This window comes from Anopheles stephensi, chromosome 2, assembly GCF_013141755.1.
Source record: "Anopheles stephensi strain Indian chromosome 2, UCI_ANSTEP_V1.0, whole genome shotgun sequence".
NCBI lineage: Eukaryota > Metazoa > Arthropoda > Insecta > Diptera > Culicidae > Anopheles > Anopheles stephensi.
The window spans coordinates 85,684,581-85,828,092 of record NC_050202.1 but is presented as its reverse complement, the minus strand read 5'-3'; the positions used below and the strand labels follow the sequence as shown (position 1 = coordinate 85,828,092).

The 143,512-nt window shown below is 47.3% G+C and overlaps 8 protein-coding genes across 17 annotated transcripts; 3 read left to right on the top strand and 5 right to left on the bottom strand.

Annotated features, from left to right (window-relative positions):
• The first annotated feature begins 94,045 nt into the window (after window positions 1-94,045).
• On the top strand, window positions 94,046-95,280 carry LOC118504932 (S-formylglutathione hydrolase). The gene is made up of 2 exons (XM_036040025.1): window positions 94,046-94,237; window positions 94,319-95,280. Exon 2 carries the CDS (start codon window positions 94,321-94,323, stop codon window positions 95,170-95,172), a length of 852 nt encoding a protein of 283 aa, XP_035895918.1. The 5' UTR covers window positions 94,046-94,237; window positions 94,319-94,320; the 3' UTR covers window positions 95,173-95,280.
• On the bottom strand, window positions 95,219-96,833 carry LOC118504931 (presenilins-associated rhomboid-like protein, mitochondrial). The gene is made up of 5 exons (XM_036040024.1): window positions 96,634-96,833; window positions 96,339-96,558; window positions 95,972-96,269; window positions 95,582-95,904; window positions 95,219-95,506 (listed from the first exon to the last, which is right to left on the bottom strand). Exons 1-5 carry the CDS (start codon window positions 96,681-96,683, stop codon window positions 95,315-95,317), a joined length of 1,083 nt encoding a protein of 360 aa, XP_035895917.1. The 5' UTR covers window positions 96,684-96,833; the 3' UTR covers window positions 95,219-95,314.
• A 571-nt stretch (window positions 96,834-97,404) lies between these two features.
• Window positions 97,405-110,741, top strand: LOC118504923. Its single transcript, XM_036040008.1, has 7 exons — window positions 97,405-99,313; window positions 100,389-100,498; window positions 100,580-100,712; window positions 100,804-101,005; window positions 101,088-101,306; window positions 101,778-105,664; window positions 105,775-110,741. The coding sequence occupies exons 1-6, from the start codon at window positions 98,673-98,675 to the stop codon at window positions 104,940-104,942; spliced, it is 4,470 nt and encodes a 1,489-aa protein (XP_035895901.1). The 5' UTR covers window positions 97,405-98,672; the 3' UTR covers window positions 104,943-105,664; window positions 105,775-110,741.
• Window positions 110,742-111,095: 354 nt separating this feature from the next.
• LOC118504928 lies at window positions 111,096-114,597 on the bottom strand. Its single transcript, XM_036040021.1, has 3 exons — window positions 113,259-114,597; window positions 112,049-112,521; window positions 111,096-111,978 (listed from the first exon to the last, which is right to left on the bottom strand). Exons 1-3 carry the CDS (start codon window positions 113,450-113,452, stop codon window positions 111,371-111,373), a joined length of 1,275 nt encoding a protein of 424 aa, XP_035895914.1. The 5' UTR covers window positions 113,453-114,597; the 3' UTR covers window positions 111,096-111,370.
• Window positions 114,598-116,272: 1,675 nt separating this feature from the next.
• On the bottom strand, window positions 116,273-119,211 carry LOC118504929 (zinc transporter ZIP3). 2 transcript variants are annotated; one of them, XM_036040022.1, is made up of 3 exons: window positions 118,905-119,211; window positions 117,266-117,900; window positions 116,273-117,192 (listed from the first exon to the last, which is right to left on the bottom strand). In XM_036040022.1, exons 2-3 carry the CDS (start codon window positions 117,754-117,756, stop codon window positions 116,595-116,597), a joined length of 1,089 nt encoding a protein of 362 aa, XP_035895915.1. In that variant the 5' UTR covers window positions 117,757-117,900; window positions 118,905-119,211; the 3' UTR covers window positions 116,273-116,594. The 2 variants fall into 2 exon arrangements, with proteins under 2 accessions (XP_035895915.1, XP_035895916.1); XM_036040023.1 differs by lacking the exon at window positions 118,905-119,211 and adding an exon at window positions 118,473-118,588.
• Window positions 119,212-121,154: 1,943 nt separating this feature from the next.
• On the top strand, window positions 121,155-127,423 carry LOC118504924 (tubulin polyglutamylase TTLL13-like). Of its 3 annotated transcripts, XM_036040010.1 has the most exons (7): window positions 121,155-121,896; window positions 121,963-122,418; window positions 124,232-124,297; window positions 124,633-124,926; window positions 125,012-125,269; window positions 125,335-126,457; window positions 126,528-127,423. In XM_036040010.1, exons 2-7 carry the CDS (start codon window positions 122,039-122,041, stop codon window positions 127,071-127,073), a joined length of 2,667 nt encoding a protein of 888 aa, XP_035895903.1. In that variant the 5' UTR covers window positions 121,155-121,896; window positions 121,963-122,038; the 3' UTR covers window positions 127,074-127,423. The 3 variants fall into 3 exon arrangements, with proteins under 3 accessions (XP_035895903.1, XP_035895902.1, XP_035895904.1); XM_036040009.1 differs by having other exon boundaries at window positions 121,155-122,418; XM_036040011.1 differs by lacking the exon at window positions 124,232-124,297 and having other exon boundaries at window positions 121,156-122,418; window positions 126,528-127,422.
• Window positions 127,424-128,872: 1,449 nt separating this feature from the next.
• On the bottom strand, window positions 128,873-137,668 carry LOC118504926 (protein pygopus). 7 transcript variants are annotated; one of them, XM_036040012.1, is made up of 3 exons: window positions 135,488-137,340; window positions 130,699-133,990; window positions 128,873-130,621 (listed from the first exon to the last, which is right to left on the bottom strand). In XM_036040012.1, exons 2-3 carry the CDS (start codon window positions 133,206-133,208, stop codon window positions 130,501-130,503), a joined length of 2,631 nt encoding a protein of 876 aa, XP_035895905.1. In that variant the 5' UTR covers window positions 133,209-133,990; window positions 135,488-137,340; the 3' UTR covers window positions 128,873-130,500. The 7 variants fall into 7 exon arrangements, with proteins under 7 accessions (XP_035895905.1, XP_035895911.1, XP_035895906.1 ...); XM_036040018.1 differs by lacking the exon at window positions 135,488-137,340 and adding an exon at window positions 137,388-137,668 and having other exon boundaries at window positions 129,486-130,621; XM_036040013.1 differs by having other exon boundaries at window positions 129,486-130,621; window positions 135,477-137,340.
• A 303-nt stretch (window positions 137,669-137,971) lies between these two features.
• Window positions 137,972-142,263, bottom strand: LOC118504927 (sodium-coupled monocarboxylate transporter 2-like). Its single transcript, XM_036040020.1, has 5 exons — window positions 140,895-142,263; window positions 139,619-140,119; window positions 139,177-139,536; window positions 138,447-139,109; window positions 137,972-138,384 (listed from the first exon to the last, which is right to left on the bottom strand). Exons 1-5 carry the CDS (start codon window positions 141,095-141,097, stop codon window positions 138,288-138,290), a joined length of 1,824 nt encoding a protein of 607 aa, XP_035895913.1. The 5' UTR covers window positions 141,098-142,263; the 3' UTR covers window positions 137,972-138,287.
• Between the last annotated feature and the right edge of the window lie 1,249 nt (window positions 142,264-143,512).

Here is a 143,512-nt window from a genome sequence, read left to right as displayed (position 1 = left end):
CCGCTGCGTACCTGGGAAACAATAACGCCTAAATGTATGCAATTCATTTTTTAATGGTCAATCCTAGCTAGCTTGTAATGTTGACAAGCATATGAAATAAGCCAGCAGATAGCAGTTAAAAAAGTAAAGAAAAACAAAACTAACCTGTAACATTATTGCATACTTTAAGGCGCTAATTCTTCTATTGTCTGCTCCACACAAGCTTTTATTAAGCCTTTTTATCATGCTATCAAACATTTTGCACCTAATTGGGAACTTTCCGCATTAAATGAAGTCTATCCAGCAGAAAGTCTTCATTAACAACACGCCCATCGTTACATTCTCTATCACCAATCCTATCCAGTAACACAAATCAATACTATCGCTTGTCCAGGAACGCATCCACACACTAATCCACCATCTAATAAATGATGATCCACCAAATGATGATGGCGTGCGAATCGTTGCCCTGTCAAATCATCACACGAACAAGGCGCGAAATTGGCCCCACACGAACGTCAAACCGCACGGCCACTCACACGCACACGTCATTTGTTTCATTTACCGTTGCTTGCAGCCAACAATCCGGACCGTCTCACGTGGAATCGACCATCAGGAAGCCACCGAAGGAAAAAAAATACGGGCCATAATCTTTGACTACTGTAACCCTCACCGGTAGGCCCTGGCACAGCACAATACATCAACCGAAGCTGTGTGAAGAGTTGAACGCGTATGTGAGTGATCCGTGGCTCGTGTATCCGTAGGCTCTTCATCGATAACGATTATAGCGAACGATGGTGGCTCAATTCCGAGTGTCAAACCAATATCAGTCCAGCCCGGCCCGGCCCATCGATTGCAATCGAAAATAATCTATTTTTCATTCGTCCGTCCGTGTCCGTTGTTCCTCGCGACATTTTCCAACCCGATTTCAACCACTTGGATGCGGTCATTCCGGTTCTAGCCGTCCTTGTACGAGCTCACCACGGCCCGGGTATGATGATAAATATATAGTTTCCGATTCTGTCCGATTTCTGGCCCGAACATTTCCATCGAAAATGCTGCCCACTTTTGTATGCATTAGCTCGGTGGTCGACTCCCTGACTCGAAACACAAAATCGAAAGCAAAAAGGGGAACAAAAATAGAACCGGCTTGACAAAGGAGGAATATCGACAACTGCAAGCCATTCACCAACGCAGAGCACACACAGACGCTCACACCCAATTGGTACACTACAAAAAGGACATGGCGTAGGAGCAACAGCTTCGAATGATTTTTTGACATGCGAAAAGCGAATAAATCGAAACGCAATCAACGTAAAAGCGAATCCCCAAATGACCGGCCCGGGACTAGATCGTTATAGGTCCTCGGGTTTCGGGTCCGGGGCGAACCGAAAAAAAAAACACAAGAAGCCGTTTCGTGCAACCGGTAATGTGTGCCGTTAACGGAAAAGCGAAGGAAAACTCACCGTTGACCATGACGGATTGTACTGCTTGGCAGGGATGGGATGGACCGGTGCGGTGTCATGATGATCGTTGCTACTCAACGCCACCGAATTTTATCGTTTTCGGTTGCGTCCGATTCGGCTGTCGGAACACACGCACACACACAAAAGTGCCCTGCAACTGCAGTAGCCAAGTGAGGCAATAATAAAGCAGAACAAAAGCAAAAACCAAGCCCCCCATCTCGCCACTACCATTCAAGCACATCGGGCGGAAAACGCGGCATCGAAAATATCGGTAATGATCGGCGGAAGTATGCGGAGTAGCGGCACGAGATTGTTTGACCGAAGCGAACCGGAGCACCGGAATACAACAACCCAAACACCAGCGAAAGAACCAAAAAAGTAAAATAAACCGAAAACTAATAAAAATAAATGAACATCCATTGCCCCTTGATCGAATCAGGCTCGGGGATCGAAACATTTTCCTGCAGGACTGCCGGAGCTGCGAGACCACGGGGTGGAAAACTTTCCCAGCATACGCAAGTGAATGGAAAACTCGTTGGGCGTTCGGATACGCGTCGGACATTATTTGGGCTGGTAGCCCCCGTTTTGTAACGCTCAACGACCCTAAACTAGATGGAAAATTGAGCACGCGGCAACAATGCTAGGGGAATAAAGAGAAAGCACACACACACACACGTGCATGCAGAAGTTGGGTCAACTCCCTTCTCATCAGTCGCCCCACTACGGCCGCCCCTCCAATCAGTATCGATCAACATGAATAAAAGATAATTATTAAATGTTTATGATCAACAAAATATTTTTATTTATGACTTTTCCTCGTCGGCCCCATAACTCATCGGGCACGGATACGGAAATAAAACGCTCACACATCATGGCACAAGCGAAAGCGAAACAAAAACTCCTCCCCAAACACACACACAAACACACACTAGCATAACGAGAGCGAAAGTCGATCAGTAGTGGTGGCGAAAAAATTTGGCGTAGTAGGCCGGGTGGTTTCATTCCGCAGAGTGGGTTTGATTGGGACATTTCAGAAATTATAGCATTCAAGGGCATGGTTGAGTGGGCCGGGATAAAGCATAAACAGGGAAGTGCTACCGGCATCTTTTTTTTTTTTCGCTTGTCCGTTTTTATTATTATTCTGTACATTCGCTTTTCTTTGTGTGAATTTTCCCTTTTTTCTGGTATCATCATTAGCGAATGTCGTTTTGTCCTGTTTTTCCTAGAACATACGTCCATAGTGATGAGTTTCACTTCAATACGATTAATACTAAGGATTTTGCATTTACAAAATTTCATATTTGATAACACCAGCAAAAAAACCTTCAAAGTAAATTGCAAAAAGGCAGATTAGTTCATCGTAGTTAGATCCATCGTGATTTTCATTCGCTCTTCATTTGGCTTTCTCTCTTCGTTTGCCTTCAACCCCTGCAGTCGTTTTCATATTTATCGCTTTTAAAAGTTTTTGAAATCATCGTTCACTCGCTTCCTTCCTGCTGCTGGCTAGTGGCGTAAGTATGGGTTGTTGTGCTGGCATGCAGATAGCAAGTATGGGGGCAGCCAAACGTTGATGATGGATTTCCGGTCCATTTCGGTTGTATCGAGCACGATCGATCAGAGTGCATTCACAGCTCTGCCATCCTGTTGCTCGCACACTGTGCACGAATAGGACGGGCGTTGGCCAAACTTTACGTTTGAAGTTTGAAGGAGAATCACTTTCAATTACTTATGAACTTTTGAATAGTTAGGAAGTTATTGCTTTATATATCAACTTACTTTGAAACACATAATGCTTCATTTGATAAATTAAAGTTACGCCTAAAAGTATGCAAATTGGATGAACAATTCGTTTTTTGATTCAGACTTAAATTAAAGACTTCAAGAAATTGTGTTTAAGCTTTAAAAAGACTATTTTCCTACAATTATACACAATAGTGCATATCTAGTAAATTTAAGTGGCAATTACAAGCGCATCTCAGCTGTATCACATACACAGCCCTTAAGGCTCACCCTATGTCAATGAACTAAGTCTCTCACACCCTTCGGCACCGTTTTTCTCGCCCAAGTTCATCACAATCCCTACGCGCCATCCTTCCCACCCAGGGAGCTCTTTGAAAAGGCTTATGAGGTTTTAGAAAACGACAAACGACAAACCACGCACCATCCGGCGCACCAAAGACTGACTCGGTAGATAAATCATTGTCTCGCAGACGTCAAACGCGATCCCGAACCGCGCACATCAGAAAGCCAACCAACTTCACCCCGTTCCCAAAGCGGGCGAACGAACGAAGACTTTTGTAATTTGTTCTTCGCCTTATCAGCGGCCACCGATCTCGCGATGAGGTTGCAGCGGAGAAGACAGAGGCCCCCAAACTCCTACTGACAGCGAAATGATGGCAAAGATTCTTGCCATTGTGCCTGCCTTCGCGACGCCTTCCTTCACACTCAATCGCCGCACCGAAACCAAACGCAAAACAAACTGCTGTCAATTAATCACGACTTTTTCTGACATTTTGCCACAATAAACTTTCTTATTAGACCGAAATTTCTAATTTTCCTAACATTAAAGTCAACTCCCATGGTTTAGCGTTTGGCGTGGGCCAAAGGAAGAAGAAGAAGAAGACCTTTCTTCCCTTCGCTTTGTGTCGAGGGCAGGGCGCTCTGTTTAATGACCCTTTTTGCCGTCACACGCTAAGCCTCGCTAATGAACATTAAGCAGCAGCCCGACCCCGAAATACACTAAAAGCTTATCCTGTTTGGGTGGCCCTTCGCCTTCTACCGTCGCCAAGCAGTTCGACCCCACCATTCTCATCCACTTCCGGTGGCCGCGCCACACCGTGAAGATGATCTTTGCTTTTTTAATGCGCCGGCCTACTACTACTACTACTACGGTGGACGGCTGGCTTCGATCCATATTTTCGGTACTCAATTATCACCGGAAGGCGTTCGGTGGCGAGATTATAATTGTCTGAATTAAATATTTGCAACTTTCGACCGAAATCATAAATCTTCATTGTGGCGACCCCGGCTAGGGCGGTCATAATCCTTTCGCACCGGAGCCACCGGACCAAGTTCGTTCAAGTTTTGCAGCCATTCCTGCACACACCGTGCTTCGGCCAAGATGGCCGACGATAACAAAAGCGAAGAAGCTTTTACCGGTGAACTTTTGGACGAGAGAGATTTGCTCCGATGCAGGTCGGTGAGTGGTTGGAGCGCTGTTCGAGCGTCGCTGCGGTTATTGTTAATAATGCGGTGCTCGGTTTTATGTTTTCTGACATTTAAATGAGTGGTGGAACAGAAGCCCGTGTTGGCTTTTCCTGGTACGGGTGCCAGACGCCACGGCGAGCTGCTTTCAATGATGATGCGATTGCCGTTCGCAAGTATCAAGCTTCTTCCAAAGGCCATATTTTTGCATTCTTTACAGCAGTGAGAAAAGTCCTAAGCAAAGTACGAAGAGCAAGTTAACTATGCACGAGCAGCTTTTAAGGATGGCTTCGGACTGTCAGATAACGCACGTAGCTTCAAATTATATTTAATTTTATTTATGTAGCTTTTAATGGAAGAATTTTGTCTTCCTATTTCAGTAAATGCCGCAGCTAATGTTTTAATCACTTATGGTAAAATATTTTCCACAAACGCATATTTTAAATAACAATCTTTTGGTAGCTAACTGTATTTTGATGTATCGAGTAAAGCGGGTTACATACATTTGGGCGTTGAATTTCAACCGAAACCTTACTTTGACAGTTTCTAACACGAAAAACCCCTTGCCAATAATTATTTTTAAAATATTTTCAATATCATAACTGTTTCAGGCAGGCTTCCCATTCACATGCAAAAGCCATCAATTCGATACCACATTCAATCAATTCTGACCACATTCCTCGGTTCCCGGTTGTTGCTCGGTTCCAGCGGCAGCATTAGCCAGCATTTGAATTCGGCACGGCCAACGATAACGATCACGACATTCGCTTTTATTGATTTTTCTGCCCATTTCTCAACATTTATGTTGCCAATTTCACCCATTTTATTTTTCACCCCCCCCACCAACCCTCCTTTCCCGGCCATCCCCCTACCAGCCCAATTTCATTATCAAAGGCAAACAAACCCGGCCCCGGTCCGGTCGCTTCCTTTATGCGTGCCGGATCGAATGAAATGTTCGAATGAAAATAAATAGCAAACCAGGCATCAAACGGAAAAGGCACAGGCAACAAAAAAACGAGACGATGGTAACCAAAAAAGCTCCAACCCACCCCGGGGTTTTTTTTCTTTCTCCCAGGTCCGTTCGGACGCAATTTTCTTCCCACATGGCGGCCGATGAAAAGTGTAATGCTCGGATCGCCTGCTGACTGCTTCTGACTAACTGGTTTCCTCTGTTTTGATGAAGCAATTTAGAGCATTTCCATCATGCTTTATTTCGGTGGCCACGTTGTCCCTTCGGTCGCCTAGACGTGCCTGTACGTCCCCTGCCGCATTGGCGGCGTTGCGTTCAAAGAGCACAACTTCTCGACTCCCGGTGGCCTGGCCCGGGTGGCCTGTGTGCATGTTCAGACGATATTTGGTTTGTGATATGAAGCATGAGCGCGTACCGTACACCGCACATGGGTGAGAAGGAAACGATAATTCGTTCGCTCCATTTGGTTTACCATTTTACGAGCAACCCATTTACCGACCCGTGCCCCAACTCCAGTCTCCGTATCTCTTTCACATTGTTCGCTTATCGTTGGTCTAAATCATTTCCCTGTTGACACACAGTGGGCAACCACTCAGCACTGCTTTCACTTTCGTACACATCAACGTAGCTTTGAGCCCAGCACCAGGGCAAAGAGCGTAGGCAAATGTCGGCTTTGGAGATGGCGCCTTGGTAAGACACATTAACACTTATGCTGCCATTTGGAACATACCCAAACACCGAAACGAATCAACCCGGCCTCGATAACGCTAAAGTGTACTTCGGATAGGTTTTATCGAGAGTGAAAATAAATTATCTTTAATCTAGCAGGTGCATCAACAGGCTGGAAAAAGTACGCCCAACGTCTTGGTGAGACACGCTTTCGCTTGAGATTTTCTTGGAATTTCTTCTCTCGTTAAAAATAACCTCTCTGTACAATTTTCCATCGAAACAGGCAGATGAAAATATCGGTTCTATTTCCGAATCCACAGCGCAGACACCAAGCGATGTCTCGATTGCGTCTGCTGCTCGATACTGAACACACGATTCGCTGCTTTATTAAGACACTCGAACCGTTGGATTACAATTAGCCACTGCCGAAGCTTGATTGGCACATCGCCGGCGATTCTAGCGATGGATTTCAATGACCCAAAACCCAGACGCCAGACGAACCATTCCGTTCGACCGTCTCACAAACAGTAACATGTTCTTCCAGCTCATTGCTCACGATAGTTCCGATAGCCGTTCGTCGAGCTTAGCTTTTGTTCGTCTTCTTCTAAATGGGACATCATGGATCAATTTCAGCTTGCACGAAAAAAGGACACATATCCAGTTTTGGAACAACAGATGAAACCGATCGCTATGCCGGGAATGTAACACAATTTTCCCTACGCCTATGAAGTCTACCGATGCTATTCTTCGGTCCCATGCTTTTCTTTTTGCAACTTTCAGATTTATTTTAGGCCATCGATAGGTATCCCTTTTCAAGTACAACCATAACAATACTTCATTTTGTCTCGTAAAAATAACGAATGAGACGCTTGCTATTTTTTTAAGAAGCTTTAGGTGAAGTTTATTACGAATATCTCCTTTCAAAAATATTCCTTTCGACGTCACATTTCATATTCATCTTCGATTTTTTCATTGCCTTTTTGACATTTATTTAAATATTCCTTTCCCTAAGAAATACATGGGAATCACTACGTGTACAGCAGTAAGAAGGCTTCCTTTCGATTCTACCTCCAAGAATCTCCTTCCAATAGGATTCGATTCTTTATCTCTGACATCAACAATCAACCAACTCATTCTCATGTTCTTCCGGTAAAATTGTATTCCCTTTTTGCACTAAATCTTAGCGTGATGAATTTCAGCTGATTAGCATATTTTGTCGACTATCACAAACTCCCAACTGGGAAGGGCATCCAACTCCAACTCTTTCCCATCGAAACCTTTTCGCCAACCATTCGCCAACAACCAAAATAAACACTGCACCTGAGAATGTTGCTTTAGGTATCGAACCATTCGTCCTTTTGCTTTCCTCGTTTTTTTTTTGCTGTTGAAAATAAAACGCAAACCATTACAATTTATTGCGGTGCAAAAAGGCGAAGGAAATGCCATTCAATTTTCCCTCCCGAAAAGAGGGAAAAAAACACAACCTCCACTGTAAGGGCCCGCAAACGCAAGATTCCGACTCCAAACGTAAACAGCTCTTACACAGCACTGCTCAGGATTTGCGTTCCCGCTGACGATGCTGCACCGTCGAATGCTACCGATGCTGCTACTGCTTCGTCCGAGCCTTGGCAGCGAAAGCAATAACAGTACATCTTCGGGACTTCAATTTTAATGCTCACCAGTAAACGATAATCCTGTAGTAAAAGTGAAAGATAAAACGGGTGAGGAAGAATCAGCCGCCCAACGACGACGACGCCATTACGCGAAACTGCCCCGTATGCGATCCTCGCAGCGCAGGTTGATAAATTGTTAACGAATCCGAAATTTAAATTATTCTTTGACCCCTCCCATCAAGCCAACGCATCGCGGCAACGGCCCGGGTTTTCCAATAACTACTTCGATCGGAACCACTCGTCATTTTGCGTTCTCTGGTAAAAGAATGAAGTGCTCACTGGCGAGCTGGAGCCGGTGGAGTCTTTCCTTTTTTCCACCAACTTTTGGACAACTCATTCATTCGTGTTAGACAGTTCGGTTTTTGGAGGAAAAGGCCAAAAAGGCCAACCAAAAAATAAACGAAGGGACACTCCTATCGATTATTGATCGAGCTAACGAATGATTTAATTCCACTCCATAAAGACTACCTGCTGACTACCCGGTGTCGTAAATTTGTTCCCATTATGCTGATCGCTTCGTAAAAATAAACTCGGGACAGGCAAGCATCTCACTTTTTGCTCCACTGCAGCAGGCACGCTCGCCATAACGAGTTGACTTCGGCGAAGAAGAACGGACACCAAATTAGGACTTAATGGTGGGCTATCGTAAAAACTTTTATTTCCCTGTCACAAAGCGAACTTTTGCCGACCGTAATCCGGCGACACTAAGCCCGCAGGTCACAGGTCCTCTCGCGCGCTAGTGGGGCCCTTTGCTTGATGCACGAAGATGCAGCTCTTTCGGACGAAAGCGAAAATGTCAGATACCGAGAATCTGGCACGGAGGGAGAATTCACTGCAAAGATTGCAGCACCGGGATTGCACTTTCGAAATAGTCACGGAGATTCGATTTGTATAAAATATTCAAAACCAGCTGTCAAAACTCCTGTGTCCCTCACCACGTGGCGAATGCATCTAGCTGCAAGCGAACTGAGCTCCGTTCTTCGCAGAAGTCAGAAGGTTTCTCGCCCCTTCTTACCATTCAGACTTGCCGTTCCGCCAACCATTGCGGAAATTGGCGACCCTAGCGACGACATTCACCTTTGCCGTGTTTTCCCCATAGCGAACTTCCCTTGCGGTAATGTAACGTGCGCTACGGGTTTTCACCTAAATGGAACCGACTCACAAATAGGGATTTTCTTCACTGTTACATCTGCAAAGATCGCAGCCAACGGCAGGTGAACCTATCCCACAGATGCCGGCCAAGGACACACACACAAATCCGTACCCGGTGCAGTACCGTCAGCCGGCTACAAGTCAAATGAACATGACTTCTGACACGAGCACATTCATCGAACGATTCCCACCGAGGGCGACCCGCACTTGGGTTTGGGCATTGATAGATTTATGAAATATGTAAAACTAAACATGAGAAAAATCTATCACAATCGGGGCTCGCTCCGACCGAGGAACGAATCGGTCCCCAGCCAAAGCATCTACTCTGCCGTACAGCATGCATGCAGGTTCGATTTGTCGAAACTGCCCCCGGGAAGGATGTGGAGTATATTATGGAAATAGATTTCCAACCCCAAATCCGGTGTCAATCCGGGGACAAATTCAACGTCATCGCAAGCGTCCTCTCGATTCTCGGAACGGTACAGAGAACTGACTGCTGACTTTATCGGTTTTGCTTAATCAGCTCGTCCTGTGCCTCCTGTGACATCAATCAATCGTGGCAAAATATTTTCACATTTTCCTTCCACTCAGAACACTTGTCCTCATGCTGACGTAAAGATCTCTCTCATCTAATCGATTCGTATTCCAATACGTCATTTGACCCCCTTTTTCCGTTTTACTTGACACCAACATCCCTCAGCTTCAATCCAGCCGCATCAAAACAAGCCTGGATGGAATACTGGCCCACTGAGTGACGCATAAAAATACGCAAATGCATGCACAGCAAGTGGCCACTCACTCTGTAAAGGGCAATTGATCATAAACCGTGCGTTGGGAGAATTGTGACTTATAGAGTCAAAATTAACAGAGGGGCTTCAGAAGATACGTTGGAACGCAATAATTTTTTTTTTATTATTCTGAGGGATGAAACGAAATGGCGGGATATTTTTGGGAAATGAAAAGCTTCTTGAAAGCTACACTGAGACATGAAATCCGTTAACATTGCTTTTTTATTGTACGAATAGCATAACTTTAGGCGCTTCATATAGAGAGTCGAGTTAGAAGTCTCATTCACTCTGATGCAATTTTGTGAGTAAGTGAACATATTCTATTTAAATCTTGTCATAGATCTATTGAGCTTGTACTTCCAAAACTGATGATGATTTAACACAACTTTCTATGAATATATTGCATACTCATCAACAGTATCTGCAGCACCTTCTCTTCTCCAAGCAACAGCCGTGAAGTGGCTGTTGATACTCTAAACGTCGTATTAAATGCACATTACGTTCCATTAGTCCATTACTTCATTGGCACAGCTACAAATGCCCCGTGAAATTGTTATTTTATAAGAAATTTGAATAATGCCCCATCACCACCAACACCAACAAGCCACATAATCCGAAATGACGCACGTCACGTACTCCATCGCCATAAAGAGGCGCCTGTCATTCAAGGCGGCACACGATCACAGCGCTAGCATTAACTCAATACGCACCTTTGACCACGGAAGAAACTTGAACGAATTCGCACCGCACCACTGCAACAGCCCGCAAGCTCCGAAAGTCATCAAACATTAACGCCACCGTTAATACCACCAATCAGACCCGGGCGAGCGTTCGTGTGGGAAAATTTAGCACCAAACCACCCGCTAGCACTCGCTTCCTAACGCTAGCGTAAATGGGGTAAAAATGGGCCTGCCTCTAATTGTGCCGTTCACACGCCAAAATGATCGAACGCCATCCATTTGTCTTGCTGTGCGCCATTCCTGACCTGGTGAGCGCGAGAAAAGGCGAGCAAAACAAACCCGACGCCGAACAAAAAACAGCAGAGCGACACGGAAAACTTCATCCACACAACTACGGCCGTGTTGCTTTGCTGGTCGCATGTACAGTGGCCTTGTGTCCGAACGGTCTCCAAAACCCTATCACACGCCTATCCGGCATCAAAAGCGTGCGAATTGCCCGGCCAAAGTACACTCGAGCCTACGGGTGCGCCACTTCCGGTACGATGTTCCAATATTTTCTGGATAAATTACATCGATTATGCTTCGGTCGATGGGTCCTAACCTAACTTTCTATCGCGTGCTGTCGCGTTCTGTCTCGAGCTAGCGCCTGGCCGGAACGGAACATTGGAAGCCAAAATGCTGCGAATGACAATGGAAAACAATTTTCAACCATTAGTAACATATTTCAAACTGTAAAAATCCAATTTGCTGCCGTCGGCCATTCCGAGGCTGTGCGCCAGGAACAAAACGCTGTTTGACACCGAGCCGGTTCAGCCGGTTTTGCCGTTCATTCTGCCCTTTGTGTCGGTGCCTTTTGCACGTTTTATGCCTCATTTAAGCATGTCGCCTTTTCGTAGCCCGAGACCGCGGGGCCTAGTGCTATTGACGCGCACGTTTCACACCGAGACCGTACCCGATCGGCACGAGTGTATCCATAATGGTTCAATATCAACATTTAGCATCATCACCGAGCGCAGCCCATTCTCGTCGCACGTTCGCTTTCGCCAGCCGTTCTGGGTGACCTTATCTTGCTACTGCCTACAACCATTCACCGCGTAGCTCCGTTCGTCATTCACAATTCATTCGAGTTGGTTGTTCCTTCCTCAGCGTCCCGGAGCCAGACTTCACAGACACATCGTGGCGTAGAGACGTAGGAAGAACCAAAAAACCTACCACATTCAGTCGAAGCCAACCTACCATATCGTAGAAGCTGCTGGATAGCAAATGCATTCAAATTGCGTTCTTTTCAAGAGGGCACCGTGGTTGAAGTCTGCAAAAAATACCGAAAAAAAAACCCGATGCTTTAAAGAAACGCCTTCAACCTCGATTGCATTGGGCTGCATTAGAATTCTTCCCATGTGTTCACCGAGCCCAATGAAATGAAGCAAAATTTAATAAATTGAGCGCCTTTTAGGAAATATGCTCACCATACTAACGAGAACAAGAAAGGAAGGTAGAGATGGCTTTATGACATTTGTGCATAAAGCTTTGACACTGGAAAATTTTACAGTATTCCTTACAGGAAATTGTATTGACTTTTACGCTACAAAAGGCATTCGATTTTCTCTTCAATGCCTAAAATGATATTGCACTTAATATCAATAAGATCAAATTAAATTATATCATGAGATTATTTTATTTTACAATTTTATTGAGTTATTTTTCCTAACGACGATACTGCTCAATGCACTGTTTACTAGATGAAAGCGCCTAGAAGTATGCAATACTTTCGCATTTGCGAAAAAGACACCACGAGAGCAAGAGGATATACGCGACATGACAATTTTTCACAACAAATCCAATCAAAATGGCCTTCGGACCTTTCTTCAACCAGCCTTCATAGTTTTTCACTGACTGGTGGATTCCAACTAGCTCAGCATCACTTACACGGTCGAGACAAAACACTTATCATTCCTTGGTATACAAGGTTATATAACTCGTTACAACAATCTTGTCCACTGCTGACCTACCCGCAGCACAATCGTTACAAACCATACATCTGGATTATCAATTTGCCCTTTACACCTTCCAGCGCGTAGCCACAAATTATCTTCCCATAACCGAACCCATCGAGAGCAAACACTTTATTTTCTTCTGTGTAAACCGAAAATGGGTATGGAAACCCTCGTGCCAACCAAACCGTACACTCTCACACCGACAGTACGAGCCCGTCGGCTAACTGGACCTTTCGGACCTATTTCGTAAAGTTACGAGTCTGCCCATGCTTCGGTTCCATCTACAGCACCGTCCGAGTGGCCACTTAGACCCTCGCCCCACTCAACGCTAGTCCGGTAATCGATATCTTAATTTAGTTCCTTACCTTTTTCGGACGTCTCAGTCTACCATTGCCTCCATGGTTGCCGCCCCGTACACCTCGGCTTCGGTCCACAGATAATGGTGAATTGAAAAGTCTAGTAGAGTTGCTGGGCGGATGGGGCGTTGGGCGTGACACGAAAAAACAAAAATACGGCAGTTTCTCTTTATCAGTGACATTATCATAAACCCCTCGACATTCGGTCCTAACCATTAGCCCCATTCAATGCCAACGCCCCCCCAACACTTAGCCCCTCTGCGCAACTCATTTCGTGAATGGAATAAACACATATGAATGCTATCATATTTCCGGTCACCTTTCTCGGCTACGGCTGAAAAACTTAACACCAGTGACATTTAACTAAAATATAACACCTCGCACAACCATTCCCCAGCAGCCCCAGCAACGATCGGTGGGTGGATAACAACGCTTTTCCCATCCCGAAACATACAGCGAAACTCGAACCAACACAGGCCAGAATGTTTATTCACTGCACTGTACTGCAAAGCAGTAACCCAACCCAACCAATCTCGCGTGTCCGATGTCCGAACGAGCGATGGTAAGGCCTTCTTCCCACTATAGAACAGTATCAGGGCAACTTCAGAACCAGGAAGCAACATGTCTGCGACATTGAGCAAAACAATTTTCTGCTGCATAAAACCTGAGAGATACGGTACGGTTTCTCACTTTCGCTACCTCCCCAGTAACGGAAACCAAGGACCCCAAGGACAACAATTTACCAACCTTACGGCCCTGTCCACGTCGGCCGAAACGCCACCCGCGGGTACTTTTGCGATTTCGAAGCCAACCAAAAAGGACAGTTGAAACGGTTCTATCGAATAAACACCAAATTGTGCCATCATGCCTATCCCAATATCCTCCCACATACACCCACACACACACACACACACTCACACACACACATTGCGGAAGAGCAAAATATTGTTCACAGGAGTTTACCGTTCACCGAGGACGCGGTACAACAACAACAACGAAAAAACGCAACAACATCGGGTCCCCGGTGTGCGGTGCAATGGTGACCATTGTCGACCATGTAGCAACGCCCATCCACCCACAAAATCGTAGTGTTATTCATTTGCACCGGATATAACAAGCATTTATTTTCACCGGGCTTCCCATCCTGCGACGCCCGTTCGCCACCTTTTGCTCCGGCTGGAAATAGGGATGCTGCCCCACGGCAACGCAGGAAATGTGTTCACTTCCCAAAGCATTTTGCAAGGGTTTCGGAAGGATGTTTTACTACCGAAAGGCCTCCCGCTTTACCATCATCCGGTTCCACCACCGTACTGTCCGGACGCGCCCTCTCCGCTTATTCAATATCGACATAACCCGGCACGAGATACACGTGCGCCCTCATTCCGGGATATGTGAAGTGAAAAAGTCATTTTCATGAACACCAAAAGTGGTTGGTTAAAAGTTTACCATACGCTTCGGTACCACATGCTACCTTCGTCACAATGGCAGAACAGGGTTGGTCCCCCGTTTTGCTCCCCCTCCCCCCCCCCCTGCGGAAATGGTACTTTATTTTCCTCCCAAAAAGCCCTCCCGATCCCGTCAACGAACTTAAGCACACACACGCATCACGAGCTTTTCTCACCGGCTGTGCTTTTAACCGAGCGAATCTCATTACAACCGCTGGCCGGGAGCCCGAGACCAAGTCCAAAGACCAAACCCAAACCAAGAACCTCAAATGAATCAGCGACAAGATATGACATTTAAAATATTATCACCCATAAAAATGACCATTAACACAAGGGGAACGGAAATTTAAGCATCGGCCACCACCAAACCATCGTTTGACCCACTTTTGTTCAAACAGACTACGTCGCATCTTCTGCGCCGTAATAAAACTTTCACACGATGGGGCGATAAAGAATTTTGTAGAGCAGGATCTGCTGGCGAGTGGAGAGCACAAACTGAAGGATTTATCTTGAGGGAGAACAGAGGAGAAAAAATAGAATGTCTACAAATGGAGTGCCAGAATGCGTAGTGTAGCAATGGGAGGGATATGAGTTTCAAACAATTATTAGCACGGTGCTTTCGTGCACCGCAGCTAGGTAAGGCGAGAACTAATGGCTAGTTCGCTTAATTAATTACAAGGATCTAAAGGCGCCATAAAAGGAATTTCTTATTCCTACACAACGCTTGTATTTCTCCTTGATCATCGCCTGATGGTATGCAACCCTCATAGCAAAGATGAGCTATAAATGGTCCACCATGTAATATGAATCAAATCAATTTTTACCAACTGGTATAGATTGCATACTTTCAGGCGGCAATCTGCAAATGTATCCCATACAACTCTCAATACATCCAACGTCATTTCTATCTATTTTTCGTAATCGCCAGCCCATTCCAAACAGCTTTAAACGTTTCCGCAAGCCTACCAGACCTATCTCACCTGCTCGGACGCCGACATTGTTGCACAAATCTGAAGCCTTTTTGCCCTAGAAGCTTACTGCATAAAGGATGTACTACACTAAGCAACACATACCACTCACTGTAACCACTGCCTGCACTAGCAGCATCCGGTTCTAGGCCCGACAGGACCGCAAAAGACAAGCGCACCTTCAATAGTGCCCACCATCGCGTGGTGACAAAACAAAAGGCAACCACTTAAGCCGCCCGCTGCAGCAACGGGCAACGGGGTTAACCAGCTCGCCGGGCGTCTTGAGTCCACAGACTGGGCGGACGACGACGGTGACAACCCTAAAGCGTTTATTGTTCGTAAAACAGCACTTTCCGGTTTTGCTTCTTTGATCTGGCGAAGCATAAAACCAAGGCCCCGTGCTACAGTCCCGGCCAACTACAAGAAGGCGACCGTCACTTCTGTTCTATGCCTCCATTTTTCAATTTTCTCTCTCTCTCTCTCTCTCTCTCTCTCTCTCTCTATCTGTCTTGTCTGCCAAACTAGAACCCTCTAGTGCGGTACATCCTGTGGTAATCATTCGATCGTCCACCTTCGGCAACGTCCCTCCAGCGGTCAGTTCGGTACATTTCGGAGGGCTCTGCTTGCTTGCAATTGGGTGAAATTAATCATACCCAAACCGTGCCATACACCGAAACCAAAAACGGTAGCGTGTCATCGTCCCTTTGGTTCAAGTCCTGCCGTGAATCGAGAGTCATTTAAAGCGAACTATCAACGGTCCCATCCAGCAGCAGCCGAATCGACTGAATAAGTACCCGAGCTTTGCGGGACCCGAAAGTGTCCCAATTCGAAAGTTTGTCATTAATTTATTTCAACACACACTCTGATACAGGCACACCAACACACACACACAGAAGCTCAACCGGTACAGTGATGCCAGACATCGGCTACGCTCGGCAGACGCCGGATCAAAAGGTGGGCGGACGGGATGATGGGGCAAAAGGGATGATCCGTAACTGAGCATCCATCTTCTTGCCAGCGCCAGAGGATAAACATAAATTATCGCTCGAAAGCACTTTAAAATTCTATTATTTCTCCATTCGCCCGTGAGAGAGATCTATTTCACTTTCACCACCATCATGCCATGCAGCCGCCGACTACATCATGGGGTAAACGTCGGGAGTTGGGGGGGGGGCACGGGCTCGCAAGCAAGAACTTGCCTAGGAACTTATTTAATCTAGCTCAAGTTCTGGAGCATCATCACTCAACCTAGCACCAACCAGCAGAACTAACCCGTACACACGCTCAGCTGATATACCGGCGGTTCACCTTCGGTAGAGCATCGGTCTTCTTTCGATCGAAACCCCCACCCTTCGCCAAACCTCCCCAGTGCCTCACCACAACTCCAAAATCACTTTCAAACATCGGGCGCGTCATTGTCTTTCGCTCGCCGTGCAGGGGACGCATGGATAAGGACCACGCGGTCTGGTTGGCATATGCAAAGCAAACTCCATCACATTCTCCCGGAGTCTTTCTCTCTCTCTCTCTTTCGCTGTATGGGTGATGATAACGGAGAAGACTTTCTACTCTCACACACACTCACCCGTAACAGTACACAACAGAGACAACCAACAAAACAGGACACGCGGGAACTACTCTCCCGGAAGCAGCACGGCTTATCTTTGATCTGTGTCAGCAATAAAACCGCCCCAGGCCCGGGACTATTTTTCTCTACCGGGCTTTTCAAGTAGTTGTTGGTGGTTGCTTTTGACTCGCCAGCCATCACACACACACACACACACCAGCCCACCCATTTGCGGGGTCGTACTCGGCCCAGCGTTCAACAACTGCTGAGCGTGACATATTGTTGTTGGCCACCGTCATCGTCGCCGTCACCAGAAGCGGACGCTGTTGCTGTTGTTTTATGTTGACTGGTTTGGCCTCACACCGGTGGTGAAGACACTGGTTCCGCTCGTCTTTGCCGTAGAAGGATAAAGCCACTTCAGTTCACCCACTGCTGGCACTCACACACACACATGGCGTCATTGTACGTCAGGCCCGCATCAAACGTGCAAAAGCCAATGTGTTGATAAAGGAAAATAAATGATCCACGACTGGTGCACGTCAACGGTGTCACCGGGTTTGAGACGCGTGCTTGGCAAGGGAACTCGGGACCTCGGTTGGTGTCGGTGTAATTGGTAAGCCATCGCGATTGAAAGTGTGGCTAGATTTCACATAGGCATGTGGATCATCAATTTAACGATGTGCGAATTAGGTGCAAGTGCCGTTCTGTGGCCAGGATTCTACCTCGCTTTCATTGAGACAAGTTGCTATGAGCTGTTAATCTTCCACACAGGAAAAAAAAGCATTTACATCTCACACCATTCCGTTAATTGCCTTTAATAACAAACCTCTCTTACGCAACTCAAAATTCAATTGATGATAGACGTCACATTATTTCCCTGAGCTTGGTCGGCTCCAATGAAGCACTTAAAAATACATTATTACCAGAAAAGGTTTTACCATCGGATTTTGGCACCTTTTTCTAACTCGCTCTCTCTCTCTCTCTCTCTCTCGCTCTATTAGTCATTAATAAACCTTTCATCAACGGTTGGAAATTGCAAACAATTTACCTTCATCTTCATCACACGACCGGTACACAAATCAATCAAGTGATATCGATCGATTAGGCAGCACCGGCGCCTAAACTTTTCCCCGTGCTTTTTCTTTTCTAATTTCTCATCATTCATTGCGTGGAATTTTTATCAGCCGGCCGGGCTCAGCAGTAAAATTGATTGAGATTAGCTTTCTTCCTTCCTCTAACGGTTTTGCACGATCGCTCGCTCTCTGTCTCACTCTCTCGTTCCCTGTCTGCATCAATCACCCACGGATCAACAATTTCCCACGTACAGCAAACCTGTGTCATACAAACCCCATTCCAGCCGGTAATCAAAATCTTTCGATGATGAGAAATATTGTACCACCACCTTCAAATACGCCACGCCGTAATGGTTCACTGTTTCGAGCGCAGCTTTGGAGTTTTACATTTATCCATTAATGATCCTCGCCTCCCATGCCACCCGGGCTCCTGCACCCAGTAATCGTAATCTCTTTGATGTCCCGCTGGCCGGCCCTTACCTCGGTCGATGAATATTTCAGCACACAAACGATCGATTCCTTCGATAGCCTTTTTGGTGAGCTGCTGCAAACAACAACAAAAAAAATCCATTCAAACTCCCGGCAGAAGCACAGACATATTAATTTATGATCAAATACGAACTCCCCATGCTCGAGAACTCTTACTGCTAGCGTAGAACTCGCTCGCTCGTGCATCGTGTTTGGAAGGAGCAGCGCTGGAGAAGAAAAATCAGGAACCATCCTGGTGGGCTAGCTGGCTAATGAAACGGCTTGTTTTACCTTTTGTCGTTTTTTTTTTCTTCTTTTTTGTTCTTCGCCCTCGCGCTTTCGCCCACTTCGTAGAACCCATCATTGAAGCTCGATTGCTTGAGGATCCATCAATTCCAATTTGTAGAACATTTCAATCTTACCTCGCTCACCGAACCACCCAACTCCGAGGACCATCATTACCCCCTAGCAACGGAACAAGAGTTTACCTCGCGCCGTGCGGATTGCCCGCTGCAAATCTTGATGTAAAATCTGCCCCGATTCCCGATATCGGTCGCATCAAATTCCGTTCGCGTACCCCTGAATTCATCTGAAACAGTCGGATGATTATTGAGATGCCATAAGGTTAATGGGAAGGGACATCCTTTTCATCTTCGCAAAATTGACCTCGCGCACCGCTCGAACCGGTACCGAGTGTTTGACATTTAAGGTCGAACGAAGGCTCCGGGAGCGAAACGCACCGTGTTCTGAAAATCGCAGAACTTTAGCGATTTTTCTGGCTCCCAGACATCTGGGTTGTGATGCTAAAATTGTTTTTCTCTCTTCATTTATCTTTCCAAAAATCGTACCAGACAACTTTGAGCATCAAAAAAAAGTAGTTATTACACTTCATCTTCTGGAGTTCTGTGGATTGAAGGGGAAAAATGTAGATAAATTTCGCCCATTTTCCATCAACCTCGTATACCTCGAACGCGATTCCTGCTACCAAAGAAATTAAATGAGCCAAAGCCAACGGTTCGGGCAGTGCAGTTGATTGAGCGCGGTGGCGCCATTTTCCACGACCTCTGCGCCCCATTCAGCGCAAATTGAAAGGAAAACCTTCACCGAAGCACGCTGTCGCCGTTTGAACCGCACCACGAACGCGCCACACAATCGTAGACAAATGAACCCAATTGAGCGAAAGGGTTCGATTGAGGCCCTTTGATGTGCGCTTTACCGCAGCACGGCATCCCGGCCACTAGTGCTGTCTTGGGGGGGGCGTGGGTTGTGGTTTGTTCGTTTTTTCTCTTCTTCCGACAGTGTGGGAAAGTTTTTCCCCAAAAAAAGGCAAACAAGGTGAATCGCAATCGATTCAAAAACAACTCGTAATAATTATACTGTTTGAATTTCAATCGAATGCATTTTACTGCGAGGTAAAATGAACACCCTACCACGGGGCCAGAACGATTTCGTACGTAAAATCGCAATTTGATTTGAACATTCTACCTGCCTTCCTTTCCCGGCCTTTTATTACGCCCCGGAAACGTGCTCGCCGTCTACGCGCACCGAAAGACGTCGAAAAATGACACCGGTGTCGGTGTGTTCCATCAAACACTTTATGCAAATGCAGGCGCAACGGAATGCAACGGTATGAACGGCTGATGCAACGCAACCGAACGGGAACGTTGACGCAGCGCTGCTTTTATGAAACGAACAAAGATTTATGGCGACGTTTTAGCGGAACGCCACGGTTCTCTCGCCCTCTCTCTCTCTCTTTCTCTCCACAACGCAGTAGGAAAACAGTGAAAAACCCCGGGCACGAGTTATTGTGGCACGGATGAATGGGAAATCTGTCACCATGAATCTTTTCCAGCAGGAATTTTCTACCTTGTTGGGTTCTTTCAGCTCCCGGTGCTGCCGTTCATTTTGACGCAAAAGGTATACGCGCCAAAGATTTGCAACGCCAGTATACGCTGCGAAAAGCTGCTGCAGTTCCGCAGCTGGTCAATAAATAACACACAACAAATGGTCACGATTATTGGTTCCGTTGAGTTATGCTTTTTCTTCTTCTCGAGCTTCAGGAGCATCCGAGACGGACCTTCGGCAAGCGCCATCCGAGATTTGTGATGTGCGTTTCTATTTTTCTCAACGTGCTTAAATTAAACCCCGCAAATAAACTGCCTTGCTGGAACTTGCCGAGGAGATAGCAGCCCAATGGTAATGATTTTTGAAAAATTCGTGGAACAGCTACCAAATGCTCTTGTCGATTCGTGTGCTTCTCTCATGTCCGGTGCACCGTAGACCTGGTCCTCTTAGGTGAATTGGTGGGGGGAAAGTTTGTAAAACACCCCAGCAAAGTGTAGCCAAAAGTAGTTACATTGCAAAACCGGCCACAGATCAGTCCCGTAACGCCGCTGTTAACAGACACACGAGACTTCACTCTAAACCGGAAGCACTTCGGTTTGGCGCTTCTATGAGCCTTATCGACCGAACGCATCGCGTGTGCCCGGAAATGGACCACAATTCGATCGTGTCCGGGCAAAAAACAGCCACCGTCCCGAACCGTGATGAGCGCTGATGCACTGATGGACATGGAACCGTGCACGGTGTTCAACGCTCACCAGTGGGACGATACGCAGAAATCGAAACCTCATCGCATCGCTGGCAACAAGAGCCCAAACCGATCCCTAACACTTGTGCTGATTAACAAAGGCGTTACAAGCTCCGAGACGGTAAACATGGTTGCAAGATTTTAAAACAATTTGGCCAATTTTTGTACCAAATTTAAATCAATCCAACTAAGGGAACTCTTGTAGGGAATTTGAGCTTTACACAGTTTATGGGCACTTTTTGGGCAGTTTGATAGAAAACACTCTCCAGTAGAAGATTCACTAGTAAAGCCAAGCAACTGCACCACTGGTCTTCATCTACAGAGTGAGAAGCTCTCCAGAAGGAAACAAACATGCGATTAAAAACTTCTACCAAAACCATTACATTTCAGGTCTGCCAAGTTTTACAACTTTTTGCTCTATTCCCGGTAAATAGAGCTCCGAAAATGGGCCAACACTCGATGCCGTACAAAATCATACAAAACCAGAAATTCGATACAACCCAGCGCTTGTGTTTCACTGCATTCGCTGAATCGAACTTACCGTAAGCAAATCCGATTTCAGGGCCGTATTATAATGCCCCACCGGACCTAGAACCCCCGGCACAAACACACTACTGTTGCAGGTACCGTGATGCAGCACGGGCCAAAAAAAAAACGCCCCCATGGTAGGTCATCTCAAGCAGGCCTGGGTCAGAAACAAAAGCGCTCGGAACCATCTCGTTTGGCAGACGGGTTTTCGAACGAAACGGATTCGATTGTTTACCGAAAGCAAACGGCAACAGGTGAAAGCTATTTCCGTAAATCCCTACATTGACTCCGTACATAGATGCCGGTTCCGTTTGTGGGCTTCGGCCATGCCAGATTCTTTCTCCCGTTGATCGGCTCGATGCAAAACTGCTAATGACAAAATCGATAAATGTACATCTAGCTTAATCGGATCGGATGCGATTTATGATACTACTGTTGTGAGTGTTGATGTTTTAAGCTTCAACAAAATGGGGCACATCAAACTGACGATTTAAGGCTAGTTCCTGGAAAAGAATACCACCCCGGTACAGTGAAAGGTTTTAGAAAAGTAATAAATAAATCTTTGTTCGTATGTGGGTGATCAAATTTTTTGTTCAATCAACGTTTACAGCTGCAATCAACACAATGAAAATGATCATCATTGAAATTCGAATGTAATTGTGAGGCAAGGATCAACTGGTCTGAACAAAACGGCAGCTATCATTTATTCATACTGCAAATCCTCTTTCGTGTTTAATTTTATCATGAAACAGATTTGCTTTTTACGGGAATTGTTACTTCCCGATTTATTTTCCATTAGTAACACAAAAAATACATTTGAATCATTTAAATGCTTAAAGCTTTTCATGAATGTATGAAAGTCACTTCACACGAAGCCCGCTTTAACTAAGCGAAAAACATTTCGCCACAATTCTATTTCACGCCCTTTCTATTTCACAAGTAAGCGCGAAGCAAAAATCGACCAACGACAAGAAATGAAAGCATGCACTGGAATTGCAAAATCCCATCTCGCAGGTAACGAAAAGGCATGTCCGTTTTACGCTCGCCCCAACCACGCACCCGACGACGATGGAGACGCCCAGTCGTTCACGGACCCACTTGGCCCATGGATTCCTGCTGCACCGGCCATGTATATATATTTCACTCGAAACGCAAACATTAATTATCATTAGAATTTGCATAAAAGAAAAATCACGCGCTGCCCGGGTGCGCTGCGGGCGTCATGCTCATGTTTGCCGCGCGTGTGACTCCACCGTTCACCGGATGGCTTTTTTGGTGTTTCATGTTTTTAACCTCACCGGGCACCAGGCGCCTCCACCAAGATGCAACCGGTTCGAAAGCTCACACGATCCCGACCCTAGGCAACAGCAATGATGCGATCACGCTAGCGTGCACTTGAACCCAAAAAAAACGCACAACGGCGACACCGCCGACAACAACGAACGCTTTCACACCGGATGCGAAGGACAAAGTTGAGCGGTTGAAGGTGGGACGGATCTCGGCCCGTTGTAAACAACACAGCCCACTTCTAACATCACTGCCCGTTAAACCGAGACGCAGGGCCATGTTGATGGTTGCCGCACCGTAACAACAACAACAGGGAAACCAGAAATCTACAACTACACTACACAAGCTTCACGCGCTCGTGAACCCCACCGCACCAGCGGTTCGCATACGCTCGTTCGCTTCGTACCAAATCCGGTGAAGATAATGGAAATTTATAACATTCTTGTTCTGGTCAGCCCTCCGGGTGGTCCGGGTGGTTCTGGGAAGCGATGATCGAGGGGGCAACGCGTGACACGCTTGTACGCTGTCACACGCGCTCGCTCGCTCGCCCTCAATGAACCGTGCTGCTCACGGACCGCCAGCATCACCCAGTACCCTGCCCAGCTAATCGCTTGTTCGTCAACCTGTTTTTTTATTTTTTGCGTGGTCCCCGTGTCACCGCTGCTGTTTTCTTGTTTTTTTTCTCACCACTCGCCTTTTTGCGTGGTTAGATGCACTTTACTAGCATTCCACCGTTCCACGGCCATTGCACTGTGCTCCGACCGTGAAGACAACCGCAAATCCTGCCAGTTCTGGAGCGGCATAAAAAAAACAGCCAAGCTTGAGGTTAGCCGCCCGCCAAACGGTACGGTCGGAACGACTGGGAGAAGACATGGCGTTCCTATCCGATAGCCCTGTAAGAAGCTTTCCCACAGGATGTCCGCGCGTCCTATCCGGCATACGGCTCACGAACAAAAGTAAATGAAAATTACGGCTGTGGGATGGGAATTCCCATCTCATCGGACGGTACCAACACGATGCAACAACTGTAAATAAAAGTGGGCAATCTCCCGCTCGGTGGGCTCCCGCTGGTAAAAGGACGCAACGATAGAGAACGACCGAGCAAAGCGAAGCAACAGCGCAAAAAAGCGCACACACAAACTCCCATAAAGAAACACCTTCAGCGTCATGAATTCTGGAGGTAAATGGAGAAATCTCTCTTGCCTGCTAAAGACAACAGCGGTTCAAGACGACGACGATACTATTGCTTAAATCAACACTACCAGCTTTACCACTCGACCATCTGCCGAGGCACACGGGACGGCACCAGGGGTACGAGATGAAACAACAACGATTGTTTCTTACTTTCAATTGACTCCCACCCTCCCTTCCGACCGCAAGGCAAACCTCCCCCCCGGCCCACTCAGACAAACAACCACCGACCGAGGTTGGAAGGTAATTGTTTATTCGGTTACTTGCCGTCTCCGCCTTCGCCATCACACGCTCGGCAAACACGAGGTTTGATGAACTAACCGGCGCTAGTTCCACTGCCAGTTCCCGGGTTATGGACCCCGACCACCTGCAGCGTCGTGAAGTGGTGTGCTGTGTTTTAAATACGTTATCTCCACGCTTTTTATTGTGAAATTCATCTTCGATAGTGTCGTGGTGTTTCCCTATCCCGCTTAACTGCTAAATCTGTCTCTGCTCCCACAGCAAACTGTGGTGGTGGGTTGTGTGGTCAGAGCATGCAAAACATTGATCTTGCATCACACTTTCCATCCCTGTACGCGTTGCTGGACACGAATTCGCGATATCGACACACCAATCGCAGAGATGCGACGACCCCATGCCGTGAGCGAAAGAGTGAAATATGCAAATTGGATTCCCGTGCCAGACCATTTACATCGGGAATGCAAATGCGTACCTCGCTCCTGCTCTCCTCTTGCCTGTTGGTGGGTAGCTTCAGCGCACTCGTCTGTCTTATGCAAAACCCAAAACCGTCGTCCAGTCGAATCGGTTCCAAACCACACAGACAAACACACAGACCACCCATAGCCCAAAGTCAAACCATTGACAGTTTTCGATAGTTCCGACGTACTTTTCTCCATCGCCTTTTTTGTGTGTGTGTGTGTTGCTTTTAGTACACTAATGAAATTACACGCCATCTTCCACTCCCACCGAAAACGTCGAAATGATTCGTTGCCGTTTTCGCCGGTATCCATTGCATCTGCTCGGTTGTGCATGCAACGGAGGAGGTTTTTTTTACATCAAGGTGAGTTTTCTGGTTCTACCATTTCTACCTTCACTTACTTCCTAGTAATTCAAGCTAAGTCGATTTGACTACCCCTTCCCTCTCATTCTACCGCAAAGCCAAACCCCTCCAATTGGCTTGAAAGGCGACGGTGATGGAGCTCTCGGCTGTCAAAGACATTTACTTTGTGTAAGTGATATACGGTGTTCGGAATCATTTGCTCGCTTGCCCGTTTCCCCACCCCCAAGCACGGAGGCTGCGATTGAGCATGTCAAGAGGTCATTAGCAGTTGCTTTGGCCAAATGCACAGCCGACCAGAGTGGTTTAATTTTGGGGACAATCATTTATCACGATTCCTGGGAAGAGTCCGTTACACGGATGGAAGGTTTATCGTTTAAAAGCGGCTTTAAATTATTTATCTATCTTCCCTTAGGAAAATATTGCAGGGACTAAGTTCTAATCTTATATTGCAAGAGATTTCTTAAGAGGCTTAGTTAAAACACTTGCAAGACTTTTTCATCTTCTACAATTATTTTTAATTAGCAGATCTTTCCAATCTGACATTTTTTGGGCTAACCGGTTCATACAGACATTCACTATCACAGTAACGATCGTGATCGTGATGAGATCAGCTAACCAGAAAGGATTGTATCGAACATCCAACATGCAGTGATCAATATATCTTCTATAGCTTATTGGATCTAGGATGAGTTACTGAGGAGTTACTGACGAGTTAGAGGAAGAAATTTTAGTTGCTTTGCCTGATCCTGAATCCTGACAATCGATTATTTGCTACACAGACAAGCTCCACGTAGTCTGGATCGTTTTGATCATAACATTGGCATGAAAATGGACTTACTAACCAATCAAACCCTTTTAAGTTGTCCTCATACTTCGAAGAGCTAAATACTTTTGTTTGTCCTCAACAAAGGCCAGGCGAACCGATTGACAACCTCCCAGTGTCCCAATTCCAATCCAACTATCCTTTTCACAACAATGCTTTTACGATCAAGTTTATCTCACATTCATTTGCTACTGAAACTTATCCTAAGCTGGAAGCAAATAAATCATCTTTGACGTATCCTTACCCATGTCCACAGTAGTTATCACCCATTCCAGTCAAGTAGATCAAATCTCTCGCCCATTTAATAGCGCACCGAGGAATTATCTTGCGTAACAACTCCAGCAAGATTTCTCTTTCGATTCAATGCCGTGTGTTATGTAGTATCTATGACATAACTTTCTTCCAAAGTGCAAAACACAAACGGATTCTATCCGTCGCAACCAAAACCTTCACCAACCGTGGTGGCCGGCCAATCCCGGTTCACCGAGAGCACGAAAACAAACAACAATTTCCCTAATGGAACGCCGTTCACGTTCACTTTGACGGCAATAAAACTAACTTCCATGACAAGTGAATTATCAGCGATGGATAACGATTTCATCTACCGAACAGGGGCTACATTGGATGGAACTGTCCCAGCCCGTAAGCATCCACATCCGTGAAGCTTCGCTGTTATGTAAAAATGTCCATGTTTTTGTGGTGAGTTTGTTGTTGTCGTTGTTAGGTTTCGCTTCCCACTGTAGCTTCTAGCTAAAGTTTGTATTTGTCACTCAACGCAAGGTCACCGGCGACGTGGTCCCGATAGGCAACATTGATAATCAGGGCGGAACGTATCGTGATTGGTTCACAGTAATCCTTCCGATCCGCCATCACCATCCTTGTAGGCGGTGTGTCATATTTTACTTACTACGTAATCAAAACCGCCAGGACGACATGACAACGCAAATACACACTCTATCACCAGGCGCTGGATAAGTTCATATTTCTTTTCTATAACACTACAAAAGAATTTTTCCAAACCTTTTTTTGCCTTTTCTTCAGCCCAAGGTGGTTAGTAGAGTTCCAGGAAAAGAAAAACATGTACTAGCCTCAAGAACTGGAGAGTTTTCACTCAATGATTTACGCGTTCCACGACGTATTCTAAACGATGATTTATGAAAGAGATCCTCATAAACAGCTTCCTTTGCATGGTCATCTGGATCCCGTCAAGGGTCACCAAATCGGAAAGCCATCTCGAGCAAAGATTTTCCTTGCGAATGTGAATATTAATCATATCCATGTGCCGAAGAAGCCGCCGCACTCAACTCCAACAAAACATAAATAAAACACAGGACACCCCGTTCTGTGACACTAACGGTAATCGGACATATTTCGAGTTGGATTTAATGGCCGATTGTTTCTTTTTACCCAACAACAGTCAGGCTAGTGTTATGACAGTGCCCTGCAGCGGTTCCAAAATCAGTGACGGAACGATAGACATAATATCTTTATGAATTTTTATCTCCACTGAGCGCTAAGAATTTCCTTCGCAGCGTCCTTCTAAAGTGGTTTTATTGTTGCACATCGGAAGCATAAGACGTTTCCTTGCTGTCTCGGTTGTTGTGTTTTTGTCCATGTTTGGTTTTTTCGTGTGTCGTTCTATCCGCCTTTATGATGCTTTCTTGACAGTAGCAGAATTCCCTCCCAGACAGCAACCCAGACCAGCGTTAAGATAAATGATAGTACAAACGATCAGAGATGACGGGCTCTAGTTAGTTTCACTTTCCAACTTTGTTATTCCCATCGCTTGTGCTATGCTTGTGCCCCCCACAACAGCATCAACAACTGTGACAAAGAGAGAGTGAGAGAGAAAAAAAACACACCCAAGCACAACTTAACGAGCATAACATACACACTAGCATAGAAATGAGGCCACAAACATTCAGTCACATGTAGCAAATAAAACCATTCAACTCTGAATAAATTAAGCTGTGTGCCTTCTTTTCTCGTACGAGCCCAGGCGTCGCCACCATGACGACGGAAGTCAAACCCATCCCGAGAAGTAGGCGACATCAACAGGCTTCACTAGAAACGACCGAAGTGAACTACACAGCAGAGAGTAAAAAACTCACACACACACACACACACACACTTTTCAGTAGCCTTTCCAAGAACTACCAAGACTCCGAACTTTCCTCCCGTTGGCAGCAAAAAGGTTCTTCACATGGGAAGGGAAAAAAACGGCTACACGGACGATACATACGATTGTGATGACGGTGTTGCGCCAGCATTACCATTTCTATTGGCCGAATCCGAGTCCGGAGCTCATTTTAACACTATCAACAGACGCGCGAAGCAAACGGGCTCGTATCGTTCCGGTTACCATAGCAACATGCACAGTGCAGCACGGCAACAGTTGTGAACGGCAAAACTAGCGATTTTGCTTCCCTAGCGACCCAGGAAAAACAAGTGGGAGTTTGGCCAAATTTGGCGTGTGCTGTTTTTCATTCTCCTAAAATTAGTATACCAGTGATGGTGGCGATAAAAACGGATCCAGGCTTGTGGTGTGAATATATAGACTTATGGACACACAGTGTGAACCTAAATTATGAGCCACTGCTAAGAAAACAATCCCACAGCACTCATCGCTTTCCCAACGCGCAACCAAAGCTCATGCACACTGTGGCTGTTTGACTGTTCGGTTTAATGCGCAGGCATGGTCTCCGGACGTCCGCCCTTGGTGATGTGAGGTGAGTACAGCTTCCAACCGGTGCTGCCAACGCACGCAACCAAGCCCGTTAATTATGTCAACAGCCGCAATTAGCTGCAATTATCCAATAACTAATTTATAGATTTCCGAAGTCAACTCCCGACACGCTCCCGACCAGAACCTGATGACATGGACCGCAGCACCACGGCCTCAACCAAACTGCACCCTTTCGAACAATGAAATGCAAAATAAAAATTCATCAACGATGGGCGAGTGTAGCAGCAACAAAAAACAACAACCGTAGAACCTACCCCACACGCTGACGGAGGATCACCTTCGAAGCGTCATTAAAATCAACCACCGACCAATTTCCGTCCCCGGATTCCTTCTCCCAACCCACGTGCTGCGTAACGCGAAAATTTCTGAAACATGATTTCCCATAAACCATCGTACTATTAAATTTCAACCCCCATACCAGCTAGCACGGGGTCACGAAGCTTGGCAAAAGAAGGTTGCAACCCGCTGCACCACGGGGTCTGTGCCGAAATGTTCGTGCGCCACATACGTGGATATGCTAACGAGCGGAAATTAACACACCGAGCAAGGAACGGAAGGCAGTGACGAGAGAACCCCTTCTCCCTCCCCCTCCCCCCCCTCGCACACACATCCTGCAGCCAACGGCAGCGATACCGAAAGGCCGGAAAATGTTTAATTGCTTTATTTACATTTTATGCTTTAACCACCCTCGGGCACGCTTCCAAGAAGCGTGTGATTACAGGTTCGTACACGTTGCTGTGTATGTCGTGCACCGGGCCGCAATTTTGTTTTGCCATGTTTGTGCGTCCCAAAAAATTCAAAAAACCCTTACCACTCACAGCTTAATGATCAATCAAGCCTTCCCTTTTTTTCTGCCCCGGCGCATGACTGACATTTGCTTCATTACACTGAGGCCATCAAATTTTGCTCTGGTTTGACAGATCTGGGAAGTCGCATTATTCACCTTGAGATGGATTACATTTCACCTTGCCAGCGCCTTGTCGTTCGAGATAAGATGATGTATCTGCCTTGTTTTGCCCCAGCTCGAAGCATGGTTGGGGCCACATCTGTTGACGCACGGCTAAACCATTCCCGTTCAACCGTATGCTCCGACCACCATACATCAATCAATCAATCGGTTCCTCACACGCTCGCCGCACGCTTTTCATAAAATTCGTACCCCGGCTCTTGTCGGAAAACATCGATTGATGTCAAAACACGCGGAAATGTTTTCCCAATTAAATTCCCTCCTGCTCCGAAGGCTCCTGCAACGAGCCAGGTGACGATTCGGAGCCATCATTCGGAGCAACGACCATCCGGGTCCGGTCCGGAACATAACATGACACCTTCGGAACCAGTAATGGGAGAGGCCCATTTGGCTAAGAAGTCCTCACCGCTCTTACGCCGCTCCCCGGTGCCGCGGCCTTTGTTCCAGCAGCTACCGAACCGAACCGTCCTCCTCTATTGTCGCAGCTAATGAGAAGATTATAGAGAGAAAATCCCCCTAACCTAAGATAATAACACCGTGCCACACAGCCACACAGACATGTACATGGTGCGTGTCGGGAGTTGCTTGTCGTGTGACAGCCGATAGACTCAGCGTCCAGCTAGCGTCTTGAAGCGGCCCCACTCGACCTAGCGGGTGTGATGGCCTTTCAGCGACCGTATGTGTCTTGTGCAATGTCAGTACTTTGTCCCTCAGCTCAGTATCTAGCACCTACGTCCTAGCCGGCTCCCGCAAGCTACTGAAAATGGATCTTTCGCCTACAAATGACACCACACCATTGTGTGTGGACAGGTTGTCTGTCAGGCAGCATACACTGCGGATCGGGATATTCTGAGGACACTGTGTAGTTAAGGGAGTAGCAGAGCATCGTCCGTTGAGTAAACTTCCGCCTCCCGCTCCGTCCGGTTCCACCACATTCCGAAGGGTAAGATAATGAAATGGGATTAATGGAAAACTGTCTGCCCGATGTACCCGTTGTCCCGTTGGATGGTGATTAGGTCGACGTGTACCAGGGAAACGCTCCGCAACGCTCGACCCAGTGCCGCATTAAGTGTGGCCAACTTTTTCCCTGCTCAGAAATGAAAACACACACGCAATCAAGCGAAATTGGTAAGGCAAACGGGAAAGCTTTCTTTGGACACGAGTTCCCCGAATTGGGCGAATAGACGTTAGGCCTTTTGCCGGCCCCGCTTATGGATCCGGTCCGTTTTCAAACGTGGGGGTTTTCGATGGTTCTAATTCGCCCAGCTCGAAACACGTGTCATTGCATGATTCTGCCAGATCAAACCCAGACTTATTCCACCCACTGTGGCTTACAACATGTCTGCTCGCACACAGTCTTCAATCACATCGCAAAGCCCCACCACAGTAGCGCCAGCGCCACAGTGAATTGAAATCCGATTAATACGACCCCAACCGAACGGGCAAACGATGGCCGAACGATTGGAATCAACAGATGCCATTCCTTTAATTTAATTGCTAACCAAACAAAGTGCAAACCAGGCGAGAGCTGCCGTGACGTGCGATGGAACGGTAGCAGAACAGATCATGAATAGATTTACCATTTACTCTCGCTGGCTGTACTCTCGCTGGGGTGTCTGGACCACGGACACACCGGTACAACCGGTGTGGACAGCGAGAATAAGTGGGTTTCCTTCCCGTGCCCGGGATCAATATCCGCTTACTCGGTTCCTAGCTGGCGTCCGATTTCTATCACTGGCAGGCAGGACACACAGCTGACCACCAATCGATCCTTGGGGATTAGTATCACATTACAAAAGATACGCCATTAAATGCTTCTACCGGACGGTGCCCGTGCCGCGTTCCACTATCAGATTGTTTTTCGCGTGATTGTGGTTGTCGAACAATAAAGTCAGATAAGATAACTTTTTTTCCTTCCTTTTGTTCTGGAACTAATATACGAAACATGTTGGTGAAGGTTGGATAAGTGATATTACATTATCCGATAGGTGAACTTTCTCCGTCCCGACAGTCGCCCTAGGTGGATAGAAGACGTTCAACCTTCATTCGACAGAGAGCGCGTTTGTCCAAACCATTCAAGTGCACCGGAGCATCAACCGAACTGCCAGCAGCATCACCACAGCAGCAGCAGCAGCGACGATGCGCGCTCGCTGGTGTTTGGGAACAAAACTCTCCAAAAAGTAATTATACTTTTTTAACCCAGGTAGCACACTGGTAGCTTGTCACCAGCGTTACGCCACGCCGGAGCAAACCGAGCAAAACCGGCATCCATTATGTCGATATCGTCGCACAAAGGAATCACACGAACCTATGATCACGGATTTGTTTTTCCCTTTGCTTTTGCCCAGCGTTTGCCTCCGAACGGTCGCAACGGTCGGTATGCCCTTTGCGGCAAGAAATATTCTCCGAACGTCTGTTACCTTGTCTCCGACCAGTGGGCTCCCTACCTTGCTGACCTATGGATCGCACCTTGGATCCACTGGAGAAGAGTCCACGTCCGGACTCGTCTCGAAATAAGTTTCATGCACATGTCCAGCATGTGCCAGCACCGGATGAAACCAGATTGCTGTGGATCCTGTCCCCTTCGACCGGTGGCGGTGGATGGTGGAAAACTTTGTTGTCTTCTCTTTTCTTTCCCAGACCACCACCCCCACCACCAGCCCGATGGACATTCCAAACCGTTGGCTTTCTTCCATTTGCCAGCCCGCCATTGCAATGCTGCCGGTGTGGAAGAAATATCGTCCTGACCGTACCGGACCCGACCCCAAAAACCAACCAGTCCGACCAGCGCTGGGATATGGGCTTGCGTTCAAGCCCTTCGGACAACATTCGTCCAGCCAGCAGTGCGCAGTGCAGGGCAGGGAATATTGAAAGTGCGAGAGCGTAATCCACGGGAAAAAGGTAAATGGACTTTGGCGGGATTTTCTTGTTATTCCTATCCTCGGCTCGCTACTGTGCCGCATTGTGAAGGCGAGATTCGACTGCAATGACTTAGAAAACGACCAGCGACCAGGTTGACCCTGCGACCGAAAAAGGATTCCGGTAGAACAAATTGACAAAAACTGACTGAACAACAGCAACCACCAACGACAAAAAAAAAAAACCACGACTTCTCGAAATACCCGGATCATGTGACACCGATGTAAAACTTTAGCTTCTTGTCTTGCGGGTTGCTATCCGATGGTACCTTTCCGGAATGGCAATCCACTAAACCAGCAGTTCGCTCTGAATTCTGACCGAATACGGGTGAGATTCGTGGTGTGGCACATTACCCACCAGGCGGGGGGGCGGGTGGGAAAAGTTACGGCATTCTGTCCAACACGCTGACAGGTTTGGATACATTCTGTACTTTCGCAGTAAACAACACTCGTGCCAGCCACCGTCCACCGTGGTTTGCTAGCGAATTTAAACTTCAATTGATGTACATAATTTTTTCATCGATCCATCCTCGAAACACGCCCAAGAAAGCTTACCAGATTCGCCTCCGAAAAGTCGTGAAGAGGTTGATTGGTTTGGGCGGCCGGTGACCGGTGCAGTGCGAGTCACCAAACTGCATCACCCCCGGACGAACAGCAAACTGCAACGATAGCACTCGCACTTCGGACTGTCCGCAGCGATAAATGTTCATTAAAACTTTACCAACGCGTCGCGCCGATTTACCCCGGATCCCGGCTGCCCGTAATCCGATAGCAGCCTCGCTCCGCTCTAAACCCGGGCTGACATATTCATTGAGCAGTAAAGTAAACGACGTTAAGGGAAGTTTTTCACCTTTCGACCGCGGTCGGTGCTGCGGTCGGTACCGCCGATACTGCCACTGTTCGACCGGACCAGGCTAAAGGACAAACTCCACTCCACTCCCGGTGCCCGCTTTCGATCGGACCGGGAAAGTTTGCCTGCGTTCGAAAGTGGTGCACACGGATCGAAGAATGTGCAAAGTTCAATTAGAGCCATGTTTTGCTTGCCCGAGTGCGAGTTTGATGAGTACCCTGCTTTTACGAGCGAGCGGGTCATATGTTTTACGAACCCGGGGGACGATTCCCGGGACGTATTGGTCATAACTTCGCTTTATCATGTCATAACACATAACACTTTAGATGTGTAGGGGACCATATTTTGGAAATGGTTCTCGAGTACGTGGATCGGGTTGGGGAAGAGGCGTTTCGACATCCGACACCGACGGTAACATAGTTTGAAATGGATTTTTGAACGCAAAGTTGATAGTGCGCTGGTGATCGTAAGCTTGTTATGAAGATATTAACTAATTAGCTATTTGGAAGGGTGCGATAAAGTATGAGAGTGGTTCAAAATTACAGCCAGCGCAATGTGATAAACCCGTTTTAGAGCAACTTTAAATCAGAAATTCGTAAGTGTCTTTGTTTTGGAGGAAGACTTGAATCCTGAATATTATGAGTGTAGTTTATTTATCCAGAGTGCTTACTTGACGCATTTACTTGGCACGGCTGCATTCTATCGCCGACATTTTCGACTTCACCTGACCCAGCGAATGAGCTCAATGTACTTCTCTAAGCCTCGAGCCGAATTGGTGGCTAGCAATACAAAATATGTAGAACAAGATATTTGATTGCACTAACTCAAAGTTCACCGACAACTACTCCTAATTTTATGCAATTTGCATGACATAACTCACGTTAAAGGCGCCAAGGTCACAATTTTTATTGCGTGTTTTGAGTGTTTTTGAATACTTCTCAAGATTTCTCATGTAATACAACCGTTACAAAACCAAAATCACCACATCAAGCACACAATACACGCCTCAGGAATACATTGTAAATAAAATTACCTTGCACAAAAGCTATCCTTCAATCCGTGACCTTCTCCAATGAACAAAAAAAAGCGCACACCTCCCCCACTGGGCTCATATTCAAACCAATTACGGTTATTTGGTTTCAAATCAAACACCAATATGTCTTTACATGCCTAAAAAGCCAATCACGCATCACCTGCAGCACGGTTTTAAGCTGTACGGTAAATATTTGATCAAACCCTCTTAACGAAGCCCACGCAGCAGGATGTCTGAATTAAAACAAAACAAAACCGGCATGTTCCACCTGGGCACGCTGCCACTCCCACCCATCCCCAACCATCCCATATTTGTATTCAATTTATTTCCACTCACCTTGTCTTCCCCCCAATGCGCGTCCGTTTTTCCACCGCCGCCAGCAACCGTATTGGCGTTATTCAAATGATTAGCCAAAATGAAGGCAATACGATGCGCCCTTGTGCCCTTGATCGTTTGCCCTGGTCCACCTTGGCTCCGGTTTCGGAGGGAGTGTGTCGTCAAGTATCCGGTGGAACCGTCTAGAAGTACGGAAGCGATAATACAGCTATCAACGGTGCGACCCCACTGCAAGACATCTGGACGGCCAAGACCTTACTCTAAAAGCCACAATTTCGGCGGGTTCGAAGCATTTTTTTTTTCTTTCAAAGTTCTCTCCTTCTCTCTCCCCACAGGAGGTGTTTCGTTTTCTTTACTCGTAAACGAATTTTGCCACCATGCGTCCCCATCCTTCCGGCCCGGTTGCATCACGCAGTCACGAGTTCTCTCGACCCACTCCCACTGGGGCTTTTTCGCTGCTGCTGGTGGGTTTCGGGTCCGGCTGTTTCTATTTCCTCGGGTTTATTTGTACAGTCAAGTGACCACTTCAAACAGTAAAATATTCCTCCGACCATGGTGCCGACCCACCATCGGCCAATCCGGGGCCGTGATGGTCGTTTGCGGTTCGTGTTTGCGGTGTGTTTTGAATAACCGACCCTTTAGTGGGCTAATGTAGGAAGCCAACCACCATGCAGCATTCGTGAAAATGCTCGTTAAAATGCTGGATGGTTTGCCTCCGCCCCTACGATGGTTTGGTCACCGCCATTTTCCGCGCCGTGCTGGCCCCGAAAAACAAAAACAGGAGCAAAAAAAACGTGGAAATGCCCTTTTTCCACTACTTCACGCATTAAATAACCCGTAAGAAACCAACCACTAGCACCACCGACTACTGCTTGGCACACAAACGCAACGCTTTTTGGGCAACAACAATCGGCCATTGCGAGCAAGTGGGAAAGAAATTATTGCACACTCTTCTTACCTTGCCCTATGCAGGCAGCACATTAAAGTAAAGGTACAGCAGCACACAGCTTTCGGTGAAAACTTTTTTTTTACCTCATTTCTTGAGCTTGAAACTTTACTCTGCTCTGTTTCCGGTTTGCGAACAAATTTGTTTATTCCTCTTATTTCTTTCCGCTCGTGTTGGGGCGTTTTTTGTATTGGCTTTTCACTTGTCCTTCTGTTTTTCCTTGCTTCATTCTACTTCCGCTAATGATAACGCTAAAAGATGACCTTCCACTGACCACACTACCTTGCGCAAAATGGAAACCAAAACAACAGTATCGTCTATTTGTATTTGTGTACACTGGCAAACCACACCGCCTGTGTTGTGTTGTTGCAGCGACTAAATGGTGGAGAAACCCGTCAGGAAAAGTGGCCCTCTCGGTGTAAATGGCTGTGGTAGAGGCAACCAACCGCGACCGGACGAGGACAGCCAAAGCGCTTCGTCCTTGCCACCGATCGCACGAACGCAGAAGCAACTGTTCACGGGCACACTAAGCACACTGTAACCGGTGAAAACTACCACCGTGGGAGGGGAACAAAGATAAGAAGCAGGTTCACAAAATGAACCTTCCGAAAAAAAATCCCCTCTCACACACACACACATAGGCTCCCTCCAACAGGCTTGGAACAAAAAACTTTCACTGCTTGTATTATTTATATTTATGTGCTCAAGAAGCATAAATAAAAGCTCGAGCTCTTTAGCTTCGGCTAAAGCTTCACCAGCTGTAGCAAGTTCGTGAACGGAGAGGGGTGAGGGGGGGAGGTGTGTTTCAACTCGACGCCTCAACCAGCCATTCTTACCCAGCGTTCTTTTGTTTTTTGTTTTTGCGTCCACTTTTGCCGCCTCTTTGAAGCACCATTACTTCAGCACTTTGGAGACCACAGTACTACGCGGGCGCGCTGGCCGAAAATAATGTTGTTGAGGCGCAAGCCGACACTCCGGACGCAAGCGGCTCTTTATGGCGAGGTGTGAGTGCAAGAAAATGTTTGAGCGGTTGGTTTTAGTCGGATGAGCGGTGCACAAGACCCTTTTGGGCCGGCGGAAGAATAAGACCCAACTTTGCAAAACAGAACCAGCCACAGCATCACCTAGTTTACTTTATTCGTTTTAGTATGCTTTTTTGCGTGCAGTAGTGTAAACATGTTTCAAGGAGGAGAACGAAGATATACAAGTAATAATCGACACGTAATGAGACAGGTGAGCTATTATACGGTGAACGGGTGGGATGGGAAAGTTCAACAGTTGTTACCTATTGGATGAGGATCATTCAGAGTTTTAGCAATAGTATTTAAAATAGATGACGATGAGAAGTGTTTGACATTAAAAGAAAAAGTTGGATCCTCTCACTATCGATGGCCTTCCTAGGAAGTAATTTACAAAGATTTGTATTGCGAATTGCATACTTTGAGGCGATCTGGTGGAATTGGCGATCTAGCGAATTGTAGTTTTGGGACTAAAACGCTAACGATAAACAAACAAAGTGATTTAATGACTGTGTAGATCTTCAAAACATATGGCACAGACGTCAGCAAATGCTTCAATAACTATAAACATTGTCCTATGTAACTTCAAAAGAGTTCCTTCAGTCTCTGTCAATTGACACTGAGCGCATCGAGCTCTCTCTTATTTAGACCTTGAGTAAAACCGTGGCTAACAGAAATTTTATCAAATACTCTGCATATAGGTTACATCCGGCACACCGAAACATATATTGCATACTTTTAGGTTTCAAAAAGCTGTGCCATCTAAAGGAGATATAATTTCATCATTATTTACCCTACAAATAGGAAGAGGCATTCGGGCACCCTTCTCCACTTCTAATAATCATTTTGAATTATTCAAACACATAATAATTAAGCTCCATATGTACGGCAGCTAATCCAACCGGCTCAACGCTAAGAAATTCACCGAAACTCTTCCACAGGTAATACAAAACAAATATATTAACTTGCTGCTACCGCAACCGATCCATCACAATACCCAGAAATGGTTCCGATAATCCATGCGAAACTATGATCGATGTCTCGATTACACAACAACCAAACCGAGCGCGAGCCAAATCCAGCCCCAACCCCGTGTAATGAAACGGTGAAACGGTAATATTATTATGATAATAAATATAGCAACACAACGGCGCGCGCATTGTTTGCTCAATGTATTTGAGGTTACTGCACCGCTGCACGGAGTTTGGAATTCCATTGTCGTCCCGTGGGTGCCAAAGGTGAAACTGCACCGCTTCGAAGTAAAACTCATTAGCAGAAATAAATTCACTGAAAACAAAATGCAAATCCACCCGCCGGGCATTCACGCAGGCCGGCAATTACCGGGTGAAAATGAGGAAAAATCCACTACAAAACGCTACGCTACAAACGCGAATGGTCGAAGGCGCTTTTTTTTTGCTGTTTCTGTTGGCCATCCCTACACCGTTTCCATCCCGTTGGGCAGGCCTGTTGGTTTTGGTGGTGGTTGTGATGCAGCAGCAACCGTTGTTTGATGTACGCTCGGCACAGGCACAAACTGTGCAAATGCAAATAAACACGCGGGCGGAAAATAAATATTATGTTACATCGGGGAGTGTCCTATAATTTAGACCTTTTGCTTACCTCAGCGAGATGCACCAGCTGGGCCCGGGCACGGACCTACCGATTGCAATTTCCCACCTTCCGTCTCTCTCGCCACCTATCCACCCCGCCCAGTAAAGCCAGTAATGGGCCACTTGTTCATTTTCCTCACCAGTCTATTAACCTTTTTAGTTCTGCACGAGCTGATCACGGGCTATTTTGCTCTGCATTGCCCTCTGGCTAACAGCTTTGTTTTATCTTTGTTTTTTTCTCGCTCTCTATCTCTCTCTCGCTTTTGTGCTGTAACCGGGGTCTACGTGCTCACAGGTGGACACCGCAAATAGCCCACCCAATGATGCCCAATGAGCTTCGGGCTCATGAGAGTGACGTGACATAATTGTGATTGTAATAAATTACTGTCACACGGTTCGGACCTACCTCGGATACCTGACCGGCCGAGGGCGCCAAAGGGCGAGATGGAGTTGTTTGGTAATTAATTTGGCCACCCACCACACCAGTATTGTACTCCGATGCACTAAATGATCTGCAAAAAGTATCATTTGTTCACACGCACCAACACTCATGAAACTAATCTAGATGGCGTTCCCGGGGGCGTTTGGAGGGCTCCAGAGAGTGGGGATTGATCTAAGCTTCAGCTTGGTCTGGTCAGTACACAACGCCCTCCTGTACAGTGTTCCATTAATGCTTGACCTCTAGCCTCCTCCTCCCCCCCCCCCCCCATTTCCTCTCTCAGCCCCCCATAAACAATATTGGTACATGCAAACATGTGAACAACCCTGCGTACGAGGGCCTGAGAGTGCCGTCAGCTGGATGATTTTAATTAAATGTAAAATCACTGAACTGCTAGCTGACAGGAGCGGCCACCCTTCACGCGGGTAAATGAGCGAGTGTTTATTAACTGTCATTTGTACCGCAGCATTTCACCGCTCATCGGTGCAAAATGATGATCGAGCACCGTACGGATACGGTGACGCGTGATGCAAGAGTTTGTACACAGCACGGGTACGCCGGCTGCAGATGCATTAGCTAAGTTGCCATTGCCCCTGGCTTTATTGCTCGAAGGCAGAAGGCAATAGTTTTTCTTTTTTTTGTGTAAACAGCCCGCCAGTGTTACGATTATTTGTGGTCGAGACTATTATCAGCCCATAAAAGGCGTGAGTGTGTTAGTTTTGCTAAAAATGTTTACTAACGTGGTTTGCATTTCGTGGAAAAGTCAGCTTGTTTACAGGTGCTCTTTCGTCGTTAAACAAGCTTTGAAACCAGTTTAAACCGGGTAGATGAATGATATGTGAGGCGTACTCCCAAGTAATGTAAAACATTTTAATGACCATGCATATTTTATAAACTTATCGCAATTATAAAAATGTTAAGTATAACAATTTCTTGAAATATCTTAAAAGAATAAACAAAAAATTTTCCGAACCGTAATATAGAAAGATTAAAATTAAAAAAAGGATAAAATTGCATACATTTAGGCGTAATAGTGAAAAATTTCTTCAGATATTTCACACGCCTACTAGGTTTCAACGGACGGGTGGTCACGGCGAGATATTTCGCCATTCGAGACAGTAATGGTGACCGGATATCGAATCTCATTCAGACTGTCTCCTCAAACACAGCTGTGAGCTAAAACAAATGAAGGAAACCGATAATCTCAGACCAAGACCCTGTCTAGATCAATGGGTCAAAGAAGATAAAGTAAGAGACTAGACTCTTCTTCTTTGCCTGCTCAGAGTTGAGCACATTTATAAGTCATGGCCAGATCTAAAATCTTTTTTCCAGGAAATTTGGTTCAGAACTGCATTCCTCCAACACAGATGAAACTACAGATGGATGATGCACAAAAGCTCGTCATTATCCACCCAAACAAAACAAATGAAAGACATATTGGATTTTCAGCTTCCAAACTGGACCTTGCTCACTCGTTAAATTAATGTCAAGGTCACTCACACGCCACTCAACATATTTTTCGAAAGTACATCAAATATTTTGAAACACACTCTTCCGTTCCTTAAACGCTTTATCGGTACGCTCTTATCGTTTCAGGTTCGTCCGCTGTACCTGTTCCATAATCGTTTAACTCCCGTTTCGGTTGATGTACGAGCTGCACCTGGTCCGGTCTGGTACGGTCCGGTCCAGTCATCGGCAGGTGTGGGATTAGAGTTTACCCTGACAGCACATTTGATATAGCTTTCTTTCACCATCGTTCCCGACCGACCCGGCATCCCTTACCAAAACAACCGAACCCCAACACAGTACACGGAAGAAGATAAGTGTATCAATAAATGGCATCTCGTCCAACTTTCGGTCACTGATTTTCGCCCTCCCCATTTGCCAGGACGCCAAGCAACGGACCGGGAAGGCGATGAAGGTACCGCTTGTATGTTGTGGTTCAAATTTGCTGCAGCAAATTTCAGCACAAACTTTGGCACATAATGGAGAAATATGTAGCCAGCGTTGCCCGAACGATGGCTAAACCTTGCCATCCGAGGTTGCATGTGTTACGAGCGTTTTGAACTCGTTCAATCTTTTACACCGCGCCACCGCTCGGCACTGCAACAATCATCTTTTACTACCACGACACTACCGGCACCAGCAGCACATCATCGTCAACATTTACGGTGCAGTTCCAGAGGGGGAGCAAGGTGACATTGGGCAGGGGGGCTGAGGCCAGACTCGGCCAGACCATGCCCACTATCCCCACTATCCCAATCTGTAAGCAGTAACACATTCTGGCGAACTTTTCTACCGAGTTTTACTAGCTTCAACCAAGCTGCATGGCCAGCTGCCACTGTATGTGTGTGTGTGTTCGTGCGTGCATAGTCGGATGTATGTGTGCATGTCTCGAAATTCCGTTCCGTAGACGACATGGCCCCTTGTTTCCTTTGTATTCCCAGCGCATAGTACGATCGTCTCGGTTTCGTCCGGTTTGGTCTGGCCATGTCGTGCCCTTTATCAAAACCAGTTGTATCACGCTGCTCGCCCGGTTCCTGCTGCCCCTTCTGCACCGCACGAGAAACGAGATGATTTGTAGCAACAGTTTCAGCATATAAATATGATCTTTATTCACTTTCTTAACCCCTTTGTCGTTTTGTGCTAGCTACCGGGCACCACACCAGCCGACCTGCACTCATCGTCACCGACGTCAGACGACCCACTTCGAGGTCCTTTACCGTCCGGTATCGAATGCGAGAAGCATGATTGCGTAACGGAATCTTTCTTTCTAAACTACCTCACTCCGCACTTCCCTTCACGAACGAACTTCTCTCAGACGGAATTGTGGGAGAACCCATGCAATGGCACAAGCGTTCACATTACATTGCCAAGTAGACGTGCGATTGAATAGCAATTACGTGCGTGTAATCTTCTTTGGAAGTAGACAAGAGTATGTAAACTCTTCCTAATTCAACTGTGATGAATTTACTTTCCGATACAGAAGGGAAACCCTTTCGGATGCCCCGAGCGCCAAGAAGAACTGGATGAGTGTGTGTGAGGGATTAAAATAACTTTTTTATAAATCTCAAGCTCAAGCTTATTTAACCCTTCGGATCATCTTCGCTGGAAGCGTAACAATGTAAAGTAAGTGAATCGCCCACCAAAGTGCTGGGGTAATTTGATTAACCTCTGGTGGAAAAACTTAGCTTTTCCTTTTACCTGCCTGCAAAAAACTGCCCTCAAGAATTATGCATGCTGTGTTCGATCCTTTAACTCTCCAGTCTCCAGCTAAGCATAAAAGATGATCGTTGCGCATAAAAATCACGATCCCATCACAACTTTAAATAATACTCTCCTCACTCACACACACACGCACACACGCACACGTATTATGCATGCAAACTTCATATTAACCTGCTTCTTTTTCTTCTTTCGTCTTCCCCCGTATCCTGTTACTCAAAAATCAAACTTTCTCTACAGATCACGAACATGCTTTCGCTTGAAATCTCGCACTACAAAGTTAATATTCCTTTTCCCCCTGGAGCATCGTGCAGCAACACTAAAGGATAACTTTTGCCACGATATTCCACATCCACACTGCACACACACATACACACTCACACACCGGTAACGGCTGCGTTGTGTTTCGATCGTCGATATGCGTCGATAGCAGACGATATCCGCTTAACAGGCGAATATTCAAAAAAAACTAAGAACCAACACACGAAACCTTCCTCCATCTTGTGTATCTTGTGCACGGCACTAGCTCCATGGCCACCCGTGCAACTGTACCGCACTGTGCGGGGAAAAAGTTTCTTACCGAGCATTTAATTATTAATAGATTCCACATCGCAAACGATTCTTTCAACGCCTTGTACCGGGCGGTAACCCCCCGAAGGAAAAACCCCAGGCCAAACTTCCGCCATTCAGTAGCACTTTCGTAACCATATCTGGAGGTTTTCCCCCCACACGAGACGCATTCGGTGACGCGCGCGAGACAGAGAGAGAAAGAGAGAGGGCAAGAGGGAGAAAAGGAAGAAAGATTTTAAAATTCATTAGCAAAATCTGAACTCGTGGGTGATCCGTTGGTTCGCTGGGTTTCCGTTTCGATAGGCTAGGGGACAGATTGTCAGGCGGTAGAGTGTGGCTAGCAGTGGTGCTGGTGGTGTTGCCGGAAGTTACAGAATGATTTTCCCGAAGTTCCCGAATTTCCAGATAACGAAAGAGGACGTCGGTTTCTGTCGTGAGATGAAGAGTGTTGAAATTCCAGATGCACCACATGGTGAACTAGCCAGCCTTCGCTTCACTGTACCGACAGCCGATCATCACTGCCGCTACCACCGCCACCATCAGCATCATCATCATCGTGATGATGATCGCAAAACTTCGCACGGCTCCCAGCCGTAACCACTCGGAAGCGATTCATGCTCCAAACTCTACCAATTGAAACTGAGAGGCTCATTTGCATTTATATTGAGCGAAAGCGATGCAACCGAATGTTAAATCGCACGAAACGGAATGGGATGCGAACGCACCAATGCTTAAATGTTGGCGCATGTACATGCGTTTCGATGGAATGGAAAAAAATGGGGTGAAGAAGCACTGCGAAAAGAACTATTTTTGAACAAGAGCTCAATGGATTTAAAGGTGTAGTTGAAAATAATGTTTAAAAAACAAGAAACAAAATTATGTTGAAAATTTATTGCTTTAAACGAGCAAACGATTTTGTAACAAATAAACAATAAACCTTTTCGTGGAAAATCTTACCACACGAAGACGGCATAATGGAGACGCCTGGTACTTCATGAATAATTAAATTGTTGAGTTGGAAATAAAATCAGAAATATCTTTATGGTAGGCTCAAATTATTTAAATTCGGCTAGTATCTGTGTGAAAACAAAAACCTCACTCATTGGTCTCGGACCCTCCCATATTCTCTACATTAAAACAGCCCATGTGCTGTAACCACCAGGATTAACGAGACATTTCTCCGAATGCATTGGCATTGCACAAACATAAGAATTGAATTGCCTCCAGGAAATCATTCCCACCGACTGGGTTCTCCTGAACGGCTTATTGAAATGGCCGTACGAATGAGAAACCAGTAATCGGATTTAATCGCCAGTTTACCGAGATCGAATGCGATTTTACAGCCATAAAAGTAAAAATAGCCTACCGGTTGCGTTTCCCTGTAAAGTTATCGACACACCCGATACCCATTACCCATTCGGTTTGAAAATAATTCATGGCGAAAGTGTTCATTTGCGACACAGTTTTTGTGTAGATTTTACCGTCATGAGACTTTTGCACAGATCCATCACACGGTTTGTCTCACAATCGAAAGGATTTCTTTAAATCTACACAAAGCTCCTTGCAGACGGTAAACAACAGACAACCCTTCTCCACCAAATAACAACACTTCTGCTCGCCCTTCTGCTAATGAAATTCCGTTGCCTGTTGAAACTCGATGCGTTTGTTTACTGCAGCCGTGCCAAAGCATCCATCCCCCCATCCATCGAGCGCTGACGCATTCGGCACACAAGTACTATGACCGAATTACGACAGCTGAAAGTTGAATGAATTCTCTCCCGGCGACGGCGCAAACTCATCGCAACACAGCAGCAGGCAAGGGTTTGTGGAAGCTCTCAGCCCATTACCTCAACGGTGTCTTCAAGGGTTACCGGAATGAACTGAACCCGGTGGGGAAAATGAAGCGCCGTACAAAAGTTCATCGCTTGTGGAATGAACCAGTTCGAAAACGAATCCTGCAGGGTTGGATTGATAGGTGCACGTGCTTTGATGATGTATCTTTCTTCCATCCATTTTATTTTCTGGTATTTTCTATTCACTTGAAGCATTACAAATAATTCCGACAGATTCATCTGCTTATTCATCTGCTTATTCCAGTCCTTAGATTATTCTTCAACTTGAATAATCCCTCATGTACGCCGAAACCACACTCAAACCATATTGCTTCTAGAACGGAATGCTGAGGGCTCTTTTCACCAACCACAGCCATTCCAACACCGAAACAGTCATAACTGAGCTAAACACCAATTTTGCGAGCTCATTTACAGAAATGCTAACCCAGGAAACTAATAAAATCGGACATCATTTCACATCCACACGCGACCATGTAAAACCGAGTGCCTCAATTACGGTGCCCGTAACCGTGTACTTCACATCATCTTGCCGCATGGGGCATTCCGCTATGCAAAAGCGGACCCGATTAAACCCTCGAAACCCGATAAACATACTCATTACCGGGGAGGGCTTAACCAAGGGAACCGGAAACAGAAGGAAACTGCATTCGGCACAATCCGCACCGCACAAATCCCGATGCCTGGTACACGAATGTCTTCTCTTTCTTCTCTGACCCCCATTGTCCCCCTCCCCGTTGCCTCTCGTTGCTATAGTCTCAATCCACAATCATACCATTAGCTCCTTGTTGCATGCTATCTGAAATTGCTCATAATGACAGCCATTAATGTAGGGTCTCATCGGGCCGCCCTTTCAGGAGCGGTACCTTCTCATGTAGCGATTTATGACCTTCTTCTGCCCTACGTCAACTCTATTCGAGCAGCCCGAGACCCTCAACCCGTGGCACCAGCTTTGCCCACCGAGAGTGAATAAAATTTCAATAATCTACGACCATGATCCCGAAAGCTCGTTCATTGAGAAAGTCCTGCCATTCCAGTGACGCTCACTCGAACCATCGACCATATCAAGACTTATAGTGTGGAGATTTAAGTGTTGGTGTGTTTGTGTGCGTTCCTTCTTCTTCTATTACTTCCATACCGATTTTCCACACACTTCGCCGAGTGCGGTGGACGTTGATGACCTCCCGAAATCGGAATCCTGTCCCGATTGGGAGTTTTAACGGTGTCGGTCCATTTTGTAGATTAAGGAAGTTTTGTTTATCTGCTCACTCACCACCAACGTCAGCGTCGGGTCCTATAGGGAGAGGTTAAGGGTTTCCCGCTTAATGGTGCATGAAGCGAAATCCGTGCCCTGCCATCATCGTCGTTATGCAGGGTGATGTGATCCGCACACGCATCCGTAACCTTCGCCGGATGAGTCTCGTTTACAAATTACTTTTACAGTTCAACGGTAGTAACGGTCCGGCGAACGATCGGCGAATGGGGGATGGGATGGGTATTTTTCTTGTTTTACCACCTTCCGTTTGCTGGTCAGGATTTTTATGACCACCCCTAAAGCACCACCGACTGACCTCATCACCATCCGCAGGGAATCCCTTCGATACGGAGTAGATGAAGCTGATTAAACTAGTTGTGGGTTCCGTTTGGTTTGACGATGAGAACGGCATCCCATCGAGCACACAGCACTTACATGCGTTCCTGGTCCCAGCAACCCGGGTAAATCGTATGTGATTGAGTGTAAACGAAGCTCTCGAATTACACTCATAAAATCGTTAATGATGGTCGCTCCTACCGTAAGAGATCGGATGCTTGATGGATTAAACTTTGGCTTTTGGTGGGTACGTAATCCAGTTTCTGGAATTTTCTTCAAGAGCAAGAAACGACGCTTTAAATCGGTCCTGCTCGGTGCTCATCAATCATGAACGCACATGATAAATAAAACTAATAAATCATGAAACGATCACACTCCACCAGCAAACAACCGTCTAATTAACTCCACACGCTTGCCATCCCGTGAACTCGGTTTTCCCCATAGTCCAATTGAAGATTTTTCTTCGCTCGAAGGAAAAACGAAACCCTGCCAATCACTCGGATCAAGCTTTCTTACCGTTTCCCTAGTTCCACACAAGGATTGCGAACGTACCGTACACTTCAAGGCTAACCAACGCCACTCACTCACTACCCACTAACTACAACCATCAACACACCAGCCACTTGGTAGCTTGCCTCGTAACGAGCCTAATTACATATGCAAACAGAAACCATAACAATAATTGATAAGGGATTTGTGTTTGAGGTTCGCTTTGTCTGCTTTATTTGTTTCCTCTTCTGCTGCGGTTGCCACCTTGCACACCTTGTCTCCCCATCACGTCCTTCGATCGACGAACGCGCGCGTGTCGGTACCTGGGTCCATGTGTATGCGGACCTGGATAGAGAAAGGACTGACATTCGATATTTAAATTAGTTATAAATACCTTAATGCGAGAACACTTCACCTTTGGCGGAACTGATTCCCGCTCAACGTTTCAAACGTTGATCCCGGTTGCGATCCGGGGGTCGTGTTGGTCCTGTTTTGCCGCGACTGGGAATTCTCCTTCCCGATGTGTGTGTGTGTGTGTGAATGTGTGTCATGTGTCTGGTCGAAAAGGGCTAATAGAGCCACAACGGGCGGGAGTTTCTTGATAACAAGCTGCCATCCTCCGTAAATCCCTCCCGATGCTCTTCTTCCACGTACGATGTGGCCCAAGCCAACTTCCTCATGCATGCCAAAATGGAAAATGAATAGACGGTGTTGGGGAAGCAGAGGGACAAGTGTGCCTTAGGGGGAAGGTCCGGGGCGAGCTATGGCACGGAGACGACGCATTTGCATTTCATTCCTTTCTCTTCGTCGAGTACGCTTGGTGGCAAACATTTGCTTAGCGTTGCCATACCGGCGCACATAGTGCACACCGTCCTTTTCACTTCGCCGAAACCGGCACGGCCCGACTAGTTGGACCTGACTTACGAGCAGGTAAGTCCCGCAATGAAGCCGTAATGAAGATACGGCTCCTCCAGGCGTAACCAAGAGAAAGAAGCCTTCATATGCTCCGGTCCCCGTTTGCTGCTGCCATTGCTGCTGCTGCCATTGCTGCTGCTGCTGTCGGTTATTTTCTATTTTCAGGGATTATTGCTTAATCCTATGCATATTTTATCTATCATTACTGTCATTATTGTTCCTGCAACCGATTTTCCTCTTCTGGGCGTATGTGTGTGTGTGTGTGTGTGTGGGTCGAGTAAATCTCACTCTCTCTCTCTCTCTCTCTCTCTCTTCGTCGGTCTTCCATCTTCACAAGAGGTCGAAGAATAATTGCACAAGCATAAACATGCCAACATGTTTCACCGGGGCCACGACAGGTCCGATGACAATGGCAACGACCAGTCGGCAGTATCGCGCCAACGGCAGCAACGATACCGCCAACGATGCTGATGATGTTGATATCGTGCCACTGACTGGTGCCGCCGTTACCCTTGACGACTGTGGCTCAATTTTAGCACAACTCAGCGACCATAAGCTTCCCAAAAGCGTTCCTCCACCATTCCTTTCCTTTTTTCCTTTCTCCGACTCGGTATGTGTGTGTGTGGGTTTGTCACTCCAAATAAATTATCTTCGCTATCATCTTGGCGATGACTGGTGACACCACGACACGGCGAACCCCCCGGCATGCCTCCCGTTGGCGGTTGACGAGACGACGCAAGAGACACCAAACGGAACGAAGCAAAGATTCATTGTCATTGACTTCATGCCGTGGCCGTGCCGGTTTTCGAACAACGAACTTTTCACCCGCTAAAAAGAAGTGAAAGAGCCGACCGAGGACGAAAGGGAAAGAGAGAAAAAAAAAAGTATATACATTGTGGCTATAATTTACATTTATTAGAGTACATTATTGATATGGGTTGCAAATTAAGATACAATTCCATTAGCCATTGCGACACTTCCTGTTGCTGCGTGCGGAACGATGGGCCCGTGGGATGGAAACCCAAGTCGAAGAAAAACCTTTTACGCCATTGGGAGTATCATTTGTTGAGATTTGAAATACGAGTTTGTGTGGCACATTGGAGAACATTTTTCTTTCGTTGAAAAATTTGATTTGCTTTTTGGCTAGAAATAAAAAGCATTCTTAAGATTTTTTTAAATTTTAGGATTTCATTTATTCAATCAATTAAAAATCAATGCATTTTGAACGGAATGTACTTCATTAAATAATTTATTCTAATTTATATATTCACAACAAGTAATCAAATGAATCGAGTTGCATAATGAAAGATACTTTGAGATTCAAATTATTCAACATCATATCACCGACCTCCTGAAGCTGTATCCCCTTATGGCAAATAACTTTTTGAACTCTTAAAGTCTCAACGCTTTGCGCCTCAAATTATGCAAAAACGTGTATAATAATCTGTATTGATTATTTACACCCGGTATGTAAAGCTTTTAGATCCCAGTGACCCCACTAGTGGAATACTTAAATCGTCACGAACGAAGATAAGACTGCATAATCGTCAAACTAATCTAACGAAATCTCACTTTCGACACACGTGAGTACTCATTAGTAGCCGATTCACTCGTACTAACGCAGAACTCTTAATGCCTCCAAACGATGGCAGTTCGACATCGAGCAAACACATGATGACATTCGTTATTGCATACTTTTAGGCGCACCTTTCGATGATGGCGATACAAATGACAGGAGCAATTTAACATAAAAAGAGCTGTTGAACCTTGAAGGGTTTCCGAAAAACTAATGTTCACTGTTACTATGTAAAATTGAAACAAAAAAAAAACTTTGTTTTACTTCATAGTTGCATAAAAACATAAAATAAAACCCTACAACATATGGAACGTACAAGAAAACCAATAAAAAACCCTAACTTTTACTTAGCGCAGAAAAAAACACAACTGCTTGACACAAGCAAGAGTTTTGCACCGGTCACGTAATTACACTGCAGTGATTTGAACGTGCCCATGCCGTGTGCCATCATCGCGCAAAAGCTGTTAGAACTCATTAGAATGCATGTATTCGCTGGCCAAGCAGTTGCGCATTCGAAATGAGATTTGCCTAATGCAAACTCGCAACGCGCCCCCCGTACGAATCATTTCATTTATCGCTTAGCCTTTTAAAAACAATTAATTTGCAAGATTCTGATTCTGGTGCGGCGTTTTCTATTAAATTAAGCGCCACTTTAATTGAGACAAAGTGTGCTGTGTGTCGTTGCATGCAGCCCGAACACAAACATCTTTCTTTCTTTCTGCTGCTGCTGCTGCTGTTAAAACGCTGCTTAAAGAAAGTTTCCGCTAAGCGAAAAAGCAGCGAAATAAAATGGCAACATCAACGAAACAAAATCTAGCACAAGGGGGAGAAAAAAGGGGGGGCGTACTCGACCCATGGGTTAGGGATATTTGCCAACGCACAGTGTAATGCTGCTTAAAAATGATAAATGAAACGAAGTAAAATTTGCAACCTTCGAAACTTCCACCCGGAGGAGTTGGAAATCATGAATAACCTCCAACCGGGACGGTGGAAAATTGTGCACTCAACACTAGTTTCTTACTAGTTCCGGGAGTGCGTTGGGACGGGCGTGCGCTTCAACTGCCAACCGGTACGCTGCGAGTGCTGCGAGCAAGAAAAATGAACCACTATTAGCTGCCGGAATAAACTTTCCGTACGCTTTCCCGATGGTGCCGCGTGGAGAGGAGTGGCAAAACACTGGCGCTACTCATTCTCGTTCATGGGAAGACGATTCGTTGCCTCCCGCACTGCTGTCGATCATCAAGCAACAGTCAACAACCGAGCGGAGGCTAAATTTTCCGAAGTTAAACGACCGTGTAACGGAAGACCGGCTGAAGTGAAGTGAACTAATTGTGCCCAGCGTTTTCGGCGTGCCAGGATCCGTCTTCGCAACGGATGCTTCTTTCGATGGCTGACGAAACGTTCTCATCACCCTCGTTCATCCCAGCAATGGCCGTCGTTCGCTCGGTGTCCTTTGAATTTGAAACTTCTGAAGGACGTTGATTAAAAAGGGACAACCGTACAACGGGGGCCCGAACTTATGATTTATGCTTCCCACGGGTTCGTTCGACTTTTATCTTCCAACCCGTACCGGGAGCCCGGGAGTACAAGCACTGCGGACGAGGTCAAGCACCGTACCACACCGGGAAGCGTAAGAAAATCATCCCGACAAGCTCTACACGCGCTAGAGCCAAAGAAAGGAGATGTGTACTTGACCGGCTACCAAAAATCAAGCCCCAGTTATTCCCGTACTCCCATCCCACGCCTTGGCACTCGTGATTTCCACTTCACGGGAAAATCTGAACCCTCCCGAACGAAGATTCCTCCCTGTCGTAAATTTCGATAAAACCCCGCACGAAATTATCATACGAATAGCGTGCCTCTTGGCATCTCCAAGGTACGAAGTCGGCCACAAGAACCAACCTGAAGCGTCGTCTGTAAGCGCCCACAAAACCGCAAAGACCCAGGTATCAGCTTCTTGATGCGGCAAATGCTGCTTTCGACTACCTCTCGGTCCACTTGCCCAGAACGTCCCGTACCGTGCGGCGGGTGCGAATGGCTCCGAAGACTTCAAGGCTGCCAGCCCGCCACCAGGCCAGGGAAAAGGTACGTGTGTTGATGAATGTAATAAATTTCCTGAATTTCAAATACCGGGGATTAGTGGCAATGGGAAAAACCCTCTTCAAAAGTTGAACTATTTTCTACCGATGCCGTTGCCAGAAAATGACACTCTTCTTTCGCAAAACGCTTGAGCTACCTTTACACCACCACCACTCGGGTCCTTACCTTTCCGCACACTCACTGACCGCAGCAATCGATAAAATTCCTTCCTTCTTTCGGTCGATTCAGCGGCCGCGGACACTCCAGACACTGCTCGTTATCGGAAACCATTCGCCAAAGATGACCAGCGGTAGTCGGGAAGGCGGCCGAACCATATTCTTTTCGACAATAATGTGCACTGTCGCGTCAAATAGCCATCGCAGTATCGTTCGTTCTTCATCGTCATCATAACCAGCGTGCTCATCAGCATCACCATCATCACCATCGTGCTGCCTTGCTCGTTATAAGCGGCTGCACTCAGTCATCAGTCGGTCAGTCGGTGCCAGCTTCCGGTCCGGCCTGGGATGAAAATTGACGATACCGAGCACCGCACTAAACCGCAACCGATGCCAGGATCAGGGACGGGACACCATCATAAAAAAACACGAAACGAACGAAGTATGTGCAAGCACGCAGCCAAAGGATGATTATATTGCGAGACGCATCACACGGAGCCGAATGACAAAGGCATTTTGCAATAACCATGGCCGGTGGTTGGAATCTGCCTTTTTTACTTTTTGTTCTCCTTTAGTTAAGCTATCCTTTTTTCCTTGAGCTCGTTCCCACAAAAAAGGGATAGTTATTAGAAAACGTGCGTCTTCATCACGCACGGAATGGACGATGAGTTACGGTGGATCCGTTCAATGTTGCATCCAGCTGGCCACCTAGCTAGCTTTTTGCAATTGCAATCAACAAAAAACATAATTCAACGCTTACGAAACAATTTTAATGCATCCTTTGTACGTAAAAGGTTAGGACGTGATTCAGATTTTCTGATCGAAAAACATCGCCAAGTGAACAACAAAAAAAAGCAACAGGCTTGCTTTTGTAGTTCGAAATAGAACATAAAATTTGATAACACATTGGCTTAATTTTATAGTCAAACAAAATGTAAAAAAACGGGTTTAAAAACTTATATTCATTCATGCAATTCAATTTAAGTTTAAATACCCTATTTCGAGAAAAAAATTTCAAGCAATTTGGATTTGATAGTGAGTTTACATACATTTAGGCGCTCATTTTGCTCTGCCAACTAGACAATGGATTTTATTCACGCACCGTCTACATTTGTTTCAGAACTTTATTGGATTAAATTCAGCTCTTTTACACATTCAAAGTTGTCTTACCATACTAAGTATATTAGTTAGCTCAAGCTCTGTTCATTATCAGCCTTACAACCGGAAGGCGCATTGGTGTCATTGACGGCTCGCTGCTCGAGTAACGTTTGAAGCAAGGCATCTTATTGATGAGATTGACGATAAATATTCACTAGAGAGATAATCAATACCAAGGAATCCTAACGCAGGCAGAACATATTTAAGTAACGCTCCATCATCCAAACATGTGATGAATGCAGCACTTTTCTTCAGTAGCAATGCTTCTAGATAAAAGTATTATATATTACTGGCATGAATACACAGAATCGCTTCAAATCAGCATAATATTTAGAGTAGAAATAAAGAAAACGTTGAAAAAGTCATTTAAAATTTGATTTTGAAACATAAAACTCCGAAACTTCTTACGACTGAAATACGGTTTGCCTACCTTTAGGCGCTTCTTTTCAAATCGGCTCTAGTCGATTTACTTTAACGATTTAAACCATGTAAGCTTTACTTTAGCATATATGTTGCATAAGATGCTATACATTCCAAAAAACAGTATCAGTAAAGCCAGAATCGCCCCAAAGCGAAGAAAATAAAACTCACATTAGATATGACCTTCGGTACTGCGTTATGCTGCGTCCGAATAGACCGTGCCGTAAAACCATCTACTCAACTCTCTCTCCCTCTCCCTCTCTCTCTCTCTCTTTATGGGTCTCTCTCAACTACATCGTTACAAAGCTGCCATTCATATCCACTTCAATTGGCAATTCGCATCGTTAGCTATCATCACGGCTGCAAAATAACATCACTCGCAAAGTTTAACGGCCTTTACAACTATCTCGCTGGCTGGCTGGCTGGCTGGCTGGCAATGACTGGTCGATTTTGCTTTCTGCGCCACCTTCTTTGCCTGCTCGAAACGATCGTACATACATTCAGCGTTCCCCAAAACACATAAAACGCTCCACTGTCCAAATCGTATGTAAGCGAACATTTAGAGCTCGAAGAGCAAATAAATAAAAACGACCAAACGGCATCATGAACTATCGCTATCCTTAGAGCGCTCTTCTCTCTCTTTGCATCATCCTGCACTTTCCCACTTTGCAACTCCGGGTACGAGCTGAGTGAAAGCATCCGTAATGGTTCGTGAGCGCATGTGATTGCGATGCCCGGCGAGTTCCCGAACGATGCCGGTACCGAAACAGAACGGATTCAATGGCTCTTTTCTTTCAGCATCCTTTCAAAATCAACGAACCAAATCTTAGAACTTATCCTGTTCCGTTTTTCCCAACCCCCACCCCTTTCGAGCGAACCGAATAGCGGAGTGTCCCGCACGCTTTTTCGCAACCACCTCAACCACTTCATCCAGCATTTTTTCCTTTTATTACGTTGTCCTGGGGAACGAATGCCCCATCGTCTCGCAGCAGCATGGAATATATTTATATTGAAAGGAAAGTTTATCGATTCCGATCCACCCACCGATCGCGCCCCATATCCACCGGCTAAACTATGCTGTTCAAGGGCATCTCTAGGCGGGAAGGGGGGAGCGACGAAACGACGACCCTATCAAAATATGTCACAAAAACGGCAACAACCGAACTGGGAACAACACAAACACACTCGCAAAAAAGTGCCTAGCCAACCTATAAGGATGACGTTTGTGAGCTTCTCCCAGCTCGGAACAGTGTCCCGTACAAAACGAACGTGTAAAAAGTGAGCTAACCCATCGTGATGGGGAAAGCTGTAGCAAAACAAGCAAAAATAAGTTCCAACAACGGTAACCAGCACACAAAAAAACACACACACACGACAACTCACTACCGAAATGAAAGAATATCGCCTGGCTACACACCTACACACCTGACGGTCCTATCGTTCCCGGGGCCGACAGCTATGACATCAACGCCTCCTAGCTGTCATTCTCGTGCCACACGCGGTCGCAGACACTAAAGAAGATGTTATTTTCTCTGCTAAACATCTCATATATGTCACACATGTTTTCCTAAACGATTGCCATACATTTTTCGCCCTCCTGCTCAACACGCTCTCGCACGCACAAAAAGTTTCATTCGTCGCGGAAATTCGGTATGTTGCGCCAACTTTTTTTTTTCCTCCCTCACTCTCTCACTCTATTTCTGCTGCTGTCCTTTCTTTCACTTTCACACACCGCCACACATGGGGGCATGGGTACGGGAAACCAACGGTGCACCGTTCACACACCAGCTAGCCCCAATAGTTGCTTTTCCTGTTTTCAATTTCGACAGCTTTTCCCGACCATCCTTAAGCCGGTAGGATTTGCCGCGCGATGCCACAAATGTAGCCACGACAACGACCAGCTACCCACGGTACGGTGAAACACGGTTTGAACTTTCGCTCAAGCACAAGCCAAACCCAACCGCCCACCGAGCAGCAGCAGCAGCAGCAGCATCCTGCGGGACCAGCTTTCCAAGCGCGGCAATCGTTAGTTGTGTGTGAAAAATCAGATGACAAGTTGAGTTTTATGTGGCCATAAATATGTTGCCCACGGCGGCACTTGTCGGTTTGGCTGCTCTTGAACGGGTTCCCCTCCCGGGGAAAGGTGCGGGTGGAGTTTTCGAAAAAAAAACGCGAATATTACCATTTGCATCGCTAAAACGCACCGCTGTCCAATCACTCGAACACTCGTTTGACTGGTGGCTTAAGCTTACCACCGGAGGTAACACCAGCTTCTTTGGTAGGGCTTATACTAATTCAGGGATTAGCAAGAAAAAGGTGTTATTTATGAAATATTTTAATCAAGCAGTTTTAACCGCCTAAAAGTATGCAATTTTTGTTACAAAATTTACTCAATACCAGGAACGCTTACTTGGGAGGAAGTGCGATTATTTATTTACTGTTAGTGGTAAGGCTCTCGCCATTCCTTCTGTGGGTAATTTATATGCCAAGTTCTACATTGGCAATCCCTGCACCGCATCACTGGCTTGGTGAGACATTACCAAACACCACAGCGCCACCCAGGAACAGTGTTGAGCTGGAAAATCCATCCAAAAGCCAGCCGCCATTCGGATGTTTGCTCAGCGTCTTTGCTGTGGATGGAAAATCAACAATTTTTCTGCAAGCTCTTTCAATTCTTCCCCCTTGCCCATACCGACCCAAACACATCCCGGTCCAAACGCGCTTCACTCTCAGCGTGAATAGCATGCTCGATCATACCAGCGATCCTTTACTCTCTAACGCTCGATGAATTGTTACGGGTACGCGACGAAATCCTGTAGCTAAAATACAGTTTTTTCCGAGTTTGCTCCACAATTCAAAATCATCCTTTTGTGAGTGTGTGTGTGAACACCAACCAAAAAACGAACGAGCGATCTGGAGCGTCATTACTCTGGATTGCGTCCTTTTACCCGAAAGCGTGCCGGGTGCTGCTGCTGCTGCCAGCGGAACAAAATATGAGTTTTGAAGGACGCTCCGTCCGAGGGTGGTGCGACATAAATTGGGACAATGTTGCTTTTTCGGTTTCGCTTCCGAACCCATCATGGATCACGGATCCCATCCTTCCCTGGGCCCTTTCACAACCCCTCGCGTTCCGGACATCCTAAACGCAACATCAGCAGCCAGCAAACACCATGCCAGATCAGTTTTATGTTTTCTTTGTCTCGGCAAACGGTTGAACAGTTTTCGCAAGCTCATGTATTTTTACGTAAAACCTCGCTTGCACCATCACCTCCCGAACAGTACTCGCAGACACACACACACACACACTGCACGCACCCTGCATCGATGAGGTGCTGGCTCGCTCGGATTTTTTTTTTGTTTTGCCCCCAAACGCATTCGATTTTAGTGCTCACATGTTTTACGATTAAACAAAATATGTGTCCCGAAGCTTACAACAACGCGTTCGGGCCTGTGCCTCTGTAAGGACCATTCATCCGGAAGGGTGATACCCAAACGGTAGACGATGCGTGAATTTCTACCCGTCTGTGGCATACGGTGGGAATTGCTGTGGAGCTTTTGATATTTTTTTGTTTGTTCTATTCACTGCCCCAACTCCAAACCTTTCTCCTCTCACCCCAACCCGACGGTGGTCAGGCCGTGCACGCTTTCTTTTTCCTCCGCCTGTCAATAATTTGCCAAACCAAATCCGGTTATTTGTCGCCGGTGTTTGGTGCGTTTACGCCTGTGTGTATGCAACCCCTCGGTCGGCCCCTTATTACTAATAGACGTTTACGACGGTGGTGGACGTCCGTTCCAAGGCACCGGGCGCTCCTTTTTGGGGGGACGATTTTTCAGACCAGCTGTTTCCAGTGCTGCCCAACAATGGAGCGTTTTACGATAGGGTTCCCGGGACAGAATTACGATATTAAGGCAATTTCGTTGTAACGACGCATGGATTATTTTCCCCTGTTTTGCAACCCGTGCTAGAGGCTACGCTCTCCCAGAGACAAAGCCCGCTTTCCACGCTTCGGGATGAGTGAGTTGTGGCAAACAGCTGTTCGGCATAGTAATCGGGGTCTGCTAAACCTTCACTGTAAACTATTACACCAGCATTTTGTTTCACCCTAATCCCGGACATAGCTCTCGCCGTGAGTTGAGTTTTGAAAGTGTTATCTGCTTGCAGTAGACCATAATTTATAATTTCTAGGATAATAGATAGCGAATAAGAGTGGACGGTCGACATGGAAAGATGTATGATTTCAATGGTCTGTGTGCATAAGATTAAACAGGAAGTAGTTTTCGTGTTTGTTCTCGTGCGCTTTGTAATATCTAAATTTCCGTGTAAGCTGTGTTGCACTTAGTCAATTTATTTTGCAAAAAATTTGAATCAAAATATGCTTACCTAAGCCAGAACGTCCTATCATAATTCAAACATTCATTAATTTTGGTACCCAATTTTCAACCAACTGCACGCACCGTTTAGTGACGTTCCCGCTTTTCCAACCAGTGTGCAACGGGAAGATAAAATTCATCCAATTATCTTTCTCCCCTTGCCGTGGGGTGTATATAGCCCCCCTTCTCCCCTTCACTCCCCCCCCTCCCTCGCTTTCTCCTCCATGGTTATGAATGACTAAACGATCTACCACTCGAACGACGAAAAAAAAAAGCTGAAATCCGCCGTAAAAACGGAATGACGTTCCCAGGGCGGTTATACGGTTCCCTGTGGGTGATGCGCGCCATATCGGTCGGCCAGGAGCATTTTCCGTTCACAGGTGTAGGAACGCTTCTCGTTTTTATTCCACACGAAAGATGCCTGCACCAACCTGTAGCGAACAACTCACCCGCCAGCGAATGGAATGGAGAGTTCATGCCGCCGGATAAGTTTACGATTCGGGAGTGAGATTTTACCGAGCTACAGTGGAATGGAAAACGCTCACCCCACACACACACACCTGCAGGAAGTCGCGCTTGGTTGGGTGCCGCTTCCACCAGTCACCACACATCTCCACATGGGGAATGTGAGCTTATTTCGCCACGTTTCCACGTGCCGCGTTGCATGTGTACCGGGACACGATTATTCTTCGAGCGAGCAGGATAAGTGGTTCCGGTGCACACGCTCCGGGGTAAGTGGCTTTTAAAGTGCGCCACATGCAATGCCGTGCCCACGGTACGTCTCATTGGAGCATTTTTCTGGAAACATTCGGAAAGGCACCGCGGCATTGCTACCGCAGCCGGCTGCTAAACTGCACAATGTTCAACTCGTGCGGAACAACGCCTTCGGGCCACGGGCAGGTGTACCGTGGCCTCGGAAGATGAGCCGGCACGGCTATCATCCAGCACCAGCCCCGGAGTACCCGGGCACGGTAAAGTCACGCAAAACCCTCACGGGCGTTCAGGGCTAACCGTTTGCCCCGTACGCCACGTGACCTCGTCACTGCCGCCCTGGGACACTTGGCGTACGTTTTTCATGCTTCAAATGAGCTTCCTGATTCTTCCCCATTCCTCGCCCGCCATGTGTGACTATGTGTATTGCTCTATCGCAACGTTTTCGTCACCTTCCCCACTCCCGAAAGTGCCTCAAATATTTTCGGACAGTATCGTGTTCAACAGACTGAACAGTTTAACAGCCGGATTGTGGGTCCGCTCGTCGGAACGGCCCCGGCAGCTCAACCCCGAACAGCCCTGTCATTTGCATCCCTGATGGCGCCCTGCGGTACTTAAAATTTCCTAAAAATCACAACCAGACCTCAAAATCACTCGCTCCGTTAAATGAAGTTACCCAAAACGATTCCAAACCAGATCTGACACATCCACGCGCATCCGTCAGCAGGTCGGTCTATTAAGCGACCTAGCAGCTCTGCACATCTGCACGGAATGTTCGCCAGCGTCTTTTGCGCTATTCCTTTTGATAACCAACCCCAAAATCTTGTCTTCACATGTCTTCGAGCAGCCTGCACTGACATGCGGAGCAACATCAAAGCCACTCATCAGTGCGCTTCCCACCCATGCCGAGGGCGCTCGGAATGTGTGTGTGTGTGTGAGTGTGCACGGAACAAGGCACACACTTTCCACATGTATATTGACATTGAAGTGCTCGGTTCGATCGTTCGATGTACGTACGCTTTGCAATGGATAGTCGTACTAATCGTTTTGAAATATCAATTTTCTCTTATCAGCACTAGTGCTCGGTTCAGCACCACTGGTTATGACACTTGTGCAGAAGCTTCACCGGGAATATTATTCCTAGAACGATCATGTAATACTGAAACATGCGTTATGTAGAAATGGAGAACAATAATATGCGGTAATGAGCTTTCATGAATTCCAACGACGTAAGCGTGTCGGATTTGCAGAAGCTAGTAGGCTTGGTAACGCCTAAAAGTATGCAATCTTGTTAGCTTGCAGTTCAAGGAAACTTATTTGATTTGAAAAGCAGTTATGAGTGATTTTCAGCGTTTATCGAAAGAAAATATTGCACAGTAACAGGCGTTTACCTAAGTCAGTCAACCACCAGCTTAATGCTTTTCATAGAAGCAATACATCGATTGCCTGTCCCTCGACAATAAAGCTCAGCTATTTGTTCGTCGAACAGCATACAATTCTAAAGAAAATAATCCTATCCGCTTATCATATTTCATTCACACCTAGCACACACCAGAACTTCCTGGATATGATTTCCCATTGAGCCTTTTTTCCCCGAACAAGAAAAAAAACCCTTTCCTCTCCGGAAAAAGGATGCAATCGTCTAGAACTATGTCCTTACGCTTCATGCAGCATCAACACACAGCCGGTCAGCATCGTCAGCAGAATGGCAATCATCTGATACGTTCCCAGCAACACCCAACGAACACCACAGTCGCTTTGTCGATTGCAGTGCACGAAACAGATTCTCCCCGACCAGCCGGCGACAATGCATACGGCTTCGGCAAGCAAATAGCCGGCTATTCTATGCATAAATAATGATAACAATAATAATAATAAAATGCACCATTTGATTTAGCATGCGTAAAGAATCGGTTTACCGCTTTCGGGCGGTAGTTTCCGGTGCTTCGCCGAAATGCATGTGAAACCTTAATGCGAACGGATCGACCGAAATGCGCTCGGAATCGAAGCGACAAAGCGATTCGAGCGAGAGTAGCTGCTCCGCTATGCAGTGAATCGGGTGGAAAAGCGTCCTACTTGACGAGAGATCGAACGCTTGTTTGATACTCTATGCGGACGGGCTGCATCACAAACGGTCAAGCGGTCAATTCTTAGAGCGAAGCCGTTTCTGTATGCTTCAGCTGACACACAGAATGGTGCGAGCAAGGCCATCGTCCTTTTTTATTCGATAAAGTCCTCTACATACTGAATTCATATTCCTGCTGCAAGCTTTGTTTGAATCGTGCGAACAATATCTCCTCAATCCGCATTTAATTGCTTCCCCATTACACGGGCATAAATCACGTCCCGAAAATGCCATCACAACAGCCAACATAATTGGGCTGTATTTTGTGGTTTCAAATTAAATCACGGCGCTATTTAGTATCATTTACTCGATACCCACCGTAAACTAAATTATTTTCGGTTCGATTTGGTGTCTGTTTGATCGTTGTTGGTCGGTAGTAATCAGCTTCTGTTGGCCCAAATGAAAGGCCCCCACCCCACCCCAAAACTACTCGCGAAAGCTTCCCGATAGCTCGTGAAATAATTACGGTATTATATATTTTAAGCTGGTGCCGTGACCAGGAGCACCACCTCCCTGTTCGGGTCGGGAGCTTGTAAAAATAGTACCACGCTCCAAACTAATACGCACCGCCAGCAGATATTACATCCAATTTGTTCAATTAAGCCAACACGGGAAAAGCACAAGTGCACGGTGCCTTCGAGCGAGACGCACACAGTAGCGAATTCAAAGATTGTACAGTTCGAAATCGAATTCACTTCCACCCAAACGTGCCCTCACACACGCCGAGTTTTTGTCATTAGTCGCACAGCATTTGCTTCCCGAATGCATGCACGATGAAATGTTTTTGCTTAAATTAATTAAGTCAAAATAATGATGTCGCGCTCGGAAATGTCGCGCCGTTCTGCATCGCTGTCTGGCGATGTGTACGAAAACGGGGCACACCCCATGGCTGGGCGAAATATTTGCCATCGCTTTGCCGATAACTGCCTCGCAACCGGCCAAACAGTTTACCGTGCCGTGGTAAAGGCAACCCTGTGACAGTTTGTGGATCGCGTTCTAGCGCTAACCCTTCACGTGGTTCAAGATCGTGGACCGTGGTGGGACCGATGGGATCGTCAGCGCTTGCAACGCATAAGCGATGTGTCGGTTGTGCTAAACGAATCCGGCGCGTTCTGCGTTTGGCATCTTGCTTCGGTTCAATTTTTGAACCGGTCCGGGGTATAGCAATCGCGAACGCAGAAGGAACGGTTCTGTCGTTTGTCGTACCGAGTTTCGCTAAATGTGCTGGCAAAACTTGCCACCCAAAAGTTGTTCATTACCGAACTGTTGGCCGACCCGATGTCAGTTGGATCACAGCATGGAAGGAAACGGTGACATTCCCACTGCAAGGTTTGTAGGTTCGGTTCACTTTCATCAACCACACCACGACGGGGCTTGAGCCCACTCGGATAAAGATATAAATTAAGTAAATGCATATTTATGCATGGTTACCTCGGCTTTCTCTTCCCTGTCAGCCTTGCTCTGGCGTGGTAAATTGCATCATGCATCTCTCGCCTTTCTTGCCTCCAACCACACAGACAAACACACACACACACACACACACACACACACACACACACACACTGACAGTAGCAACCGTCGGAGCGGAGTGTTGGTGTCGCGTAAAAGTTCGGTGCAAATTTATGCAGATTGGTACAAACGATTTTCTTCAACCGACCGAAATCGCTTGATTGCGGTCCTATTGTGGTAAGAGCGTTTCGTTTGGACAACATTTCCCGTTCCTTTACCCGTTATGAGTTGAGCATGAGCGGCACGCAGCACAATGTTTCACAGCGATGGATCGGGATACGCACCGATCGATCGCATTATGACGCAGATTTACGTTAACGAGCTAACGAGCCGGGCGTGTGTTTAATGGCAAATCGAAAACTCACCTTTAAGAGCTTTATTTTTATACTTAAACAAAATGCAACCGCAATAACTGGATTCCTTCTTCCTCTTATGGCGATTAATAATCAATCCAGTAGGCAGGGTTAAACAGACATCCTCCTAAGCTTAGCTGCTAGACGCCTAGAGGTATGCAATGTCCTTTTCTCAACCATCTGCAATATGCAAACGAAAATTTGAAAACTCATTTCGAAAGTCGCCCTCCCTTCTTGCTCATTCTCCGTTACGCTCCAAAGCTCCAAAAGAGCAGTACTAATAAATTTAATGCTTCTTCAAGCTCAGCGAGCAGGGAGAAAAATTGCACTGCACCGTTCCATCATCAGCGAAACATAATTAAGTAAATATTGCACGGTCACAAATCAACTGGCGAGTATCATAATTTCTACGCCATTTCTACGGTCGCGCACCGCTGACTGGGGTGCATTTGTGTGCGAGAGCACAGCGACCCCCTAAAACCCATAAATACTCCATCAACGATCGCAATCGTCATCAATAAACTGTCACCATAAATTACCGTCCAACCAAGGCCACCGTGCACTGACATCGCCGTCGTCGTCGTCGTCGTCGTTGGCGATGATGATGTCTGCGATGTATTCATCGAAGCCAGCCAGCGTCCTCATCAGACCAAACCTTCGGTCGGACGATTATCATTCCGAATCGATGCCATTCCAGGTATAATGACATTCCCCCGGTGGAAGTGTATCCCCCTGCACTGTCTACTACTGCTGCTCTCCGCTCGTCCTGCCAGCCACTCCTCCCTCCTTCTATCAGTGTGCTTAAAGAAAAGGATATAATGATGAAATTCCTGGCATTCAGACCACACGCTCCACACTGTACGGTTCGTTCCTCATCATCGCGCCGAGTCTCGCGCCCCAAGTTCCACAGATGCCACGGACAGGCTCGTTTGAATTTCTGCTCCACAAACGATCCGACCCCTCGGGGCGGGCAGCAGCATCAGCAGCCACCCGGTACAGCAGCAACTGCTTTCAGCACAGCAGAAGGAAATTCCCACCGCTGGAACTTCCAGACGAGTCTATCGGTGGGCTCGAACCGAACCGGACCGAAATCCTCCGCACAGTTCTGAGCAACTTTGAATCACTTCCTGTTGAATGCTAGTAAATCTTTACAGCGTGCACAAACGCCCTCATATTCTTAACCTTTCCACTACTTTCTAAACCGAGCTTCAATTGAATCCTCCGTGTCCGTGCGCCCTGTAGCATTGCAAATTTCAAATCTCGCCAGCGTTCGGTGCCATGGTGCCGGGCACCGGAACGCTGGACATCGTCATCCGGTGTGTGTTTTCCCACCGGGTTCTTATCGAACCGATCGGTTCCAAACGCGTTGTAACGGGCATGTAATCTGTACGCTACGACTAGCTACGATCGAAACGAGAGTCCACAGTCCGTAACAGCATCGACGACTTCTGGGAACGGTACAGTACGCCATCATCGTGCGGCGAGCAAACCCTTACCGTTTTGCGGATGTACTCCGATGGACACACGGACCGCAAGACAGTTGTAATTGAAATTGTAAGTCACGCAAACTTGGTCGCATTACGGCCATCCGGAGTGCTAAATTAAAACCGGTTGCTGGTCAAAGCAAACAGGAAGCGGTCGTTTCCGAGCGAACCAGGCAGAGTTATGGATCTTTATGTGCTTGTGCCCGGTCGCTTGTGTTTGATGATGTTGCCGAGGGAGATGATGAGCAGTACGATGAAATGAGCGTGTTGCTGTAAGAAAAAAGACGAGTAATAACTCCTGGATGGAATGGAGCGAAACATGAGTGCAAAGATAAAGATATTAAATACATAATTGAAATAAGGTAACTAATTCCTTAAACTTGAATGAAATAAAAAAATCTTGAAACAAATTTACGCCTAAAAGTAGGCAATTCATCCAAACCAATACCAAAGTTCTACTTATAAAGAAGCTTTGCATACACTCCGGCGACGAAACCTTTCCTCATAATAAATGACTATTAATGCTTTATTGTACAGACTATTGCCTTCATGACTTCCTGCAAAGAAACCCTTCCAGCAATTGGTTTCATTTTCATTTCCGAATCCCACTCCTTCATCAGATACGGAGAATCCTTAACGTTCTCTTTAGTTCAATCAGTCAACCGTATCAAAGCTTGCGAATCTCCCCATTTTCAACGAAATGACAAATTCTGTGCATTCTTATCAACAATTTGCCACGCCAAGGGGCCACATCGGTGGCTCAATTCTCCCGGTTCACTCAAGTCTGCAAGGTTGGTAGCCAATAAGCACGTCCCTTTCGTGGACGCCTTTTGTGATTCACTAGCGAAGCAATTTTTAGCGTCGGTGTAGGCATCCAAAGCACTCGCCCCATCGGCATTATCCCCAAGGTATTTCAAAGCTCAGCCGACACACCAGCGGGCAGCAACAGTCGCATCGTTATTAATGTCAATATCTGACAATTGCATACCTATAGCTTAATTCTATTCTACGCTCACTGCACGTGAACTGTCTTCTCATCCTTCCAACCAGCAACTCCTTCCCGTAAGTCCAGTGTCTTAGCTCAATGCCATCCCTCTAAAGCAATTTCAATTTTCATCCTTCACGAGTCTGGCAGGCCGTTCGCATACTTTCCATTATCTGCCTGCTTTTCCGACCTCCTATGCTCATTTTCTCCTGGGGAATGCAGAACGCCACCGCGCACTGAACGAGTGGACAAAAAATTCATCCCCCCGATCACGGCTCATCATCATGGCCAGCCGATTGCCGGAACAGCAATATAATGAAGCACAAAACATCCGGCAGGCAACTGTGCCGATATGCTCTCGCACGGGGGACGTTTTTATCGACGGTTCCTTTGGCTCGTCTTGGAAACCGGATTCTTTGCTCTTTTCTTTTTATCGCTTTCCGTCACATCTCGAACCATATCTTGCCGGATACAGATACGGAAAAAAAGAAAAATCACCTCTCCGATGAATGGTAACCGGAAAAAGCTCAATTATTACCGTCCGGAGGTTCCGGATCGTTCTTGAAACGTTACGATACCATCGCTGGCTGCTTCACAGGAAGTGCTTAACTGCAGTTAAAAATCCCCAATAAGCTGCAAAAAAACCCTCGGAATGCACAGGATTGGACCAGAATTATCTGCCACCGGACCAGAGTACCGAAAAACCTTATTTTCACCAGCAAAAATCATATTAATCGATCGAATTTTTTGAGTTGTAAATATAGCTCCCGACCGTCTATTTTTGTATTCTGATGATGTTTGTTTACCACTTATTTTTGGTTTCATAAGAAATTGTAAATCAAGCTTACTCGAGCAAAACAGACACACCATGCCTGTATATCTGTGTGTGACGCTCGACACATGGTGAGGATGAAAATTGATTTTTAATAATATATGATAAACTCCAGCCATCCGTACCATGGTACCGGTGGGAGCGTTTACCCCATTACTCATGGATGGAAAATACAGCATGAATTGAATGTTGCCCTTCTTCTATGTACTCTTTCATCTTATGATTTTCTACAAAATTGCTTTCAATCAGTCACACGGTGGCATTTTACGTCAATAGCAATCGAACGGTGCTCAACAGTCCCATCAAACTCCGTCCCATCCTCGCTGCTCGTTGCGAGTTAGCAGGGGTCTACCTATCACTCGGTTTACGATTGAACCACTTGTTGCCTTTGATCAGGATGAAATGAACGCGTAGCGTGTCTGTTACGTTCCGATATCGACTGTGAGGTGTTCTAGTAAGTGTACTCACTCGTAGCCCGATCCTCAAACCCCAACACTCAACGCTCCATTGTGTCATTCTCTTAGTAAGGCATAATTTCGACAAGCTTGAATCAATATTACAAATTAAACGTAATGAATTAAGAATCCTGGAGATGATGTAAATCAGTTTTAATTCGCCTCTCAAAGTCTCTCACATCAACATACAATTTTAACAACACATAGTGATTTAAAGCAAACATTTCATACGTTTACCCATGCTTCAACTGCAGTCTAAATAAGCACCCTTCAATGGCAATATAAACATATCCAATATCGTACCAACCTAAGCGAATCAAGCAAACTGTTCATCATTCTACGATCCGTATAATCTGGCGCTCCATTCCCAACGGTCCTCACTGCACAGATCGAACACGGTCGTTAGCTGCATTGCTGGACGTACACTCCTGTCAGAAGATGTCCTCTTCAAAAGCAGAAAGATTACGTATAATAATAAACTTCAAATCGCTTGTCAGTACATTCCAAGCAGCCAGGCGCCGCTGGCATCCGACCGATGCATGGGTATGAGCCAAGTTCATTGTTACATAACTCCCAACAATAGGGCCCGCACATGTATATATCTCTCCAACACATAAAATGAGGAGGAAAAAACCCACACACATACACACACACACAAACACAGTGCAACATCGAACGAGTAGGTTGAGATTCAATCATTTCTTTGCAAGGACTTTCACGCTGCTACCACCACTTGCACTTGCTCCGTGCGCAAACTTTCGCTTTGAACAACTGAATCACGCTGCGTTCTGGCGAAACTAGCTTAAGATCTTGCACTGCGTCCAACGCAACAGTCAGCCAGCAGGACAGGAGTGTTGGGGTTTTTTTCCGGCGTTGTGTTTTTCTTTTCGATCCTTTTTTCCGGCAACTTTCGGACGTCCCATTTCCAGAATCGTTCAAGCTGCAGACCACCATCCCAGCACGTCACAATCGATCGTCTCGGGGAAAAAGTTTTACTACTCGAGTGACAAGACAAACAGACAAACCGAAACGGACGACGACACTCATAATGCTGAAAATATGATAATGTTTCCTTTCCCTGCCATCTTGCATCCAAGCCCACGGTGCGCGCGTTCTATTCGATAGGCGGCACCTGCTCCCGGTCACGTCACCGACACTCCTTGGAGAGCCGAACCCGAAAGAAAAAGAAACACACACACACACACTGCTTCGTATACTCACAAATTTTAGCCAGCGCCATAGAAAAGTTATCATAACTTCTCCATCCCCCGTCAACCGAACCACCTCGGAGTAAAAGCGGCCGAAGAAAATACCGAAAGAATGAAAATGAGATGATGATGATGATGAAGCATTCAATAGCGTCAAGCCAAGTACAATAACAGTGTGTCGGAAAGAAGAGAGCAGGAAAAAGCAGCTAAACTCACACACAGCAAACCCCAAACTGGTCACATTGTCAAACGAGTGCTCCATCTTACTCTCCATCCCTCTCTTCTATTATCCGAAACTGATCTGCTCCTCGCATCCCGATCTTGGGCACAAAAAACAAAACAAAACAAGAAGTGCCATCGCATGACAAAATAAATAACGAACTTCGAACATTGGACAAATGTACACACTGTGTGTGTGTGTGTGAGTGCGAAATGGCATCTCACGCTTGTCATGGACTTTCTCCACAAAGCACTCCTTCCCATAAAACCTCCCGCAAGATCATTCCCGACCCCATTCGTTCGAAGATCCCGTTCGAAAGGCAGGACCTAGGGATGGGGATGGCTGCTTGCACCGTGCTGGCTGGCCCGCGTTAGCTAAATAAACCTTCCGACGCCGGAACGCGGCACGGGAGAAGGGACCGGCTCGTTGTCAAGTATTGCGAAAATGTATTATTATTCGGTATATTGATCACATTTTGAATATAAATGATGTCAGCGTGTCGGAGTTTTCGGGACCGGGCGCACCTAACGAACGAAACCGTACCGGTCGAAACGAGTGAACGCAGCAGCGTGGTTCGGTATTGGCATTGTGAATAAATTGCCACACGGAAAAGTCACCGTCACACGAGCGAGCCATCGAGACGCCTGGTATCGCTTGGTTTGCTGCATGAGCGGATGGAGACGCCCGGTACTTCACTGCCGTGCGAACGATGGAGGCGCCCGGTACGCCATCGTCTGGGCACAAATCTCACCGAAGCGAAGGGGCAAAGAATGTATATTAACCGGCAAATCAGCAGTGCAAAAAAGGAAATAGCGAAAAAGCTACTAAAATCAGCCACCGTTTTATTACCGACCGAGTAAAAAGTCCTGGCCACATAGAATAAAAAAAAATACACCCTCTACGGTGGATTTCGCTTCCAGCGCGTAGCGTAAGCCAAGCACCGCAGCCAAAGCACAGATTTGGTGGTGTAAATTAGTTCTAAAGCGAGCTAACATCTCTCCGTAGGGTGATTTCGCGTTCACGTACATTTACCCGCAATCTAAACGTGCCAATATACAGACGGCGAAACGATGTCAGACGAGCGCGCTGGTGAAAAACTGGAGCGCAAGGCTAAGGGCGAGCTGGAAAGAAAAAGTGCTCACCCTGTTAATGGGGAAAAACCTCAACCTATTTTCATCATCTTCAGCCCCATACAGCCCCACGGCAGTGTTAGTCAATCTATCCATCGAATCCTCCGTCCTGAGCAGTTACCACGCCGCCCCACGCCCGGCATCCGGGCATTTTCTATAGAACGCTGATTGGAGAGGATCTATTCAGAGCTACTTTCGCTGTACTTACTTACTTCCTGCTTCTTTATTCTATCCAGCAGGGTCCCTTTTTTGTTGTACTCATCGCTTGCTCCTTTCGATTGCCATTATTTTTTGACTCGCCCGTTCTATCAAATGGCTCCCGCTTTTCTCGCTTTCTTTATACCCCATTTTCCCATCAACCACCAAATGATCTCCCATGATGCGTTTCTTGCCCGAGGACATAAATCGCTTTCGCGCTGCCACATTATCCAAAAGTTCGAAAGAAAAGCTATTTTTCTTTCTGCCTTGTGGCGTCTGCTCGTGTGGCCTCTTAGCCCAGCAGAACGTTTGCTTGCCATTTTTCGTTGTGCGTTTTTACTTTCCATTTTCAGGCAGCTCAATTTTTACCACCCCGTCGACAGACACACACACACACACGGACTCACACGTACGCATACGTCACATGCTGTTCGATTTTAATCCCAAATATATTGGAAAAACCACACCACACCACGTCGCACGTCTCGATTGTGCCGAACGGCATCGAAAACACCAGCATCATGCGCCCATCCTGCTCTATCTCGCTATCGATCTTCTGGTCCGATCTTGTGCGTTCTGCTGTGGAATCGACTTCCGGTGAGCGAAGGAAATGTGCTTCTTCTCGATGCTGTCCTATCGCAAGAATCACTTTAGTGTATATTTGTGGTTTGAAACAGCCTTAAATCATCTTCAGACACTTTTTTCTTCGGAATCACATCGAATTCAGATCGACCAACGAATTTTATTACGGAGATTAATCTCAAAATTTTATCCTTAGTTCTAAATTTAATATATTTTTTCTCGTTCCTAACTTTTGCTTTATCAAGTGAGTATATTGCTTCTCTAACTAAATCATGATATATAGCCGAATACCCTCAATCGCTTCATTCCCATCGTCTCCTTAGAAATCGATCTGGCAAAGGTTTACTTATTGATATTGTAATCGTTTTGCTTCTGCTCTTCCATTCCTTTCTACCATTATCTTCTTACTATCAGAATGTCAACCAACCATTCCCGAAACAATACACCCTCCAGTCGATATTGGCTTCCTTTCCCGGCTGATGGTTGTCCATACTTTGAACGAAAATTTTCCCATTACTATGTACATAAATACATACGGAAGCTGAATGGAACCCGCTCACAATGTCGGCATTGTGTCAGCTGGTGGCATTGAGCATCCTTTCCGCATCCGTACGGATTCGTTTCCGTAGCCAAGAACGCCAAGCGCTAGTTTTGGCTCATTTGCAATACTTCCTCATCATGAGCCCGCGAGCGGACAATCGGGTGACTTATAGTTTACGGTTGATTTGGAAACTGATTTCTCCACACACACACACACACATGGGTGTGCGTCAGTGTGTCAGCGGGTAATCGAACGGATCGTCTCATACACGCTCACGGGGAGGAACATCAGCTGTCGTAGAGGCTGATTTATGTTGATGCTCGGTCAAGTCCAGCGAGAAAAAAAAGGACCAACATCTTTTGAAAATCTGTCCCGCTGATAGAAGAATGCGTAAGAACTATGCTTATTAGCGAAACACCCCAGGGAATGTTGCTGCTTGCTGTGCCATCAGCCAGCCATAAATCAGTTGTTCTAGCTGAACTCAATTCATTTTAATGTGTGTTCGGTGTGAGATAGAAAATAAATATTCAGCAAGAAAACAAACTTTAGCCTGTTTGATTCTTTTGTTATTTTGTGAAGTAAACAAAAGGTACGAGATAAGTTAAATTTTCTTTCAGAGTTCGTAAAGTTCGCCAACAATTAATAATCATTCTTTACGACCGTTACTCATTGTTACCCCATACGCCTAAATGTATGCAATCTGCTGTTCGATATAATCTAGATATTTACTCAGAATTACAGCTCTCAAAGTAAAAAAATGATTGATATTTCGATCCACTCCATAAAAAGAGGAAAAAAAGATCAAACAGAAAAATGAAATCTAAATTCGTTTAATTTTTTTCCCCCATGCCAGACGCCAGCTTTAAAATAATAAAGGCTTTTTTATTGGCAATGGCCATCATCGTACAGTGCGCCACCAAAGCATTATAGCAGTTCAACGCGCCCGAACTCCAACGCCAGCTCATATTTCCGAAACATCCTACACCCTGCTCGAAATCCCTCCCCGGCCCCTCCCCTTCAACCACACCACCCTCTGGTTGTCTGGTTTCTTTAATAATAAATGAATTATAAGCTACTTCAATCAGCAATTAATTAAATGTAGCTTCGCCGCTGACCACTTTGGCACTTTAAAGCAAGACACCAGTCGTGTCTGGTCCTCGGTAGCGCTCGCACAAAGAACGGTCAGCGGCCGTTTGCAACAACAGTGCTTGCATAAAAAGTAGCATGTGAAGCGGTACAAACTGCTATCAGCACGGTAGCACACGGTAGCATCGGTAATGAGCGACAGAACTAAAATTAGCAACAGCAGCAGCACCAAGCAGAGCAGATGAACGAACGGCTTTATCCGACACGTATTTGAAGGCTTTTGTGCTCGTAGTTTTGAGAAGCAACAAACTAGGAAAAAATATTTCTATGTTTCTGCTCGTGTTATCTATTCTTTAGTTTGTGTGCCTAGGGAATCGAATCATTCGCTGCTGTTAATTTTCTTAGATTGTTTTATATTAAGTTATGTTCCGAAAAATACACCCATGCTATACAATTTTATTTAACTATTTTCACCACGTCCGTTCGTTCAAGCGCACGCTGTGAAGTGGTGGCAAAAAGAATGCCCCAGGACACGGTACAAAACAGCCGTGTTTTAGCCTTGGAACGAAAACCACAACTAACAGGCACCTACGTGAAACACATCACAACAGAGCGCACCAGTATCAGTTTAGCTGTTCTTTTGCAACTCTCCATTTATCCTTTCATTCCATATTCATTTCAAGTCCTTCCCACACAAACCCATGCCCAGTAGCTCGCACACAGAAAAGCCCCCTCCGTGCCATGCTTCGGGTCCCCACCGGCGTTCTGTTGCATGATCAAAAGTCCTGCCAAACAAATCGCTCCAACCGAACCGTACTCCACTGAAACACTGAAACACTGATGAAAGTTCTCGTGTGCGTGTGTGTGTGTGAGTGGGACTCCGAATAAAGCAGCAGAACACACCAACCGAACAAAACATAAAAAGAAGGCGAGCAAGCCAACAAGCCTTCGTGCGGTTTTTTCCACATCAACACCCACCTAGCGTACCGAGGTACGCGTTTCGCTAGCTCTCGTCGGTGCGATTCAGCTTACGGCGGTGTGGCGGTATGCGAAAAGCTTTTCCCCACAATACGCGCGATTGAACAAAACTGACCGCTGGCTATCGAGAGACACGCCGTTGCCGCTACCGTGTAGCGAATGCAGCCGACAGAAAGACTTTCGCTCGCACACGGGCTTCACAAAACTCAAAAGCCTCAAAGATATCAAACACGCACACAAAAAAAAGCCCAACCCGAAGCTGCGTTGACAAAGCGCAACGCACGGCTAATGGGGCGATGGGATTTTTTCTTGAAGAATTGTGTATTTGTCTTGGAATTCGGTTTCGGTAGGCAGGTAGGTGCCCCCACGCAACATCGAACAGCAGCAGTTCGTTAGCCAACGTTTTGTGATTGATGTTTGTCAAAAGCATTAACAACCACAACCGATACCGGTAACGCTTTGTCGGTGGTGTTTTCACGGGAAAAAATTCATTTGTTGCACACAGAATAAATGTATTCCATTAGCGGGCCAACGCGATCCAGAAAGGGTACGGATGGCTCTCTTTTTTTTTGCTTCCTCCTGCACCATGAATAAAGTCGCAATGGGAATCGTTTTGAATGGCTAGATGAACTCCAGCATAGCATATAGACACCCGAGCGCAGGCAGATAACGAACCTGGTGCCCGGTACTATCGGTAGTGAAAGCTCGAGATATTTATGTGAAAACATCTAAATCAGAATCCGAAACCATCCTGGGGGCAGTAACCGGCAGTATTTATGAGCCGGGAGTGTGCACGCTTTGTCCACACGCATCTTGCGAGCACTCGAACGCACTGCCCGAATGCCGAAGCTTTCCGCACAGCAGCATTAGTGGCAATGCTCGAGCGTCTGGTTCGAGTCTCCCCAAGGACACGTTTTTCACCGGCTTTCAATGGCCCTATGTGGTGTGTGTGTGTGTGTGTGTGTGTGTGTGTGTGTGTAAATGTGTGTGTCGGCAAGCCTCCTCCTTCTCTGCCGTTAAGCGGATAATGGCTTCCGAGAGATGTCGACAAGAGCTTTGCGAGCGGTGCGTATAAAATTTCTTCAGCATGGTGCCGGCAAACATTAACGTACCATTAAATTGAATCAAACGGGGTAGTCAGCAAGAGAAGGCACACTGATAGTGTTCGAACTTGTATCGAACTTGTGTATCATTGCGGGAGCAAAATATGTTTGGCAAGTAATGAACAAGAAAAAGGTGTTGAGAGATCGCTTTCAAGTTATGTTATTTTCTTCAAAAGAAATAAAATTTTGTGTGTATACGATTGCATACCTTTAGGCGCAAATATACACCAAACACCGACCGGATCGTCGCCCCATAAACTGGGCTGATTATCCAGCTACGAATTTATTCTCTAGTCAAGGAAGCCAGTAATGGTAGACCCAGCTCTTTTAAGATTGTAGAGCCCTAAAAAAGGAGAAAAAACTGTCAGTTGATGGCCATCATGAAAGCTCCCGTAATCGTGTAACGTAATACGCTTTGTTTACACCTATGCTTCCAATTCTCCGTCAACACCTTCCGCTTAATGAGAGTGCAACACGCACACACACACACACACACACATGAACCACATCCTCTCAACCTTACCAACCAACCAATCAACTAACTATCCTTCGTCACACATACACACATGGGTGATGGTGCCGGAGCTGTGGGTTACCCGCATAAATAGTCCAAGATTTTCCAACCCATTAGAAAAGTCAGCTCCAGTGCTGCCTCACCACATTTACCAACATCACCACCATCTCTCGATTGGCACCGACCGGGGTGCGACTGAAAGGCTAAAAACAAAGCGAGAAATGAGAAAAACCAAAATCGGTTGCAGGCTCCTAGAGCACTAGAAGCCCTATTCTCCTGCGAGAAAAATAAAACCCGGGCACCAAAGGAATCCGGTCGAATGCAATGCCAGAAGCGTAAGCAACACTCGAGCAACAGCAGCTAGAGCGGAAAGCGCACGACCAAAAGGGATTAGCAGAAACGGACGAAAGCGGACGGCATCGTACAACAAAAACCAGATGAAGTGGTAGTTAATGAGGCAAGTAACAATGCATTCATTATTTTCCCTACCCAGTCCGTACCAGTAGTTCCTTGGCGCTAGTTTAATGCGCCCCAGCTCCAGTTTTGCTTTCTTCCGAGCTTTCTCGGTAGCCCGGTTGCCGGGACATGTGGGAAAAGTCTCGGGCGTGTTCCGATGGCAAAGCCCTTCCGAGTAATGCTGCTTCTGGCTGCCGGCTGTGGTTTTGTGTTTCTTTGCTACTTAAGCAGGACTTATCCCAAAGCTATATTGCGTGTATGTGTGTGTGTGTGTGTGTGTTGTTTCTGATGCTGCTTTTAGAGTTGTTTGCATTCCTTCTAAACCAACTCAACCTAGTCACCCAGAGCAAAAGCAAACATCAGTGTTCTCCAACAACATGTTCTCCAGATATACCTCTCTCTTACTCTCACTCGCTCTCGTTTTTTCGCTTGTCATTTTGCATACTTTCTTGATTTCACAGCCCAGAGGGTTGTCTCCATTAGGTGAATCTTTCCCTTTCCCGGCTACCATGCACCACCCGAAACGCCCTCATTCCCCCAGATTAACAGAAATGGACGAGCCGTCGAGCGAGCAAAGCAACGAAAGCTTGGAAAGCAAAACGAAACCTTTGAAGCAGTCGGAGCATCTTTTGCGTGTTCGCTCAAGGGGACAGTTACGAAAACATCTCGTGACCGTGCTTGTACTGAAAAGGCCCTCCACACGACACCCGCTCCCCCTTTGCACGGAACCCGGAAGAAAGGAACCGGATCAATGGTGAACCTTGATCGACGAGCGTTTAAAAAGCAACGGCCCCGAGTTGGTGTTTGTGTTTTATCTTTTGTGCGTTCGGGTGGAAAATCAGGATTCATTATCGTTCCCAGCCAGCCGTCCGGACTCTGCCGGTGCTAAACTACAACTGACGATGGTGGATGCTGGAAAATGGCGGGCAACACACCGAATGAGCTGTAACGTTGTTACGTTAAAACTCACCCAAGCAAACAGGTTTTGTGCCCGTTTTCTGCTCCAGAAAGCTAATTAACATATTCGAACTGGCGGAGCGCAAACGTACGCGAATTGCTCAATGATGGACGGGTTTATTTTAAGACCGTTGCCAATGTGCGGCAGTTCACCTGGTAGCTCATCGGCGTGTACATGAACAAATTTAATTAATATGACAAGATTTAAGAGCACACAGCCAGTGTGTCGGCGTGTCATTCGATTAGTGAAGTAAATTATGTTGCTGCATTTTCTTTGTGCATGAAAATACCTTGCGTTTTTCATTGTCATTGGAGAATCGAGAGAAAATTAAGCAGGAAATGAGAGAGAATTGAGATAGAACCGAAAAAGAAATGAGAGAGAGTAGAGCGAATATTGAGAGATAATCGAGTAAAAAATAAGAAAGAATCGAGAGAAAATTGGGAGGGAATCGAGGGCGAAAAGAAAGCAATTCGATATAAAGTTAAGAGTGAAATGAAAGAAAATCGAGAGAGAATCGAAAAATAATCAAAAGAGAATCGAGAGAGAAACGAGAGAAAATCTAGATATAATCGAGAAAAAATAGAGCCAGAAATAAGAAAGAAATGAGAGAAATTGAGCGAGTAATAAAAGAGAATCAAGAAAGAATTAAGAGAGAAATAAAAAAGAATCAAGATAACATCGAGAGAGAATCGAGCAAGAAGAGAGAAACAAATGGGATGAAATTGAGAGAGTAATGAGAGAGAATCGAGTGAGAAATGAGCAAGAATCGTGAGAAAATCGAGAGAGAAATGAGAGAAAATCAAGAGATAAATGAGAGATAATCGAGAGATAATCAAGAGAGAAATGAGACAGAATCGAGGGGAATGACTCTTTCTCAATTCTCTCTCATTCCTCTCTCGATTCTCTCTCAATTCTCTATTGATTCTGTCTCATTTCTCTCTCATTTCTTTCTCGATTCTCACTCATTTCTCTCTCGATTCTCGATCATTTTTCTCTCGATTCTCTATCATTTCTCTCTCGATTATCTCTTGATATTCTCTCATTTTTCTCCGAATTTTCCATTAAATCTTTCACTCTCAATTCTCTTGCGTTTCTCGTTCGATTCTCGATCATTTTTCTCTCGATTCTCTCTCATTTATCTACCTTTTTTTTCTTATTTTGCTCTTGATTCTCTCCCATTTCCCTGTAATTTCTCTGTCACTTTTCTCTCGATTCTCTCTCATTTCTCACGTTTCCTTCTCATTATTTTTCGATTATCGCTAGAATTTCTTATATTTTTCTCTCGACTCAATCTCAATTCTTTCTCCTTTCTCTCTCGATTCTCTATCATTTATTTCCAGCTTCTCTCTCACTTCTCTATCACTTTTGTCTTGATTCTCACTTATTTATCTCCTTTTTCTCTCGGTACTCTCTCTCTCTCTCTCTCTCGCATTTCTCTTTGGACTATCGCTCACTTTTCTCTCATTTGTCTCTAGAATCTCCTCATTTCGCTCTCAAATCTCACTCTCATTTTTCTCCTAATTCTCTCTCATTTCTCTCTCAATCATCGCTTTTTTATTCGTTGAAAATTACTGTTAAGCTAAAAGAGTCCCTTTTCAATTATCAATCCTTCTATTTTCCTATCATATTTTCCAGCCATCCAGCAAGCGGTGCTCGAATTTTTAGAGTGTTTCTCCTTTTATCGAGTGAAAAAAAAGTGTAACCATTGAGTAAGCTACACATCACAATAGGCCTTTCCTCACTCGCTCGTCCTCTCTGTGTGTCAAAGCACACTAACAATTACGACAATTTGTCATCAAATATTGTTTCAACACACAAACACACACTCCACGCAACGTAAACACCGCAAGCCTATCAAGAATGGCCAATAACACTATGAGCACCGTGCTTTGCAATCTGCGAACGTTTCACAACATTATTTGTTTGCACTTAATAGAAAAAAAAAATGCTACAAATAAACAATCTTTCCCTCGCAACAGCGCAAAAGAAACGCATACAATCTTACATTCATTGCCTTCTTACTTACCTCCCCCTTTCTCTCGTTCCGTATCTATCACGTCCCTGAACCGTGTGCAGAGTGCACGGCAATGCATCAAAGGGATTGCATTTTAAAAGCGGGACCGCTACTGTCAACACTCACTTTATCGCCGACAGCCATCCACTGCTGCGTTGCCCTTTGCCGGCTACACTGATGGCACATTAAAAAAGGGGGAAGGTTCCTATTTTTCCTTTTTTCGTATCTTACCGCAATGGGAAAGCCTTTTGTTGGGGATATTGGGAGGGGCAGGCGGCAACTCGCTACACAGTTTTTCGTTTATGTTTTGTAGTTGCTTTCAGTTTTTGTTCGCTCTCCTTCTTTTGCTATTATTTACCACCATCGTGCAATATGGTTGAATGGGAACGGAAAAATCGTTTCAAGAAAATCCTCTTGTCCTGCGGGGTGCTTATGTTTTCGTTTTTCGCTTTAGATTTTCTCCTCCCTCTTTTTATGGGTGTGTGTGTGTGTCGTTGAAACAATTCAACCGTTTCCCTCCAATGTATCTCGATGGATGAACCTGAGGGTTGCTCCCAACTGCGTTCCCCCTTTTTCCGACCCCATTCCACCGAATTACTCACCCCCAACACCCAACATCGACGTCAACCATCACCGTCTTCACGGAGTGAAGTCCTCCCCAACGAGACGGTGGTGGTTTTTCTTTCAACCCACGGATGGAGTATTTACTTTAGCCCTTTCGCTCTACCCCGGCCCGGCGTCGTCACATTTCCGACTGCCGGTTGAAACTGGCTTTATCAACACCAGTACTCCTCCCGGCTACTTCCCCCTCACCAACTCTTAAAACACTTCCACTTGATGCTTTTGTTTCGCGCAAAGCGCTGTTCCACACTGACAGCTTCTTAAGAAGCCCGGTTTTATGCTCGTCTGGTCGCGGCGCTTGAAACAAAACCACCATCGTCGCGTCATCAGTGGGCAATCTTTTCATCACAGCGCATTGTGCGCACCACCCCAAATGCTGCTAAACTGCAACAAGCCCGAGAAACTTATTTCGCGTAATTTCAACTGCCATTGAGGTGAATTATTTCGAGCAGCTTCACTTGCCATGCATCACTCGGCACCCGTCGGCGTTGGGTTCCATTCGATTCGAATCAAGCAATCATTGTTCGTTTGCAAGTTTGGAGGAGCAGCGCAAGCAGGCGCGCGTGAATGAGTGCACTTTTGCACCGGTTACCATCCACAGCAGGCCATGTGTTTCGGTGAAGTTCGGCTGAAGTTTTCCAACGCCGAGCAAATAGTGAAGCAAAACGTTTGCTGGAAGGCACGCAGCTGATGCAAGACCAACACTTGACTCAAACAAGCCCGTAGGAGTACAACAGGTTCTGTAACATTCGTTCCGTCGATTATAGCTGATGAGTGAACAAATGTCTACGCTCTTGTTGAAATTTCTAATTAAATTCATTCACGGAACGGGGGTTGATAAGCAACAGATAGTGTGGTGTGTTGTGAATCGGAAATGAAATAAGTATGGTAATCGGTCTAAGTCTACGAAAGATCGTCTTAGTGCTCAAAAATGGAGATGGAAGAGATTATTCTAACCCCACATACATACTGTTACAGAGACAAAAATGTTCAATTAGCAGAATTCGAATAGACGCCTAACAGTATGCAATTCCAATTAAAAAAGATAAAGCTGTGTTCATTCATCAGTATTTTATTTCTTGGAACAACACTGAAACACTTTATTTTCCCAATAAGCCACCATGTTTTCATAATGTTACTGTTCATTTAAAACCCCCGTCACTAAACTCTCACACGACTCCCTCTATCTCTCACTCCTTTTTATACACGCCTAACTACACCCTTACAGAGGACTCGCTTTTGCCCCAGTGCTTATCCATTCCCGGAAACTAATTACATTGTTTGCAGGTCTGTTTCATTGAGCACACCTAATCGATTTCACCTTCACCAGCCATTGCAGCGTACAGCTCGGCGGTGCACACGTTCACCCGGGACCGATGATGGGTTCATAATCACACACCCACCGTGTTGCAGCCCCCCCGTACTCCAACCGCATGCATCTCCCAGGGCGTGCAATTATTAATTTTAAATCTCGTATTAAATGCGCTCAGAAACGAGCGTTTGGAATTTTAGAGTCTGCTGCTGCACCCTTTTGCTCCCGTGCTTCGAGCCTCCTTCTCGTTGACCACGCCAGCCTCTAAAGCACAGCCGTGAAGCCTAGCTACCCAGTTAACGATGAACTCGGCGGTGAAAGAACGGGCTAACGACTGCGCCTGGGAAGTGGTTAAGCTATTGCAATATTCACGACTCCCAAACCCCGGTACACATTCTGCCCGCTTGCCTAACTAGGGGCTTGTTAAGGCTTTTTACTCGCTGTTTACACAACTGCATGTGATATTTGCACTTCGGGCTATCCACCATCTCACCAAACCTCCCAGCTGGAATGCACACACCGTACACAGTTCGGATGATATTCTGCCAGCATTGCACCAAGCATTTCGGTGTGTTTCATCGTGACTGTATATTTAGTCACACACACACACGCACGCACACAAAAGGGGGCCACGCCACGATATATGCAAACGATAGCCGCAAAACGGCATTCAATTCATGGTTCTTATCGGTGCAAAAAGTTTAATTATACCGCTTTCAATAATTTTATCACCAGGCACCGTTTGGCTGAAATCGGTTACCCTGTTTCCCGTGCCCGGCTCGAGTGGCGATTAGGATGACACGTGCTGCACCACACACGTTCACACACTGACAAGTGGTGCTTCCGGAAATGGTGGAAACGTTTGGCGCGAAAGATTCTATTAACCGGGCTACTTTATCGAAGCACATGCCTCATTTCGGGTGGAAGTAATTGAATGTAAAATGCAGCGGCACACAAATTAATTTTGTGTGCTCAATGGATCTCAATCCTTGGCTCGGTTGGCGGTTGCTCGGTTTGTACTTAAAAGCTAACGAATCAAACGAATTAGGTTGATTATTGGGCTCGTTATGATGGGTAGTGGAATCCGTTAAATGCTTTGGATGTGATTTTATGTTCAATATACATCAGAGGAAACTAGAAAATACACACACACACCACGTTGGAATAATAAAGTACTCCTTCGGATTGTTCTAAAAACCCAAACGGACGCATCATTTCGCTTACTGCCGAACTTTCCACGGTTCATATAACGAGCGCCATTAACGTCTGTGACGCCAATCCAATTATAGCTCAAATCCTCCCATCGAAAAATTCGCCCACACCAATCCGATTGTGACAACCAACTTCATTCCATTCAGCACCAGCAACAGGAAGCATCAACAATTCTCATCGAATTCGTTCAGCAAAACGAGAAAAGGGGGGGGGGGGGGGGGGGCGAGGAAAATCTTCCTCCGAAACACCAAACGAATTATCTAAAATCCACACACAACACTGGCACACTTTCCACAGCAAAAACAAAGCACAGCTCGGGAAGAAAAAGGGCTGAATCCAAACGGGCGTAACAACATGGAAATGCTTCCTCTTTATTAAGTTCGTTGATTTGCCGCCTCCATCGGTTCTTTATTTTTCTTGTGTGCATGCATGTGTGTGTGTGTGTGTGTGGGTGTGTGTTGGCAGAAGATACACGGTAACACTGCTTCCACAAAACTACGGCCAGGACAATAAAGCCGAATGAAAACCGGCACGGAAAATAGCAGAGAAACATAATAACATCTAAATAACCAACTTCACCGAAAAAAGGTGGTGCTTTCGGTGTGTTAGTTTTGGCTTTTTTTTTTTTGTTGGAGGGTATGGTTTGTCTGCATTTTTATTTTATTTCGTTCGTTTTTCGTTTCTGGTTCTCATCGGCCCCGCTATCTCATATCTACCGCAGTTGTGCTGCTCGTTTTCACCGACTTCTAAAAAAAATATATTCATCTACCGCTCTACTAGTTTTCCCCCTCAGCATGTGAGAGAACTTTTGCAACAGTCGTTTACGTATTATTACACCCGTTGGCTAGATAGCGGCGGATCAAGTTTCCCCTCCACTCGTGGTTGTTTGGTAAAAAGGGTTTATGACAGGCCTAGCCGGGCCGTTCGGATGCTGGAAACCTGGAACGGAAGGTTTTATGGATAGTGATTTTGGATTTTGAAACATACATGCACACTGCCAGCCGGTTCCGGTAATAATCTACGCTTTTATTTACACAAAAATATGGTGCATGAAAAATCCAATACCCAGCAGACCATTGGAATGTGTGTTCGGTAAAGTGTGTTTTCAAATCGTCCTATTTAGCGTCATCATCAACCCCGGTAGCCAGTGGTTAATTTTTGGCAAATTTTATGACCCTAGTTTCTAGCGGAAAAAAGAGCGCTTCCCTTTCAATTTTGTATCCCCTCGAAACTGTATCGTTTTGCATTACAGAAAGCTCGGGGTGTCCGTTTTCCATGTTACACGTCCATTATGTGTTATGTTGGAAAGAAATGTGCTCCTTCCTGCCGGTGTCAGATAAACGATTTCCGCCCAAACCCGCTGTATTATCAACACGCAAAACCAGAGATTAAATCAGTTAACCTTTTTCTGTCGAGAATATGTAAAAATAGATTTTATTTCCACATGCTTACATTTTATTCAGCTACCAGACGTCTCCATCCATCGAACCACCAACCACCAGGCGTCTCCATCGAAGCAACGACCTTTTTTCTGCAAAAGCGTCCGTGTGTGTGTGCGCGTCAAACGAACGAAAAGGGAATGAAGAAGGTAACCTGAACGTGAATCATTGCCCACAACTGCCCCGGCCTTTATTCATACAAACTGATCGACTATTTGAATACTGAAGACAGTTCTTTCTACCAACTACCAACCGCTCAACAGGGAAGCATCGATCGGGTGCTCCGTCCCCCCCTTTTTTTTTTTGCTCGACTCCACAAAAGGCTGCCCATCCTCTCAGTTAACAGCTTTTGTAAAATTTTAATTGCTTTTGCTTGTAGCTTTCAATTTTGCACCACTCGGAGTCATTCTCGGCATTAGCGCGAGAGCGAAGGGAGGTTGGAAAAGGGAAAAGGGGCCTTTATCAACTATCTTCCGCCTGGCAAATGGAAATAGAAACACTCTCACTATTACACCCGGGGTCGATGAATAGGCTAAAGCAAAGTAAACAACAGCAAAGAAAAAAAAGGAAATAAAAACCCCCGAACTGTTCAACTACATCGTCCGTCCGTCCGGCTCGTTCGCAACATCGTACCGATCGGGGCACGTATCTGGTAGGCAAACGTAGGACGTGGAAATAAAAACATTACTTCTTCCACCACCACCACCGCTTGGGCGGACCATTAAAGCGAAGAAACAGCTGATTTATTTCTACGGCAGGCGAAGCAACACTGACGCCTCCCGGCCACGGCACCGGCAAGTACATTATGTTTGCTGATGAATGTATCAAATGCAATAAAATGTCCCTTTTTCTCGGGGGAACATTTCAATTGCAGCTTCTGCAGGCGCGCTGATTTCGCTCCTTCTTTCCCGTTCACCGTTCGAATGAGCATTCGCGTAAAAAGGCGTACTGCCGGATACGCTTTCGGCATGCCGGTTAACCCCTTTACTTCGTTGCAAGTTTTTTTTCCGAGTTCTCAGCAACTACGTCATTGGTTTCTTCTTTATGCTCGCTCTCTCTTTCTCTGCCCTTAGCCAGGTTCTACCCTACAAATGCTTACACATAGCGCTCAAAAAGAGTTCCCGGCAGTTCTTTTTTTTGTTTGTGTGCTCGTGTTAGCATCTTTTTACACCTCAAATCTAACGATACTGCAGCCAACTGTTACCGCTGCGGCATTGAAGGACGTCCCGTTCTAAATCGTTAACGAAGCGACACCGGGAAGGTGTAAAAATGGCAGCTTTACCAAGTGTGCATGAAGCAGCACAGGCACACAGGTGAGCTTCTTGGAAAATGCTTGTTAAAACTGAAATATTATTTGCACGAATCGAAAACCAATCATTTGTGTAGAAGAACAATGGCACTACAAATTGCTGAGGAAGCGCTGCCGAGCAGTTGACTACACTGAAGCACACTCGGAACTAAAGGTGTTAAGAATTTACATAAAATAGCATGATTTGGAAACTTGCTTTAAGTTCTGAGAAATCGATCGGAATTCAACATCAGTCCCTTGGAGATTTGTGAGCCATGGGCTTTGTATATGATGCAGAACTAGAGGTCAAAAATTGACAAGTTTCTCTTGAGCGCAAAAATAAGGGAATATGACGACGAGTCCATTCGACTTATCTTCGGTTCTAGAGACCTCACTCCATTATCATCGGATGAATAAGCGTCTGATGCTCCTTGCCTTTCTTGAAGATCAGAGACCCTCATGTTATAAAGAAATGCTATTCTTCTTTAAAAAATCGTAAAATTAAAACAATCTCTCAATTTCGACAGTCCCGTACATCCTTATTGAAATGAGGAAGACACATCATCCCATCTCGCTTTTGTACATTAAAGCATGATGTCTTCAACGCACAACTTTAGCCCAATCAGGTGTACTTCCTTCGGCGGGAAATCTATTATTATTACTTGACAACCGCACGCCATCACTCCATCCTCCGCTGCCGGCTGTCCCAAAACCCACCGATCATAAATCATCATCTACAGTGACTGGTGTACAAAAAGCATAACCACATCATAACAATCACCACGCAATGCACTGTACCGCCCACCACTCCCACCTTCCCCCTCCCCTCCCCACCCCCTCCAAATTCGGCCATAGCAACGGAAGCGTCCACGACCGGTTCACCAAAACGGATAGCGGCCAGGATTAGGAATAATTATTAATTAGCTGTCATCGATTCATTTCCTGTCAGCGGGAGATGATCACTCACACGGTTTGTGTGTGTGTGTGTTTGTGTGCGCGGGCAAATCCGAACTCCCTAATCATCCTCGGACTCATAGCGGGACACGAATGCTGGAAGCTTTGCCAGCTGGACACATAATAATGATAGTAGTAATAATAATAATGATAAGCCCCATTCCTTCTGCGGGTTCCCTCGCACAACGCTTCGCGCAATCGTTTGTGCGTGCGTGTAAGATTCGCGCTCGTAAGACTATTAATTATCCGATCGGACAGGCATACTGGCGTGCGAAGTAGGAAAAGCTTGACGAGTCGTCATCGGTGCCGGTGCGTTTGCGCCGGTTTTAAAATATCAATTAGCAGCGATGGGTGGAAAATTAATGATGAACATCCAAAATTTGCTTCCTTTGCGCCTCGCTCCCTGTCCCGCTTACAAAACCCGTGTAACTTAGCCGTGTGCCAGACAAACGATTTATCATCCGCGAAACTCAAGTGCCAAGGTACCCCGATTGGGTGACCCGACAAAAAACAAAGCCCACCGAAAACAATCACATCACCTTCTCACACTGCGGGTGCGTGTGTGTGTGTATGCACACAAACAAATGGTTCAGCATATTTACAAAACGGATTGTGTCGCGGGCCTACCAGCGTATCGTTTTACAGCGCACCTTCAAATCGCTCTGCTAACGATATTTAAATCTTGCTCACACACCGAGCACGTGAAATTGCCGTCTCCTCGTCTTATCAGCCCGTGTGCAGCCGAGGCTTTCGGGCGCTTTCCACGAAAACTCTCCCAGTTTTACCCAACCCGCCGTAGGAATCTGCACGTTCATCGCGGTACCGCTACCGGGCGATGCGCGCAAGCTTGAAATTCGATTACATTTTAATTAATATGAAAGTTAAATATTTAATTATCAGTTAATTAAGGTGAAATTATACTTCACTCTGTAGCAGAGTCATCTGCAGCACACGATCTTCATCGCGTGTCGCACGGGCGCACACACACACACACACAAATTCTCCTAAACTCAGTGACGGATTTCTCGCCGTAATCTAAGTTTCGGAACGCGAAAGCGGAACGCAAGTACTGTAATTATGTAAAATATTTCACCGGTTCTTGCATTGCATCCTGCTGCATCCGATGCGTCGGAAAGGCATGCAAACACATCAAGCGCAAAAGAGAGCAACACGCTTGCTTGCGCCATTCCATCACCTCCGTTTTCACGCATAACTAGCCACCTAACATCCATTTGCAGCAAGGTATGCAAAGTGCACAATTCTTCGGTGTAAAGCTGTGTCAGTGGTGAAGGCATTTATTTCTAATGATAATAATACTTTCACAATAACACTTGCTGATGAGCAAACAGTAATTCCACTTACAAGTGTTAAGTACATTTCAGTGCAATAACGATTCTAATTCTAAGCAACGCTTACACGACGATGGCGATTGCATACTCCTTAGGCGCTGGGTTCGGTGTGAGGATTTTAAAATTCAGCCTAAATGTATGCAATCTTGCTGTTTCATATTGCTCGAACTTTCCAAACGAACACAAACCACCCGCCTTGTAGAGCGAGCTATTTTCACTGACGATGGGAAAACAATGGGAAAGTAATGATCCACCAGCCCCTCACTCCGCCCCCCCCCCTCCACCCCATCATCATCTTCCCCTGCAATTCACACGCCATCAGCCAAACCAAACAAGAACAAGTTCTTCCTGCTGCACGGACACGGAGCTCGCGCCACGAACGAACGGTTCACGCCAATGGTTTGCAAAGGAAAAAAATGCAATTAAAATTGTACTGCAAACCACCGACGAAAACCAATGATCTCCATTACCTTCGCCTTCGTTCTTATTCTAATGAAGTAAAATTCCTCTCCGGGTTTTTTTTTCTCTCTCGATCCCTCGCACTCTCTCTCTCTCTCATGCTGCTGCCCCATGACTCCGGCAGCAGTTAAAACTTTCCCACCAAAGGATTCCTTTTTTCGCGCAGCATGGAAACGCTCGGGCGCACCGCCGGCAAAATCCTTTGCCCCCTAGTATCGTTCGCAGTCATGAATGTGATTATGATATCAGCATTGAATATTTAAATTAATTAAATGAATTTCTTTCATTGCAGCATGGATTTGCTTGCTTCGTACGGTTCGTTCTGCTTCTACCACAGGCAACAGGGTGGGTTTTGCCTTCGTTTTTTCCCTCCATTTTCTCTTAAGCGTGTGTGTGTGTGTGTGTATGTGTGTGTTTCTCGTTTTTTTCTCCTCCTTTGTTCTACATATTTTCGTCTCATCCATTTGTTTCTTTCTTTGGCCACGTTTCGTTTGATCCCGGCATTCTTGCTACCCTTCAGCGAATGTCTTCATCATATTCTCGCCCTCACTTACTTAAGTTCGGCGTATCGCACTGGGGATGACATTTTTTGCTGCTTGCCAAGTGCTTTCGCTTTAACCGAAACCATCCCTTTCGTTCCCTTACCCGCAGGCATCCCACGCTCATGAATATTGCAAACCCGCTAAGCAGATCATCAGTTTCGTCGTCGTTTCTTACGGCTTCGAAACGTTCTCGAGCGGTCGGGTCGCATTCTTAAACTTTGCCACTTTTGCCTTTGACATGGAGTGTATTTGGTGCGTCTGCACTTGCTGCAACTTTCTGCATGAGAAATTCGGTTGCCGGTGTTTCGCTTCCCTTGCTGCTTGCTGCCCGCGTTACACTGAAGCATACTTTCAGGCGCGCAGGTGGTTGGGAATATACAGCGGTTCGCTATTTCGGATGCAGATTTGTCCACGGCGTTCATGTTGAGTAGTAATTAAATTCTAGGCTAGAAGTAGGACCTCGCACACACAGCCAGCAACAATCGGGCAACTTTCATTTGAATATCAATGACGGAGGGAATGTTTTGCAAACTCAATCTGATTCAATCAAATACCAGTCTGCGTTCTAGGACAAGCTCACCCAAACTGAGCAAAAATGCAGCTGCTGTAAATAGATTGCTCCAACAAATAACTCGATCTGGATTCTTCTTTCTTTGAACAATTGCATGTAAATGAGCTTGTTATGAGTTTTCTGGTTTAAAGCGCCCAAAAGTATGCAATCGTTACCTACTGAATACGGTGAGGAATGTTTGATTTCAACTTCAACAAAGTTTTGCATACTTTCAGGCGCATGTATCATTAGTTCACTTAACAGTACAAATAACACCTCTTGCAAGCATTTCTTCGGCGCATCTGCAGCCACTCTACAATCATTTGATAAGCATAAACAAAGCTACTTCATCACCGCAATGCACCTCAAATCAAGACCGGCTGCCAGCGGCTCTATCAATTGTATATTTACCAACTTTCGCTCCGCAATCGAAACAACTTTCCGAATCGTGACGCTACCACCGGGTCGGACCGGCAGGACCCAAGGACAAGACAAATGGCTTTGCAGGGAAAAGTTTGTCAACTTCCGTTCCGCGTTCCACTTGACATTTTTGGGCAACGACCGGAGATGAAAGCGGATGCGGGTGGGCCGGCCAGCCCGACCGGTCCGGGCGGGAGGAGGTAAAGTGTTTGCACCGGCAATGAGAAACGCGTGAGCTCGTTCGCCGTAACGAAAGTGGTTCAGTGAATTTGATGTAGTGCTCAAGTTGTTCACCATCCGGGAGCGTACAAATGCCCGAAGCAAGCGCAACAGCATCCAGCGCCGAGCCACTCCCCTCCCCTGCTGCCCGTGCAATCTACTGCATATTTTATTCATAAATCATCCGAGTGATGAGAATTTTATTTGTTGAAAAAATTTATCCCCCAAACGTGATTCAATTTGCATATCACGTGAGCGCGTATGCGACGGCGGAACCTCCGGACACGCGGCGGGAACTCCTTCGTTCTGCAGTGTCCCAGTTGTCGTCCGGTGGTCGACAGCCGTTGCAGGTTGTACCCCCCCCCCCCCCCCCACCGGTGGATGTAGCGTGAAGCACGTAAAAGATTTTCCCGCACGTCCTGGACGGCGCAAAGCAAGCAACCTCATTCCAGGACGGTTCCGCGTATCTCAGCGTGTGGCGTAAACGGATAAATAACCCCGGTACGGAAATCATCCAGCATCAACCGAATCGTGCCAGCGTACCCATGGTTGATGTGTCGTCTTCGCCCCGCCAGCTCCAAACGCTGACATTGACGGACTGGCTGCTGAGGGACACCGTCTGGAGTTGTCGCTCCGAGAGACGAAATCTGGGAGCGGAAATGGGAAATGATAAACTTTTTCGATTTGCCAGTCATTTCTAGCGCTCGTTTACGGTTGACTCCTTGTGTGCGCTTCCGGCAGTGAGTACGTTACACTTGGCGTGGATGTTTGAAGTGGATGAGATGAATTTTTCAAATCGTTACTACTGCACACACACACACACACTTTACGTACCTGGATGCAACAGTATCAACTTCAATTACTCACCCATTCAGCAACATCAGATTCAGAAGAAGTCAGATTGCTCACTGCTATTCAATTAGCTCTCTTTCTCACACGATAATCTTAACCTTCGGACCAATCCCCCTTAAGCTCATGAGTAATGTCACAAAAAGCATTTGCGAAACCTCAAACTTCATTCGAAATCGATCTAATCTGCTTTCTCTGACACTGAATTGTACATCACCATCATGAACAGCACCGCTTTTTGGATGCCTTTTTTCCAGCTGAATGGACAAGAACTTCAGCATCAGAAACAGAGCCCAACAGGTCCAGCAGGAGCATTACAAGGGGGACACGTAATGTTTACCAAAGGGTTCGAGCAAATCAAAAGAACATGTGCACCAGACCGTACGTACCAATGATATCCACATTGTAAATAAACTAAAAGCTCCCTTCTATCCCTCCCCTTTTGTTGCCTCTCCTGCTGTCCTACCGGATATCTCTGGATCGGTTGTGGATAGTTCAGCATGTTTGCTCACCTCAGCCCACACCGTACAGGTTGATTGCCAATCTCAACCTCAACCCGAGACGTGGTTCACTCCAGCAAACTGGACCAACTGGAGGCAGCAAAACAAATCTACATATCAGCTCTAAACCTAAAAGTGCTCCATCCTGTGATGTACCTGCGAAAACCTTTTCCGATTGTGAGTTCAATGTGCCACCGATCCCATCCCGGGGGAACACTCGACTCGACCGGCTCCGGTCTCCGGACACTCCGTACCGACAATGTTTTAATGATTACCCATGAGTAGTTTTCCCCTTCGCCGTGCTGTCCCGTTGGTACACTGCTCTGCCAAGTGGTAAAAATGGGACGTGCGAAGAATACGAGGCCAGCCAGCCTTTTGCCTCGTCCCAAGACACACTCGGATGCTTAGGCTCCCATAGGATGGGCTGCAGGCACATACACATCCATCACTAGGTTATGATGGAGCCAGGGACCAACCTGAGCCTTGCGGGAACTGCTCAATCTGTCCAAGGAGTAACTCAATTGTGCCGTACCGTACAGTGACAACGAGGGAATAACGTATTCTATATTAAATCAAATATTTAGAAACAAACTCTCGCTCTCTCTCTCTACACTCGAGTTATCAACACAACTTCTTCAGATCGAAGATGAAGTGTCCTCCTGTTGTGATGCTGCCATACCGAACAACTTTGTACCGATCCCACGCAACGTCCAGCATCCAGTCACTTAACACCTGCTGCTAGCACTTTTCGAAGGCGTTTTATTACCGGCCAATCATATCCTTGTCAGACATCGATTCTATGGCGGCAGCAGATGATCACAAGTCCTTCTCGAGCATCTTCGTTGCGTCCATTAGCATGACAAATTGATAGCAAAACTGCATCCATCATTGAGCACTTCTTTGCAGCTGGTTGTAAACAGTTTCTCGACATGCTCCATTCGAAGATGATGCGACCGATTCCAAGTGTTAATTTATATTAATCAGAAGCACTTTACTACTTTGATTGAGCTGCTGTGGTGTGATGTATCAGTAAGCAATTATTCTTCTTTTTTGAGATAAAAGGCTTCAACTTTGCTTTTTCTTACACCAACTTCAAGTTACTCTCCTATACTTTAAGCCTTCACTTCACATACAGCAACTTCATTAAAATTCCACTCACAAAACGGTCCGAATCGTTGGCAGGAGCAGGCCACAAGCTATTTCCCCACCCTAATCGAAACCCACAGAACTTATTACCTCGGCATGTCCGAGTCCGGGTTTCGCCCAAAAATTCTCCCTTCAACTCTTCAGTGCGTGCTTTAAACACACGCTCGGAATCTCCAAACGTTCGCTTTACATTTATTGTAAACCAACAAAACAAGCCGTTCGGAGTTCAAGAGTTTCGGACAAAACCCTCGGCTCATCAACCCAGGGAACGAACGGACGGTGGGCCGCGTAAGCGTCATAAAAATCACCAAAACATTGCGGTTCAACGTACCGCAAACGAGGCTGCTTTTTATTGTTTCTCACAACAACAAAAAAAAAACTTCGCGCCAAATGGAATTCTGGACCACACCGTTTGCTGACAACGTTCTGACGTAGGTTTTGTGTTTAACAAGGTGAGTGAACCGGGTGTTGGGGTGTTTTTAAAACGCGTGTTCTGCTAACCGTTCGTTCTAGGTGGGAACAGCATTCGAAGATGGACATCGCGTGCTGAAGATGTAATAAGCCTTTTTTCTCCTGTTGCCGTTCTCGGCTGTTACTGGTCTACAACGGGCAACAGCATCTGTTTCACCAGCAGCACACGTAAAAACGAATCAAGCGTAAATCGTCTGCCCCGTCTGAAGACAGATGAATGTTTTAAGCGTTTACAGTAGCAGGCTGTGTACGGTGTACTGCGGATTGCATACCTTTCCCTCTCGCTCTCGGGCATCGTGTAACCGGTAAGAACCAGGTAAAAGCACTCGTAAAACAAAAACTACCCCCTTTAAGGTTATACAAACACACAAATACACAAACACATAAACACACATCTTGCATCTCGTGTGTACCTGTTACAGTGTACCAACACTAATACGGCACGAGCTTCTCGTTTCTCCATGCGCCTGTAGCGTATGCAATGAGGGTTTACCGTGCTGAAGTCAGATCGTGCCAGATCAGATTACTTGCCTTGGGCACTACAACTCACCAGTACACCCCACGGCGAGTGTACGCGCTACACACAGGAGATGTACCGACCCATCGTTCCGGTGGTACGTGACTCCCTCGGCATCGATTAAACCGGATCTCCCACCGGTGAATTTTTGCTCACCAAAGCCAAACCCGGAAGCATACGTTACCTTGAAGGGAAGTTGCGTAAAAAACCCCAAATAAAAAAACAGAAACTATTCAACCGAAACGTGTGGAAAAGAAGCAAAAAAACCGTATCCCTCTCGAACTTCATTAGTTTTCTTTTGTGGGGAAACACAGCCCAAAATCCCTCCCGAGTTCGGGTTGATGTCATCAACACACGGCAAGTCAAAGCACTCATAAAAGCATTAGCGTAATGGTGAAAATTATGCACGCTTTCTTTCACAGCCGTCCGTCTTTCCCTGAAGGTGGCTGTGTGACGATATTTAATACCCTTCCCGACTTAGGACCCCGGTGGCACTTCCTAGCGAGCATATTTCTTCCCCACCAGCACACCTTAAATGTTTCCAGCTGCCTGGAGAAACCGCGCTGCAAGTCGTCGCTGCGCCGTCAACACCGTGAGCCGGTTTAATCTGACTAAAGCCGGCCCGAAACGCTACTGGCAGGGAAAGTTTACGGTCTGCACGGTGCATAGTGTGAGTGTGTGTAATGAAGCGCAAACGACCTGACATGCCGCACCGTGTCGGGTCCTCGGGGTGAGGGCCGGGCATCTTACGCCGAGCGTACCGCAGTCAAAAGCCAGCACCAGGTAAATAATGCAACGCTTTACCACTTTACGGGATGCGGGTGGTTTACGACCGTGAAGGTTAACACTGTTGATGGCACAATTTATTAGAAACCTGATAAAGTCATCGGGCGGGGAAGTAGTTTTTTTCGAGAGATGTACGAGATCATCCTTATCCCGTTCTTACTAACTTACTAGCGTACGTATACAAATACTGAAAAGTTCTTACGCATCACATATGCAAGACTCTACTCAGAATCTCGGAGCATATTCATGGGTACGCTTGTGTTTCCCGCAGACAACACACTGAACAATTGCTCAGCGGAATGTAAACAATTAATAACACAAAGCACCCGACCCGGAACCTCGTACCACTTACACTGATTGGCATAATTTTCCAGCCCATCCCGTGTCCTGTGTCCTGTGGCGCATTAAATTCGTCGCCCCGTTTGCTAGACACAAAACGTGGACGCAAAGGTGTCCTAAAAAGCGGGTCCGGCAAGCTAATCAGTGGCGCAATTCCGTTGTACACAATACTGCCAGCCGCGGGGGTCCTCGCCTCACGTCGGCCATATGCTACACACGTGTCCACACGAATATGACCCTTTGGATCTCTTCCTCTCCCTCTTCCTCGGCTTCCTGTATCGCTGTTAAAACCGCTAACCACAGCAACGAGCCGTTTTTTGAGTTTCCCGAGTTGGGGGTGAATTTTGTCTCTCCCACACACGTAACGTCCGCGATGGAGTCAATTAAAATGCAAATGAGAAACCGAATAAAATTCCTCGCAATCAGCGTAAACTTCGCAACGCCGAAGGGTGAACCGGGCACTGTATGTGACTGTGTTTGTGTAGGGAAGTCCCTGCTGAGACCAATCCTAATTCATTAAAGAGCCAAACACCGCTCGTTCTGAGTATGCTCGCACCTCCCAGCAATACCTGTGCGAGTGGCCATTCATTAGCGAATGAGAAGCGGAATGCTTGGAATTGCCGCTTGTTGCGCACTGGGATGACCACATTCGTACGTGTGGATTTTGTTCCCCCTTTTTGCGTGTTTCTTGATTTATAATAAAATTGATAGTTTGCTTCACAATTTAATTATTGCCTTAATTTTTTTTAGTTAGAATAAAAAGCGTTAATTTTATTATGCTAGCTTTTCTAATACGGGTAGTTTATACGGTTTGTTTGCATACTTTAAGGCGCACAAGCAAGCGCTTCAGGGTATGCAATTTGCAAAACATTGTTTTTCATATTTAAAGCACCCGTTTCCTTTCTGTTAATACACCTGTTATAAAAGGATGTTATCAGTTTAAAACACAAAGAAAACCTCGAATAGGACACACTTTCAAGCAAACTAATCAATAGTATCCCACAACTTCTTAAGCTATACCATCGTTCCAGGAACTGCACGCAGCACTGCACCAGAAGCAATTAACTAAGCAGTGCTCTCTAATGACTGCGAATGAAAGAAATTCATTTTCCTTATGGACGACTATAAAACAATCACGAACACTCAATTAATTAGCATCAATTGCAGATTCTTCGAATAGAATACTTCGTTGCGGCCGAGCACGGCTCAAACCCACTCACCGCTATTCTACCCAAGGTGGCAAAAACCCGTCAGACACGGAAGATTGTCGATTCACTCTACCTTTTCCCGCGTTAGTACACACAGTATCCTACAGCAGGCACTATGCAAACGCTAGAATGGTTTTTGTTTTAATTGGCAAACGCTTAATGGAAATATCTGCCCGGTGCTGATTGTCATTTACCCCGGGCCATGTAGGTTGAAGCAAGCGAGTGCAGCTTGTCTTTGGGACTTGAATGGAATGCCATTAAGGTTTGCATGTTGCAGCGCGAACCGAAGAATCGATAGCGATAGCGAGAATGCAGGACAAAAGATGCTCCACCGCGCGTATCGCAAACATCTTTGCTTTGCTCTCGTAAATTAACCTGTAGTTTCGAACTTTCATTTCTTCTTTATTAGTTCTGCTTTATTGAAGCGGGGGAGTTCAATCGTTATGACACAATTTGCTTTCGACAACTTTCACCACTCGCAAGCTATCGTCCCCCGAGTTGGGTGGATGGATAAGTCGTCAAGTGGTCATAGTTCAATTTTTCGCGTTCAATTCTCAGTCTCCCCTACACAGCGACACAACGTACCGGTCCTTTGCTCCGGGGGCCGAAGATAGAGCAATATTTATTCAAAAAGTTACCACAAGACTTCATCGCTTCAGCCAGCGCACCACCATCACGGGGAATATCGTACTGTTGGTCGCACTTTTGCACTTAATCTTGAAGAGTTTACTTTCCGAAAAGGGTAGTCGTTTGAAGGAGCCGGTCCCACGGTCCATCACAGTCGAACGATACGGTCGCATTTCTGTTCCAATTGTTCGTCATGTTCACTCGATAAACTCAGTTAAGAAAACTTTGCACGCTCTGCGCTGGATACACTAGCAAACCGCCATGTTGAGAGCTGCTAGCTCCACGCATTCTCGGTAGCCAACAGTTTGATTGCAATTTAACAACTTTCTGGTTGAATGGTGGCGAACCCACACACACACAAAAAAATAACAATCACGATTGTAACTCAGTTTTAGCAACAGTATTATTGGGCGTTGGTTGACTTGTAGTTCTCCAACCGTTTGTAACCTTGAATGTATAAAAAATGATCGCAATTAACACATCTACTAAACTTTACGAAAGACTTAAAAAAAATCTCCACTTCACAACATGCTATGCAGCTAACTGTCATTTCAAATTTGGTGAGATCGCCAAATGTCACTTTGAGCCGGCACTTTTGACAGCCCACAGCTGACGGCACAGATGTTGTGTTGATAACAAACTGCATTTTCATCGGCTTTTTGTACACCAATTTTACACCTGCATTTACCTAACTTTGCTCCAACAATTACCGTGCTTATTGCAACAGTTCGTAGCCTTTTTCGCTACTCAAAGCAAAAGACCAATTCGTATTCCAGTAAGTACTCCACAAGTGCCCCGAATGCGCTCTAGCGTATCACTACCGGCTGGTATTTATTATTCCTGCTCCATTCCGTAGCCATGACGGTGATTTCGCTTATCTCATCGACCAAATGCTTCGGTGGATTGCAAAAGATATACTCGCACCAGTCGAAAGAGCTGGCCTGCGAAATGAAGTTCGCCGTCTTTCTTCCCGCAACAGCCGAAGACCGGCGTCTTCCGGTGCTCTATTGGCTGTCGGGATTAACCTGCAACGAAACGAACTTCATCCAGAAAGCCGGTGCGCAACGTTACGCGACCGAAAACAATCTAATCATCGTCTGTCCGGACACTTCGCCGCGCAATGTTAACATTCCGGGTGAGGATGATTCGTGGGATTTCGGGTCGGGCGCCGGTTTCTATATCGATGCGACGAAGGAACCGTGGAGCAAGCACTACCGCATGTACAGCTACATCACGCAGGAACTGATCGATGTGGTAAACAACAACTTCCCGACGGTGGCGAACAAAATGAGCATTGCCGGCCACAGCATGGGTGGACACGGTGCGTTGATTTGCGCACTCAAGAACCCCGGTCTGTACAAATCGGTATCGGCATTCGCACCGATCAGCAACCCCACCAAGTGCCCGTGGGGTGAGAAGATTTTCAGCGGTTACATTGGAGAGGACAAGCGGGATGAGTGGAAGAACTGGGACGCTACCGAGCTGGTGGCCGGATACAATGGTCCCCCGCTGGAGCTGTATCTGGATCAGGGTTCGGAGGATAGCTTCCTGAAGGACGGTCAGCTTAATCCTCAGAACCTGGTCGATGCGAGCCGTGCGGCCCAAGTACCGTGTGTTTTGAACATGCGAGAAGGGTACGATCACAGCTACTTCTACGTCGCTTCCTTCATCGGAGAGCATATCGCTTACCATGCCCGGCATCTGCAGTAGACACGTCTGGGGCTGCCGTTTTATGTAAACTTTATGTCTTTTTGTGTGCGGTTAAATCAATATGATTGATGAACCAATAAATGGTCGAATTTTATTCCTCTTTTCGTACATCGCTTTTGTCCAACGGTGTTGATAGCGAGCGTCATTTCCTGGTTGGTCCTCGCATCTCGTGCCAATAGCCGATAAAGTATTCTCTCATCGGCCACACATGTTGGCTGCCGTAATAGCACCAAAAAAGTCCGAACAGTGCACCGCCGAGATGGGCTGCGTGATCGAAAATCCTCCAGCCCAGCAATATACCCGCCAGATCGATGCCCATAATTACTTTGATGGCCTAAGGGAGAGAGGAAAACAGGGTTGCTTTAAAAATGTGCTACAAAAGAAACTCTTTTCCGCCGCTTAAACTTACAGCACCGGCAGAGAATGTGTACATCGGCAGGAACAGTATGCTTAGCTGCGTGTCCGGATACTGAGAGCACACGTACGCCAGAATGCCCATGATTGCACCGGATGCACCCAGCGAAAGACCCGGCTGCCGCACTACCGTTTTGAAGACATGGCTAGCAAATGAGGCGATCACACCGGCGCTCAGATAAACGCCCAGAAACTGTTCCCTGCCGAGAGTGACCACCGCCGCGTGTGAAAAACTGTGCAGTACGTACATGTTCGCCAGTATGTGAAACAGCGAATAATGACTGAAGGTGGACAGGAACATTGGCCAACAAACCGCTTCTGCAAAGAGCAAGCCCTTGTTATTAGTCCGCTTCACACAGTAAATCCTCGCCCCGGTATGGCTTACTTGCAGCTGGATTGGAAGCGAAATATTTCACCATCGTCGGTGCGAGACTCGGTATCCGCCACAGACCGTACACGATCGCGTTTAACGCACAAATCGGTGCAAATATTCGCTCCCCTGGGGACAGCTTGTTCCACCAGCCGGTCAAATCTTTGCGCCACTGTTCCATCTCGTGACGATTTTGTTTCACCCGCTCCTTGAACCAATTGACGCTCAGCTTGCTTCGCAGTGCCTGCATGGCGCGCGATCGTATCGTTTCGTACTCCCAGATGGCGACGCCAACGAAGCTTCCCGTTGTGAACTAAAGGGAAGATGGTGAAAGGGTTAGCATCGTCTGTAGCAGTAAAAAAAAAAGGTGGGATTGCATTACCGCGGCAGTGAACAGCAACGATCGCAATATTTTCGACGGATCTATGTATCCCGACTCTATAGCAATCCCTTGCACCTCCGTCGGTACGATCGTTTGCTTGGGAGCAAATGATTCCGATCGCGTGTTTCTCGCATTTCTCGTGTACCTCAGTATCGTTAGCTGCCGGTCACTCCCAACGTTACTTAGAATTTTTCGCGGATGATGAAATATTGAGCCATACCTGGCAATAGGAACACAACAGAACCGGTTAGAAGCGAATGAAAAGCCATTGCCACGGATGTAGGAAACCACTCACCGGAAAACGGAAGGAATCTGCTGGCAGTTTAACACCAATCGTAGCGCCATAGTAATGTTCTGCGTAAGTTCGCCGTCGGAATACACCAATTACATTTTCTAAAATTGCAATATTTTCATGCAAACCAAGGCGTTCCGCGTTACACAAGTTTTCACTGCTGTTTTGTTTTGTTTCCGATGCTGTCAGCGGTTAACAGCTGATTTATACCAGCTGTCAAATAATCACGCAATCGCAAAGCGCACAACAAAACAACCCGTTTGACAGTTGGGATTTGGTTTTTGATTCAGCAGTTATGTTGCTTTCAACCTTTTTTATTATTCAAATGTTTCACTTTCATCAGCAATATTGTGTGCATTTCGCTGATTGTTAGGTGATGAATTTTTCTTTGATATTTCGTCCTGCAAAACATAAATATGTGGCTATTTTGATAAGAATAAGAATTTTCTGTGGGATGCGTTTTGCCCCGATTCCCTGTGCATTTCTTTGTCGTTCGATATTTGACAGCCACATGCACCGTTCACGCGTCGGCCAGTCTCGACAACATACGGTAGCATCACGCCATATCTATCCACGTTTTTGACACCTGCTCGATGAAGATTTACATACCATAATTTCTATTCTCTGCATAAAAATGATGCATATTGATTTTATTATTTCAAAACTACAGTGAACAAAATAATGGTCCATAAAAATCATAAATATTAGCTCAAGTTTTGTGTGAAATGCTTCATCATTCTGCCCATCTTATGTCAAACAGTTTCGTCGATCTTTCTCCAAAGCACCTGACAGCATCGGTCCGCACCGTACCTGCGCCAATCGACACTCAGCTTTTGCAGCTGATCTGGTGAATTTATTTCTCGTTTTCGGATTCTGCAAGTAGTGCACGGTGCGAGAAAAATCGGAAATGTTTTTTCCCAGTGCCTTCTAGTGCGGCCATACCTCCTTATCGCACGTTTTTCGAACCGCTCTTTATCCTGTCCGGGCTGTCTCGCCGTGTAGTGCCGTGTGTGTGTGTCCGTCTTTTTTTTCTTCTGCTACTTCAACTCTAACTTCCCAGCACCTAGAGCCCCTCGCACCAAAAACATCACGGCCGAATGCAAATCGTGCACAGGAAATCTCGCAACTCCCAGTGGTGGTCCACGACCAGTCGGGTCGGCTCTTCCGGAGACGCTCCGTGTGAAGGTGTACGGTTTTCGTCTGCCAGCTTCTGCGACCAATAATTGCGTGTACCTTGTGCGTGCGTGCGTACGTGCGTGTGTGTGTTGTTGATCGGTTTACGCCACAGTGTGCTGCACAGAATTTCGGCATCCGGCCTCCCTATCTAGTATCTAGTGGCCATATGAGATGAAAAGCAAAGCGCCACACGCCACGGCAAAATGTAATTGTCCAGTGAAATGTGATGGATGAAGCTGCAGATTTTCCGCCAGTAAAGGAAGGAATTTAGTGTGCAAATGTGCATCCTGTGAGTTCGCATAAGCGTGTGAGCACTACCACTCGGCAGTGCTATGAAGAAGAAAAAATAGTTTCCTTTCGCGTGTCCCGCATCCCGCATCAATACCTATTGTGCAAAATAAAAAAAAAAGTAATAGAAGAAAAAGTGTGCCCCCCACAGAAAAAAGTTGCGTGAAGTAGAAAAGTGCCTCTCGTCTACGGTTTGGGCATACTGCCTTCATTTCGCTCCTTTGTGTTATCCCCGTGCTTGCTCGATTGCCCGTCGTTCCTCCGCACAATATTCGCTAGCCTTGTTTTCGGATCAAGTTTTCAATATCCGCAAAGCCCGAAATCTCCCCCACCCACAACAGTGCCCTAGCGTGTCCTACTTCGATGAGCGAAGGTTAATAGTGAAACAAGTGAGCAGAGAAATAATAGTGTCTTTCGCTACAATTTTCTCGTGCGTTCGTTGGTGTGTGTGCGTGTGTTGTCTTTGTGTGAGAGGTGGCCTGATCTCTAGCCGGAAAGCAAAAAAAAAAAGGAAGAAACCAGTGGCGCAAGGTGGTAAGGGAGAAGGGTGGTGTAACAGGTGTCGCTTGCGGGAGGAAATGTCTCAGACCAATTCGTTCCAACCGTGGAAACAAACGCTCCCGGTCGGTTTACCTTCGAATCTTGGGTCCGCTATCTTTGGAGGCACTACAGCTGTCAGTGCAGCGGCAGGCTATGGAAAAATACCAACGTTACCACCACCACCACCACCACCACCACCACCACAGCAACCGACCCCGTCACCATCGTCCTCGTCGTCATCCTCTTCATCCCTGTCCTCCTCCGTAAGCTCGTCAACGCCGGCCCCGGGTGCGCTAGGCACACCGACGACGCCCTGCATTCCAACCGGAGGTCCTCCGATGCATACTCCACTACTGACCATCCCTTCGCCCGGAGGTGGTGCCGTGTCGTCCTCCACAGCATCCACCGGTGGACCTGACTTTCTCGCCCAAATGGCCGTTAACAAGCTGAAGCTGGGGAAGCTGAACGCCAGCTACGAACTGGCTGCGGCCGGTGTTGCAGCATCCCACCCACCACAGGCGGGCGGCACCGAGCTGGATGTGGACATGGGTGAGGACCACGATCCAAGTGTCGCAGCCATGAAGGCGATGTTGGCGAGTTCCGGGTGTCACAATCCGGCCGCGCTTGGGGACCGAGATCGCGAGCAGCAGATACAGCAGATATTCGAAAAATCCATCAGGTACCTTGTCCTTTGCCCATTAAACCTTACCAGCCAGTCTGTCTACAGTGGTCAACCTATACTAAACTGCGATCCCGCAACCCATGAAACTTCAACTTTGGCTGACGTTTAGAACCGAACAAAAAAAAATGCCTACTTTTCTTGACCGAGCGAAATACAAACACAAAGATGGCGAAGAGAATAACAACACTCACCCCATCATACCCCACAAAAAGTCTTTTTGGGGTGTTGTGCTGGGAATGCTGCTGCTCGTGATGGTGGTGCCGAGAGTCCCAGCAGAAGAAAAACAAATCATCCACGACCGCTATTATCGTTATCTGGCCTCGCGCCCGCGTACCTTATCGGTTTGATTTTGATTCCATTTGAGCTTGCGCTCACTCTGTTTTGGCTTGCGATTTTTGCCTTTCGCCTCTTCCTCTTACTTCCTTCCCCATTCGGGACGAGATTATTTGTTTTATTGTTAATGGTCGGTCGCCGCTGCTTCTTGCTTCGCACCCCGCGAAATGGCGAAATCTTCCTCATCGATCTCTGTCTATGGTTGGGTGCGCTAGCATATGTATTTTTTTGTAAACCCGTGAGCGCATATTTATGGCCTCGTTTAAGAATTGTGTCTAGATGGAATGATAGTAGAACCTCTTTTATATTTAGAAACGAACTAGTGATCTTCTCCATTTTTTTGTTGTACTCAGCATCGAGAAAAATAGATCAAAAGACAAGTATTAATTGCTGCTAATTCGCACCGCTTACTGGCTGATTTATGTCACACACCGCCACCTTTGATTGATGTATCAGTTCAATTAGCACTTTTCTCACATCCCTGGATTCGGATAGATGATTGATCTTCTTGAATATGATCAGTATCCATGGCCCATCCAAGAAGGGAAATGGCTAGATGCAAAGGCATGCTCAGGAAAGCTGGAAAAAGTCACCCTTATCCGGTTTGCGACGTCCTATCGCGACACCCCCCGCTTAACCATTCAAACCCGTCGTCGAATCATGCTTTTGTTTGATTTTGCCAAACAATCTGTAAACGGTTGCATATATCTTTATGGCTTACGATTGCACATTTTTGCAGTGACAACACTAAGAAGCAGATAGTGGAAATACTGGAGAAAATATCGACCCTTCGGCCGCCAGAACGTTTGCTGCTGTATCTTCGCATGCCGGGAGGATATCCGGAAACAGGTCCGTACGATCGGAAGCGTTTGTGTTTTTTGTTGGCCATCCCCCGTAAACTAATATGCCAATCTCATGCAACCCCCTTAGATCCTTTGCGTCAGTCACAGAACCCGCTCGGGACGCGGCTAGAGATTAATCATACGATCAACTGGGTTCGATCGCATCTAGAGCACGACCCGAATGTGTCAATTCCGAAGCAAGAAGTGTACGATGATTATGTGTAAGTGTTTCCTGTGATGTCTTGTTTACACGTCCAAAGCGCTTCAATCTTCAACCTTCCCATATTCCTTCCCGCCAACCCGCCACAACAGAGCATACTGCGCAAGGATCAACATTAAGCCGCTTTCCACGGCGGATTTCGGCAAGGTGATGAAGCAGGTTTTTCCCGGCATCCGACCGAGACGGCTGGGCACGAGAGGACATTCCAGATACTGTTACGCTGCAATGCGCAAGGCCACGAAACTTCCCATCCCGAAGCTGCCCGATCTCACCAGCGCCGGCGGCTCAATCGAGGTAAAAATCGAATTGTACTTCTCGTTCGCCTACTACTTCAACGTCCTGCCTCCGATGCTCTCTCTCTCTCTCTCGATTACAGAAGCAGTCCAGCGAAGGCCAAAGCTTCAACGAAGAAGAATCCTGGAAGGTGGTGAAGGCGTGGGCCGAAGCGATGCTCCCATCCTGCTTCACCACCATCAACGAGCTGGCCGGGTTTATCGCGAAGAACAACCTTAACTCACCGACCGGCATCAGCAGCCGGCAACAGTTGCACAAGAAGATCCTGCAGCGCGAGCTGAAGGAAAAGCGAAAGCTCTCCGTAAGTATTACCTTTTACAGGGCACCAAATAGTCCGTGTCACAATGTGCTAGAATGAAGTAGAAAGGGGCAAAAGACGGATCCCAGTTCTTATCGGCCAAAGCTCTCGTTTGCGAAGCGTGCTGTCGTGACAATCTTGAGCTTAAGGTGGACCCTTTCGACGGAACCCAGCCAACTGTTGCATCGCTTGGCACACGGGGTGTGTCTGTGTCTGTCTGCGCCCCCCCCCCCCTGTGTGACAGCGACGTGGCAAACTGCGCGAAGCACGCGCACTGAAACGTGACTCCGGTGTTCAAGTGCGCGCAGTTCGCAAACCGAAAGCGAGAACCATAAGTGCATAATGAATGATTTTTTTTTGTGCCACACACACACACACACACTGGGTTTTCTCCTTCTGACTGTTTCTTTTTGTTTGCTGTGCGTTTTTTTTTTGTGGTTCTTTTCTTCACCTCTTTACATGCACCAACGAAAGGCTGTAGCGATGAAGAAGCGTCGCAAGAAGCGCAGGAAGACACTCTCGACCAGCATTTGCGATGCACCAGAGTCCCGGAATACCAGCACGCCGGACAGTAGCAAAACGAAACCGATAGGGGCGTTCGGTGCGGTAGAAACGCAACAGCAGCAGCAGCGAACCGTAAGTACAAAGCAACCGCAGCAGCAACAGCAACCAACCACGCCGATCGATGGTGGTGCAGGCCTAAACACTTCCTGCAACGGGTCTGGCCCGGCCGGCGCGACGAGTCAGCTGCTCCAGCACATGATTAAGCGCGAGCAGCAGGATTTTCTCGACGAGGACAACAATAATACGACCTCGGCTGTCGTCGCTGGCGGCAAGATGATGCTCCTGCAGCGTCAGCACCAACAGCAGCAGCAGCAGCAGCAACACCAGCAGCAGCAACAACAACAGCATCAAAGTACAAATCTCAACTGTGATACTAGTAATGGTGTCTTGGAGTCGTTCAACAAAGACCTGATCATGGCGGTAGCGGCCAGCGGTTTTCTTCCACCGTCAGCGACCGGTGTGTCGTCCGTTATCGCCCACGGCACTCACCCACCGCAACATGTGCAGCAGCAACAGCAGCAGCAACAGCAACAGCTGATGCAACAACGGCTGCTCGAGGGCGGCATGCGCAGCCCGCAGGACCAACAATTCCTGCAGAATGTGTACTGCAAAAAGGTACGCCAGGCGCAACAGCTGAAAGCCGTCCAGCAGCAACAGCAGCAACAAGCCCAATTGCAACTGCAGCAACAGCAACATCCGCATCAGCCATCCGCCGGGCACGCCCAGTCACCGCTGTTCTTTCCCAACCGGCCCACGAGCGTCCAGAAGCGGCAGCTTGCCAACAGTGTCGCATTCGCTGGTCGGCAGAAGCGGCTGAAGCTGCTCCAGCAACGTCAGCAACGGTCGCTCGAGGCGCAGAACAACAGTGCGCCCCGGTACGACGAGCAGGGCAATCTAATACTCATCGAAACGCAGGACCCGACCACCCAGGACGAGTTTATCATTCCGCGCGAACGGGTCATCAGTATTTGCAACATGGACAAGAACGCGCTCGACGGCTATCTGAACTGCGAGGAGGAAAACTCGCAGGATCAAGACCAGGAGCTGTTGAAGTACTTCCCGGAGGAGGACGGTACCGGTGGCGGCTCGGCGCAACAGCAGCAGCTCGATTCTTCGGTCGATAACGATGGCGCCACGGGTCCGGGACCGTCGTCGTCCAGCTTCGGCACAGGTTTGTTCGATGACAACGAAAAGCTGTTTCAAATACGCATGATCCTCGAAAAGAACCAGAGCAACCAGAACAAACAGCAGATGTTGCAGCACCAGCACCAGCAGCAGCAGCAACAGCAAATGCAACAAGCTCTAGAATCCCAGCTGGCAGCATACGATACAGCGAGCACAGTGAACCAAGGTATGGGACTACAGCCCGGATCGGCAGCCGCCTCTTTGGCAGCCCTTTCCCAGCGTCATAACACAACCACGGGCGATCCGACGACTGTTGGTGGCGATGCATCATCATCCGTGCTCGCTCCAGATCAGCATCAAAGGCAGCAGCCAAAGCCGCACGACGGCGCACTATCTTCGCAAGCGTATGGAATGAATCCGCTAAACGGCACGACTGCCCCCGGTGGCAGTCAAGCGCTGTCGCAAACGCTACAAAGTCCAACGACACGCCGCAAGAACTTTAGCTTCGTTCCCATCTCCGAGCAGCCGCAGCGTGCCGGTGGTACGAGCGGAAAAAAGCTTTCGGGGAGCGGCAACATCAACCACACACCCACCGACAGCCCGTTTGTAAGTCCGCGAAGCACGCCGATCCACCGCAAAGCTCACAAAGCATCGAACGGACTAACGTTAAACTTGGGCGAGAACAAGTTCAGCAACCATCAGGCGCACGGACACCACCACCAGCAGCAACAGCAACAGCAACAACAGTTGCAGCTCACCGGTGGCGGTAGCTCATACAACCAACATCTTCCGCAACAGCCGCAACAGTCGCACCAGCAACAGCAGTCACGGTCCTATCTGGGCGGGTACATTAAGAACGAACTGCCGGCGTCGGCGCCACCCAGCCCTTCCATGATGCAACCGTACCGTTTCGGACCGGTAGGCATGAATGGGCTAACCTGTGGCATCACCTCTATGCCGACCACCTTCCAGCCGATCTGCAATCCACACGGAAGTCTTTCGTCGGCCGGCGGCAGCGGCCACAGTGCGCCGATGTCGTCGCTCGAGTCACGCTCCAGCAGCGTTCCGCTCATCCCCAACTACGACGCGTACTGCAACTCTAACTATAATTCCGTCTCGCAAACGCCCGTCCCCTCCGAGTACGATGATTTCACTGAAACGAGCAACATTTTCGACATACTGCGCGAACAGTCCAGCCAGCTGACGGCAGCGGTCAAGATCGAAGAATCGGAACTAACTCTGCCCGATCTGCTGCCCGACCAGCTGCAGCAGCAGGAAGACGGTGGCGGTGGAGGAGCATTCTTCACACGCTCGGCCAACTATAACATCGTTTCGCGTTCCGTTCCCTCCACGCCGCTGCCACATCTGGGTGGCTTTAGGGCGAGCGGGTCAAGTGCGGCTTCCGGGACAGGCAACTGCCTCGGTCCGATGGGTGGTGGTGGTCCCGGTGGGCTCGGGATGGTAGCGACCCGTTCCATGTTTGAGCTGCCCAAATCTGTCCCCTCGACGCCGATCGCCCTGAACGAGGGCAGCTGCCAAGGTGACTCGATGTTCCAGTACAGTCCGGAAACGTCCCGCGATTTTCTCATCAACGGGAACTCCGTCGATCGCAGCAAATCATCTGCCGCTTCATTCTATTCCCCGGTGGCCGGTGGCGGGTCCGGTCCCGGAACCGCTGGTACGAACGTGTCCGGTTCGCTTGCGATGGCCACGAAAGGATCCTCCGACCCCATCGGCGGTGGAAACGTTGCAGCGGAACTCGGTGCGTCACATGCGACCGGTGCCGGTGCCTGCTCGGTGCATTCCACGTCCTCCGGCACGGCCGACCCGATCGCACCACCGTCCGCCGATCTGGCCAGCGTGCTTTCCGACGGCATCGAGGGCCTTTCGAACGAGCTGGACAGCATGGCCGACTCAATGATCAATCCCGACATCTTGCGGAATCTGTAAACTGGTCTGTTCCACGCCGACGGTGCTCCACCCGAATCCCGAGGCAGGGCAACATTGTGGCTACAATGTAGGTCGACGTTTTATTTGTTTGGTAATTTATTCACCACGTGCCGCCGCCATCAACTGCGGTCGAGATTGTGTGCTTGTCTATATACGTCGTACATAGTAGTGCGCACCCGATCGTTCATTACCCTACGATCGTCCCCGGCCGACGCGCGGTACGGAGCGCTGCCTGGGCGGGGCGGCCAAGCGGCGGGAACGTACTGCTCTCCCCAATTCTGTACTCGCAAATGTTTCGTCTCGTTGGTTAGGTTTAGCAGCTACTACACTAGCGATGCACTTAAACCCCTCCCAACGCTCGCCAGCTCAATGAGTGCTATTTAGAAGGAGCATGCGATGCATTTGCTGCATCTACACTGCAGCTACTGCAGCATGAGCAGCAGCATCAGCATCGGCAGTGGTGGTATGCGGGAGGACGGACAGCAGGTTCAACGACGCTGCCGCCGTACATTCTCCCGACCACTCACACATGCACGTGCCCGGATGCACGGATCTCGCCGTCGCCGTTGTGACATTGGCCTTGAAATAGTGCACACACTTTCCACACTTGCGCACATCCATACCGCTCCGTGACGATGCGGTCGGTCGGTGGAGGGATGGATGTTGGCGGCGCGTAGTTTAGTTCTGCCGGCCGGCTGCTAGCTACCCTTTACCGTTTAAAGGTAAGTCAGTGGGGGGGAGGGTGGGTAAAGTGGAAGGGTTTCACTGTGGATAATGTTTTTCCCCTTTTTGCCGGCATTCTGCATCCCGCTCGCTAATTTGTTTCGCACAGCTGTGGAAGCTTTCTCCGAGATAGACTGAGAGAGTAAGAGAGTGAGAGAGCGATAGGAAAATGGGGCCGGAGCTCTAATGCGGGTTTTTGGATGCACATTGCAGATTTTATTAGGTCCCCCATCGAATGCACCCGGATGACGTGGGCAAGTAAAATGGAGAACGGAAAACATTCGTTTGTGCCAAGAACCATTTTACGACGCGTTTGTTAACTATTTTTAATCATCTACACAGATACACAGCTGCACCCGACATTTTATCATGGAAACCTTAAAGGAGGGGGAGGTTGATCATTTTCTCCTTTTACTATTTGACGCTCGATTTAAGCATGAAATGCTGGAACATTGTAACAAATTTAAATCCTGTGCGAGGTGCGCTCAACAAGTAGTGGGGTTTTATATTCGGTTTTGGAAAGTTTTTTGGAGAGTAGACAATGAATGCAATATCAAAAAATGTCTGATAAATAGCTTCTTTAACTTGTGTTAATATTTTCATCAGCAGTTCACCTGCTGAGGTTGATGAGCCTAGGGCCAAGATAAGAATTTATTTCAAACACCCTTCGTGCATAATTTTAACTTCGCAATTCGTCACACAAACACGAACCCCTGGGGGGGGAGGTGAGCTAAAGAGATTACCCACGCTATTTATTGTTATTACAATGTTCCTCACAATGTGCTGCTACTGCTTCAATACATTCCAACCGATCGAAAGTTGTTCCCTCTACCACGGCCACACGCACCCGGTTGTGGTCACTTTGGCATGTAAATTAGCAGTTGAAAAATCAATAATCCTCGCCACCAACAATCTCGATCCTCCTCCGCACGGTGCAACCGGAGCGTTGATTTACGGTCCTGTACGGCGTTTGACTCTCGTACACGTGCCAGCTGCTAATAGGCCAACAAGACACACACACACACACACACACACACACTCTCACGCGGGCAATACAAAGTTGCATGCTGTGATGAAACGGGCAGAACAAACAGCAAACAAAAAAACTAGAGACGAAGAACATTTTGTGCGCAGTGATCATGTGTGTGTGGAAAACTAGCTTCCAGACGTATTTTAGTAAATTATCTTCACCCTAATCCCATGATGATGGGGTGTGAGTCACGGCGAGTAATGCAGCTGCTTTACCACAAACGTACTTGATGCCCAGACCCACTCGCAATTGATAATAGGCGACCGCTGCAAACAAGAGCAGCCATAAATATTTTCATTTGTTTAGAAAAGAAAGGCTGGTAAAATGTCCTCTTATCGTACGGCGATACATTGTTGCTCATCAACCACCACTATTCCGCCACTATCGATAAGAAACACTATTGCCAATTCAATGGCGGGGTGTATTGCGTCAACATGGCTAGACTTGGCCATGCTCGAGCGTCCAAACGTTTGAGCTGGGAAAACTTTCGCACTCCAGTGTACGGGGTGTTGAAGTAGCAAATCTTACCTTATCGGACATCTTGTGAGCGGTTTTGCTGGAGCAAGCGTAAAGTGAAGCAGCCCTTTCCTGGAATGACAGTATGGTGTGTTGCGATTAAAGGGAGCTGGTTCGATTGATAAGCACATCGGCGCACGTGCATCAGCATATGCTAGGGCCGCCGAAACCTTCACCACTCACGTGGGTGAAAGTGATCGATCGGTCGGTGCTGATATGGCGTCGAGAGCTGGTATCGTTTTTTATCATAGATTCATACGGCAGTGATTAAAGTGTTGGTGACACACAAGCATCACACCAAGTTGGACCTTCGTTGCGAGAGGAATGCAAGCATAAAGGGCTCGGAGCATGTATGAGAGCAAGCGAGAGCGAAACATAAAAGGCCCTGCCCTTGAACGGTACCACAAGTTCATCGACTTTGCCGGTTTGTTATGTGCCTCCACTGCCATCATATGCAGTTCCGGCAGCGTGACAAGCCGGTCCGCCCGACCACACCACCGTGTGTTGTGTAACGAATCTCGCATACACTGGGGGCCTACGGACTGGCTGGAAGATGACCCGCTTTGGTGTGTGCGTGTGTGTGTGTGGCAGGAAGCATGACGGAGCGGTCATCCCTTATAGATATATCCACCCGAAGCACCACCGTCACAATCGGTCGCCGGTGCTAGTAGCAGAAGATGATTATTACATTGCACCGGCTGTAACGTTTGATGATGTATGTGAGGAACCCCAGCCCCCACATGCAACATGCAGGTGTGTTGCATCGTACTATGTGTTTAATTTATACTATCACTATCGATCGCGATGGCGTCACTCGCTGTGTGCCGCACGTCAATGTGTCGTTTGCCACTTCTGTGCTCTCGCGAAGATCAAGCCGGGCTTTTGTCCCGGCGAAGTAGTGCAGTGGATGATGGAAAAGTGCATAAGCAGCACACCTCTCCCCCGGCCTCCAGACCGATCGGGAACCGCTCTCTATCAGGGGCGTTATGTAAATGCACTTGCACTTAGGGCAGCTGATTAGAGGCAGTGGTTGGGATAGCTCGGGGAGGGTTACCAAGGCCTTGGTAACAAAAACCTTGTTTGCATCGTATCCCGAGGGATTGCAGAACAGTGAACGGGGCATTGTTTGTTTTTTACTTGTCCGACCTCTGCTGGCTTTACCAGCAGTTTACCATTGATATCAATCCCTCCGAATAACTTATTCAACTTCTCCACACCTACAGATTTAGAATTTGCTGGAATCTGAACGGGAGAGGCGTCAGTGACGTTGGACCGGGATACAAATCCCATCCAGACGCAGGCCTTGACTGACTGACTACCTTGCTAAGAAATGGCAGGTCCAGGCCTTTCGAGGTTTTAGTGAACAAGGAAGGAAGAATCTGAACTAGTGGAGAAGACTGATTGTCAGATTTTTATAATGTTGGACATAAACGATGGCGATTGGCTTGAGGCCAATTTTTCACAGACCTGTTTTACTGTTTGTGAAACCCTTAATGGAGGCCATTTTGTTTTTCTAAACTGTTTCCATAGGGTGTTAGCTACTGCACTGGCGTGTGCATGTGTCTGTGTTGGGAGTTGCAAAAGTATATTTATTGGTTGGGTTTTGTAAACTCTCCTCCTCCCCCCTCCTCCCAGTGTGCCAACCTGTCCCAGTGTAATATCGAAAGCATCTCAATCTCGACGTGCAGAACCGATAAAGCGAGCACACGTGGACAAAAGAGCTGGTGCAGGAACAGATTTAAAGTTTAGTGATTTAAAAGTTGGCCGAAAAACAAACATATTCTACATAAGAAAAACACACACATACACACAGAGCTTTTAGGGAGGTTCCAATAGGATGATGATGATGTGTAGCGGTAGTGAGTAGTAAGATAAAACACGAGGAACAAAACGTTGCACAAATTTGAACGTAATCAAAAGTAAGAAACAACAAACAAAGAAACACGGAAAAAAACGGTTTACATCTCGGACCAAAATTTATTTACAAATGAATAGGCAAAATTTAACGAAAGCAAACGAGTGGAAGTCTTCAGCGTTACGGACGCAAAATCAATTACAAATCAAGTGCTAAAAAAGAATGGAAAAAAGAAACAAATTATTAACGAAACTTTAGGACAAAACATAAAATTTAACCGTGTTTGGCGTACTGTTTAGGTATCTTTGGAATCTATGATTCTGGTGCGATTCTGGGGGGGGGCTTTTCACCCTTCTTCTCTTTAACACAAAAGGTGCAATGTTGAGCTAGTAAGAAAGAAAAAACCGAACTGAAACAGCAAGTTGAACAGTATACCAGAACACCTAGATCAATGAGCGAAATCCCACCAGAAAGCGCGAGCGCGCGTGCATGTATGAATGAATGGCAAGAAGCCGAGGACCGGAAGGATTAAAAATCCACCCCAATAGTGTCGATTTAAAAAGGGGATGTTCGCACGCTATCCTCCCCCTCCCCTCCCCTGCACGATATATTACTCTACCAATCGGTGTGTGTAAAAACGTAGAAACCCTTAACGCATACAAAGCCGCCGGCGAGAGAAAGTCTCGCGCGAAACGGACACGGAAAGCAAACGGAACACACACACACTGTGTGTGCGCTGCGATACAGGTTCCGTTCTTCAGCCACAGGGTAGGCGAAACGATAATCCTTAAACACCCCTATGTTTCTAGTTTCATTCTCCCAGAGATTCTTGTCCACTTGTACACATGTTGGGCGCATGTTAGCGTAACCGCATAAACACACACAGAAAGTGCAAATTAATTGTTAAGTGTTGAGTTGTTGCAAAAAAAAAATTAATCCACGTTACATTTATGTTTTGTTTTGTTGCTTTATCGCTAAGGCGAGAGAGAGAGAGAGTTTTGTACAAAGGAAGCGAAGATCGTAGCCCCACGTGGAGGTGCACGCACGTGTCGATCGATCGTGCCGTGATCGATTATTACCAGCGTATATGTAGGCGCTAGAATACAACGATAACAAGTAATCTATATATATTACCGTACAGGCGACGCGTACCGATCCTTGCAAAGGAATAGTTTATTTTTCCTCCTTTTTTTTATTGATTAGTTGTTATTACTTGTTTGATTGTTTGTTACATTTAATCGCGCTGCAGTGGCGCTTTTTTACCACAGAAAAGTACTAAATAAAATCGTTAATCCGTGTACGCGATCGTTCCCAGATTTTTGTTCTTGTTGTTTTGTTTGGATTTTAACTAAAGCGATCCAAGGGGTTAGGTGTGTGGTTTTTGCTTTCCACTTTGCCACAGCATCAAAGAATCGAACAATTAGTAGGGACAGTAGGAAAATTTGGCAAAAAAACAAAACAAAACAAAAAGCGAAAGGGAAAAGGGCGTTTTTACTTTTTCGAGCGATTATAAATCGCTTCGGGGCGGTAAGGCTCCGAATAGTACGAACAAATGATGGTGAAAACGAAAAAAAACTCACATAAACACACACTTATATTCATATGATGGATGTGCCTAAAACAATATACGAACAAGCTAAACACACAAACACACATATAGTGGAAACAGTTGTAATTGTGGTGTGTCCGCTTTTCTTTCTTTTTCGTTCGAGTAACAAGCGTCCGAAAATCCTCTTTTCACATGTTCTGGGAAGATCTTGGAGCGAGCGTGAAAGCTGTGAGGATTATCCTCGATGTTGTCCAGTGGATTATTTCTGCATCAAGCAGACGATGAGCCGTGCCCAAAGTCTCCCAAGGTCCAGAAATCTTGGCGAATCCTGGCACTCAAAAGGTTAGAAGAAACAGGATCAACATGGCGTAAAACCCCCCAGTCAACAGGTACTTGAACTTTTTAACGGAGCGATCAGCAATTCTTTCCATTACAGCTCTACAGCATCAACCTCCACAAAGGTTTATTCTCGTCCGCCATTAGCCGTTTCTCAGATGTCGTAGGACTCAGTTACATTCCGCAGGTAAGCAAGACTCTATTCCGCACATTTTCACACCCAACAACTCCTTCATGATGACGGCAATCCTTTCGGAGTCCTTGACCTAGATCTTGATAACTCCACATAATCCTCTCGAAAGGGTTTTCATCTATCAAACAGTGCTTTATTATCTTCTATATCACTTATTTCGGTACTTCATAAATTAACGCGTCGACGTACTCACAACGTAATAAATAAACGGTTGTACAAATCGCACCTAAGAAACATCATCCGCCAGCTGCAACTGCTTCGCTATCCTTGAGATTTCATTGTCCAGCGACTTGTCCTTCAGTTCGCACACGTAACTAAACTGTGCCGAACAGTCCTCGCCCCGATACCCGTACGTGTACAGCGCAGAATTGTAACTTAACCGTAGACAGCGTCCACTGCCCGTAATCTCCAGCGTCGGTTGCTTGCTGTTGGTCGGATTGTTAACAATCTTAGTATCTCCGGAAGCATCCGTACCATTGCTCAGCTTCGTTGCCTTCGTTGGTGAGGCACTGCCGGTCGACGTGCCCTTGCCCGGTTTGGACGCCGTTGTGATGGAGCTTAAGTTTGTGTTGGGATTAACCGGTTTGGCCGAATTCGCCCAGATCCAGAGCAGTCCGGGATTGAGTCCACCGAGCCAAAAGTCCTTGCCGCGGTTAACCGGATTGTTTAGTATGTACGCAACCACATCCTGGAACTCGGCCACCGTTTCAAACTCTGCCAGATGGGCACCGTACGATTTGCACATCGTGCTGGCAGACTTCCAGTTCAGCCCGCGCTCAATATCGAAGTGATAGCAACGATCGTGCACCTGCGTAAAGTTCTGTGGACACGGTTCTTTTGTGGAGAAACAGGAAACAAACGTTAGCGTTAGCGAACATCAAACGACCCAATCCATGCTTCTTACCCTGCTTTTGGCTGTTGCCTGCCATCAGGAAGTAGATGATCTGCTCCGCCCGGCGTAACCGATTCTCCATGTAATCCACCCGATACACCAGCTTCTCGATCGCACCCAGCAGATACAGATCCGTTTCGGACACTTCGCGCGGAGAGGCGAGCAGCTCGGTCGGACTGGCACCACCGAACGTTTGGCGCATGGGCGTGAATGTGGCACCATGATTCGCACCGTTCAGATGATTGTCACCGAACAGCCCACCGGCACCGGTACTGGCGATCACTTTCCCTACCGGTGGTGATGCTGGCCCACGGTGCGCGTGATGCTGCTGCTGCGGGTGTTGCGGGTCGAGCTCGAGCGCTTCGCCGATGCGTTTGTTGATGTAGAAACTGGAGGTTGGAATGTACTTTGGTGCCGGCGCCGCCACGACGGTCGCTTGCATTACCCGACTTTCCCTCGGTGCACTCGTGGCACTCTGGTTCAAGCTGCAAGATACAGAAACGAGGCACCAAAGTTAGGTATGATCAACCGTACGCACGCCTGCTCGTGTACACTCGATCATCGATCGGGTTGCAAATCGATGACGGTGGCGTTGCTTTCTACTCAGGTAGAGATTGTTACTCCCTGTCCCTGTTTGCGTTTACGCAGATTATGGTGATGTCTCCCGGGCTTAATCGGAACTATAATTAGCAATGTCAGCCTTATCCTGTTTCTACCATGACAGTTGTTTGGACAACACTGCTTTAAGTTTTTAAAACTGTTCACCAGGTATTTTAACTGTTCGCAATTTCCATACTTTTATTGAAGACTAATCCAGCACTGTGCCAAGACTGTGTGTTGAGGCTTAGCTCTTGTGAGGATTTACATCCAATTTTTACATCGCTCGTCGATACACTTCAAGAAACCCTGCTATTTGATAAGTACGCCTCGGATCGAGTTATTTACTAAGACGATCGCGCATCATTACTCGTTAATGGGCTCTTGAATAGCCAACTGAAAACACGACATTGAAACCAATTCACACAGTCCATTGCCCTCCCTATCCGCCATCTCCAACACTGCGCCGTTTATATTTAGCTGAACTCAATTCGGAATCAATTCCCGCCGCGTGCTCCATTTTTCTGCTACACAAACGATCGCGATCACTTCCGGCTTCACAAGCGAGCCGGGTGAAAAAAAAAACGAGCACACAGTCAGCGTGCGTGTGGTAATAATTGCTCACCCGACGGTGTACTCCTCCAGCAGGCTCGACCACAACCCGTCGTCCTCCGACCCATCCGTCCAGTGGTGGGCCCCAAGCCGGACGAACGATTTCTTGCCACCACTCTCGACCACATAGATTCCGCCGACTTCACTAACGGTCACGCCTACGATCACCACCACCAGCAGAAGACGCATCAGCCCGGGATATCCCATCTCAAGGGGCCGGATTTGGTGCGGGAACTCGGGATTCACTGGAACGCCCAAATTGGGAAGGTCTGCTGTTCTTTTCGTCGGGACCACAAACCGATCACACTCTCTTCTTCGATACGTGCCCCACACTCAACGGTCACGTTGCGTCACGTTTTCCGTTTTCTTTGAATAAGTTTCACTTTCAACCACTTCACCGGCAGACACTGAGGCGACGCGTAAATGGCATTATCTAACACGACGAAGATCGCAAACTGTACGCCATGGCATACGGACTGTGGCCTGGAACACCGTCGACCAAGGATCGCTAACGGTGACTATTATCCAATTGCGTTACAAATGTGGCGCTAAACAGAGGTAAAACCCGATCGATGTCGAGATCGCGATCCGCACGCTTCTGCGGTCGTTTGCACAATGTCTGCCACGGCCGAACATCCATTCCGTACCATGGCAAAGAGCAATCCGCAACCAACCGCCAGCAGTACCCAGGTCCGATTTGGGGATCTCCACCGTCCAGATGGAAGGGGATCTCAGGGTGTGTGTGTGTGTGTGTGTGTGTGTTGGTTTTTTGGTTGCAAACTGACGAGGTGTACGGGGTGACTTTCTACATCCGTTTCGCATGCCGATATGCCGGTGTACAAAGGCCAATGCAAGGAGCGTCACCAGGGTTCAGGTGGACGTGCAACCACCAAAGAGACGGAACGCCAGTCAACAGTGGGATCGATAGGCGGTGGTAGCGGATTTCCCATTACCCCCCACCGGCCACAGGCCAGCGGGCGTACATCCGACGGTGGGGCATAATTTTTTCCGCGCTCTTCCAGCGGCTGGAACACCCGGGACACCGGAGCATAGTGGGATTTGTAACGTGCCGTAGGTGGACAACAAATTGGCATTTTATTTAAAAAAAATACAACATAAGAAAGGCCTGCTTTTAGAAAATCCCAAATGGGTCTAGAGAGTAGCTCCATCGAATCCGGATGACTTAATATGGGTAGCGAATTTTTTGTTAGGTCTTCCGAACAACTGGAGTCGGCGTCATAACCAGTAAAACGGTTAAATGTCTTCTCTCTTTTTAATTGAGCTATTACTATTAAACTATTAAACTGGGGCGGTCCGGTGGCTGAGGCGACAACGGCACCGGTCTTCACACGGCAGGACCGGGGTTCGAATCCCATCCAGATCGCGTCCCCGTACGTAAGGCTGACTACTTTACTTCGGGTAAAATTAAGTCACAGAAACCCAGAAATGGCAGGCGCCAGAAATGGCAGGCGCCATCGAGGTTGTAGCGCCAGGGAAGAAGAAGAAGAATTACTATTAAACTATTTTGTAGTTGCTATTGCTTGTCTTTAATTTGTTTTAGTTAAAACCCGTCAGCCAGCGTCTAGAATGTCTTATTCGATAGCTGTCCTTACTAGGAACATTGTTCGGTTCTTACTTATTGTCTAGAATTTAATCTAACAGGAAGTCTTCACTATCCTCCACGATTAGAGACCCAAAATTCTTAATTTAATGATTATTTTCCCTGGCTCGACTTCATTCTCAAAAAGAGTAATTGCTGATGTAAAATTACGCCCCTACAAGCTATTGCTTATGCAAAACTCTATTTCTAGACGGCAGATGAGCGAAACTGATAGCGTTTGCAGTTGAACGTCTTTTTCCTCTAGCCACTTCAATAATCGCACCCTACTTTGTAAGACTTAAAATGTTGTAAAATTCTACCGGGCGGCGATAAGAGTGATAGATAGTGTGCACGGAATCGTACGATCGCAATCTTGAGGTCTTCGAATTTTCTAGTTTAAGTTCTTTTTCGTTCGAAATTTTGTTGCGTCCACAGTAAAGGGTACGCTTAACGTAAAACTTCACTACTATCGATCGAAAATCGGACGATTGGTAATCTTAATAGCGATCGTTGAATGATTTTTAATCTATCTCTTTCCTTGCTTCCGGTGGCATTTCTTCACACCGTTAAGCTTCCCACCCCAACCTGACACCTTTTTCTTGCCTTCGTGACCTATTTCAGGGGGATTTAGAGTTTTTTTTATGAGCCTTGTACCAATTTGCAGATGGAGATGAATCATAAAACTGAGTTCCCACCGGAATAAAAAAAATTGACCACCCGCATCCAATGGCCCGCTCCCACCGTGCCAATGCCGTCGTTTCCCGTCGCTGGTTTTTTTATTTCGAAAGTATCGGTGAAATGATCGGGGCGCGCGAGCCCGCGAACAGACAAGAAAGGAGGATGTTAAATTTGCATCGCGATCGCCAATATCACGCAGCAGCAGCAGCACCACCGTTCGATGGCGAGAGGTGTGTATTTCTGCTTCTTATCATCCTTACTTTTTCGCGCTTACTTTTCCATCGTTCAGTGGCGCAAAATACGCGGCTTATGGCCGTGAAGGTTACCCGAACTTCGTTTGACGCCAGCAGATGTTTGCCCGGTGGGGGGGAGGGGGTTGTTTTTGTTTTACGGTTTTATTTTATTTTCATTCAACTTTTAAATCATATTTGCGTTTCTCTTTGTGTGATGTACGGGGCTTTATTTTCGATGTGATCGTGTATTTCAACTTTTTTTCTTTTTTTGGCTGCCCTCGAGAAGGACATCCAATCAAGGTTTGAGGGGAATGATCGGAATAACCCGCTTTTTCGCTTACCTTTTAACAAAAAACTGTATGAATTTTTAAAATTTTGACCATGCAAACGGAAAGCATAGCCGATCCGGTTCTGGGTGTGATGATGGTGTAAAGTGGGTCAATCGATCGATCGATCGTTCAGTAGCTAGTATCGATTGCCCGTCGTTAAAATAAAAGCCCATCTGCCCGAAGCAGCTTCCTCTGTTCGTTTGCATTTTTTTTTTATCGGCAGTAAAAGTGCAAAATGGCACGTTTTTCTTTATTTTTCATCAAAAGTTTTCTAAAAAAAAAACTATCCATACTTCCATACGCTACATTCGAGCTATACAGTATAATGTTGCTTCCATTTGTACACGTGTCCGTCTTCTGCTCCAACCTCCTTCCGCCTCGATCGTTCGATTTTAAAATTATTAAAGCACGTTGGCACAAAATCCCCCATTTGGTGCACCTAGGAACTACGATGTAAATGATAAATCACATCGGACACTCTTTCGCACGCGTTTCTCGCGCTTCTGCTGCTACTCGTCGCTTAACACTAAACTTAACACGGACATGAGCGAAAATCCTAACGCGACGGCTAGGAACTGCATCGGTCCCAGGCGCCTCGTGTGCAGCAGCCGTTTGGACCGTTCGCGTGGTAAAACTTCACTTACGGTCACGTACAGCAGCGTACCACCGGCCAATCCCTGCAGGATGGGCATGATCAGCGTGGTAAGCGTTTCGTTCAGCCCGTCCAGCCCCATACCGATCCCGATGCCGGCCACCGAACCGAGGGAAAACGTTAGCACCTGCAGCACATGGGAGCAACGTTGTCTCGCGTTGTAGGTGCACAGTTCAATGCCAAGCGCGAATCCTACCACGAACTTGTGCGCACTGACCGCACCCAGCAGCAGCAGCACCTTGGGGCCCGAGTTTTGAACACCGATCGCTAGCCCTTCGAGCAGGGAGTGCATGCAGAGGGCTAGCAGCAATCCAAACACACCGGTCAGCTGCATTTCAGCCGCATTCGAGCACTGTTGCTGTGGACCGCTTACGGATGACCGGCGGGATAGATTTCCTGCGAATCCAACCACACTCTCCGTCGATCGGTGAGTGATGATGTTTTCCGGATCATTGCTACAATGGAAAAAAAAACAATTCAAAATTAGCTCCCAAAACAGCACTCGCAATTTCTTTCACCACAGCTTACCCTTGCTGGCCAAGGAGAGATTTCGTTTCCTCGTTCGTGCCATACCGTCGCTCCCGACGGCTAGACGTGCTTGCAGCATCCGACTCCTCACCGACACTGAGGTGCCGTTCCCGCGCCGACGCACTCGGTTGCTCTCCGTGATCGTGTGCACCGATCCCGCAGAACAGCAGCAGCTCGTCGATCGCGTACATGAGGAAGAACCCTCCACAAAACACAATCTCCGCATACTCGCCCAACGAATCCCGTATCTCGGGCAGCATGTGAACGATGGCCGTGGCCAGCAAAACGCCCGCCCCAAAGCACAACAGAAACGACAGGACGCCCGGGTACCGTTCTCGGTTGCGCTGGGAGATATAGATGGGCAGCACGCCGCACAGGAAGCTGCCAAACCCGAGCACTACGATGGCCAACAGTTTTGCCTCATTTTGGCCTATTTTTTCTGCCGGGTCGGATGCGTTCCTTGCAAACGCTGCAAAACTTTCTTCCTGCATGTTACCCTTGTGTGACCGATTTGAACCGCGAGTCTGTTCTATTTCGCACCTACGCCGCCTGCTTTCGGTTGTCGTGATTCGTTCTTATCTGTATCTCACAGAGACATTGCGTTTGCAAATATGTTTATCGGCTCCGTCGCTCTCCTGAAACGAAAAAGAGAGATAGTTTAGTCTAGGCCAGATTTAATGCTAGCTATCTTGATTCGCTTCGCGTCTGGTCTGGTGCAGCGGAAAGGAGGTCAATGTTTGTGAACATTACATAAGGTAATAAAATGTTTCTTCTTCGAAGCACCACAGACAGTGGTCCTACAGAGTCCAACATGGAGATGAAGTGAAGAGAGATTAGTCGACTTCCAGCAGCAGCAGCAGCAGCATGATGATAACGCATCAGCAATACTTCCCCGAATGGGATGTAAATTTGACGCACAAAACATCATAACCTTCTTTTGCTATTTGTTTCGCCTGCTTTTTTTCTGCACGCCGGTCCAATTATCTGCGTTTTGCTGCGCTGATCCACAACAAACAAGCGCTGCTTCAAAAGTTGTCCAGTTGAACACGTTTTCCAGCGGGAACGAAGAGATTCAAAAAACCGACCTGAACAGATTGCTGTTTACACAACTGTTTAGCACCCGTGAGCCTAACATCAACTTGGCGTTTGTTAGGCCGTGATTCACTGTTGAAAATGGAGCACTAGTTTTTATAAATTGGCTACTCACGCGTCCTCACTGTTTTGCTGAAAATATGTTTATGCTGTGCGATTCTCCTAGGGCAACTACGATCGAAATGCACCACTCATTTGCAACCGAATGCAGCGATGTAATCGGAAGCTTCAGCAATGAGTCACCCTGTGCGAACCGTTAAACGTCAAAGCCACACGCACACCACTCTAGGCCAATCATATGCTCTTTGTTTATTATATGCCCTTGTGTGGTAAAAAAGCATTATCGCGTGGTTATTTAACTATTCCTCAACTCAGAACGTGTTTTTAACCTCAAAAGCGTTGAACAATGGTAAATACTAACTGGAAAATACTGGCAACAGCACACCCACTGAATATATTGGCGTTTTACATTCACTTTTCGATACGCGGAACGACATAACCCGCATCGTTTCGCGATTGGTTTTAGCTAACGCTCCAAAATACTTACTCTCTTACTACCAGTAACACCTTTGCACGATACGGTAGCTGCAACAGGTATGATCAAAGCCGTAGTTGATTGAAGATTCAGACGCACTCCGCACTGTGTTTTTCCAGCAGAGTATCCGCGAAAACAGCACGTTCCGACGCGAGCCAAACAACAACAAAACTCTACACCACCACCGTACCGTACGCTGCAAGCTTAGCCGACGCCTGCACCAACACACTCTCACACACAGCACCTGGACACACATTAAGCTCGGTTGAGACACACGGCTGCGTATGGTTCAGACGCAAGTAACGGCCTGCTTTTTTCGAAAATTATACAAAAACGGTTGACGGGGCGGGAACGTGCTATCAGACGATGGCAAAGCCACATTCAACTCACCAATTTTAATTATAAATAACGAGCAATCGCTTCCAAAACTCCCTCCCTGAAATAGACACATTCGTACACCAGTCATCTTTGATTGATTTATGCCTACCCGGTGGCGAAAATATCTAACCCCTTTTTCGAATGCTTACTCACTTTGCGCAGGTTGATGAAATCATGCTACAAATACCGAACGGAATACGCTACTAGCGGGACATTATTCACCCGTCAATGTGAACGTAGCAAGAATTAAATTTAACTTTTTAGCTACAGTAAACATTTCACCCTTCACCGAAATTTGCACACCATTGTGGACGAAACGCGTGGGACTCGCTAACTAAGACTGCCTCTGTCTACGGTAGCTGGCCAACCCAGGTCCCCCCGAGAAACGGACTTGTTTGTGAACGTTGTATTATTTCGATGTTACTATAACAACTTTTCTTTTGAAGTTTCAGCTATGAATAGAAAACCAGCGTGGTAATGTTTGCTCAGCCAAAACATATTACCTATGTCATGGTCGTGTCTACGTCAGAGCCTTGATGTGCTTCCTGTACTCAGCATAATTGCAAATATCAATTCGCGGTAATGATTGGAAGAACATTGTAATAGCTCGTTTAATTCCGATAGAGAGGCTTGTGTAAACGATGATGGCGCTACTCGAGTCCCTTTGCTATTTTTCTTCCCACTATCTTTATGATCTAATTAAGCGCTTTAATTGAACCATCGTTCTGCGATATCGTCTCGTGCATCGACGGTTGCAAATGGCACAGGAACGCTACAACCCGCGAAAGCAATCTGAGTTAATGACCTCCGCTTTAGGGGTACGGATTGGCAAAATGGTGTAACATGCAACACGTTACTTTCGTGCCAGAAGCGAACCGTGGCAAAAACAATCAAACAATCGTGGCAGGATTCCATTGCGCGAGGAAAAGCACGGTTCAATGGTTCATCCTCGCTTTATCGCCTCTTGGAAATCGCCATTTCACAGGACTTTGACTTATGCTCTTTGTTAATTCTCGTTAATGGAGCGAAGCAGGATGTTTCGCCAGCTCCACGCAGTGCCTCGCAAAGAAGCAGGTCAGTAAAACTCAAATATATGATCAAATTAGTACGTTGAGGTTTGACAATGTTCGTGACAAACGAAGATTTGTAAAGTTATGCACCGTGGGAGACAACATCGGGGTTTGGTGAGCAAAGCTGACTTTTTTTGGCCGGAATTCTAGACTTGCAAGAATTCCATTTTTAATTTAATTTGTGGTAAATAACACAGACACAAACAACTTTAAACTCTATTTTTAGAAGGTACCTTCTTCAGTTCTTCTTACGATTGGACCTCATCAGAAATTCTGATTGCGCTATCATTACTTGGACCCACAATATGCCGGTGCAAACACAGTCAACGACCCATACGAGGACGAACGAAACGAAAAGGGGCAGGACATTTTTAACCTGCACGACATATCCTCGTGGAACCGTTTTTTTGGATAGGAAAACTTTTCTAAATTGATCCAAACAAAAAATGGGCAATTTATTATTTAAGTTTCTTTTTTTTCTAGTGGAGAAGGCAAATATGTTTTACTATTGTTCGATTTGTTGCCAACTAGTTCTGTGGGGAACTCGGTTGATCCATCGGGTTTCCAATCTCCCCGTGGTCCCGAACTTGAGAATCCTTAATGTCGTAATCGGACGGGCCTCCTGTTTCCTGTAGGGTAGTAATGTATCGTTCTACCACCACTCAACCGTTCCAGCTGGGACCGATGGAACTGGAACGATTGCTCAGTATCAGACGCTACGGATCGTTACCCGCTCCACCAGCGTTCGTGACATCGTTCGCTCGTTTTATTTCGCACACAGACATCACAGGCCCAAAGTTCGGAAGTTTTCCTCTTCACCGATCCCTTCGCCGTTCACCGTTAACACGTTACCACGTGATGGCAAAACGTTACGCGAAAAACTTTTCCCGCGCAATCGTTGGGGGGAGGCTCGGTCGGTGAATCAATTCGTGAAAGAGACGACGTCACCGTCGCTCGCTGCTGCTGAAACGGTGCACTAAATGAGCGATACGAGGGTGCTGCTTTCGCTGACACCACGGGTGGGGTTGACGGAACGGAGACGGGATTCGGGTTCGTCCTTTCGTGACGAGCCCGCTGAGGATAGCTTCGTCCTCTGGGACCACTATTTTTAGTATCGCTTTCGAGCCACGTACAGCTCAGTCACCTGCGAACGACGATCCTGCACGGACGGATCGCACTAAACAGCGCGGCTTATTTGTGCTGCCACTGTACTACCTGCCCACTACCACACACACACACACAGATACACATTCGCCAGTACTACCTGCCATTTTAGCTTCAGCAGGCGCGCACCCGGTAGCGCACTATGTCGGTACGCCTACTGTGTTCATTAGTTTAACCTACTTCGATTGCAAATCGCGACAGTGCGCAGAGGATTTGGAGTGCTCGAAGGTGTACAGATGGTGTGCGACAGCAGCAGCACCGGCAGAGCAGTGTAGACATTTCTGGTTGGGCAATGTTCTTTTGGAAACGCTAGCAGCAGGCCCACGTTTTGGAACGGCCGCCAGAGTGGTGGCAAGCACAAAACGGCGGAAGTGATTCGCCTCCGTGTTCAGGTAGTTTTCTAGGCCAACTAGCCTAGACCCAAGTGGTGCCACAGTGCCTTTAACCGTGTTTCCCAGGTTTTGCAGGCGTGCAGGGATACACCTATTAAATCAGATCCGTACAAAAGTGAACTCAGTGGCGGTGGTCCCGAAAATGATCAACCGCAACTACACCAAACCCAAGCCGATTGTGCAGAAAAGTACGAGCAACGAGGAAAGCGATGACACGAACGAGGACACCTCGTCCGGGACGGCGGAGTCCGGCACCAGCTCCGACTCCGAGTCCGAGATGGACACTACCGAGACGTCCTTCTCGTCCAAGAGTACAACCGAGTGCGGTGGCGTTGGGAGTTCCGGCGCACCGTGCAAGCAGCTCCACCAGGGTCAGCAGGGATTGCTGCGGATGAACAATCGCAACTATGCGGTGATGTGTGGTGGGGAGACGGACCCGAAGAACTCCAAACACTTCTGTCACCATCATCATCATCACCACCATCACCACCATGGGGACGATGAGAACAAGAAGGATGTGAAGTGAGTATACGATGCTGACGACGCACTCTGCCCTGTATGCCTGCTTGGATGTGTAGCAAACTATCCCGTAGGTTGCTTCGATAGCTGGTGTAGCGCTTTTTACACGTCTTTGCTGGAATACATCTACCACACACAAGCGCCAGGCAAAAAGCACCTTGATGTAGATGGCAGGGGGAGGAGATTGCGAAAAAAGGAGGTCTCCTTTTTCGAAAGGAGGCCACCATGCCAAGAGAAGGGCAGGACGCCGGTGTTCGCGGGTGGTGCAAAGTTTGCTCCAGTTTTGAACAGCTCAGCTTTTGAATGAGCTTGAATTTCCCGCCCGCCTGTCTGCCGGGGAGGTCTCGGGGTTAGTTACACGGCTTATCCAAATGCTGGTGATCGACATCGTCCGTTTGCTTCAGACATATCTCGGGCCGTGGTGGGCGGTTGGCATCGTCTAGCCGGTTGCGATTGTGATGGGGGCTCTCGTCCAAGAGAGAGAGCCTCTTCCGCTACGGTGTAAAGATGGCGCTGCATTGCCGACTGAGCGGTGCTGGCCTAGTGGAAATTCGGGCGCAAAAACAACTAACAACTAGATTGCATAAATCGATAGACGTTGGTGCTGGCTGACGGGTACCAGCAACACCACCACTACACCCCATCCGGAGGACCTCCTAGTCGGTGGTGGCGCCTAGGCAACTCAACCCCGTCTATTCCGGTGTACGGTTGCGAACGGGCGCTTTGTTGATTATTTGTTGCTTCGGAACGACCGTAACCATCAGCCACACTCTCACAGTCGGGTTCAGGAAGGCAGCCATTTGAAAAATGAAGAATACTTCGCACTCGGTCGGAATGTTCCTTTTAGCGTTTCCCGAAGTTCACCACACCGCACGGCGGACTATTAATATCGGAGCGGCGGTTTATTTTTGGAGTGACTTGCAGCGAGAGAGAAAACACATCCAGACATCCAGATTTTGCCCCGATACCTCCAGCATTAAGGACTCACCGGGTTCGTGCGGGTGAATCATTATTTTTGGAGCAAGTGAATCGAAACTGTCGAAAGTTTGTTCGGTTCCTGGTCCCGTTTTTCTCCCCCCCCCCCCCCCCGGCCATTGTTCTTGGCATTGTTCGCATTTTGGCGTTGTGTGAAAACTAACTTCGGTTGTTTGGGATACTACAAATTAGGGGGACCTTTTATGCAAAATGGGAACTATTTTTAGATTTGCTTTTTATATCTCTCTTTCCCCCTGGTGGGCTGTTTTAGCAAAAAAATGGTGCATTGCGGCACCGACGGGCTTCGGGTTCGGGGTACGATTAAATCATTTAAATGATCTATAATTATTGATTCCAGAAGTTTGAAGTGTACTCGTAGAGGGTAGTTTGAACCGTTTCGCTTTCCAATCAGTATGTTTGTTCCTCGATTATCCACCCGCAAATAGCATGTCGAGCATGTTTAATCCGATAATTATGTTTAGACACCGCGATTGCGACTATTTATAAGCACCACACACCAACACGCGCCTGTTCCGTAATATCCGGCTATAAATATAGTATGGCATGCGTGTACTTACCACTGCTCCAGCTCCTGAAGGTATGCAATTCTGGCCACTGGCGGAAGTCACTTTCGAGCGTGCTACCTTAAAAAACCTCCTAGTCGTTGAGTTGAGATCAGTAATTACGCTGCTTTTACTTTTACTTGGGAGTAAAACTCGAGTTGATGCATCACTTACCTTCGAGAAGCTGTCCACTGTCCTTGTGTGTGTGTGTGTCCGTGTGTAAACAACTGTGTGTTTTTTTTTTGTTTCTCTTTCCTTTAATCCGCTGTCTTTTGCAGCTGTTGTAGAAGTGCTCTCGACCAAAATGCGCGCCTTGTACATAGACTCAAGAAATCGAAGAAAACGTAAGCCTCCTTCTACTTACTCCGCCACCGTCACCATTTCCCAACCTCATCTGTGTAATCTCATCCAGCAAAACCATGCGCCACACAACACACACACACACACTTTTCACTCACTTCACAACCAAGTGACACACACTTAGAGAGACTGCTTGATCGTATGGTGCTCCGTCCGCACGAGATGGACACTCAAAACCCGAGGGGCGCTCTTAGTACACTGGCCATGGAAACATATGCGATCATCTAGTATATGCGGCCCCCATTTCGTCATTGAAAGAATCGCACGCTATTCCTCCTCCTCCTTAATGCTCACCCATTTCTGCCTCTTCCTCACACAGACTACCGATCAGTATTTGCATACTTAACTGCCGCTACGACATCATCACGCGCGTCTGCAAACGGCTCGGCTATCGGCTGGTCGGCGAATCCGATCTCTGGAACGTGTGCTGGACGGATTCGTTCGTGGGCGTCGACTTTTGTCGCGATATGCGCCGCTTCCAGAAGGTGAACCATTTCCCGGGCATGTTCGAGATTTGCCGCAAGGATCTGCTGGCCCGGAACCTGAACCGGATGCTGAAGCTGTTCCCGCTGGATTATCAAATATTCCCCAAAACGTGGTGCTTTCCGGCGGAGTAAGTGGTCTTCCTTCGCGAGTTAACGTCCCGGAAGAAATTTTTTAATGGAGAGTGTGTGTGTGTGTGTGTTGGTTTCTTCCAGCCTGGGTGACGCTATAGCCTACAGTCGAACGCACCGTAGCAAGACGTTCATCCTGAAACCGGACCAAGGTTCGCAGGGGAAAGGTATCTTTCTGACGAAAAACCTGAAGGAAATTAATCCGAAAGATCGCATGATCTGTCAGGTGTACATTACGAAGCCACTGCTGATCGATGGGTACAAGTTTGATCTGCGCGTGTACACGCTGATCACCTCAACCGATCCGTTGCGCATCTTTGTGTACAATGAGGGTTTGGCGCGGTAAGTACACACGCTTCCAAACGGCATCTGTGTAATAGTCACTCACATCGTACTTCCCGTCGCAGGTTTGCCACAAACAAGTACAAGGAACCGTGCGTTACGAACGCGTCCAACACCTTCATGCACCTGACCAACTATTCCGTCAACAAGTACAGCAGGACGTTCTCGAACGATGATGAGGCCGGTTCGAAGCGGCGCTTCTCGACGCTGAATCGCATCCTCACGGCCGAGGGTTACGACATTGCGGAACTGTGGAGCAACATCGATGACGTGATAGTGAAGACGGTGATGAGTGCCTGGCCCATGCTGAAGCACACGTACACCGCCAGCTTTCCGACGCACGACATCATCCAGGCGTGCTTTGAGGTGCTCGGTTTCGATATACTCATCGATCACAAGCTGAAGCCGTACGTGCTGGAGGTGAACCACTCACCGTCCTTCCACACGGACGAAGCGATCGATAAGGAGATTAAGGAAGCGCTCATCGCGGACACCTTCGTTATGCTCAATCTGAACGGCGAGGTGAAGAAGCGCGTGCTGGAGGAGGACAAGCGAAGGATTCAGAACCGTCTGCTGCAACGGCTGCGTGATTACTCCAAACAGACGGGCAGCAGGGAGCAGCAGCAGCAGCAACAGCAACAACAGCAGCAGCAGCAACAGCAGCAAGCCCGCGACGGTAACGATCCGGACGATGATCCGTACGGTGAGGACGGTATGGGTCCGTGGGCCGAACAGATTACCTGGGAAGAAACGCATCTCGGCGGCTACCGACGCATACTGCCAGCACCCGGCGATCCCAACCGGTACCTGCAGTTCTTCATCGCTCAAAGCCAGGCGTCGGTGTACAATGAGACTGCGGCCAGCAAGCGCCGGGAGGAGTGCGCCAAGCAGCAGCGCATCGAGCTGGAGGAACGTTTCCGACTGAACCAAGCTATCCTGCACAAGCACAATCCGAAGCTGCAGAAGGGTGGAATGGGAGCGGGCGAGGATGCTGCCGGCGGTAACGGCGGTACGGGGGCTGGATCGTTGGCGGCCAAGAAGAAGATACGCAAGCGGAAAGTGTCCAAGGTGGCCAAGAAGCATGACGAGTTCTCGCCGGACCAGATTGCGGACTACGAGGAACGGGAGCGGATGGCGTTGCTGGGACAGAGAGATTTTCTAATACGCACCTGCGGGCTAGTGCAGAATGTGAGTATATTGCTGGGTTGAAAAACGTTTGGGGCAGTTGTGCTAACACACTTTGAATACACCCGCACAGATATACATCAACTTTCACCGGAACAAGCTGCTGACCGATTCCGACCGTCGCAAGTACAAGGAAACGTACGCGAAGCTGATCACCAACGATCACCTGCAGCAGTCCGAAGCGTCCCCGCAGTCCAACCACACCTTCTCCACCATCCACAGTACCAGCACGGTGGCCGGATCGACGTCTACCGGTGGTTACGGTTACGGTGGTGGAAACAGCAACTCCACAACCTGCCTGCCAAGCCTCCAGAACGGCACCAGCATAGGTCCACATTCGGCGGCAGCACAGCAACAGCAGCAGCAGCAGCAGCAAAACACCTCGAACCAGCTACAGAAGCTTCAAATCAAAAGTCTGGTCGCCATCAATGACGTTACCTCGTGGATGCAGTGCACGGAAGTGCCGGTACAAAGTCGTCCACCGTTGCCTTATCTGCTCGCCACGCAGCCGACCAACTACCGCAGCACCAAATCGACCATGGCCCGGCAGGTGACGAACGTGGTCAAGCGCCATAGCATGGAATCGCGCCAATACTACACCTCGGACAAGCTCATCTAGTATTGACTCCGGCACGGCATTAGTGGGCCGTGCGGTAGCACCAGCAACAACAACACTGCCGAACCCATCATCGTCGTTCTCTGGCCATCCAGTGGGGGGGGGGGGGGGAGCAAATTTCAAACTCAGGTGCGATTTCGATGGTGGTGCGAAATTTCGATTTTTACAACCGATCGGTACTTTTCCGCTACGCATTTTTTCTGTGTGTGTTGTTTTTCTTCCTTCCCTTTCGAGCATACTCCAGCCGCTTCCGGCCGGGAGAAGGGAAGGCCGCGGAAGAAGCACTGATTGATTATAGACCACTGCTAAAAGAAAACCCCGTTTGATTAAAAATTTAATGTTTATTAATAATAAAGGAATAACAAATAATAATCATCTAGCATCTAATATGTACACACGGGGTAAATTGAACAATCTTTTCTGTTTCACTTTTCGCTTCTGTTCTGTAATGATGGGGATGCTGTTGTGTTGAACTGTGCTGCGTTTGTGTGTGTGTCTGTGTTTCATGTCATTCTCTCTCTCTCTCAGAAACTAAAGTTTACTCAAGTATAGGACTGAGTATGACTGAAGCCCTGTCTGTGAAGGTTTATGTTATTCGTCCAGGCTGTTCTCCACAAAGGAATCATCCTCCGGTAAGCAGGGGGTTAAACTGAGTATGACTGGCAGCTTGGAATACGTAACGCAAAAGCACCAGATCGTAGCACCGAACAGTTACAGCTCCACTACACCTTACATCTGGACTTTTATCAACTTCACCACAGGTTTCCACCCAAAAAAGATGTAGTAGGCATGCGTAAGTAGACCGTTTGTGGCAGGCTCACAAGGGATAGCCATACAGTAGCTTCAGAGCGAACTGTCACCAAAACACTGATCCACACTGATCCTTCTTCCAGCATCAATGGAAATGAGCCTGTTTTTGGTTTGTTCCACATGAAAGGGTGCGCCGTCCAGAGGTATCTGAAGACTTTTTTCAAAGTAATTTTACAAACCGGTATTTATAATTTGTATTGGTAGGCGTGTTGGCAGGTTAAGTAAAAGCAATTGTTGGTCTGCTTGTGCTGACCTTTAGTTATTGTGGCGTGACTAGTTTATCGAAACTATCGAACAAAAAAAAAACCATTGGATACCCCTAGGATGCTACATCCCTTTTTTCCATATGCCAACCCAGACAGAGCAAGCCTACTCTGGTTGTTTCACTACTACTATCACATTTATTGATCTCCTCGTTCGGCATATGCACAAAGCCTACTTTGCTCATTTCCGTTGACGCCTTCGTTAAAGCGGAACAGTGTGGTTTCCTGAACAAAAACGTCATGCGTCTACATGTTTAAACCAAAGCTGTGATAAGCAAATTATGTAGTTGGTTGGTTAAACAATTTAGTTAAAACTTTCCCGAGAGCGAGAGAAACATAAAAAGTCATATGTTTCAATTTGCTACCTGCAGTGTTTCAATGTGGGTGTGTGTGTTGGTGTACTTGTTTTTGTGTTTGTTGTTTGTTGCGTCAAACCATCTTAACTTTACATCCGTCTCGTTAACCCAACACACAACCCACCGATTCAGATCTGCCCAATCTGCTGCGTGGCATCTGTGCGTGGTGTTCCGCTTTTCACGAAACGAAACGACTTTTCTTAGTGTTCACATTCATTGGACAACTTCATAACATGTCCGTTACACTTTCGAAACCACACTCACTGCCCCCCCCCCCCCCCCCCCCCCCATCCCTGTCTGTCTCTCATCCTCCCAACCTTTCATATATTCATTCTCGTCGTTTGCTTTGTTTGCTGGAGAACGCGCTGCAGCGTTGTTGCATTAAATAATTTAAATATTGTTTACTTAAACTTAGCTGTTAAAACGTCGGCTTCCGTATTTAATTTTAGTTCGTTTCTTCGCGCGCGCGCGCCCCCCACACACAGTTCTCTCGCTTCCCCGTCTCCCAGCCAGCTTAATCCTATTTATACTGCGTGGATGTCCTGTTTGCTTGGGGGCCGCCAGTATGCATCCACACGTCGGTGAGCGGCCATTCCACCATTGCATTCACGCGCACACATCCGTTCGCACTTCTTTAACTAATTTATCTGTCTGTCTGTCTGTATGTGTGTGTGTGGTTGTCTGTGTGTCTGTTTCTGAAGGGCTGGTTGGTGGTTGGGTTTCTCTTGCTCTTGCTCTCTTGCTGCTGGTGTGTTCTATCATCTTAACCTTATATGTTTCTGTCTGTCTCTCTCTCTCTCTCTCTCTCTCTCGTTTCCCTAAGCTGAGCTACCAAGTTAAATTATATGTATTTTATATGTATAATCATTTTATAATATTTGCAATATATATTTGAGAAGGCCATTTTTGATTTCATTTATTACTTTTTTTACACACAAGCACACGTCGCGCGTCTCTCTCTCTCTCTCGCTCTCTCGCTCTCTCTCTTTCTCTCTGTACTACTTGTTAATCTCTTGGCTAGCGGTTTTTTTTTTTGTTTGTTTTGTTTTCTCTCTGTTTCAACTAAAGCCCGGAGCCCCGATTTCTTTATACCTACATTAGTCAAATAGTTCTGTACACGCTGTTACACCACAGCACAACAATCCAAAACCAGGCTTGGTGGTGTTGGGTGAGCTATCGTTGTGACTCGATTTGTGTGTGTGTGTGTTTCTTTTACTCCCTCCCTCCACTATTCTCTCGGTCTGTTTTGTGTGTGTGTGTGTGTGTATTTTTTCTCTGTACAATTGTCAATCTCACTCAAAGCTAAGGGATCTATCCTAACGCGCAGCAACCTAAACACACGATTATCACATCGATTCGTGGAGTAAAATGTGTGGCTCCGTGTGTGTGTGTGTAAGTGCCCACTTTGGCCATCCGGAAGCGGGTATCGTGGGGTTATTCAATACGAAGCAAACCAATCTCGGAAACCCCCAAGCAGTGTTTCGTCGTCTACTTTCAAAATAATCCAAAAATTGAAAACAAGGCGCCAAGAATTGAAAGAGCACACCCACCCTGCAACAACCGTCTCGATCGATGATTGATCACCGTCAATGGATAAAAATCGTTTACGCAGAATCCTCTAAGTTATCTAAAGAAAAGAAATCTCACACTGTCCATCTCTCCTATCTCTCCTATCCAGCTTTAGGTCCAGTCTTTAAAAATAGTCAGTTGATACCCGCACACACACACACACACTCCCGGTTCTTGCACACATTCTCACTCCAGCACACCGACGTGCATCATCATGTCCGATTCCCGATCCCGTATTCCCACCTAAAAATCCACCTTAACTAACGCGCGCTGCTTTTCAAAAGCAAATGAGGTTTCAGTTCGTCAGGTCGGAAAGGGACAAAGACAATGGGGGCGGGTAGGTTTTGCTGCTAAGTAGTTTGCTGGCTGTGACGTGGCTCAGGCCCTCCGCTGGTTGGTGCAGCGTCCGGTCGAGCTACGGGCTCGCTTCTACTACGGTTTGAACTTGACCAGCGGTATGTTTTTGGAGTTGAGACACTTGTCGCAGCACCACTCGGCGTACACTTCCGCGTGTATTAGGTTGAAGGCCGCCTCCGTCAGTCCACTGCACGTCCTGTGGTTGGCGAATGAAAGACGGCCATTAGCAAGGATCGGCGAACGGCGCCACACGGCGAAAAGACGGTTACTTACCGATGAAACCAAAAGTTGCAACCCGATTCACACAGAATGCCTTGGTCGTTGTCGTGCACCTCTTTATGGCATCCTCCACAGGGATAGATTGGCGGGGCGTTCGGGTTCTGCGGGTTGAACACTTTCGACTGGTCGGGCGGGTACAGCTTGCCGGAGGTGACGGGCATCGGTTTCGGTCCGAACATGCCCATGTGGTGATGGTGGTTCGGCCCGTTCGGACCGTTTCCCGGCGGCCCTAGGCCACCCATCGGGCCGCCCATTGGTCCACCGCCGCCCATCGGTCCACCGCCACCCATCGGTCCACCGCCGCCCATCATGTGCGGCGATTGCATCGGACTGCCACCGACCATTCCACCGCCACCCATTCCGCCTCCCCCCATATGGCCACCCATTGGTCCTCCCATCGGCGGTCCACCCATCATGCCGCCCGGGCCACCCATTCCTCCGTGCATTGGTGGCCGGTGTCCGCCGCCAACGCCGCCGCCTCCTCCAGCACCCGGTGGCATGTTTCCGTGCGGTGGCATGAGACCTCCGACGCCGCCACCGCCCCCTCCACCACCCATGTGGTGGTGCATGTTGTTCGCGCCCATTCCCGAGCCCATGTGCGGATTGCCAGCCTGCTGATGATTGCCCGCGGCGTGATGATGATGGTGGTGATGGTGCGGATGATGGTTCATGCCACCCATCGAGTTGGCCGGCCCTCCTCCACCGCCGGGACCGCCGGGGCCCATTCCCATTCCTCCGCCACCGCCCATGCTGTTACCCATCGGGCCCGGGCCAACCATTTGGTTCATCTGTTGCTGCTGCTGCTGCTGCTGCTGCTGCTGTTGCTGGCCAGGGCCGGGTCCTCCACTGCCCGGGCCACCGCCCGGATTGTGTTGCGCGTGAGGTGACTGTTGGGGCAATGGCAGTTGCTGGCCGTGTGGCGGTGGATGAGGCTGTAGCGGTTGTGACTGTTGCGATGACTGACTGCCCGGTGGACCAACCTGCGACGAGGGTCCCTGCTGGTTGCCACCGGGGCCCTGATTACTAGGGCCTTGACTACTGTTCTGCTGCGGCCCACCTTGTGGACCACCCTGCTGCTGCTGCTGCTGCTGCTGCTGCTGATTCGCACCCATGGGTCCGAGTTGATGAGGTAATTGATTTAAGTTCCCTGATTGCTGATTTGTCATTGCACCGTTCGGTAAGTTCATCCTACTATTACTACTGTTCATGCCGACCCCACTGTTGCCGCCCGGTCCGCCGCTCATCACCACGTTCGGCGACGTCTGACCACCGACGGTCACGTTCGCCGCGGACACCGGTTGGGGCGTTTGACTGTGGCCGGCTGAGTTGGGGCCTAGTGGCACATGGTTCGGTGGGCCATTGCCGAGCGGACTGTTCATTGGCGGACCCATCGGTCCGTTGTTCATGTGACCGCCGCTCGTATTCATCGGACTGCCTAACATTCCTCCGCCGCCTCCTCCGCCGCCGGCCGCATGCGGGGATCCCATGCCGGGAACCGAATTCATTGGGCTGCCAATGTTTCCGGCACTCAGCGGACTGCCCACGGATTTGCTGTTCATCTGCTGCTGCTGCTGTTGCTGCTGCTGTTGTTGCTGCTGCTGGCTCATAGGGGACATTCCTCCCATCGGACCCATGGGCGACATGCTCTGGTTCATGGCGCCACCCATCGGACTAAGGCCACCCATCTGCGCTCCCGGGCCCATACCCGGACCCATCGGACTCATGCCACCGCGCTGCATCCCGTGCGGCATACCACCCATCTGACCCATGCCGGAGTTCATGTGCATGCCGGGATGATGGTGACCCATCGGGCTGCCCATACCCATCGGGCTCATGCCCCTCATCGGCGGTCCTTGTGGTCCACCCGGTCCTGGACCGCCCATACCCGGGGGTCCGTGCGGTGGTCCTCCTGGGCCCATTCCCGGATGTGGTGATCCGTGGCCCGGTCCGTGTGGACCCATACCGTGGGGTCCCATGCCGTGTGGCATACCACCACCGTGCGGTCCCGGTCCTCCCATCGGTCCACCGTGCGGAGGCCCGTGCGGATGACCGCCCATCGGTCCCGGGCCCATATGATGACCTCCTCCGTGCATCGGTCCCATATGGTTCATCGGACCCATCGGTCCACCGTGCCCCATTGCACCACCGCCCAGGTGGCCCATCATGCCCGGGCCAGGACCGTGGCCACCTCCGTGCGGATGACCCATATGGCCCATGTGCGAGGCAGGCGTTGGCGGTGGCGTATCATCGAACGGGTTCGATGCCACTATCGTGTCACCGTACCCGGTCGGTGGCGGTGGTAGCAGGTCCTGGGGTGATGGCGTCGGCGTCGGTTGAGACGTTACCGCGTTCGAGTTCACCACATTGGACGTTTTCCTTCGCTTCTTCGGATTGCTCGGCGCGGATATCGGCAGCTGGGGCGATTCCGAGGGTGATTTGAAATCTGGTGGACATAGTCCGGGTCCTGGTAGCCGATACGACGCCATGCCCAGATTGTGTGTCATACTACTACGACTACTACTAAACAGCTAAACAGGTCCCACGTGTGCTGGTGCTCCGTCCGTAGTGTCGGCGGCGCTTCGACGAAAAGGATTTTAATGGGGGGTTTTCGTTACAATTACGATTGCCCGCGATGTCTCTTCCTGCTGCTGCACTCACTTTACACCGTGTCAGTGGAAACGTATGTGGAGATTTAAGCACCACAAAACCACCGTAACAGGAGACGACCATTTATCATCACACGCTCCATCGCTCACACACACACACACACAGTCTTTCGATCGATATTTAACACCACCGGTACACTTCAATCGTTCAATGCACACTTTCCACGAGGACATACGTTCTAACGGCACTAAACCGGCAATACCGGCATATAGAGTCGACCAGCTTAATCCACACGACACGACGACAATATGTCTGCTAATGCTAATAATACGACGACGGGTTTAACACGCGTTACGTTATTATCTAAAATATTGCTCATATTTTGCTGCCTTCACAAAAGATTCACATCCTCTTTTCACCACACTTCCGGGCACTCAGTCCGTAGTAGCCGGGTAATAGTAATAGCACCAATCTTCTGACCGTGTGTTGAAGCAGTATCCATTGGAAACGTTTTGTTGCTTGGACCAACAGCGTCCGGTCATCTTCTCCCGGTCCAAGGACTACTGCGTTCCGGTCCGCCTCTACTGGCTATCCCAGTCAGTCCAAGCCATCGATCATGGCATATATTCTAGATCGATCTTCCGCCAGTGCAGTTCGATGCTGATGCTGGGCCGATAATCTGAAATATAAAAGAGGAAACTGTTACTTTTCTTCTGTTTGCGAAACGAGACATGACTATATGCTGTACTATAAGCGCCCTGCGCTATACCCGGCTGTAAATTTTGAACAATCCATACGGGAACACACATTCTTCATCGATGCAAAAAGATGACAGATTAATTATTGCAGGAAACGCGGCATACTAGTCGCCAGAAATAATCGGCCCGTGTGACTCAGCCGGCGAGAAGCCTATCAGCAACGTTATCGAGGCCAATAAATGTACCGACGATTCAGCTCGGGGTACTTTTCTTTTAATCAACGGGCACAGGCGGGCACAAGTCGTCGTCGAGCAGTCGGCGAAATATAATTAAACAAATCAAAGAGAAATCGCCAAGCCAACCTCGCCGTTGTGCGGTGTTGTAGCTGCTGTTGCTGCTGCTGCTGCTGCTACCGCACAATTGCTTATGCTATTAGGTCTGCTAATAATCGGCACTATGAAAACAAACTGTTCCTCGCATCAAACACTCTCGTCTGCGTGTAGCAGTATTGTTTCAGCCAGCTTCAGCGACAAAACACACGGCGGCGCGGGCAACGAAAAGCTGCTCACACAAATCAACAACACAAAACACACACACGCGTATCAATCCCTGCTGTCAAATGAATACGTGTGACATTCGATCGGGTGTGTGCGTGCGTGTGTGCGCATTTGTCGCGAGGAAACTCATCCGATTAAACACTTCCTGAGCAACGCACCGCACACCGCACTGGCCAGATATCCTTGATCACACACTTTTTTCGACCTGTTCTACTCACGGCAAAACATAGCGCGATGAAATTACGGATTGCTTCAAGCAGCGCAGCACTTCTTTTCCATCCAATATTTCGAACGACCAGCACAAACGCACCATTCAGCATACCGCACCAACTAAACGACCGCTTTTTCTGATCGCGTTCAGCGTATTGATAATATTCTTCTGAATCCGCGCGGCGGCGGCAGAATGAACTTGAAAAAATCAGCCAAAATCAAGCAAGGTGCTTGTTGTAATGTTTCGTTTCGAAAATGTCAAAAGCTAACCTAACATTTTGTACGCTACTGCTGCTGCTGCTGTCTCGCTATACCTCCAAAAACAGAACGCGTAGATAGAGCAGCGACTCGTCTGCTCTCCGTCTCGTGCGAAGACGTTCAGCTTCCTGCTCGCACTCGCACGGTACTGTACTCGTCGGCGTAAGCGAGACGACACTCGCTGTCTCTTTCTCTGCACACCCGTACGCTATCTTCTTCTCCACGGACTGCTTCGCTTGCAGTGTGGAAAAACGGAACACGGCGACGGTGTGAAGGAAATTATTATTGGCCATTTGTTTCTGTGGCCCGCCGCACACTTTCGGTATTTTCTTTTCCCTGTCACTCTCTCTCTCTCTTTTTCCCTTCCTCCCAACACAACACCTTCGCCGACCGCTCTTCCTACAATCAAACCCAACAGCGCTAGATAGCACCCCACCTTTACCATCCACTTACAGCTGCATCCTTCCACTGTTGGCGCGCCACCGAAGATCGCGATTTTCCGGGCTATGGGTCGATTGTTTTACGATTTGGACAGGAAAGGTTGCGGCCGATGTGAAAAAATAATGATGCGTTTGACAAATCCTACACACTTCTTCGACATTGGTTTCTTCGCGTCACACACACACACATGCACACAGAAGTTGGTGGTGTATCGATGGGACAATACGACCGTCCGCGGTCACTTCTTCGGCGTGGAGCCAATATCACACACAATCAAACGAAACAAAAAAAAAATAGCGTTCCACTTTTTTCTCCCTGAGGAGTATTTTCTGTGTTTTTCTTTTCGAACTAAAACAAACATCACAACATGGAAGGAATTGTCTGAATTCCAGTGCGGGTGTCGCACCGAGCGCGATTTGTCGCTCGATTTCCTTCCATCAAAACAATTATGTACCGCACGAGGGGTATGTGTACGCGCCGCGGGGAAGAATGTTGACGGTACGCGTTCCCTTATCCCGCTGATGGCGATGATGATGATGATGATGATGCGTGCGTGTGTTGCGAGTAGTTGGCCGCTCTCTCGGCCGCACTCTGTTGCGTTCGTGCGAGAAAAGCCGAATTTACACAGGCGATGCAAAGGCTGCCGCCAAAAAGGATCACACACCAAACAAACGGGCGGTCACACAGCGCAAACCGAGAACGCAATTCTCGTTCCACTGCTCCTCGTAATCATCACCCTTGTACACTTTTTTCCGTTTCTTTCTTTTTTCTTTTCTTTTGCTCTCTTCTATTTCGATTGCTTTTATCGAATAATCATCACTTCTGCTTCTTGCACGGAACGTCGTTGTCGCGAGAGTCTCGTTTACGTTGTGTGTTCTTCTTCGCGCTTCCTATACGCTGCTGTCATGCTACACCACTACACGTACACGCTGAAGCTCCGTGCTCGCTTGCACACACACACAGTCACTCACTCTCGTAGTCCAAGTAAGCCGCCGATGAATGGAACCAAATACGTCTCGTGCACGAGAAATGCCATGCACTATCATCCACCACGCACGGGACCAATGGTACGATTTGCAATCGCTTATCAGAAACGATTAAAAGTGTACTTCCCGGTACGCAAGCCGGCACCAGCGGTAGTCCGATTTTCGTAAGCGCGTATCGAGAGAAATCGTGATTTGCTGCACGGCGTTTTGGTGCTTTCGCTTTTTTGGGCCTTCTCTATCTGCCTCTTGCACGGCACACACCAACACACCACTACCGCCAGCCTGCCTGCCTGCTTTCCTGACTGGATGGCCTTTCTGATCGTTTCGCTCACACAATCATACTATACTGCTTCTTCCTTCTTCCCTTCCTACGGGGACAACCAGGTGCGATCTCGCTCACACCTGCACACCACACCGCACATGTACGCACGTACGACTCTCGTTCTAGTTAGTTCGGCAGCACTATATGGCAACAATTGTGGGACAGCACAGCAATTACCTCTGCACAATATTATACGCCGATCGTAGTCGCGTCACCAATTGTTCACCATTCGATTGCTTTTGACCACCAACAAACGGTTCCGGATGCGAATATATTGTTCCACCAAACTTGCCTTCGCCTCGAACAACGCGAGTGTTTTTTCGCTTGGCTCTAATGACAGAATGTCTCTTTCTTGCCTGCTTTCATCGCGTTGGTGTGCGTGTGAGCTCGGTTGCTGAACGCCTGGTACGAACACCAATCTGACACATATCCGTGCGGTGCCGTACGTGTTTCCTAGCGATGTTTCCCGGTAATGCAAAGCTTGGCAGATTTTATTTCACACATCAGGGAGCGTATTCGTTTTTAAACATTTATTCACGTAGCTTCGTGAAAACAGTTCCCTAACGCGAGCTACGCGAACGTGTTTTTTTTTGCCTAAAATTACCTTCTTTTTCGCTGCTTTCTTCTTCTTCAAAGAATGTTCGATATCTGGATGGTGATGCAGCTTTGCTTCCTACGCCATCAAACAATCTTGGACGGATGCAAATAGCGGGCGTTTTGTCGTTTACAATGAGCTAAATGTTTCCTTTTGATATTTTAAGCCACAAAACTAAATTTTGGCTGAAAAGTATTTGGCTGTTTGATTTGTTTTGGAAAACCGTCGTGTTGATTTTGACAGCTCGTATGTCAAAAGTCGTTTATAGTGGCATAGTCAGTACTGGGCATCATCAGGGCACAGGGTGGTACAGTATTGACTGAAATAAATATGAAATGCATTTACAAAATGTGATAATTGTCTCAGTAAATAATGGTTTATCTGGGATAGAAAAGCTTTATGATTAGACAAATCCTCGATCATCCAAAATATTGTGAATATTGCGTTGTTGGTCAGATCCAAATCATCGAAAATTACCCCGATGTCAGGGTTGTACACGATTCTATTTTCTCAAAATTACCCCTCAACCAAAGCTACAATTTAAATTAACGGTTATGCTCCCTTACATCGTTACAATGATGCGACAATAAAAATTGCTATATAAACTTTGTTCCTTTTTTATTACACTTCGGTCTGGATTTATTACAACATTCAAACATAGAGCGTATTTAAAACTGACCAAATTAATACTACACACACATCGATGAGATGAACACGACTCACACAGCATGTGTGTCGTGTGAACATTAAACATACAGTAACTCCTTCCCGCTTTCAATAAACATGCATAACTACTAGGATAGAACTTAACAAAAAAAAAAAAACATTTCCTACCACACGCACCACGAGTTGCACCACGTGTTACAATCTCTGCACTAGCTCTGCACAGGAGCATCAGCGTCATATCCCTCACAAAGTCTGCTCGATGACACCATGCCTTTCTTTATACTTTTCCGTTTCGTTCGCGGTAAATGTCCACTCTTTGATTGGTTCGGTGTTAAGTTTGCTGCAACGTTACAGAAAGACATTAGTAATAGGTCGAATAATGCGCATCCCACATTTACTTACTCATTTTCTGCCTTTAGCGAAAATTCGTTTTGCCGCACCTCCTCCGGCAGTAGCCACTGCACCAGTGGAGAAATCAGCTTCGGTCGGAAATTGCGCATATCCTGCGACCCGGTAAAGTAGCTCACAGGAATGCCTACCAGGAACACCATAAACGTGCCCACCGTCGAGTACCACACGAAGGAGATGTTGTAGATGGAAAATTCGGATTCCTCCTGTGGGGCCACGAGCGTCGGGAAATCGTTCGCCGTAACGTTGAATCCATACTCGTAGCATCCATCGACACTGGTTGGTTTGGGCGGGTAAGTGATCTCCTTGTTGCTGATCGCGATCTGCGCTCCCGCAATGATCCATGACATCACGATCACACTCGATGCCGAACCCCAAAGCGCACCATGCTTGTTGGCCCACGGCCACAGCATACCGAGACAGAATATCCCCATCACGGCGCCTTGGGTAACGCTGGCAATCGTAACGACCATCTGCAGTATGTGTCCGAACTGTTCCACGATCAAGCCCATCGCAATGCAGTACACACCGCTGACGAAGATGAGCAGCTTCATGGTTTTGTTCGCTGAGGCATCGGTGTGCTTGAACAGCTTAAACGGTCGAATGTAGTCCTCGTAGATCAATCCCGCCAGCGAGTTGAGGTTGGCGGACATTGTGCTAAAATGAAATCGCAATACATCACTTCAAATTTTCCCCCGCTTACAGGCAACGCCGCGTTACTCACCTTAATCCTGCACTAAACACACAAGAGATGAACACACCCGGCATGCCCTTCAGGTTGCCTACGACGTCTTGCACGAAGAAGGGCAGCAGCTTGTCAGCCTTCTGCACCAGCCCCACCTTTATCGGATCACAGTCGAAGTACTTGGCGAAGATGACGATGCCGGTGAAGCAGTTCAGCGTCATGATGATGATGAAACCCACGCAAAAGATCCACAAAGCGGTCCGTGCATGGCGCATACTCGGCACGGACACGATACGCTGCACGCAGCTCTGACTGAGCCCGAGGTACCCGGTCCACAGGAACAGATTTCCCACGCTAGCGGTCCAGAAAGTTTGGCGCGTTGTCGTATCGAGCGTCATGCTGCCAAAAGGAAGTCAGTCAAGCGAGCGATTACACATGAGCGAGTTTGAATGAGCGCTTTTCACAGAGCCGGGACACTTACTCAAAAATTTCCAACCGATCGCCAGCCGTAGCTCGCTCATACACCTCGCTCAGCCCACCGATCTTCGCCACACCGATAACCACCACCAGAAAGCAGGACACAAACATAATCATTCCCTGCACCACATCCGTCCACACGACCGCCTTAATGCCGCCCAGCATCGTGTAGAAGATGCACACGCCACACACGATCCCATTGATCAGGTGGATGTTGATGCCGGTCACTTGCGAGAAGGCGAGCGCCGGTATGAAGATGAAGATCGGCAGTATCAGATAGATGTTCAGCACGTACGTAAAGGTGACGAACTTTTTCACCGCCGGGCTGAACCGATCCTCCAGATATTGGTAGCAGTTGGTGATGTGATTGTTGTAGAACACCGGCACGAAGATGTAGTTGATGATCAGCGTGATCAGGATCATCGTCGGTGCAATGATCCAGTACTGCGCACCGTACGAGTACATTTCCGCCGGAACCGACATTATAGACACGCCCGACAGCTGGCTGCAGAGGGAGAGAGGGGGAGGAAGAAAAAAAGGAAGGCATTGTATGAAGCTGGCCAAGGGCTGACAAAAAGGGGCGATAAGTTTCGAAATTGGGCAGGAAATTAGCTGGCGAGAGGTCGTAAAATGTCCATCAACGGTTTTACGACGGTGCCGCATATTAATATCGCCACGGAAATCATTGGAAGTTACAGAGAGAGAGGGAGAGATATTTTTTCAAGATGAAACCTTATAAAAAAGCCGGGGTTTTTCACTTTAATCAGAACCATATTTACACAACCGAATCCACCGAAAGACGGCATCTTTCCAGCCACAAACTAACTACAAAAAGTGCGCCTTCATCACTGGCTAGCTGGTGGAGCGCGGGACGTTTGAAATACGGAAGCAGGAAGCAAAAAACTCGGACGGCACGCTTACCGAAATTCTATTTGTGAAAGTGAGTTTTAAGACAAAAAAGCTTAATCGAAAGCTCTTATCACCATCATTCATGGAATAATCACCATGAATGGCCGGTGGTTTCGGTTTTTGCTTAACAAAAAAAACTAAGAATGGCGCGTGTTTTGCGGACAGAGGCACGCTTTCGACTCTAGCAACTCTTCTCCGTGCGTTGCATGTGCCGAAACTGTCGGGAGATCATCAGCCGGGAAGGTTAATGATGCGGAGCTACTTCTGCAGAAAGATCGTTCGATTCCTTCAGACACTAACCACCAATTTCACTGCACGAGCACTACCATACTCTACTGCACCTAAATCCACCGTGAAGCTGCCGCACTTACCTCGCAATCAGCGATATCGCAATCGGGAACGTTTTCATCTTCCGCCCACCGAGCAGATACTCTTCGGTGGTTTGATTTTTCTTCTTCTGGAAAAACCCAAAGTACACGCCGATCGCCGTGGAAATTCCCAGCATGATCGTAAACACCGTGTAGTCCTCCACCGAGAACTGGCCCTGCGGATTGGCCGTGATTGATTTCACCATCGTGGTACTCCTGTTCGCCACTGGTTCCCCGTTCACAAGCGTTCTCGCCAACGACTGACTGGTACGCCGGGACAATCAAGACTGATCGCCTCCGGAGATAGAACCTCACCCACGGTAGTACGGATGGCGGTCGGCCCAAACGATACAGCGGCCTGCCGGGATGAAGGCTCTTCGCCGATAAGGGTTTTTGATTTGTTGCACACGTTTTTCTGTGGTTATGCGCGCTGCTTAGTTGGTGATGGTACCCTGGTTATTTGTCATTCTCACTTGGTCCGCGCCGGATGTCTGCCTATTCTGCCGGCCGCCTAATAAACAATCGTCGCTCTGCGGGCGGGCTGTGTCACACGCACACGGCCGATAGTGTTGTGGCGTGTGATAATAGGAGCACTCACTTTTTGTCCGCACTCCAGCCCGGCTCTTACCCGGGTAATCCGGCGGGTACTCGGTACCTGATCCGTGGAGGCGTAGTTAAAGGCGTAGGAAAAACGTCAGCAGGTGCTTCACGAAAGGAAATTCCAAGAGGGCCGTTGTCGTTCACCTTTTGCGACCGGGCACACGTCACGGCAAGAACTGAATGTTGGGCCCGGACGGTCGATCTACCCGGGGGTCTATGAGTCAGAGATTACGAATGACTACGTACGATCCTCGTGCGGCTTCACGTACTCGTACGCTTGCTGATAGTGTGCAAGTTTATCTGCGTACGAGGGACAGATTTAGTGTGTCCGGAAGATAGTAATCTGGATGTGGTAATCTCTTGCCAATTGGACTGATCGATGCGAGCGATTGAAGCCGTAACAACTGCGAAAGCTACCGACAATTGATCTCAATTGAAGTTCGCGCATCGATCTGATGGCTGGGTCACTATATGCGTGCGGTTACGAGTCGGGTACACACAGCCTCAAACACAGAGGTATGTGTGCGTGTGATTGTGTCCCACTTTCTACCAGGATTCAGGATAAAAATAAGCAGCTAGATTGCGGTTTTTTAGTAGCGCTACCGTTGAATAATAAACCACAGCACATATATCCTGTTGTGGTTATACACTGCCGGCACAGATCGATCGACCGATCACTCTATCTACTGGCAACTAGGGGCTTTACAACACAGAACACAACACTCACACGTGGTGACAATCGGACCTGCACTGGCCGAATAGTTACATATTGCTGTGCTCTTGGCATGGCGGCGTCATACAGCCAGTTGAGAGTGATTTAGTGTAAATGGTCCTTCAAACGAGTCCCCCGAGGATGAAAAGTGGTTAATTAGACGTTCGAGGAATATTGGTGCTCGTTTTGAAGTACGTTTTTCTTTGAACGTACGTTTGAAGGGGGGAGGTTTTTCTTTTTGTTCTATATAGTACGGTGCGGTTCGAGATGGTTGAGTACGTTTCATTTAAATAATTAAGGGATTCTAGAGAACGGCCAATTTTATACATTTAGAAACTATTTTAATAAGGAGCTTTTAAGGCATCACGCATACATCGGCCCCGTCTCGTTAGGAACCCGCTGTAATGGATATCAGTCAAACGGGCAATAACCCGTCAGTCAGGCACATGACGGTGTGCCTTTAACCACAACCGAACGTGGAAGGTATCTCCCGTACCGGCTACCCGTGGTATGGCTTCTTGCACAGTTCATCCTCCGGTGCAGGCTGCCGGCTGCCACATGTCAATCCATTATTAGCCGTGTTTGCATCGTGCGGTGACACCCGAAACGCTGTCCAATTTTTTGGGATCCTCTCGGAGCATATCAGCTGTGCCAAATCTGTAGCACCAGTTTCGGCCGAACAGTAGATAACACACCGTTCATCATGACGCAATAATCGTAGCAATTGTTCGCGGTACGGTATTGTTTTGCCCGTGCTCCACGACGGCTCTACGCGATCATCTCCTCCACACGGGACATCAATCTTGTGAGCTTCCTGTTTTACGGCCGATCTCTATCTCGACCCCCCGTGTTTTTCGCAATAATGGTGTGACCACCAACCGGTATCTTGGACAGTGTCAATCTGCATCGCAATTATTGACACGTCGCGCAAAAAAAAACACTGGTCTGGAACGTTTTTTCGCAAACTCCCAACACTGCGTACTCTTGTGGTGCGATTGGCAGATTTAATCCTACTGCTTCTTTCTTGGCCTAACGACCTGTTAGATCACAATTGATAACTGCATAGTTGGATAGTCAGTCCTCTCTATTGGGGAACAGTCCAGATGAGTTTTGATGAACACCCTGGTCCTGCCGTGTGAACACCGGCGCACCGGCACTCTCGGCCACTGGAACGCCCATAAATCCCTAATACTTATCCCTAATTCTTAATTTACTAGTTGTCTAGCTAAACCAACGGAAATCGATTACAATTATATGCACATTGTTAACACCGAATTAGTGCGACTATCTCGCAAGTTCTACATGAAAA

Bases quoted from the DNA above. Each gene is read 5' to 3' on its own strand.
- LOC118504928 (XM_036040021.1), bottom strand. From the start codon at position 113,452: ATGGGATATCCCGGGCTGATGCGTCTTCTGCTGGTGGTGGTGATCGTA. The intron at 112,522-113,258 runs GTGAGCAATTAT...TGTATCTTGCAG, and splicing joins CTGGAGGAGTACACCGTCGG to CTTGAACCAGAGTGCCACGA. The intron at 111,979-112,048 runs GTAAGAAGCATG...TCTCCACAAAAG, and splicing joins AGGCAACAGCCAAAAGCAGG to AACCGTGTCCACAGAACTTT.
- LOC118504929 (XM_036040022.1), bottom strand. From the start codon at position 117,756: ATGCAGGAAGAAAGTTTTGCAGCGTTTGCAAGGAACGCATCCGACCCG. The intron at 117,193-117,265 runs GTAAGCTGTGGT...TTTCCATTGTAG, and splicing joins TCTCTCCTTGGCCAGCAAGG to CAATGATCCGGAAAACATCA.
- LOC118504923 (XM_036040008.1), top strand. From the start codon at position 98,673: ATGTCTCAGACCAATTCGTTCCAACCGTGGAAACAAACGCTCCCGGTC. The intron at 99,314-100,388 runs GTACCTTGTCCT...ACATTTTTGCAG, and splicing joins ATATTCGAAAAATCCATCAG to TGACAACACTAAGAAGCAGA. The intron at 100,713-100,803 runs GTAAGTGTTTCC...CCGCCACAACAG, and splicing joins GAAGTGTACGATGATTATGT to AGCATACTGCGCAAGGATCA.
- LOC118504931 (XM_036040024.1), bottom strand. From the start codon at position 96,683: ATGGCGCTACGATTGGTGTTAAACTGCCAGCAGATTCCTTCCGTTTTC. The intron at 96,559-96,633 runs GTGAGTGGTTTC...TCCTATTGCCAG, and splicing joins CAGATTCCTTCCGTTTTCCG to GTATGGCTCAATATTTCATC. The intron at 95,507-95,581 runs GTAAGTTTAAGC...TCTCTCCCTTAG, and splicing joins ACACATTCTCTGCCGGTGCT to GCCATCAAAGTAATTATGGG.
- LOC118504924 (XM_036040010.1), top strand. From the start codon at position 122,039: ATGATCAACCGCAACTACACCAAACCCAAGCCGATTGTGCAGAAAAGT. The intron at 124,927-125,011 runs GTAAGTGGTCTT...GGTTTCTTCCAG, and splicing joins ACGTGGTGCTTTCCGGCGGA to CCTGGGTGACGCTATAGCCT. The intron at 125,270-125,334 runs GTAAGTACACAC...TTCCCGTCGCAG, and splicing joins TACAATGAGGGTTTGGCGCG to GTTTGCCACAAACAAGTACA.
- LOC118504926 (XM_036040018.1), bottom strand. From the start codon at position 133,208: ATGACACACAATCTGGGCATGGCGTCGTATCGGCTACCAGGACCCGGA. The intron at 130,622-130,698 runs GTAAGTAACCGT...CGCCAACCACAG, and splicing joins TGCAACTTTTGGTTTCATCG to GACGTGCAGTGGACTGACGG.
- LOC118504927 (XM_036040020.1), bottom strand. From the start codon at position 141,097: ATGGTGAAATCAATCACGGCCAATCCGCAGGGCCAGTTCTCGGTGGAG. The intron at 139,110-139,176 runs GTGAGTAACGCG...ATTTCATTTTAG, and splicing joins GTGTTTAGTGCAGGATTAAG to CACAATGTCCGCCAACCTCA. The intron at 138,385-138,446 runs GTAAGTAAATGT...GTAACGTTGCAG, and splicing joins TCGCTAAAGGCAGAAAATGA to CAAACTTAACACCGAACCAA.
- LOC118504932 (XM_036040025.1), top strand. From the start codon at position 94,321: ATGACGGTGATTTCGCTTATCTCATCGACCAAATGCTTCGGTGGATTG.